The sequence below is a fragment of the Amia ocellicauda genome, chromosome 1, assembly GCF_036373705.1.
Source record: "Amia ocellicauda isolate fAmiCal2 chromosome 1, fAmiCal2.hap1, whole genome shotgun sequence".
Taxonomy (NCBI): domain Eukaryota; kingdom Metazoa; phylum Chordata; class Actinopteri; order Amiiformes; family Amiidae; genus Amia; species Amia ocellicauda.
This window is the reverse complement of record NC_089850.1, coordinates 26,548,306-26,692,484: the sequence shown is the minus strand read 5'-3', so window position 1 is coordinate 26,692,484 and position 144,179 is coordinate 26,548,306. Positions and strand designations below refer to the sequence as shown.

The window sequence follows — 144,179 nt, the reverse complement described above, 5'->3', positions numbered from 1 at the left end:
ATTTTGCTAGCCATGTGACGGACATTACATCATTCAGAAAATTACGAAGGACCCGCAAGCTGTGCAGAAAGTTTAGTCAGTCCCTCCTAAAATGTTGATAATTTGACCTTTTTGATCACTGGTGCACTAGGGTACAAAATTCTGTGTCATACTGGACAACACTTAAAAAGCATTTATAATATTGTTTTAAAAAAACAAAATGTATATTTAATGTGACATTGAATAGTTGTAGGTCAAAGTCAGTACATTTATATAAATGGATAAGTAATCTGATTCATAAGTTAAGACTTGTATTATGTCATATCGGAAAATAATTTTGTCATATCGGAAAAAGATCGCTTCCTGTTATCCAACAATGTCACTCATTATCTGAAGTGACTTGCTTATACTTTTATTGTTTTTAGAAGTATTTTTAAGCGTGTAGGCATCACATTTACATTGTCATGTTTTAACAACACAATACCATATTAATTACATTAGTTCTGTAGTTTTAATGCAAATTTTGTCTGTGTGGATGTCCTTAAATAACAAACGAGATGGCAACATGGTCATTATTGTTTTGTTTTAATTTATGTTTATGCCATGAATCCATTTGCAAGTTCTAAGAGAATATATAAATCCAAGTTCAAAAATAGCATAATTAATATATATTTAAAATGTTATGATATCAAAACGTTCAATATACTTTTTAATCTGTTAAAACGTTGATTAAATTAATTGACTTCATGTCATAAATGAGTTACAACATTGTTGTTGCCATTTGTTTTTAATGGAATATGTTTACATGTTTCCTGTATAACCCCCCCCCCCCCAAAAAAAAAAAGTTAATCTGCTGAAAATGATTAAGTTAATGTTTTTTAAATCTTAAAATGTTTTACTGCTATGGTTTTATCAAATAGCCAATGTCTTGAATGGAATTGTAGTGCATCAAAGTGACATCTCACTTCTGATTTATTTACTGTTAATTAATAAAAATGATACATTTAGTAACTCTCACTCTCAGTTAATTACAGAATGAATGTTTAAGTACATCTTTGTTGCTGAGACTATCTTTAGATATCATCCTATATTAAATGTCACAGTATGTCATTCTGAGTAATAATATCAGTCAGGTAGGACAACACAGATTATTCTTGTAAAAAATACATAAGTCAGTGTCCTTGAGTTAAGGATACAACAATAATCATATCATTTTGAATAGAAAGCATTTTCCAATATTCAGCGTTATGTTTTGTGTGACTAACTTCACAAAATGTGCCAGTGTCGATAGAAAAGCCCAAATTTGTGAGATTCATATATATTATTTTTTTTCTGGGCTGAATATAATCCACTCTATGCTGACAAAAAACTAAAGTCAAATAATTTGCAAATCTATCCGGTATGACATTTTTGATACAAGAAATCATATGATTAATAATAAAACTTTTTGAAATATATGCATAACATTCTAATGAAGGTAGAAAGAGCTTTAATTTGTATTTTAAACTTTTTTTTCTTTTACCATTTAAAATCCTTATTCGTCACTGACCGATATATGTCACGGGAGGTGACCGATCACTAAATTAAGATTGAGTTACGTCTTATTTATACATTTTTTTACATTGTGGCACTTAGTATTATATTTGGGAATGGTTCATTGGGTTTTCTCATGTATTTGGAGTGTTAAATCTAAACCCTACATAGAGTTAAAGCTAAACATTAAATGGGAAGCTTTTTATTCGAAACGTTATTAAGTAAGAAACCTAAATAAACCCTCCTGTCTTTCTAAATTCCCCATCGCTATCAGTGTCATATTTTATGACAAAATTCCTTCTACACAGAAAATTGGCACTGTTTCTGAAGTTTGCAGCCAAACAGAAGCTTTCATCATTGTTGATTCTGCTAAGAAAACTTGACCAGCAGAGTCAATGCCTTGGTGACGCACATTTATGTCAAACTAAACTTGGAGGTCTTTGGGAACTGAAGTCTGTTTGTTGCAAAATTATATACATACAATGCAGTATTATGACATCCTGAGAACCTATTAGTCTTATATAACACAAACTGTCTGTTGGAATGTGCTCAGCAGTTCATAGTTTTGTTCAGCTGTCCTGCAACTGTCTTATTAACTATCCTTTTCTATTCTGCCAAGACAGAAACAGACAGTCAGTCGTGCATGACAGTCTCCACGGGGCACAGATTCAGTGCCATTGCTCCAAGACAGAGGCTATTCTTGGAGAATCCTTCACATGATTCCACTGTGAGAATTTCCAGGTATAAATGTCATAACATTTGCACATGAACACGTTTTAATACTTCTCGCTGTGTGCTGCCCTTTTGCAAGTTTACCCTGGTAAATGTACCATACGTTATTCCAGTGGTTCTCAAAGTGTGGTCCCAGGATCACCACTGGTCCACGACCGTCCAGGTGGCCCACGATCTGATTCAAATGCACGTTGATCCAAAAATAATGACAATGTTTAAAAATAAAATTTGGATATGAACTCGTATTTTATTTAATTTTAAAATTAAGTTAGGCAAACTACCCTTATTAAATAAAAGCAGAATGTTCTGTTTAATGATTTTCATCAACAATATGTCATTGTTAACTGGTGGGAGTGAGCCGTTCCCACCGAGCTGCTCCACTCTGTGAGACACGGCCAATTGCAGCGCAGCACCGATCTAATGGAAGGCAAATGGTAGAGAAGGAGGTGCAGTAGTGGTTTTAGGGTTAAATGTAATGGTGAGATAAGATCTAAATGCCTCCCCACCCCTTCAAAAAATGCATAGCTGTGCTGTTATTTTTTGTGTTTTGTCACCAGTGTTGGGGGGGCTGGGTGGTCTGTGGAAATGTTTGCATCAGCTGAGTCTGAGAAATACTGGGTCATACCATAGTTTTCCAATGTTTTCCTATAGATTAAACATGCCTTCATTATGCCTGACTACACTGTACCATGAATTAACTATGATCTATCCCATGCCTTAGACATATTTATCACAGAAACCATAGTATTCCCATACTCCATTTTAGCAAAGCAAAGTGAAAGGTGTCAAACCCATAGTAAGCCATAAAAGTGCAAAAAGAGTGATCTTTTAATTTTCTTTCTTAGGCTTCCTCAAATCATTACATTAACCTGAGGTATCATGTTCTTTATTTTTCTTCAAATAATATTCTATTTTAATTTGTGTGGCATGTAACGAGCTTTCAATACAGGTCCCACAAAATCTCCAAACCGCAGTCCCACAATTTAGTTTTCTTGGGGTGTTTTTCCTGTGATTCTGTTAAGGATTTTCAGGTGTCAGCTTGGTAAAATGAATCCTTGTTATTTTGTGTATCTTAAATGTGTTTCAACATTCAACACACTACAAATTAAATGAAGTGCAGAAGAATACTGAAACATTTCCAAGTGCAAATTCCGTTGGGGTGAAAAATTACTGATTTCCTGAGTGACACTGTCATATGTTGAAGAAATATTTCTCTTGGCTTGCTCAAGCACAAGAACTGCTGTGTTGTCATTATGAGGAAAATGTTTCTTGAGAATAATCCAGTTGCATAACAGGAGCTCAACACTTTCATACATTATGTCTCACCGTGTCTCAGCTACCGTCTTAAATACCAGTGTGTATGCAATCATATGACAATATGATAAGATAGTGGAGAAACCATCTTCTACACAAAACCTTTCATCACAAATCTTGCAATGAATAAAATATGTTTCTTAACAGCAGGACAACTCCTAATAAATTAACCTGTTATTGACTGCTAGTTATCAACCCAATAAGTAATCATATCAGTATGTGTTTTATGCAGTTCTAGAAAGGTGTTAACAAGTATTTTTAAAATAATTTTAGATTTAAAAGGACATTTTTATAGTGAAGAAGAAGAAGAAGAAGAAGAAGAAGAATTTGAAAAAGATCTTAAAATATTCAGCATTCATTTGCCATTTTTCATCACAGTAAATGTATCAATTATAATTTACTATCATTTATAATTGTCCTATATAGTGTTTACATACATTAGCACTATAACTGTGTTACCTTTATAAATGATGTGTGTATAATGATATGAAATCAGCTTATGAAATGTACATCAATCCAAATTTAATATTCACAGCATATGTCTAGATTTGTTGGAAAGGAAGAAGATTCCTCTGCATTGATATTCCTTGGGATCAGCAGGTTGTCTGATTAATTATATTGGGTTCAGTAATTGACATTGACTTTGCCTTTTAAACACTTGCTCAGAATAGCAGGGTAGGTTTCAAAGGAATTGGGAACCTGAATCGCCATGTTGTCTTTGGGCCTGATTAAAAAACATGAGAACCTGTGACAGGATCACCAGTCTGAATGTCACAGTGCCACTTCTTGAAGTATTACATCTTAATCTTAAAAAATATTCTAAAATCAGGAGCTGCGAACAGGGAGGAGACAAACTTTGCCAACTGGCCTTCTGAAAATGTCAGGCGTGACTTTTCACTTTCACATCAGTTGTTAAAATGCTAAAACAGAGAGTGAAAGCCTTTTAGATAACTTCGAAGAGCAGCTGTGAGAGCACTTGCACATTGTTTTCTAGCAAGTATTCTCTTGATTTAATACCGACAGAATGTGACCACATCCATGGCCTTGTTGTGTGAAACATGATCTTCGAGATGTTCGAGGCTTGGCAGCATAAAATCTAGTTCCAGTAATGCCGCTAATGCTTCTGCATGGCTAGACCTTTTAATCTTATTTTTACTGGTTGATTGTTACTAGTGACAAAATAACCTTTGTAGTAATTATGTATGTGTGTATGTATGTATGTATGTATGTATGTATGTATTGTAATGTGCCAGGGGGTGTCCTGTAATTAAATAAGAATCTGTGTATATGTGTTATTGTGTTCGTTCCAGAATGTTCTGGGTGCCAGAACCTTTGTGGTGCCAGAAATGTGTCTGTCAATATAACTGAGGTCCCCCTAACTGAGCTAATAGATGGTGCATGTTTGTGATTGGTTGGTGTGGTGCCGGGGTAGGGAGATCCTAGTTTAAATACAGGGCCTAAATACAGGATACCCAGCACTCAATAAAGTAGGTTCTGGGGCTATGAAGTTATTGTTAGCTGTAGGTGCCAACTTTGTCTAGTGACTAGAAGCTGCTGAAATAAGTCTATGTGTCTCTGAATAAACATTTGAGAATGGCAAGTAATTGCGTCTTCTCATCATTTCCATAAGCACCCACAAAAGCTACAGTTTTTTTTTATTTCTATGTCCTTGTAGGCTCTCTGCTGAATGTTGTGTACTGTGGTTTTTACATTTTTGTGGCTTGTTTTTCCTTTATAAAAATTGAGAGTCAGCCTTGCTTCAAATAAACATTATTTAATCCTTTTTCAGCAAAAGAAAAAACACAGAAGAAGAACAGAAATGTATTCTGAGTTCTCATCAAATTTATTATTGATGATGTAGCACACTTAGATGTGATTCTCTATGAAATATTAACTTCCATCAAAGAGTTAAAATACATAGAATTGCTGAGAGGGAAATACAAGTAGATTTTTTCATTACATCAAACACCAAACATTTAATATGCAACATATTCACACTTCCGTGTGTGTGTATAAGAGCAGAATTTCAGTGGCAGAACAATATATTATATGCTAATATGCTGTATATAATATATGTTCATAGATCCCATGAAATTCTATTATATATCTTACTGTACATAATAAAGTGAAGATACAGTTGCCATACACAATACAAAAACAAATCTAATACAGTGAGGGAAAAAAGTATTTGATCCCCTGCTGATTTTGTATGTTTTCCCACTGACAAAGAAATTATCAGTCTATAATTTTAATGGTAGTTGTATTTTAACAGTGAGAGACAGAATAACAACAAAAAAATCCTGAAAAACGCATTTCAAAAAAGTTATAAATTGATTTGCATGATAATGAGGGAAATAAGTATTTGATCCCCTATCAACCAGCAACATTTCTGGCTCCCAGGTGTCTTTTATACATGTAACGAGCTGAGATTAGGAGCACTCTCTTAAAGGGAGTGCTCCTAATCTCAGCTTGTTACCTGTATAAAAGACACCTGTCCACAAAAGCAATCAATCAATCGGATTCCAAACTCTCCACCATGTCTAAGACCAAAGAGCTGTCCAAGGATGTCAAGGACAAGATTGTAGACCTACACAAGGCTGGAATGGGCTACAAGACCATCGCCAAGCAGCTTGGTGAGAAGGTGACAACAGTTGGTGCGATTATTCGCAAATGGAAGAAACACAAAATAACTGTCAGTCTCCCTCGGTCTGGGGCTCCATGCAAGATCTCACCTCGTGGAGTTTCAATGATCATGAGAACGGTGAGGAATCAGCCCAGAACTACACGGGAGGATCTTGTTAATGATCTCAAGGCAGCTGGGACCATAGTCACCAAGAAAACAACTGGTAACACACTATGCCGTGAACGACTGAAATCCTGCAGCGCCCGCAAGGTCCCCCTGCTCAAGAAAGCACATGTACAGGCCCGTCCGAAGTTTGCCAATGAACATCTGAATGATTCAGAGGAGAACTGGGTGAAAGTGTTGTGGTCAGATGAGACCAAAATCGAGCTCTTTGGCATCAACTCAACTCGCCATGTTTGGAGGAGGAGGAATGACCCCAAGAACACCATCCCCACCGTCAAACATGGAGGTGGAAACATTATGCTTTGGGGGTGTTTTTCTGCTAAGGGGACAGGACAACTGCACCGCATCAAAGGGACGATGGACGGGGCCATGTACCGTCAAATCTTGGGTGAGAACCTCCTTCCCTCAGCCAGGGCATTGAAAATGGGTCGTGGATGGGTATTCCAGCATGACAATGACCCAAAACACACAGCCAAGGCAACAAAGGAGTGGCTCAAGAAGAAGCACATTAAGGTCCTGGAGTGGCCTAGCCAGTCTCCAGACCTTAATCCCATAGAAAATCTGTGGAGGGAGCTGAAGGTTCGAGTTGCCAAACGTCAGCCTCGAAACCTTAATGACTTGGAGAGGATCTGCAAAGAGGAGTGGGACAAAATCCCTCCTGAGATGTGTGCAAACCTGGTGGCCAACTACAAGAAACGTCTGACCTCTGTGATTGCCAACAAAGGTTTTGCCACCATGTACTAAGTCGAAGGGGTCAAATACTTATTTCCCTCATTAACATGCAAATCAATGTATAACTTTTTTGAAATGCGTTTTTCTGGATTTTTTTGTTGTTATTCTGTCTCTTACTGTTAAAATACACCTACCATTCAAATTATAGACTGATCATTTCTTTGTCAGTGGGCAAACCTACAAAATCAGCAGGGGATCAAATACTTTTTTCCCTCACTGTATGTACATGTATCCTCAGTCAGTGGCATAAATTCAACTGCCTTCATCTATTTCAATGCTGTGCACTAGCTAATATCAGTTGGGCATCTCTAGGGAACCTCCCAAAAGATGGGAAAAGAATGTGTGTGTTCCTTCCAAGTGTAAAATTCTAACGGTTTTGGTATGTTTGTCGCCTGTGACATAGCAAAGACATTTAAAATTAACTCCATTTCATTTCATACCATGTAATTGATCAGATATTCCTTCAGTATGAAAATATTTAAATTCAAAATGATTTAGAATATGTGTTTCACTAATTGTAGCATTTGAAGCAAATGTGTTTATATAGTAAAACTATTATGGAATTGTCTAATTGGAACTTTTTCCATTGTAGGGATGACTGGACAGTTTCTGTTGTGTATGCTGGTCTCAGGGCCAATTACAATGCTGAATTTCTCCCTCACACATCAGCTGACATACCAACAAATTAAATGTGATATAACTCACATTATGGAACAGGGGTCAAAATACTACACTGCACATGGATGCCTCGTCACGATGAGTCCCCCAGCCTATATATTGCTGGTTTAGGCCCAGGCTGTGCCACTCAAACCAGGCCTGCACTGCATTTCAGTTTTGTTTGCTCAGTGTGAAAAGAAAGAACCAGCTTCCGTCTATACTTAACTTTTCACATGTGTATATCCTCAAATGACCTTGGACTGTGCAGCGCTAGGTAAAAAGTAAGAATTAAGAAGACTGATGAATATATTAAAAGGAAAAAAAAACTGTAGGTAGGGGAGATAAACTGTTTTGAATTACAGGCTGGGGTTGGGATCTCCTTTACAGTATAATCATCATACTTACATATGTTAATTATTATTCATTATTACTATGCAAAAAGTGTATTCTTGCCCTATTTAGAAAATTATCTGAAACACTATGTTATCCCTACTATGTTTGTGTATTTAATTATCTTGGTGTCATCAAAATAATCGATATAGAAAGTAATGTATTCATCAACAGATTTCGAGCACTGGTTGAAGTGAACTCTTAATTCTTTCTCACTCTTATAAGCTCTGAGAGATTCATCCTTCCTGGGTAATTATGAAATAAGTGAAATTAAAATAACAGAGACACCAACCATATGTGCTCTGTCATAATCTCCAGCTGCAGACAAGGTAAACACTCTGTTATTGGGTCAATCGATACGTTCCCAGCAAAGGCAAATGTCAGAGTAGGTTACTCTAGTACATGATACTCAACAAAGAAAAAAATATTCCATATTTGAAGTTTGATCGTACCATGGCTAGTATCAGTATGAATATTTAAGTTATGTGCTTGCATTGTTGTCCTGAATCACTTTGAAATGTAAAATATATCTGAATATTTTTTCTAAAGCTGAATAACAAGCTCACAAAAAGGTAATATTTCCTTTTGCTTTCTATAACACTCTCCCTCCTACACATATGAAAAGAAAAGAAACATACATCTTGAATATACAGTATCTAAGTCGAGCTAAATTGTGTAGTGCAGAAACTCGATTTCGATCTCAAATGAACCATATATATGGATAAATGACATATTAACATAATAACATTGTAACCAGTACACAGATGACAAAACAGATACATAGCTTTAATAAAAGATAGAGTCTCATATAGTTCATTGTGTCTCTTGATGACCGAATACGTATGCTTGTAATCCTGGTCAGCAGTTTATTTTATAATCACCTTTTGAAGATGTACAAGACAGTAATCTCCATTTTTTGATGTGTCGAAAATAGCTGATACTCTAATCAGCAGTTTCACTGCAGGAAACAGGGTTTCCTCGCACAGGATGCTACAGATGGGCCATGGAGACACGAGTCTGAGAGGGAGCGCAGCCAAACAAACCCTCCCTGCACTGTACTGGCAGACACCAGGAACCTTCTGAAATAAACTGCCAACTCGTATTTTGAAAGAATGTCACCTTTTCCTTTGAAAGGTTAGCTGTAAGCCCCGTTTAGTTTGTTCTGCTCTTTAAATAGTCCAAGGGCAAGCATGCAGCTCTGCTAGTGCAAGCAGGAATGATGATCTTTTTCCATTTCTTCCTTTAACACTGTCTTGTTAATTGTCTTTATGGGAAGTGCAATCCAAATTCTTTCTCACTTAAATGGGAGTTTTCCCTGCTCCTTTTTGTCCATCCACAGGTCAGGATTATTTTGGGACTACTGAAACTGACAGACCTCTTCTAAGCGATTACTGGTAACCTGCCTATCTCAAGTGGATAGAACAGACCAGATTATCTATGAGGTTATGTTAAAAATAAATGATTTCTTACTGTATATTTGCAATATTTTATGTGTTATTTATTAATTTGTTTATGTTTTGATTGTTTGTTTGTTTGTTAATAACATCATATATCACACAGAACATTTCCAAAACCAAAACTGAAATATATTATTATTAGCAATGTTAACCAAATCACAATTGTGTAATATAATGCTGATCATTCTGCCATCAGTTTCTTCTGATTACAAGTTTCCACTTACTGACCATGGAGATAATTACCTTTCAGAATGTAATGGATGCCTTGCTACCTGAAAAAGAGCTGAAATCACAGGGCAGGCTCTTCTGTTTCAGAATATCGACAATAGTAATTTTCTTTTCAGCATCAGAATTGTATGTTGGAATAAGGGTCTAGGCATCATATTATCGTAAATAAACCTCCAAAAATTTCCCATTACTTAAAAATGGCTGTCTCTCCTTTCCAGTAAGAGTGGGACTGTAATCCTACCCTTGTTCTTTCTGGTTGGTACACTTATACCATAGGTATTTAACACTGTGGAAAATGAGGTCTGGATTGAAAGGCATTAGTGAGTGATTATTAATTAATCTGCCCTCTATTCTTGTTTCGGAAGAAAACTTTGTTGTTTTTGTTACATTAATCCCAATAATAATGTGGGTAAACTTTTCCTTACTGGAAGATTTAAAAAACATTACTTCTTAAGGTTTCTTAACTTAAGAAACTTAAGCCTAAAGACAAAGGCCTGAGGCAGTCAATAGTATGATGTGTCAATCTGATATGCTGAGAATTTGCATGTACTAAACAACAAAAGTGCCCTCTAGCGTCCTTAAGGCCTGCTAAAGGAATTGCTGACGTGCTTTCTGAAGCTGGTCTAGGGCAGTTGTTTTAACACTCCATGAAAAAAAACAGTGAGTTAGAGGAAAAAATGAATTAGAAGTATTTTGATAGTTTCCAACCTGGGAAATGGGAAGAAAAAGCAAAACACTGTGTCCTGATTTTCATTAAAATAATATCTGGTTTTGATTGCTTGGAAGGGCGTAGCAAGAATGCCATATTAAGAATTAGTTAATGACAGGCCTCCATTTTTACAATGGTCCATGATGCGCAGTGAGTACTGCCTGAGTATTGTTTACACAGGAATGCTGGACCAGAAGCAGCCATGGGGGGGTTCCCTGTTGCTTCTGTACTACGGGTTTCATCTCCACTTTTGTTTGTCTTTCAAGGAGCCAGAGCAGCGCCAGCGTCTGTCTGCTCTTGGCATAACTTATTTTTCCTGTTTATAAGCGAGCCAGACTGGTGTCCCTCTCCTGCTGGGCTGAGGACTCCTCCTTGGCCTCAACAGCTTCCTCCACATGCCTGTCTTATCCAGACTGTCGCCTCCATTGCTTTCAACTTACTTTTTGTATATGCTTTCAATGTATGACTTTTTTATTTTGTGACAAACAGATTGGACTCTGTAGAGTGAGGAATATTTCACCAGTAAAAATAAGTCATAACAACTGCATTTCCTGCAGCTCGTTTGGTGTTTACAGACTAAACCGCACTTGTGCCGCCCCAAATATGTGTCCTAACTCCCTTTTGAATAAACATGTGTCAACAGTAGGACCCATGACATCATGTGCCACACATATTCGGCTCCATTCAGTGTTAAACGCAAACAAACACAGACAGAAAGCCAACACAATGCACTAAAACAGTTAAATCATTAGCAGAAATCAATACGCACTGTTGGTTCTGGGAAAGCATTTATTTGAAAAACAGCATTAGAGAACACATTCCAATATTGTTGGTTGAAAATATGTGGTGAGGTAAACTTCTTCAATATAGTTTCAACATATAAAATGAATGATATGGATTACAGATTAAAATGTATTTAAAATAGACAAAAATGCAAAGACGTGCATGCACCAGAAATGAAAGTATGACCATACATAATTGGTTCACACAGAACTCCAAGATAAAAAATATATAATGTCGGTTTTCGATTTCCATTTTTATTGTTTTACAGATGTGTCATACCCAACGGAACACAAGAGCCTGGCCTACTTATTCTTTCAAACTGTTCAAAAGCTGTAGCAAGGGAAACCTTCTGAATACAGGATGCAGTTATTCAAGAAAGGGTAATTGTTGTATAAAAATAAGCTGTATTAGTTGATATAAAATAAGTTTTGTTGCTTGTAGTCAAACATGTGGCCTTAAGAAACATCACATTAACCTCTTTTGGGATCAATTATAAATCACACACAGGCCTCAGTTTGGTCTTGATAAGTATCACGCCAAGTAACTTTTCTTTTAACACAATTTACTGGATTTACAGATGTCCATTAGCTGCATAAGATACATACGCATTTAAATTAAATATTACTGTAAACAGGTGAAGAGGTGAATATTATTTGCTTTATGTTTTACAAACTAAGAAACCTTTGCTTTCAACTCTGTGTAGAGATGGATTATCACAGTTTACCAACTTAGCTGGTATAGTAAGCTGTCTTTTGAAGTATGTGACTAGGTCATGTGCATTAATCTGTTTATTTGGGAATGCAATACACCACGTTCACCTAATTCCTACAATATAAACTAACTGTTCAAAATAGCATCACGAGACCTGAAACTTCAACCTGATTAAACTGGATTTGGTGAACTACAGCACATAGCAGTATTACTTTAATTGTAATGGGAAGAAATAGCAGCCACCAGTACGGGTGCGAAGCAATGGAAATCTGGAAATCTGGGAATATTAATTGAAATATGAGGGACTATGTATATGTATAATTTATATTTAGGGCAAAGAAATCCACATTTCCCAGGGGGTACTAGTAACAAAATAAGCATGGATTTAAGTATATTACATTACATTATATAAAGATAGGGGAGTATATTGCTCGGTAGTGAATATTATATGTGAGAAGTAAGAAATGAATGATGGTCAGAATATGTTCTCAGTTTCTTGGGAATCCCCTCATTGTTGTTTCTCCCTTTGTTTAATGGTGGTCTGGAGATCAAGGACAGGAGCCATTGATTAATGATTATATTAAAGCAGCTGGCTGGTACCAAGTGGCAGAGACACAAACAATGGTTCTATAATCTAATCTGAAAAAAATGATTAATTAGCTATACTATTGTGAAAAGCATGCTTTGTTAACTTTTAGGGTTTCAGAAAGTCAATACCTGAAGTAACAGCATTACGTCACAAAAGTATCAAAGTGGCATTTGTAACTGACAAGTATTGATTGTTACATGGATTAAAAGAGTATAATATAATATTTAAAAATCATAATCTAAAGTATTATTTTCTCCTTTCTGTCTTTACTGTTAAGTGTTTTGCAGTTACTTGTATTCACTATAAGCTGGGTACACAAGACCACCAGGCATCATTTAACTTCATGTGTATTTTACATATGAATTACTTCAGGTAGATCCTCTAGAACATCAACTGACTGATATGTTATCTGCTTGACTTGAGACATACATCCTATACTTTTAAAAAGGTTTGGAATTCGATAACACTACCTAGCATTCTATTTAAAGGATATCTCTCTCTTAAACAAGTGTCAATGCCTCAATACCAATCTGAATAATCCATTCCTTCAGATAGTTTGGATGCAGTTTCATGACAGTAAAGTAACAGCCATTATCAATTAATTGATGGGACCAAAGCAAAAGCAATTCAGATTTTTGAGCAGTGAAAAACATATTATTTAATTGTTGTTTTGTTTATGTTTTATGAATTGTCAGCTTCAGAGAGATTGACGCCTGTGCAGTCTTTAAATATGCCATTCAAAGATAATTTGATATTTGGGCAGCTATTGTTAAATGTCTTTAAGAAAGTCAAGCGATACTACTGCAGGTTTTAAATCAAGGTTGTGGGATCTAGTGTTCTTCATCCACAACCATACAGAGCTAAGGGGGTCCAGAGTTTCTTTGATCTAAAACCTGACTGACTGAATTCCTGACCCTTCAATCTGATCTATAGTGGTAGTGTACTTCCATCTTATCAGAAATGACCCATTCAGTGTAAATTAACCTGTGACTCCAAGCATTTGTTCATGTATTGTGAAATGCATGTTTTCCTTGCTTTAAACTTTATCTTCAGTTTAGCCTTCAAAGCTCATAGGTACCACATGTTATTTGTGGAACCAACTGGTTATTACAAAGAATGACACTCCTTTGTATTTGTATTACTGCACTTTGTAATGCTTTGAAAAAATGTTTATTGTGTAAACTGTAAATTGCCCTGGGTAAGAAATAAATATAAAAAAATGAAAGTCTGCCAATAAAACAATAAATAATAATACATTAATACATTAATAAATAATAATAATAATAATAATTAAACAATCTGGTCAGGTCTGAAAACGTTATCTTAATAGGCCTCAATACCCATCATTTACTGAAATAACATAGATGTATATTTGGAAATAAGGGAAGTTTTAACATCATTATTTCAAATTTAAGAGACACAATATATTTTTATAACGCATTGTCCTTTGCCACTATACAGCTATAGAAATACTAAAAATGGCACAATGCCTGACTCACACTTTCTTAGGACAGGAACCCAAAATTATTAACACTGTCGTGACTCAGATGTTCTTTCACCATAAGAACAGCCCAACAGTCAATACAGTATAAAAAATCCCTTCTACACTATGAGCTCAGTTTGGCTGGTGTCGTGCAAAGTTATGTGTGTAATTCACACCTGAATTCATGGGTCTGGTGCCACAGGACCAAATTAGCACTAGTCCTGGACTTTACCCAATGTTATATTAGGTAGGGTAGTCCTAGTGATAATCAAAGTCTGTGAAACCAGCCAAAAGTATACTATTCTTGTGAAACTCAAGGATAATTCAGAAGGAATTGATGGACTTTATTTTGAAGTATTATGCATGAAGTGTTGCAAATGCATTAATATTAGTTAAATTGAAAAGTTTGAAAATAAATAAATAAGTTTTAAATAAATACAAAATAAATAAATTGCACATTGATGGATTTGAGTAATATCATTGAATTGGCTTTATTTATAAAAAAATCTCCAGTAAGTCTCCCTCATCACTCATCCCTGCCCTTGCAACTTCCTCTTGGCCAGACAAGTTTCCTAAATCAAGAGGAAATGAATGGAAAGTGTGGGAGACACTGATTCAAACTGTATATTTTAATTTAACTCCCTTTGTAATCACATTTCACATTTAAAATGCAACATACACAGTCAATTGAATCCATAAATGTTGTATTTATAGCATGTGTTGTATTCATTGCCCTGCATACCTGAAGAAATGTAACCTCCAGATTTGAAATGCCTTGCTCTAATTAGCTTGTTGTTATGGACTAGGCAGTAGGCAAGGTCCTATAGAAAATTAAAATCAGATTAAGTGCCTCAGCATTACTCCTGTATAAAGACTGTGGGAAAGTGAAGATTATGGTCTAATCTGGTCAGGTGATAGTGATGCGAGTGGCATTTCGCTTTCACATTGACTGTAATCGCAAAATTACAGTAAGCTTTGCATCTTGTTTCAGAACACATACGCTGCAGTTTATTGGAATGGTCTCTTTTGCAAAGCCTACAGTATAGATACAATTTTAAACTATCAGCATCTAATTTATTTCCAAGACTCCAGTAATGCGATCAACCCCACTAATTAAGAAGTCCTCTTCTTTAAGTTCTCATTTCAAGAGAAGATTAAAAACTTTTTAACCACACAAATTAGAAGACATACTGCACACTCTGTCTTATTGCTGTCTCTGAGCAAATATCATAAAATAAAGTTTAATGAATCCCCTTCATTTCTGTTACTACATGTATTTAAATAAACAAACTGTCAGTGGATTATAAGAACACAGGCCTATCATACAATCACAATGACTTAATATTGTATTACCTTAATTAGGCAGAATACCGGTGTTGGCAATAGTTCAAAGAGTAATTCATCCTTGAATTTTAAGTTGTGTTTTATGTACTTATTCAACCCTGACATACCTTTGCATTTTACATTTTAATTATTCACACTGAACAATATATATATATATATATATATATATGCTTCTTGTTGTATTTCATTAGTATATACAGCTCTGGAAAACAAATAAAGAGACCACTGCAAAATAATCAGTCTGGTTTTACTATTTATAGGTAATGTGAGGGAAAAAAGTATTTGATCCCCTGCAGATTTTGTACGTTTGCCCACTGACAAAGAAATGATCAGTCTATAATTTTAATGGTAGGTGTTATAAAAAAAGTTATAAATTGATTTGCATTTTAATGAGGGAAATAAGTATTTGACCCCTTCGACTTAGTACTTGGTGGCAAAACCCTTGTTGGCAATCACAGAGGTCAGACGTTTCTTGTAGTTGGCCACCAGGTTTGCACACATCTCAGGAGGGATTTTGTCCCACTCCTCTTTGCAGATCCTCTTCAAGTCATTAAGGTTTCGAGGCTGACGTTTGGCAACTCGAACCTTCAGCTCCCTCCGCAGATTTTCTATGGGATTAAGGTGTGGAGACTGGCTAGGCCACTCCAGGACCTTAATGTGCTTCTTCTTGAGCCACTCCTTTGTTGCCTTGGCTGTGTGTTTTGGGTCATTGTCATGCTGGAATACCCATCCACGACCCATTTTCAATGCCCTGGCTGAGGGAAGGAGGTTCTCACCCAAGATTTCTCCCAAATTCCAAATACAAATATGAATGGAATGGAATGACTGCCATACATGTAGAGATGCTGATTTAAGAAAAATCAGTGGTCTCTTAATTTTTTCCAGAGCTGTATATTTAATTTTGTTTGCCCATGATTATAATGCATAATATTATTCAACAAATGAAGTGATTTTTATATAAAATAATAAAGCAAAAATCAGTTCTCTCTTAATGATTAAGCTTCTTGGCACAAGCAGGATTACAAATGCTTCTGATCTCTCTGTTGTGTACGACTTGTCCCATGAATAATCATAGTTAACATCACAGATTCAACCATGTGTCGCTTCTGTAACTTTCCTTTTGGCAATTCATCACATCAGTCACAAAGTTCAGATGACCTTGGTTTTATATTTATATTTTAAACCCTGTTTAGACCCTTGAATTTTCTTTGAAAGAAAAACAAAAAGGTCACTTTAAAGTGGCTTTTCAGTGAATAAAGGTCTGGACAATTCTGGACTAGATTAACATTTCCCATTAGGTAAACTCAATAAATGACTTACGTATCCTCTGTTTATTGCACATATTTTTTGTTAATGTCTTTAAATTGACCTTTTACCAAAAATATGTATATTAACAAGGTGGTGAACAACAGCTACTGACATCATGCATTTGAACTCTTCAGTTACTCGTGTGAGCTGTCAGAAGGCAGGAGATGCAACTATATAACATCATGGAAATTATCTACATGACTCTCCCACAAGTACAATACATTTCATTGTACCCTAGAGCAGCATTTGTGTCCATCTCTCATCAATAATGTTCCGCACTGATTACATAACTGTAACCCCAAGTGCGTAGTTGAATTCAACTTTATATTCAATCCTTCTAAAGCAATATAGCAGGAGCATCACATATGCTGCAGAAAGTCAAGTAATCCGCAATATAAGCATAATAATGTAGTTGACTATAGTTATAGACACACTGACACAGACCAAGTGTTTTTGTTTTAATCTCATTTCACTTTCTAAGCGATGTTCTAATAAATTCGACATCACTTATTGTTATAATTTGGTGCAGATTGCCAAATTGCCTTTTTAGACTACAGAACATCTTTTGGTTTTTGATGCCCAACAGATAAATACCCAGCAGTGGTATGCTTGATTCCTTTATTTCTGTAGCTTTCTCACAATATCACAAAAAGCATTCAGAGAGCTTTGAACAAAGAAGAACATGCTTTAATGCAATTTACATAGCTTGGTTTGGCACAGGAGACAATTGAAAGCTCACTATTTACTAATTGCTTGATCTAATTGTTGTCTGTATTGCTATGTGTTATTATTACTATTTACATTGTGAATTATTCTCCAAGCACTTTATTGCCTTTCTCTGTTTATAGTTTGATATTTTGTTTGGATTTACTGCACATGGGTTTTGATTTGATTTATTGCATGCTTTTGTTTCTCTGAGCCTTATCCATCAATGGACCAATGGACCTGTCACCCTAGCTACTGCTCCACAGACATCCATACACACCTGAACCCTCTCCCTGGTGATGAGCTAGCCAGTTTAAAATGGGAGCAGCTGAGACAGCGCCTGGCACATGGCACACAACACTGGGCTCTCACAGATTTATTTAGGGCACTGGAAGGAGGTTTTCTCATGCTGGAGAGAAACTGTGAAGTGAGACAGCTTTGAATCTAAGTATTGAGTGACTGAGTCTCGTATGCTGTGGGAATAGGTTACTGACTGGGAATTTTAAAGGAAAATAGTATCAAAGAGTACCTTTATTTGAATGAATGCTGTGCACTACTTGATTCTGGGCTTTGAATTTGATTTGACAACACAATTCTGCACCTGATGATGACTGAAAGAGAAAAGAGAGAAAGTGTTAATTGCGGCATTGCTATATAAAACAATCAATACTAGCACTTTCCTGCAGAATTTGGTGGGGGGGGGGGCTCTGGGTCCAATTGTGAAGGTCCCAAGTTGCAATGCTCCAGGTCACATGGCACAGATGCCTTTGGGGAGAAAGACAAAGCAGTACAGTGTGGAAGGGATGCACAACCGCATAACGGAGAATTGTGTGAATGGAAAAATGGTAACACATTCATTTATTTTACACTTAACTATTCCTGACATCAGCTGCTCTCTCTCTGCTAGGTTTTTATTAGTCCATGGTGCTGGACCAGATGACCATCCCTGGGCAGCTGCTGGTGGAGAAGTGGAACTACACAGTAGGATATTGCCTTAAGGAGGTGCCCCCAACCTTTAGTGACTGATACTCACCTGGACTTTGAGGTCTGCGTTTTCGTCTCTTTGCAGAGTCATAATATGCATAGACTTTCTCTTTTGGGGAGTTAAAAAGGCGGAGAATCATTCTTTTTGTTTTTAGAAATTTTCATGTAGTTTTCTCTTTAGTTTATAGTTAGTTTTTTTAGAATAATTTAATTCACCCACATTAATAAAGATGATTTTAGCTTAGGAGAGTATATATTCTTTATATATAGAGTATATATTCTTTTGGCAGGGATTTCATTAAAGTGTCATATTCACTCATGGGACTTACATGGCATCCTGTTTGACATTAACTTCACTTCTTGAGCACTGATGATAAATTCAACAGATGTTGCCATAGTATTCACTTAGGTCACCTGGGAGCTTTCCATCTGGCTAAACTGAATGGGTCACTGTGCGGAAGTCAGCAGGCTAAATGCAGCAGCTCTTTGCATATCAGCTATCAGTCGTGTGATGATTTACGCTGAATCCTCACTGCAGCCAAAACTGAACGCATGCATGCTTGTGCATGCTGACCTTAGAAACCACCATGTGAGCCTTTTGTGACCTCTATTGCATTGTCTGCTGTTGTTATTTGTAGAATAAAATAGTAATCACATCAATGTTTGAATAGTTTTGTATCATGTGATTAGATTATATTTACAGTGCACAGCATTTTAAATGTTCTTTAGAAACATTCTGCTACCCATCAGTACTTTAGTTACTAGTATTTTTTAGCTTCAGTAGATGTTTTTTTGACACTGTTTTCAGTCTCAAAATAAAACAATTGTTTTCCAACACCTACACTGTGTTTTGCTAGAGTTGCATTTTTAAACTTTTACAAATTCTGCTGTGTTACTGTAATCAGGCATCTCTCTAGAAAAGTGTATTCATCAGCTCAGGCCCATCTTTGCAACAGAAGCAGCTATTCTATTTTTACTTTTTAAGCCTTGTTGCTTTAGGACACGTAACTTTCTCATTAAAGTTTCACTAAGTAACCTTAACTAAATCAATGAGATGACTTCTGAAGCTTTCAGAGATTGGTGGACTAAGACACCAACTGCTCTACTTAGACTACATTCCGTATTGTGAATATGTTGACAAAAGGAAAGAGACACTGGTAGAGACCGATGTTGTGCTGGGGAGACATTTGTCAAACTCATGGGCTATGGAACACTGGCTGACTATTTCAATATATGTACTAGAAATATGCACAGATGGAGAGTGATATGGAATGTCTCTTCTACTTGTTGGTGAAAGATCTCCAACATGTGACAGCTCCAGCAAAGAGAAGGTCAGCTTGGCACAGTTCCATTACATTAAGTAAGGACCTGTCAGGACCTTAATCATTATTCCTTGCTTTGCATGGTGGGCAGAGAAGGATCAAACTGTAGTTACTGGAGCTAAAGCTCTATTAGTCAAGTGAAAAAAACACTCATATATTATCAGAAACCAGGGAGTTCATTTTACATTTTAATTGGACTTTAATGCAATCACATCAGCTGATTGGATTGCCACAGACCAGACTAATTTCAACCTGGATTCTTGGCTGTTCGTGACCATTTCAATCAGTTACTGCTTGCTTTACACTCAGATTACAGAGTAAAATGTCATTCTGGACCATTAGCTCTCTTGGACTAACAGCAATGGACAGAGTATCCCTGAGGGGAGGTTGTCGATCCTGACAGGACTTACATAATACTGACAGATTGTTTGTATTGATATTTGTTACCCACCACTAAAAAAGGGTTATGATGGATTTAATGTTGTAAAGGACTAATTTGGAAGATTTCCCAGTTTTTGTTTATTATGAAAAAGCATATCTTTAGTACTTTAAAAAAAATCAAATTTTGTAAGCCCCTTTTCATAAGGTGCATGTTCAACTTCAGAGGACTGGTACTGTCAATATAATTAAGGCAGCTGGGGTTTAAAATCTTTTGGGGGAAAAGCAGGGGAAGAAATCCTTTTAATTATAAAATAGGATAACCGCACACTTGGCCTTGATCTGCCTTGAGACAAGCTTAAGTTAAGGGAAAATCTTCTTTACTGGAAATGTGATGAAACCTTGCTTGCCACAAGCTACATTTTTCTCCAGACATCAATAAAGTGGCATTTTCAGTGCTTTGATAACTTGAATTTATTATCATGTATTATCACTACATTTCCTTTCAGGTCTACAGTAAACATCTATTGCATTGCTGTTTAAAGGAAACTACATTACAACTCACTGTTGTCTCTTGGAAATAATAATAATAAAGACGAACCGCATTGGAAGCATTAGAACAAATAATAATACACTACATAAATGTATTAGAAAGCAACAAACAAAGTTATGGTTCAGGCAGTAAACTGACATTGCCATTAACTATAATATAAGGACACCAACATTGCAGACATGTAATATGCATGGAAGTTTAATACACAAAGAGAAGGATATATTTGTTTGATAAACTAACCTGTTTAAGAATCTGTGTGCATGCCATCATCTTTAACATGTAAAGATTTCAATTCAATGAAATTCATCAATTCAAATCATTTTCTCCAAGCTCTGTGTGTTCTGCAAGGCTCTTCTGCATCATAAGGGAATATGACATACATAAGGTTAAATGTTTCAGAAAAATGCAACATGACATCAAAACAGAAAGGAGAATATTTGACCTGTGAAAGCTGATAACAATGCGTGCGTCATCCAGTGTTGGTTGAATAATACACAAGGGAAGCAGTGTTTTAACATCACAGTTTTGACATCCCAAAGCAGTTTGGCTTTAAACCCCTAGTAGTGTAAATTGTCAACATCAAATCACATGTTTGAAATAATAAAACATGAGAAGAAACAAAAAGTTTTGGAAGGGAAGATCACCTATTCATATACTGCACATCAAGCTGGTTCAAACTTATACAACATTTTAAATAATAGAAGAAATCTTATATTTTCTCTTCTCTCTCTTCTACTCTTTGCCCTCTTGAAGTTCACATCCTAAAGACAAATTAAGTGGCATGTATGTTTCATAATTTATCAATCAGTTCAACAGCTTCATTCTGGAAATAAATAGTTTGGCTAGTCGATTAATTATATTCAGAAAATGATCAATTGAGCAAGGAAACAGAATATGGATCAACATTCTGATAAAGCTATAGTATTGTGTAAGTAAAACTTGATTTCAAGCATATAAAAGGTAATTTATTTTAATACTGTAGTGATAGAACTGTTGAATGACTTTATTATACCATACAGATATTCAAGAACAATGTGAATATATTCACTTTCAAACAAAGAACATTACACAATCATGAATCTGTAATCTAACATGTCAGTTACACTTTATAATTAATTGCAGTTTGATAAAAGTGTGAACTGCACAGTCCCATGACGCAAAACATACGAAAGCAATGTTTCTGAATTATTTTATCAGGAACTTATCTTAACTTTAAAACTACGTAATTATATTAAAATCCCATTTGACATATACACTTATATGATAAATACATTCCAAAGGTAATATTAAGAAGCACATAAGAAACGTAACTTAACTTGTTCTAATGTAATTCTCCATAATAGGTGAAAGGCAAGTGAGTGCCATGAATGACATTGCATTTTGGAAGCCTATGACCTGCAATGCAGTTCGCTGCTATTCCATGACAGTAAGAGGTGGTGTGTCCCATTTAAACCAATGAAAAAGCAGAAATGACTGTCCCCTCTTAAGTAAACATAAGAGTCTGGATTGCTCAAGAACTCGCAAAAGAATGTCAGATATTTAGAAAAGGTAACCAGGCCTTATACATGTTGCTCAAATTATGTTGCAGTATACATGGAGAGCTGACTTCATTCAATGACACAGTACACAGAACTGGTTGAAAAGAATAATTCCTCCAAACTGTCTGGACCTTTCCTTGAGAACAGTTCAAAACAGTTCAAAACATTGCATCTGATAAAAAATGTAATCGAAAGGAGATACAAGACTAATTTTGAAACATCACTGTGACAATGTTTATTTTCGAACATGTTATGTCAGATTATGACATACTAGGATGGAAAATCAATGGGGAAAAATACTGTCTCGACGGCTCTAAGAAGAAGTGAATGTGAGGTTTTATGTGAATGTTGCCTTGGCTATGAGATATTTCAGCAAGTTGTTTTCTAGGTTATGTTCGAGTCTCATATAAGGTAAACGAGCCAAAACATGTATTTTAAAGCTCCGTGTGAAATATGAGAAAGAACCAGTGCATTTGGGTTTCAGATATAATGTCAAACTTTATTCCACCCAACGGTCTACGATATGATGATTAAGATCATATTGATATAGTTTAGCTACAGTGAGGGAAAAAAGTATTTGATCCCCTGCTGATTTTCTACGTTTGCCCACTGACAAAGAAATGATCAGTCTATAATTTTAATGGTAGGTGTATTTTAACAGTGAGAGTCAGAATAACAACAAAAAAATCCAGAAAAACACATTTCACAAAAGTTATAAATTGATTTGCATGTTAATGAGGGAAATAAGTATTTGATCCCCTATCAATCAGCAAGATTTCTGGCTCCCAGGTGTCTTTAATACAGGTAACGAGCTGAGATTAGGAGCACTCTCTTAAAGGGAGTGCTCCTAATCTCAATTCGTTACCTGTATAAAAGACACCTGTCCACAGAAGCAATCAATCAATCAGATTCCAAACTCTCCACCATGGCCAAGACCAAAGAGCTGTCCAAGGATGTCAGGGACAAGATTGTAGACCTACACAAGGCTGGAATGGGCTACAAGACCATCGCCCAGCAGCTTGGTGAGAAGGTGACAACAGTTGGTGCGATTATTCGCAAATGGAAGAAACACAAAATAACTGTCAGTCTCCCTCGGTCTGTGGCTCCATGCAAGATCTCACCTCTCTGAGTTTCAATGATCATGAGAACAGTGAGGAATCAGCCCAGAACTACACGGGAGGATCTTGTTAATGATCTCAAGGCAGCTGGGACCATAGTCACCAAGAAAACAATTGGTAACACACTATGCCGTGAAGGACTGAAATCCTGCAGCGCCTGCAAGGTCCCTCTGCTCAAGAAAGCACATGTACAGGCCCGTCTGAAGTTTGCCAATGAACATCTGAATGATTCAGAGGAGAACTGGGTGAAAGTGTTGTGGTCAGATGAGACCAAAATCAAGCTCTTTGGCATCAACTCAACTCGCCGTGGAGGAGGAGGAATGACCCCAAGAACACCATCCCCACCGTCAAACATGGAGGTAGAAACATTATGCTTTGGGGGTGTTTTTCTGCTAAGGGGACAGGACAACTGCACCGCATCAAAGGGACGATGGACGGGGCCATGTACCGTCAAATCTTGGGTGAGAACCTCCTTCCCTCAGCCAGGGCATTGAAAATGGGTCGTGGATGGGTATTCCAGCATGACAATGACCCAAAACACACAGCCAAGGCAACAAAGGAGTGGCTCAAGAAGAAGCACATTAAGGTCCTGGAGTGGCCTAGCCAGTCTCCACACCTTAATCCCATAGAAAATCTGTGGAGGGAGCTGAAGGTTTGAGTTGCCAAACGTCAAAATCCCTCCTGAGATGTGTGTAAACCTGGTGGCCAACTAAAAGAAACGTCTGACCTCTGTGATTGCCAACAAGGGTTTTGCCACCAAGTACTAAGTCGAAGGGGTCAAATACTTATTTCCCTCATTAACATGCAAATCAATTTATAACTTTTTTGAAATGCATTTTTCTGGATTTTTTTGTTGTTATTCTGACTCTCACTGTTAAAATACACCTACCATTAAAATTATAGACTGATCATTTCTTTGTCAGTGGGCAAACGTACAAAATCAGCAGGGGATCAAATACTTTTTTCCCTCACTGTATTTCTTCAGCAGAATAAAAACATCTGCCTTCACTGATCACAGAAGTATGTTTTGTGATAACAATAGCACAATAAACTGGAATTCTGCGACACAGTTAGCATTCCACTTGTAGTCCTGCTATTATAGTGCAGTCATCCATCAACAGAGTTCCACCATCCCAGGTTTCCATCTGCTGGTATTGATAGAGTGATCTTTCAGGAACTAGCAAGGATTGATCCAGTAGCTCTACAGAATGTTAAATAAGTGTAAAGTGACAGTAAAGCATCCCCATCGCTTTCCCTTCATCCAGTTAATTGTGCTACAGTTGGAAAGTATACATCCACAAACACTGAAGCATTCTTCTACCTTGTAGTTCTCTAAGGAATGTACTTCAGTCTAGTCTGACAAACATTTTCCAGTACCTTGTCAAAACACTGTATCTCTGAGACTCGGTGCTTTGGCTGACAACTGGGCAGTAATGACGCAAATGGAAACTAATTACTGTCACATGCTCAGTAGACCCTTTGATCCATGTGCTACACCTGGTGATGGAATTCAGATTCCATAGCTCTGGAATATGGTGTCCCTCCCCACAACTAAGAGCAGATCATATCCCATTTCCCAGTTGTTTTAGGTTGGTTTGATTTGTTTTGTTATAATTGCAATGTTTCCACTGTAAGTTAATAAGGCTACTTGTACACACGTTGTCCTAAGACTAAGAAGCATTTCAAAGGCAATTTTCTCTTTCTGTCTAATGACAACCACACACTCCTCTGCTTCACTGCTTTGCTGACTGTGTTGTTTCTTTTGACCTACAGGGTCTCTCATTAAAATAAACATAGGTTTACAGAATGTATGGTTGAAAAAATAAAAGTAAAACGTGCAGAAGCTGACTTTTCTCATGCATACAGAAAAATTTACATTCTCCCATATAACTATTTCAGCAATTCTAGTGCACTGTTTTGTTGTTTACTGTTTTTGAAAAATGTAAAAAAAAAGTATTTATAGCAGCAGCAGTGCTGATCATACTAGTGTCTGACTAGACTGAACTAATTGTGTAGACTGAAAGACTGAGAGCCTAACAGGGCCACTCTGAACTAGCACATGAATTGTGCCAAAGCATAAAAGACACTTGCACAAGTTCCATTTCTACAGCTTGTTATAGCATCCATCCATCCATTCATTTTAAATAATCGCTTCATGCAGTTCAAGGGTCACAGTGAACCAGAAACTAACCCAGTCGACACAGGGTGCACGGCAGGGCTCACACGCCAGTCCATCGAAAGGCAGCTTGTTAAAACATATTAGTTATATTTTATTCTATAAAAAAAGATACGTCCCAGGTTGGAATATGACACATATGCAAAAGTATACGCACAACTATTAATAGTTACTTGGTTGGCTGGCATGAATGAAAGATGTTGCAATTGTGGCATCCACCTGTTGCTTTTACCCTATTTTTTCCTCTGTGCAGAGTTCAAATAAATAATTGAGAGAGAGAAAACACTCGATTGAGTGCTGCATGGAAAGAAAAGATGTTGAAACTTGTGGTTATTAAAAAAAAAAAGTTCCTAAAGTAGACACAAATATATACAAATATACAGATGCTCTATGTGACTGAATAACATAACTAACCTACATCCAGAGAGCTAATATGAAAAAGGTAAAGCACAGTCCCAGACAAAATTTACTGATGATAGCTGATGGTGTCAACCCTACAAATGTCCGGGTGGAGAAAGAGTGCAGGCCTTATCGAATTTCTGGAGCTGCTACAGAAGGGTGAAAATATCAGATTGCTTTGGAGGATTGCCTCTGGTGTCAATAAATATCACAGCAGATTATATTTCACATGCTTAACATAACCCAGGCTATACCTCCCTTAATTGGTTGTGTAGTATTTAAAGTGTGTAAGATATTTCTCTCAAACAGAAGGAAAATAAGCAAAATGGCAATAAGTAACAATACTGTACAGTATTTGCTCTTTTAATGGAAATTTGATTGAAACAAATTATCTGCACCTTGTCCTACAAAAGAACAATTTGACAACATTACATTTTGCTGGAATGTTGATACAAAAAAAGGAGCAGTTAATAGAAGGAGCAAGAACATTTTAGGGGGCTGTCTGTACCTTTACAATTATTTTTTTGGCATGCAAAGTCCTGTCCAGTGAGTCAGCAATTGTCAAAGAACTGTGGCCCAATGATCATGTGAGGAGATCAAAGTTTGAACCGCAGATTATTTTGAGCATTTCAAAGAGGAGGGAAATATTAATTCACAATGAGGAAAAGGTGTTTTTCAAAAGTGTTCTTCATGCAATGTGGACCATAATGGGATGAAGTGCTCTTAATTTAACTGCTTGTAATTTTGTCCATGTACTGTTCTGATGGGACACTTGATATTGCTGATGTTTTAGTGTTGCTGACCCGTGTCTTCATTCCAATTACTTTTGCTATAGAAGGGCACACTGTGTAAATGTCCTCATCGTCAGGTGACCCTTTTTGATGTGTATACTTTGGATGTAATGGTAATTTCCTCACTAGACTCCTGGGGACAAAAATGTGCTTTGGACTGTCATTGGGTTACAGCAACAAAGTGTGAAGTTAGATATGAGCAGCTATGACTTAATTAATACAACTGCTTTGAAATTGAGACAGCCTTAGGAAACAAATCTGTTGATTGCAATGGTGTTGTGACTTTCTCTAGAAAATATGCTGCCAAGTAAAACATAGAAAAAATAAAAGGGAAGCCTTGACCTGTTGCAATGCACCTAACACTAGGTTAATCTCTTCAAATGACCCATTGGATCAAAGCTGTGTATTTACTTTACTGGCTCAAATGTCTTTTTTTTTCACTGTTTGCGTAAAGAACAGCGACAAAACAATGAACAACTATTCAGGAGCGTTGGGTGAACCCTGATAAGACTTTGATAGATGGAGTGTAATAAAGTATTTAGATTTGGCCTGAACTCTCCTGGCTGATTGAATGATAACCTGGCTGTGTGGATAAGCCATCATACCTCCAAAACCAGGGAGAAGCCACACCAATGCAGGACTATGAACTAAGTCTAAGTCTAAGTCTGCTGAAATCCATTGGCTGAGGAGTGGTCAGATGAGTGACAATGACCTATTGTATTCCCATGTTTTCCAAGCTATGTTTTTTATTTTTTTATTTTATTAAATACACATATTTAGCTTTATGTTCCTGACTGATAGTGCTGCTGAAAAAGGTGTCACAATCGGACTTACCAACACAATTGGCAGCCACACAAGAGTACTACAATTCCTTAACATGCGTAAAGAATGTGGAAGTGCAAACTATTTCATTTGTGACAGATACCATTGTGAATTTGGTTGAATTCTTGTTTCATAGTTATTTTTGAGTGACAAATACCAAAATTATTCAGGAAGGAAACTGAACAAAACCAAATGAGAACAAAGATGTTTACGTTTGCCATAGAGAATCTTGCTGTTTTTCAGTACATCTCTCTGTGAATTAAATTTTATGTCTCTAAGGAATATTTTCTTGATAAACTGCACTATCGAGTGAAAGAGTAATTTAAATATAACTGGGAGAGGAGCTACATTGTTTGGTGGCTGAACTAGTTTACAGTGTTACTTTGGTGCACATTTCTTTTATGGTTTCATGTGAAAATCATTGCTTCAATATACGTCGCCAAATACGAAAATATGCACTATAGTTTACAATACTGTTAAAATACAAAATTCCTGTTGGCAACAGATTGTCCAGCTAGCTGGACCCTGGCCACTAATTATTCTCTCCATGCTGGATTTCTGAAGTATATTGTTATCAGTATTTGGTATTCTTAATGTACTTTTCTTAAAAACAATATATATATATATATATATATATATATATATATATATATATATATATATATATATATACACACACACACACACACACACAAATGTATTACTGGGTTTCGTTTTCTATAACAATAGCTCCCCCTAGTGCCTACATTGTTGTTAAAAAAGAAAGAAAGGAATTATGCAATAGTATAATTTTACATTACAATGAAAAGGTCATTAATTCACAATTATATTGAAATGAATGTCTTCTACAGGTCATGTCTCCAAACCCAGGATAATATTAGTATTTTGTGATATAACGTTATGTTTCCTACATGGCTGATATTAAAACAGTTTAATATCATTTATTTATTTATTTATTTATTTATTTATTAACGTGGTTATATACCATCAGGCTTTAGGAATCAGACAATAAATAAATACATGATCAAAACAATTGTTAACAAACTAACAATATGTATGTATGTGTGACAGGGACGGATCTACAGGGGGGCAACTGTAGTGCTTGCCCCCCCGCTGCCCCCCAACCCGCCCCGCGGACCGAACATTGTCAGACCCCCCCGCTAGCACCGCGGACAAACACCGTTAACCCCCAATGATGCCCCCCAGAATCACACCTTGCCCCGGCCATGCCCCCTCGGCTAAAATGGTCTAGAACCGCCACTGATGTGTGAATATAAACCCTTATTTAAACCCTTACCCTCTTTAATCTAGTCGTGTTAAAACACTTCTTTTTGTAATGTATTTTTTCAAACTGTCTGCCTTTACATTTGTTTTTAATAGTTTTTCATCATATAACAATGTATGCTTTATTTTGTATTTAACAGCAGCATCTCATCGGGTATGTGATAGCATCTGTTTTGTGAAAGTTCTTAATTTTCACTTAATTTGTTTTCACTAAAGCATAACACACACACACTAATATACCTAAAAGCAGGATCTTTAGCATAATGGGAAATCCCAAGTAAGGTCTGGCTCTCCTGGCACTGAGAGGCGACTCTGCATTAGTTTGGGGGGCTGAGAGGCAGACTGAGGCTACATGACTGCTGTGCTTATCTTCCTGGGCCACACAGTCATTCCTAAAGTACAGTGATGAATATGAGCTGTGACGGATGACAGGAGTATAGGAGGACCTGCTCATTTGAATCTCTATGGATAGTCAGTCTGAACTCTTTTGCATGTCAGGTCTACAAAATATGTCGTTTGTTGAAACTGATTGAACCTGTGGACTTCACACAAAGTCTGTATGCTGTTCTTTGTCTGGGAAGCAGTGTACTTACAAGAAATGCCCTATATCATTTCACATATCAGTTTAATCTGCTCACTAATTCAACTTGCTACAGTCATGTGATAGAAACAGCTGAATTTTATATTATGTATTTATTTAAAAAATACATTTATCAATATCCAAATGACATAGACAGAACCATCTTTCTCACCAGCTTATTGAAAAGATTGTACGTCATTGTATACACAGTCACTGACAAGTTTGCATAGTCCCTGTCTTATCAAGAATAAGCATAATGATTTAAAGGTATATGATAACCACTTAGATAATGTGGATATGCATGCAGCTGTATTACTATGAACTACCCATTGATCAGTTGTACAGTATCTTTCAATTACACAATTAATCTTTGGCTGCAAATAACTACTAAAAGGTGTAGAAAATCAACAGCTTTTCAAAAACAAATGATACACTTTTACTTAATGTTTTATCCATTCTATATATGATAACTTTAAAATTGCATTTTTAAAACTATGCAAATTGTTTAAATATATTTTACCATTTATTTGAATATCAATGATTTATATTTATAGACTGTATAGTTATTTGGGGGGTCTATCTCACGTCTCCCCTCTAGACTCAGAGGAGGGCGCCCCCAGGTGGTCCCAAAGTGCCTTCCCTGCTGCTTTGGCAACCTGGCACTCGTAGCAATCAGTTTGACAGATTTCCAAAGTGACAAAACCAACCTATTTAAAAGGTTTTCTGGTTGAAAACCTCTTATTTTCTACTGAGCTCCTGAGAACACCATCACCTGAGGAAATATACATTCATTTGGATATTACAAAATTGCTAGTGGTGTATAAACTAAATGTCTGTTAAAGTTATCCGAAATGCATGCAAACAAACCTTGTATGTTCCTTGTTGAGGCGGGTTTAGCAACAAATATCAATGACGGAGAACTGATGTCAAGCAGGCTACATTTTGTTAGACAAAGGAGAAAGTCAAACAAATTGTATTTACATATGATGTGAAAGGCCCTCACTGTTTAAACAACCTCAGTCTCAATACACAGCCTATGTGTTACTGCTAACTTTCAAAATAGAATAAGGAAGCCTACAACACACATTCATTTATATTTATATGTACTTATAAACTTAGTATACTTCATAAGAGAAGCAGTTACAAAGTAAATAAAAACTCACACAAAACTCATTAACATTTTAAACTGTAACTTAATTCTGAGCCTAGAATCTCATATATATTTATTTAATCTAAACACTATGATTTGCAAGATTGTTTCTTATCAACAGTTATCAGGAAACCACAACCGACAGTTGTTGTCCGATAGCTCCCATAATGTAGTCAGTCAACTATGACATCCTAAGATGCTGTTACAAGATATGACTTCTAGACCAGTTAACTACTTACTGTGAGTCTTTATAACATTTGAATTTGAAATTGTCAGTTGTATAGGCCAGAAATGACAGTTAATGTCCAACTTAAACAGAAAAAGTTCCTGTTCTAAATATGACAGAAGTTAAGCATTAGTGTCATAACTGATGTCTTAAAAGCTGAAGCCTCAAGCTGTACAAATACAAGCTGACATCTGAGAAATAGAAGGGATGTGAACACGGAAATTAAAAATGAATAGTCAAACACTGTAGCACTATTGACCCCACTAGTTACTGATGCAACCCTGACCACATTTCTTCTTTAACTTGAACTAACCCTTGCATTCTGTACTTACTTAGTTTATTTACTTAATTTAGGACTAAAATAGCATATTGCATGGGTTTGCGCTTTCCATTTTCTTTTGTGAAATGCATGTAATTTAGGTCAAATGTAATAACCATCATCATCATCATCATTTGGTGATTTTTCTAAACCCTGCTCTTTGCTCCTTAAGGAATGCTGTAATCCCATCTCTTTACTTTTTAGTTGAATTGCTTTCACTCCCCTATTTGTTCATTTTGTTTCACAACTTGAATTGTGGTTGTTGTTCTGTAAAGTACTGAATGAAAAAGAAATACAGACATAGAATATTTTTATTTATAGACAACTTCATTTAGTAATTTGAAAGAAACAAAATAGTAAACATTTTTCTTAACAATGTGCAAGAATTACATTTTGGACATGAATGCCAAAAGAAACACAATCATGGAAGTTTAATATTACAGATTGAAACAAATTACATCCTCAATTACCACAAAGTAAAAGTTATAAAAATCTTAGGGAAATTATTGTTGAAAATACTAATCAGCTCAGTAAAACAACAGTAATTGCTTAATTTGGAGCAGAACATTAGCCTTTTACAAAATCCTTTCTAATTCAACAGAATACAATCTTGTATACTTATATATATATATATATATATATTTATATATTTATATGTATTTATTTATTGGTAAGTTCATATTATAGGGCAGTTGATTATATCTTTGTAACCTTGCTTTTGTACTAACAGATATTTCACAAACTTCATTTCATTTTTTTAGCTTCATGATAAACGTTATCATATAATGCGAATATTAAAGACAAACATTTATTCAAACATTTTTTTCCCCACCATTTTAGGTACATGACATTAAGGCTTTCAATTGTCTGCAGAGAGAGCTGTGTGCTGTAACAGAAAGTGGGTATCCTTGCAGAGCATTACTGTAGATACAATTACATTAGTGGAATAACCTTGTGCTACAGAAGCGATATCACAATTTTGATCTGCTGCACTTTCTAAATCACTAATGCAGCCCACATTGACACACAACCCTGTCTGTGTTTATTAAAACAAACATGATTCAATAACATTTTCTGTAAACTAACTAAGTTTTGGAGAGCAGCGCTCTTAATCAAAAGCCGCGAAGCTAGACACTGTCATTCGGAAAAAGGAAATGAAATGGCACTGAGAATATATTTCTTTATGAAGTGCCTGTTAACATTCAAGTGAAATTCTGTTAACATGAGTTTCATACTGATTTCAACATCACTGCAAAAGAAGAGAGCAGAAAAGGCATTTAAATATTGAGCATTTGAATTATATAACAATCATTTATAATTTAACAAGATAATAAACCACTTAATTTAATGATTAGCCTCAACACTTGTGAAAGCTTTTGTCATAGAAACTTGATTGCATAGATGGGCAAACAGGTTTTTGTATGGATGAGTTCTCCTGATTGTTCGAATTGTAATTCAGGTCCTCCAAATACTGCACAGAAATTGTTTCTATGAACATGGACTGGATTGGTTATAGACATCCAAAGGGGATGAAGAGAATCCCTTAAAAATTCTTTTTGGTTCACAGGATATTTTCTCCAATATGGATTTTTGCACTTATTTCATATATTTCATCTTCGGGCTAGACCAAATGAAAACTTTGACCTACCTGCAAATGCCAAAGGACAAATCCATACTCATCGGTCTAATTTATTGTTAGAAGCCACATTCTACTATTTATCAATGAAAACGAGATGGTGTAAGACTTTGTAATTTGCGATTTGCCTGTGGTTCATAGTTTTAGTCTAGCCTTGCTGTTGTGTATCTCAGTTTAAAATATATGAAACTTTGCAATGGCAGGAAACATGAAATATAAAAATAAAATATTAAATATATAAGCAAATCTGCTTCTGTTATATCATGCAGTTTCTATTTCAGTCAAATAATTCATTGTAAAAAAATAAGATGTAACTGAGAGTGTATTATTCACTACAGAAGAAAAAAAAAAAAAGCTTGGGTTTATTAGAAGTCTACCCTCAACTCCATCTTTACCCAATCTTTCCTCTCAAAAACCTAATGGTATACTTGTGGGAGGACAAACTTCTGTATGCTTACCTTGTGAAAACAACATATAAGAATCTGTTGCCTACTGTTACTGCTGGTTTGCTTAATTGTTCAATTTATTGTTTCTGAAACTGACGTGTTTACATAAACTGCTCGGTTGAATTTGCAATTCAACAAAATTTGGTGTAACTACATCAGGAGTACGGATATGCCTGTGCAATTCTGGTTATTTCATATGCTAATCCAGAAGAGCAAATTAGTTTCCTTCCCATGTCTTTACAAAGATCATTTTCTATACAGCATCCTACACTTCCCTTATAGCAAGTGATCTGTAAGCTATTTGTTCTAATACACTGTATTCTAGTGTACAGTGGGACAGTAGTTTTGTACCCAATGTAAGAAATGTAACTAGCCCACTATCAATGTCTTCTCCGGCCAACAGAGGTGTGTATTGAGCAGCGTTCAGAAATATGCGCCGATGCATCCGACATTTTTAACCATTGTTGTTAAATCCACAGAACAAAACTGTCATTATTACCATCCTTTTCCCCAGTAAGAACAAGAGCCATCACATAGAGTACCCAAACAGTAAATTAATTATATTTCTCTCACTCCTACATTGAGGTACTGTGGGAAGACCTGCTCGAAGTATGGTGAAAGCAGTTATTGTGATTTCAATTACATTTATTGGTAAGGCTGTGAATTAAGTTGATAGTTTTAGTTTTTTTTAAAGACCTCTCTCCTGATGCTCAATGTTTAATAGTGACCGTTTTGACCTCCGTAAAGAAGTCGTAGGAATCTTTGGCTCCTTCCCGGCCGATCCCAGAACACTTCATACCCCCGAAGGGCAGATTGAGATCTCGGATTAGCCAGCAGTTGGTCCACACTGTTCCGGCCTGCAGCTTCTTGGCCACGCGGTGGATTCGCCCCACGTCCCGGGACCACACCACAGCTGACAAACCATATTTCACATTGTTGGCTCTCCTGATGACTTCCTCCTCGCTGTCAAACGGCACCACACAGGTCACTGGGCCAAAGATCTCCTCCTGCATGCAGCGCGATTCGTCCGACACGTCGGTGATGACCGTGGGCAGCATGAAGTAGCCGCTCTTGTTCCTCTCCGGGAGATCCAGGGAGGTGACTCCCTCCCCACACAGTACCTTGCCTCCCTCTGCCTGTGCCAGCTTCACATAACCCCTCACCTGGGAGAGGAAAAACTGGCATGAATCTCACACTGCAACTGCCTCCGAAATCATCCAAAAGAAACCAGTAAAGTTCCAAGGTGCTGATTTAGTCAAAGTGAAACTTTTAAGCTTTTTAACACAGATCTGTTTTCCTTTCTCTCAATCAAAAAAGATTTTCAACATTTTTGAAACACTATAAAATAAGGTGCTGTGATACCTCATGCACAGCAGCTGAGTTCTGATGTTAAACCCTAGCCCTTACCCTAAACCCAACCTTGTTTTATATGCGATTAACATATACATTAACAAGACATATTCATGTGTTAATCCTGTGGTATTAATATATACAGTCAGGGAAAAAAGTATTTGATCCCCTGCTGATTTTGTACGTTTGCCCACTGACAAAGAAATTATCAGTCTATAATTTTAATGGTAGGTGTATTTTAACAGTGAAAATCCTGAAAAACGCATTTCAAAAAAGTTATAAATTGATTTGCATGTTAATGAGGGAAATAAGTATTTGATCCCCTATCAATCAGCAAGATTTCTGGCTCCCAGGTCTCTTTTATACAGGTAACGAGCTGAGATTAGGAGCACTCTCTTAAAGGGAGTGCTCCTAATCTCAGCTCGTTACCTGTATAAAAGACACCTGTCCACAGAAGCAATCAATCAGATTCCAAACTCTCCACCATGGCCAAGACCAAAGAGCTGTCCAAGGATGTCAGGGACAAGATTGTAGACCTACACAAGGCTGGATTGGGCCACAAGACCATCGCCAAGCAGCTTGGTGAGAAGGTGACAACAGTTGGTGCGATTATTCGCAAATGGAAGAAACACAAAATAACTGTCAGTCTCCCTCGATCTGGGGCTCCATGCAAGATTTCACCTCGTGGAGTTTCAATGATCATGAGAACGGTGAGGAATCAGCCCAGAACTACACGGGAGGATCTTGTTAATGATCTCAAGGCAGCTGGGATCATAGCCACCAAGAAAACAATTGGTAACACACTACGCCGTGAAGGACTGAAATCCTGCAGCGCCCGCAAGGTCCCCCTGCTCAAGAAAGCACATGTACAGGCCCGTCTGAAGTTTGCCAATGAACATCTGAATGATTCAGAGGAGAACTGGGTGAAAGTGTTGTGGTCAGATGAGACCAAAATCGAGCTCTTTGGCATCAACTCAACTCGCCATGTTTGGAGGAGGAGGAATGATCCCAAGAACACCATCCCCACCGTCAAACATGGAGGTGGAAACATTATGCTTTGGGGGTGTTTTTCTGCTAAGGGGACAGGACAACTGCACTGCATCAAAGGGATGATGGACGGGGCCATGTACCATCAAATCTTGGGTGAGAACCTCCTTCCCTCAGCCAGGGCATTGAAAATGGGTCGTGGATGGGTATTCCAGCATGACAATGACCCAAAACACACAGCCAAGGCAACAAAGGAGTGGCTCAAGAAGAAGCACATTAAGGTCCTGGAGTGGCCTAGACAGTCTCCAGACCTTAATCCCATAGAAAATCTGTGGAGGGAGCTGAAGGTTCGAGTTGCCAAACGTCAGCCTCGAAACCTTAATGACTTGGAGAGGATCTGCAAAGAGGAGTGGGACAAAATCCCTCCTGAGATGTGTGCAAACCTGGTGGCCAACTACAAGAAACGTCTGACCTCTGTGATTGCCAACAAGGGTTTTGCCACCAAGTACTAAGTCGAAGGGGTCAAATACTTATTTCCCTCATTAACATGCAAATCAATGTATAACTTTTTTGAAATGCGGTTTTGTGTTGTTATTCTGTCTCTACTGTTACAATACACCTACCGTTAAAATTATAGACTGATCATTTCTTTGTCAGTGGGCAAATGTACAAAATCAGCAGGGGATCAAATACTTTTTTCCCTCACTGTACATTCATAAGGAATCACAGCACCTTGTTTTAAAGTGTGACCAGCATTTTATTACAATCCATTGTTGTTACATCACTGAAATCTTAAACATTTATTGGAAAATCAAAACACTAACATAAATAAAAAAGAAAATTAAAAAATACTCAAAGAAACCCACTATGACGAAAGACTATTACACAGACAAATGAAGCTACAGCTCGCATTTATATAGCAAGGCCGATACACAGAAGTTGAAATTGCCCATACTTCTCTACCTTCTAGTTTATATATCTATAGTGGAATTAAAATCCATTGCATAATGCATGTGCCTCAGAGCCCTGTACACTTGTAATAGCCTACCTTCTCTAAATGCTCTTTGCTGATAAGTGCTCCGTTGTTAACACTGGAATCTGTGGGAACGCCAGTTTTCCACTTTTGTGCGGCCTCCACAAACTTCTGCAGGAAGTCAGAGTAGATACTCCTCTCCACGAAAATCCTGCTGGTGCACAGACACACCTCCCCCTGTGCAGATAAACAGTCATGGGTCAATCTACAGGGAATTATAGATCTGCCATCACTGATTATGAATGACCCTTTACAGACAGACAGGGTGAAACAGAGGCTCAACCATCACTGAAGAAGTCCACCAGATTGTTATCATCATCATGCTCCAGCTTGTTTACAGAGTTGGGGGTAACGCATTAGTAATGTAATGTGCTACTTGCATGTCTTAATAACAAGTTAATATAACACGTTAGAGTTTTAATTTGAGAAATAATATTAGTTACCTTCCGCAAAAAATTAAGTTTTCACGTTACAGTATATGTTCATCTAACTGATGTGGTGTTTAAATGGGAAGCAAGCAGCAGTAAAGCGTTATTATAAAACCCACTCCTTCTCCAGGCAAGCTCCACCCTCACAGGATCTGAAGCTCTAGCATTGGCCATTGGACTAACTGTCAATCATTTTGCATGCAGCCAATCACTTTTCAGGAAATGCTCACCTGCAGAAGACACTAGTCAGTCATTTTTTATGCAGCCAATCAGCTTCTTAATTTATAAAAGTAAGGCGGGATTCAAAAACTTGTTTTTGTTCAAGGTTCATGTAGTTTACTACAGAAAACAGTGACCAAAATCCTTTGCCAAAATTTCAGCATTTTTATTAATATTTGTTTCCTGATATGGGCAATGTCACTATTTTAATTTCTGCCTTCATATATATTGAAAGGTTATTGCAATTAAAGTAAATTATTAAGTGCTGTTAGTTTTGAGAACTGTTATAATGAAGCTCGCAAATTGCAGTATCTAGTTTGATTTGACAGTGTCGATTTATTTTGTACCTTAACAGCTTCTGTAGCTGTGAATTCCGTGCAGGAAATGTTGTCGAGTGCACAGCGATCCCTACTGTGCTTCCACAGAATTTGTATTTACTGTTTTAATTGTTACCCAGTTTAGAGCAGACTACTGGCAGATCACTTTGCTTTCTATTACTGCTGAGCCTTTGTAATGAAGTTGCTGATTAACTTGAGTGGTAGTAAAATAAACACCAATTTCTATAGACACTCCTGCTCCATTGCTCTTATCGCTTTCCAAACCTGAAGTCTAAGAGCAGGGCTTAGATTGGCCTTGTTTGCATTTCACTGTCTGGAGTCTCGACTGAATACAGTGATCTTGCTGATCTAGATGAGTTGATCACTCAAAAGTAGTTCCTTGATCATGCAAATGATTCCGGCAGCCAGTAAAATTACAGCCAACCACTTCCATTGTTTTACAGGTTTATAGCCAATCTCCATTGAACAATGTTCATTCATACCCTATCTCGGCTAGTATCTGCACAGTTCCAACTTAGATGAAGAAGGTTTTGACTTATTTTCTTAAACCTCTGTTATATAACATAATACCTTAAATGTGTGTAGAAAATGTCACTAAAATGTCCTTACAATTATGACAAAATCCAACTCAGATTCTGAATCTAAGACTGCCATACAAAATCTAAGCATCAAAAGCATAAATAAGAGCTGTAGAAAGCACACACATCTTTTTGCAGTACTGTAACTCTAGGAAAGCTCTCCTAAACTGTAACAAATTTTTAATATATGTTTTAAGAAGAGACTCCTTGTGCCCCTTGCTGTAGACATAAAACTGTGAGTTACTGAAATAATAGGCAACACTTAACAATAATGGGCACCAGTTAAAAAAAATAAGGTATGAATGCCACAGGAATAACACATGAATGCCTCATGCACATCCACTGAGGTCTGATGTTGATAATTCCCAACCCTGAACCTAGTTCTGTAACCCCATCTCCAATCTTGATGTTATACATGTGATTAACGGCAGACCTCAGTGCAATACATAAGGTATTTGGTTTTCCTGTGGTATTCATACATCAATTCATTAATCATTGGTGCCCATTATTGTAAAGTGTGACCAAGTATTATTTGATGTTATTTCACGTTTGTTTAGACACTTTTGAAAACCCCTTTGAGAAGCCCTGGTTTAACAAGTTGCTAAATTAAAGGTTTTGATGTGCTTGTGGTTATTAACAGTTGGCTGAATGGGAGCAGTGGGCAAGGAGGCATCAGACAGTGTGTTTTGTGACCCTAATGGACCCTTTTTGCACTTTTAATGTGTTTGTCTTGTTTTTTTCCAAGTTTTACGGTGGTTTCCAATGGGTTCAACATGCCTCCCCTGTGCTTTACTACACTGCACCATGAGAATAGCATGGTATATCATGATTAAAACCACAGTGAAGGTATGTGGAAAAACACAGGAAACCACTGTACAAATATACACTCACCTAAAGGATTATTAGGAACACCATACTAATACTGTGTTTGACCCCCTTTCGCCTTCAGAACTGCCTTAATTCTACGTGGCATTGATTCAACAAGGTGCTGAAAGCATTCTTTAGAAATGTTGGCCCATATTGATAGGATAGCATCTTGCAGTTGATGGAGATTTGTGGGATGCACATCCAGGGCACGAAGCTCCTGTTCCACCACATCCCAAAGATGCTCTATTGGGTTGAGATCTGGTGACTGTGGGGGCCAGTTTAGTACAGTGAACTCATTGTCATGTTCAAGAAACCAATTTGAAATGATTCGACCTTTGTGACATGGTGCATTATCCTGCTGAAGTAGCCATCAGAGGATGGGTACATGGTGGTCATAAAGGGATGGACATGGTCAGAAACAATGCTCAGGTAGGCCGTGGCATTTAAACGATGCCCAATTGGCACTAAGGGGCCTAAAGTGTGCCAAGAAAACATCCCCCACACCATTACACCACCACCACCAGCCTGCACAGTGGTAACAAGGCATGATGGATCCATGTTCTCATTCTGTTTACGCCAAATTCTGACTCTACCATCTGAATGTCTCAACAGAAATCGAGACTCATCAGACCAGGCAACATTTTTCCAGTCTTCAACCGTCCAATTTTGGTGAGCTTGTGCAAATTGTAGCCTCTTTTTCCTATTTGTAGTGGAGATGAGTGGTACCCGGTGGGGTCTTCTGCTGTTGTAGCCCATCCGCCTCAAGGTTGTACGTGTTGTGGCTTCACAAATGCTTTGCTGCATACCTCGGTTGTAACGAGTGGTTATTTCAGTCAAAGTTGCTCTTCTATCAGCTTGAATCAGTCGGCCCATTCTCCTCTGACCTCTAGCATCAACAAGGCATTTTCGCCCACAGGACTGCCGCATACTGGATGTTTTTCCCTTTTCACACCATTCTTTGTAAACCCTAGAAATGGTTGTGCGTGAAAATCCCAGTAACTGAGCAGATTGTGAAATACTCAGACCGGCCCGTCTGGCACCAACAACCATGCCACGCTCAAAATTGCTTAAGTCACCTTTCTTTCCCATTCAGAAATTCAGTTTGGAGTTCAGGAGATTGTCTTGACCAGGACCACACCCCTAAATGCATTGAAGCAACTGCCATGTGATTGGTTGGTTAGATAACTGCATTAATGAGAAATTGAACAGGTGTTCCTAATAAACCTTTAGGTGAGTGTATATCCTAGTTATAGAAGTGCAAATATGACATGGTAAATGCACCAGGGGAAACTTGCATAAGAGAAGCTCTGCAGGAAGCAATGCGGGAGCAGCTGACCTGGTTAAGGAAGCTGGAGCGGACCGTGTTGGGGATGCACTCCTGCAGGTTGGCATCCTGAAAGATGATGGCGGGATTCTTCCCCCCCAGCTCGAAGGACAGCTTCTTGCAGTAGGGGGCGCTGCCCTCGGTGATGCGCTGGGCCGTGGCCGTGCTCCCGGTGAAGGAGATGAGAGGCACCTCGGGGTGAGACACCAGGGCTGCCCCGGCACGTGGTCCTGTCCCAAACACTATGTTCACCACCCCTGGAGGCACACCTTGACATGGGAGACAGAGTTTAAAGCGCTTCCACAATTTATCTGGCATACTGGTAGATAAGAATTTACTTTAAAAAGCCAACTGGAATTTGGATTGGGATGAATTTCAAGAAAATCCTAGCACTCGAATGTTTCAAATGTGTGTGTAGGCTTCAATCACAGATGGCTACACTAATCCAAATAAGATAAGAGCTAATTAGATAAAACAGTACATTCATACACAGAGAAAACACTTCGACTTTGGTTCAACATCAAGGTAACCAACCTGCTTCATCCAGAAGCTTGCACATCATCCAGGCAGTGACAGATGTCATCTCACTGGGCTTCGCCACAGCAGTGTTACCAACTGCGATAGCTGGAGCGATCTTCCAGGTCAGCAAATACAGGGGCAAATTCCAGGGACTGATCAGGCCAGCTGCCAACATGGAGTTGAAACAGCTTCAGAGGAATAAATAACTCCAGAAATAAACACATTCAGTCAGTACTGCTCATTTTGACAGGCAGGGTATGTGTAAGAAAGGAGCAGTTTTTAATTATCTTACAATTAGCTCTAGGTAACAGAGAGAAGCAGTCTGTGGGTTGTTTTCCTGCCATCAGCATTGCAGAAATGACTGTAATTATGTCGCAGTACATGTTAAACCCAGTCCTGCAGATTTTGTACTGTGATCTGGATGTTATAAAATTCTCCTGAATCACACATTAAAGCATCTTCTTCAAATCACAGTTGCCACATGATTTACATTGTACATTTTGATCATCACAAGACTTCACACAGCCCTACAGTCTTGTGACTTGTGGAGCATCTGTGCTAATTTGAAGGAGTTTTGACATTTTATCGGAATAATAAATAAAGACCTTTGATCCTAGGCCACCTAATAATAATAATGAGTCAAGAAGCTGTGCTGAAGTCTTACCTACTCCCACAGGACTGCGAATGGTATAGTTCAAACAGCCCATGTGGTCCATCTGACTGCATTCCGTCGTGTGATGAAGAATAGAAGACCCAAAAAAGCGGAAGTTATAAGCTGATCTTGGAATATCTACTGTCCGGGCAAAAGTTACAGTTTTCCCTGCAAATAAAGTAAAAAAATATATATCTATATATATATTTCACAGAGCAGAAGGAAAGGAATAAGGTTGAGTGCATACAGTAATGAACGCTTTTGGCCAAAGTGAGAGAGCGGGCAGTTATACAGTACAATAGATTCCTGTTCTGCAGATATGAGAAGCACATTTAGATGGTGCTGAGTGAGAGAATTGGTCATAGAAAGACACAAAGCAGATGATAAGAAAAGGACACTGGTAGAAGGAGAAAAGAATAAGGGGACATTCATGAAAAGTATTCAGTTAATTTATTTTGGCAGGTTTACAAGGCTTGCCATAGTGGATGACCTTCAAAAGACACGGCACAGACCTCAAGGTATTTCGCCAGCAGTCTCTCTCACCTTGGTCTCTAGACTCTGCCTGCGCAAACTCATCCAGATGGGCATCGATGAGGTCGGCCAGTTTGTTGAGTATCTGGGACCTTTCCGCAGGGCTCTTAGAAGACCAGGCTGGAAAGGCTTCTTTGGCTGCTTTCACTGCTTCCTCAATCTGGCAATCAAATGACAACAAACCAGAAATCAAGAAGATGTTGTCCAGTTGATTTGGAGAAAAATATTGGGATACTGTCTTAATGCTTAAATGATTTACAAAAATCTCCTTTCTGCTGTTTAGAGCAGTAATTGTTCTTCTTCCTAATTTCAAAAGAGATTTTATTTTGTTTACCCTGACTCACAGAGCATTGGATTGCAAAACATTTAACGAAGGAACTGCAACTTGAAAAGCTTTATTTATAAAAAAAAAAAAAAAAAAAAAAGGGTACAATGTCGGCACACTGCCAGATAATGTGTCCTTTATTCTAGTTGTTTTGATTTTCTATGTGAACAGGTGAGGGGTTTGGGATATATTTTATATCATGGTTTTGTATGATTTGAGAACATTTTGTGATTTAAAAGAGTGTGTCTCTATTTCTTTAATCACTTTCTACAGGCACTGTTCCCAATAGTTATTTAAACAAACTAGAATGTATTAAAAGTAATGTACAATTTGTTCCCACCTGTTGTTTCCCTGTTTTATGATAAAAAGTATACACTGTGTATTCACTCAGGACTATGTCAAAATTAATAATTACGCTTATGCCCAACTCTCAGGTGTTAAAGTCCAAAGGTCTGTTCTGACTCAGCAACAATCCCCACAATTTCCATTAAAAGTAAAAGGCAGTGCTTAATTCACTGAATATAAGTTGTACACCACACTGTAACATATAGCTTACACTGACATTATATTATATATATATATATATATATATATATATATATATATATATAGCACACAGTGGGGGGGGAGGGGGTGATTTCAGTTTTACAAAGCATTACCCCTACCATCCTTCTGCACATCTGTGAAGAACTTACACAGATTAAGACATCCAGCTTCCACACTTAATGTCTTCAAAAGCTTAGGCCAAACTGGGCCTAGTCTATTTATTGTCCAAACCACACAGTTGTAAGGAATCAAGGTCATAAAATGCAGGGAATCAGACTTTGTGTTGTTTCATTGTTTATATATATGTAACTGCAAATAAATAACCAATGGCAATGTATTTAAAATAATAAATAAATGCATATATAAATAAATAATGCACATGGTCTACTATATTATTGTTTTATGTATGTATATATTTATATATATATATATATATATATATATATAACGCAAATAAAATGCATGTTTAGTCCATTTTCTCAGTGTACCTGTTAGCTGAGGCACAAATCAAACAGAGATTTTACTTCTACAAGATTATGCATATCGTTTATGTGTGTTTTAATTTTGGAGGAACAATGCCTTCAATCTTTAGGAAGTGGCTGCAGGCCCCCTGATTTCCACAGCACTGGGATGTGACTGTCACAGCGCAAAGGTGCTCCATTCCCAAACGCGTCTGCATACACATCCCACTACAGATGACGAACAGACATTGTTGCAACCTTTCTATATAAAAACAGCAGCAGTGCATGCTCTTTAAAGCAGCCCAAGGTAGACAGAGACCGGGCAGAAGGAGACACTCACCTCTTCCTTGTCACTGTCGGGCACTTTGCAGTACACCTCTCCGGTGGAGGGATCATACGAGTCTATATGTCTGGAGCATGGCACGAATTTCCCACCGATGTAATTCTCCAGGACTAAGTGGGTCCTTTGATCTGCCATCTTAGGCATGATTGCTGGTTGCCTTCACTAATGTCTCCACACACGTAAATAGATGCGCTGTTGGTAGCGTTGCCTGATCCCAATGTAGACCCACAGTGGCTCTCATTGACCGCCGGGCTGTCTGACGCAGAGCGACCCTCCTCTCCGCTCGCCGCGTCCGCCGAGCCGCACCGATCCGAGCGTCCAATCGCAGGCGGAGGAGGAGGAGCCGAGCAGGGCCGGCCGGGGACGGGCTGCTCAAACCCGTGCCTTTTGACCGCCTGCTGTTTATACAGGTTTAGACATTAAAGATATTATAACTATGTAGGGAATAGTTCAGCTAATCTTCTTGTGGTCCCTGCATTTTGAATATATTTCTAGATCAGGTTACCTAATATTCAAACAGATTCTATGTCATGCTATCATTTACACATACAGACGGGTGACAAATTAAAGGAAAAACCAACCTGAAGTGTCTCAGTCAGGTGTTGGGCCATCATGAGCCGCCAGCACAGCTTCAGTGCTCTTGGCGTAGAGTCTGGGGTGTCTGAACTCTACTGGAGGGATGAGCACCATTCTTCCAAAAGATATTCCCTCATTGGGGGTTTTGATGATGGTGGTGGAGAGTGCTGTCTAACACTTTGGTCCAAAATCTCCCATAGGTGTTCAATTGGGTTGAGATCCAGTTGTTCAAAACTTTTTTTTTGGTAGGGTTTAAGTATTCGGATTGGATTAAATTTGGGAATTGGGTATTTCAAAACTGAAAAAGGTTTTCTGATTGTGATCGTGAGATTGGGATTTGGATCTGGTAATCCAATTCTACCTTTAATCAAGTTTAAAGGGTGTTTTCGTTTTTTTCAAAATTCAAGGGTGAGATAAGGATAGTTTTGATGCTGAAAATCAGGATAATCTTGATTGCACTGGAAGGGTGGATTCAGGGTGGATTTAGACATATTGTGATGTTACTAAAAGGAATCTTGGAAAATATATACAACTTGACTATAAATCATAAACACAACTTAACGGTTACATTTCATTACATTTACACAAGAAATAAGATGTTCCAATAATTAACAAATGCCTCCATATATATACACCGATCAGCCACAACATTATGACCACCTGCCTAATATTGTGTAGGTCCCAAAACAGCCCTGACCCGTCGAGGCATGGACTCCACTAGACCTCTGAAGGTGTGCTGTGGTATCTGGCACCAAGACGTTAGCAGCAGATCCTTTAAGTCCTGTAAGTTGCAAGGTGGGGCCTCCATGGATTGGACTTGTTTGTCCAGCACATCCCACAGATGCTCGATTGGATTGAGATCTGGGGAATTTGGATGCCAAGTCAACACCTTGAACTCGTGATTCATCAGACCAGGCCACCTTCTTCCATTGCTCCGTGGTCCAGTTCTGATGCTCATGTGCCCATTGTAGGCGCTTTCGGCAGTGGACAGGGGTCAGCATGGGCACCCTGACTGGTCTGCGGCTACACAGCCCCATACGCAACAAACTGCGATGCACTGTGTGTTCTGACACCTTTCTATCAGAACCAGCATTGACTTTTTCAGCAATTTGAGCTACAGTAGCTGGTCTGTTGGATTGGACCACACAGGCCAGCCTTCACTCCCCCAACTGCATCAATGAGCCTTGGCCGCCCATGACCCTGTCGCCGGTTCACCGCTTTTCCTTCCTTGGACTACTTTTGATAGGTACTGACCACTGCAGACTGGGAACACCCCACAAGAGCTGCAGTTTTGCCAGTTTTTGCACATCAACTTTGAGGACAAAATGTTCACTTGCTGCGTAATATATCCCACCCACTGACAGGTGCCATGATAACGAGTTAATCAGTGTTATTTACTTCACCTGTCAGTGGTCATAATGTTATGGCTGATCAGTGTATAATATATATACACTCACCTAAAGGATTATTAGGAACACCTGTTCAATTTCTCATTAATGCAATTATCTAACCAACCAATCACATGGCAGTTGCTTCAATGCATTTAGGGGTGTGGTCCTGGTCAAGACAATCTCCTGAACTCCAAACTGAATGTCTGAATGGGAAAGAAAGGTGATTTAAGCAATTTTGAGCGTGGCATGGTTGTTGGTGCCAGACGGGCCGGTCTGAGTATTTCATAATCTGCTCAGTTACTGGGATTTTCACACACAACCATTTCTAGGGTTTACAAAGAATGGTGTGAAAAGGGAAAAACATCCAGTATGCGGCAGTCCTGTGGGCGAAAATGCCTTGTTGTAGCTAGAGGTCAGAGGAGAATGGGCCGACTGATTCAAGCTGATAGAAGAGCAACCTTGACTGAAATAACCACTCGTTACAACCGAGGTATGCAGCAAAGCATTTGTGAAGCCACAACACGTACAACCTTGAGGCGGATGGGCTACAACAGCAGAAGACCCCACCGGGTACCACTCATCTCCACTACAAATAGGAAAAAGAGGCTACAATTTGCACAAGCTCACCAAAATTGGACAGTTGAAGACTGGAAAAATGCTCTGATGAGTCTCGATTTCTGTTGAGACATTCAGATGGTAGAGTCAGAATTTGGCGTAAACAGAATGAGAACATGGATCCATCATGCCTTCATGTATATACACTCGCCTAAAGGATTATTAGGAACACCATACTAATACTGTGTTTGACCCCCTTTCGCCTTCAGAACTGCCTTAATTCTACGTGGCATTGATTCAACAAGGTGCTGAAAGCATTCTTTAGAAATGTTGGCACATATTGATAGGATAGCATCTTGCAGTTGATGGAGATTTGTGGGATGCACATCCAGGGCACGAAGCTCCCATTCCACCACATCCCAAAGATGCTCTATTGGGATGAGATCTGGTGACTGTGGGGGCCAGTTTAGTACAGTGAACTCATTGTCATGTTCAAGAAACCAATTTGAAATGATTCGACCTTTGTGACATGGTGCATTATCCTGCTGGAAGTAGCCATCAGAGGATGGGTACATGGTGGTCATAAAGGGATGGACATGGTCAGAAACAATGCTCAGGTAGGCCGTGGCATTTATACGATGCCCAATTGGCACTAAGGGGCCTAAAGTGTGCCAAGAAAACATCCCCCACACCATTACACCACCACCACCAGCCTGCACAGTGGTAACAAGGCATGATGGATCCATGTTCTCATTCTGTTTACGCCAAATTCTGACTCTACCATCTGAATGTCTCAACAGAAATCGAGACTCATCAGACCAGGCATCATTTTTCCAGTCTTCAACTGTCCAATTTTGGTGAGCTTGTGCAAATTGTAGCCTCTTTTTCCTATTTGTAGTGGAGATGAGTGGTACCCGGTGGGGTCTTCTGCTGTTGTAGCCCATCCGCCTCAAGGTTGTACGTGTTGTGGCTTCACAAATGCTTTGCTGCATACCTCGGTTGTAACGAGTGGTTCTTTCAGTCAAAGTTGCTCTTCTATCAGCTTGAATCAGTCGGCCCATTCTCCTCTGACCTCTAGCATCAACAAGGCATTTTCGCCCACAGGACTGCCGCATACTGGATGTTTTTCCCTTTTCACACCATTCTTTGTAAACCCTAGAAATGGTTGTGCGTGAAAATCCCAGTAACTGAGCAGATTGTGAAATACTCAGACCGGCCCGTCTGGCACCAACAACCATGCCACGCTCAAAATTGCTTAAATCACCTTTCTTTCCCATTCAGACATTCAGTTTGGAGTTCAGGAGATTGTCTTGACCAAGACCACACCCCTAAATGCATTGAAGCAACTGCCATGTGATTGGTTGAGAAGATAATTGCATTAATGAGAAATTGAACAGGTGTTCCTAATAATCCTTTAGGTGAGTGTATATATATATTCACATGAGTGAGAGAGAGACAGAGAGAAAGAGAGAAAATACAATTTAAGAAATGGAAAATAATAGCTGCAAAAAACAAATTGTCTAAAGTTCTTCATTGGAAAAATTAACCCCAGCATCTTGCAGTTGTTTTTGAAGAAGACGAATGCGCAGTTTTGCTTCTTTCTGCTGGAGCAAGGTCAGCTTGATTTGCTCTTCAGCTAGACAAATCTGTTTTTTAGCTTTTTCAGTTTCATTCTTGGTCAGGAGGTGGTCTTCTGACTCATTAAGGGGCTCAGAATCCCTAACATCATTCTTAGTCCCACAAAGCCCTGACTCACCTCCTTGTAAGACAGATGAAATGCCATAGACAGCCTGAGATCTTGGTCCACCAATTATATCTGTGAATTCTCCTCGTTTGTGTGGCTTGTATTTTGACTCACTATGGCCTTCTGCTTTAAATTCTTCCAACGTAGTTTCACTTGCTCTACCGTTCGTAGCTAACCAGTTCCTGTGGCATTAACATTCCTGGTAATGTCAATCCAGATGCCATGCTTCATCTTGGCTGTCACTGGGGTTCGCTGACCTAAGGTGTTGAATGTGCCCATTAGGTTGTCATAATTGACATGTACTCCCTCCAGTAGGGCATGCATTTCAGCAAAGGTGTAATTGGTCCCCTTTGAGCTAGTTGCTGGTACATCCATTTTCTTTCTGTCTCTGCAGCTGTAACTGACTGTTTGTATTGACATATGCTAAATCATGTTCAGGTGTCAAACCAGGAGAGGTTAATTGAGCAGTCTTTAAAGCAATTATAGAAACAATGGACTATTCCACAACAATGACATCCATTGTTCACCGTCTACAACACCACAGGAGAAGATATACCACAAGGGTTCACACTGGATAAGAGCGTCAGCTAAATGACAAAAATAATAATAATAAAAAATAATAAAACACCCCAAACCACTTGAAGAGTATACAAATGATGAATGTCATGCACGATTTAGATTTGGTCTTGAGGACATTGAGTTCATTACCAATATACTTTGAGCGCATCTGGAACACACCACTCAAAGAGGTTATGCCTTGACTGTGGAGGAACAGGTCCTTATGGCTTTGCACTTCTATGCATGTGGAGTATTTTACCAAGTCGTTGGAGACAGTTTGCGCCTCCGTAACTCCACAATCAGTTCTTTGATACACAGAGTTTCATCTGCATTAGCCAACCTTGCCAGACAGTTTATTTCCTTTCCAACTAATCCAGAACACATGAAGAGGATCAAGTGCAAGTTTTTTGATTTGGGAATAATGCCAAATACTATTGGGGTGATAGATTGCACACATGTCCACATCCAGGCACCCCATGAGAGGGAATGGGAGTTTGTGAACAGAAAGAGCCGGCACAGCATCAATGTGCAACTTGTGGAAGATGCAGACCTCATCATCACCAACTGCGTGGTGTAATGGCCAGGGTCTGTCCATGACGCACGAATTCTGAGGGAGAGTAATATTTTCCAAATCTTTCAACAAAATCCCCCAGAGGGCATCAATACTAGGTGACAGTGCGCAACCACTATTATCATGGCTAATGACACGTTTTGCCACAGCAAGCGCTGATGCAGAGGAAAGATTCAGCAGCGGCCATGGAACAACCAGGAGCACAATTGAGCACCTAAATGGGGGGTTGAGGAGGCGCTTTGCATGTCTGAACTACCTACGTGTTGAGCCACTGTGAGCATGCAACATAATTCTCGCCTGTATTGTCCTTCATAACATAGCTCAAACACGCAGAGTTCCTCTCCATGATGACAGTGGTGATCTTCCACAGCCCCAAGTGGATGGCCTTGACACACCACTGGCAGCATTGCAGCTGAATGGACCAGCTGGAAGGTCAATGAGAGATGCTCTAGTGGACCTTTATTATTAAAAGGGTCCTTGAATGAACAGCTTTCAGTGAAATGTGAAGTTGTGTGTTAATTATTTTGTTATCCATTTGTCTGTAAGTTATCTTATGCATTACATGTATGTATATGTCAATAAAAGTCACATACAAACTTTGTGTTACACTTTTTTATTCTAGTTCACTCATGTCTTTTTGGCCTAAAATGCTAAACAGAGGCCTATTCAAATCTGGAATCTATAATCTTGATCATGTGGTATCTGGATCAGAATGATTATCAGAATCTGATTATTTTTGGAAAAACCGACACAAAATCAGCAAGATTACTCTGATACTGGATTGCAGAAAAGGGGATTACAAAATCTGGATCATTCTGATCCAAATCAAAAGTTTTGAAAAACTGGGCCCAGAACATTTAATGTATATGAAGGATTAGTTTTGGGTGTTGGAAAAACCATTTATGTATATTATACTACCACTAGATGGAAGCATTGCAGCACATAAATGGATGTTACATACAGGAATTGGAGAAATTACTGAAAAAACAATAATGAAGTTTAACCAAGCTGTGAAAAATTTTCATTGAAAACAATTCAAATCTTTTTAAAGAGAAGCCAGGGACTCCAAATGACAAACTGCACAAAATGTGGCTTTTTTATATAGTTTACATAAGGTATATTTCTAAATATGTGTACACTGAGTAGACAAATACGGTATATTTATAGTAATTCACATCCTGTTTTTTTATAACTTATACTGATTCTGATTCACATCCTGTTTTCAAAAGGTTGATATTTTGTATGAATCATAGTACAAATTGTCTCTGTTTTCCCATTACTGTAAGTGTAGGTTTTGTCCAGGATTGTACCGGACAGTTGCAGTTGTATGTACACACATTGGTACAGCAGGTCATTTTAACATAGCTTTATTCTTTTAATTAAAGACCCAGTTTTATAATAAACCACCACCATTTCTATGCACATGCTGGCTGTAATAGTGACAAATTCAATCAATTTCTAAAGAAGTAAATAATACGGAAATAACTGGTTCAGCTGTGTTATCGAGAGCCTGGTTGGATTGCAAACTGAAAGAGCTCGTAACTCTGCAGTACAAAGAGATCCTGCTCACTCACTCACTCAGTGTGTGCCTTCACCTGTGATCAAAAATAGTACATAAAACCTGCAGGTCCAAGGTATAGGTTGTACACAATAATGTCAATATTACTACCACAGCAGTGTGGAGTGAGTAGTTGTCAGTGGTTAGCAATTACATAAGACAAGACCAGACTTCATGCAAAGGGGTTTTGAGGACAAACTCGAGAGCACACTCACCTTCATACCATTCTTGAGTGATGGAAGCTTTTCAAGTTATAATTGCAGCAGTGTGGAGTAGGGGTCGGGGCTCTGGAGGGTTGTGTGTTCAATCCCAGGTGGGGGACATTACTGTTGTACCCTTGATCTAGAGGCTGTACCCAGCTGTATAAAAAAAGCAATTGTATGTAAAACTATTGTGATATATTGTAACAATTGTTGGTAAAGGAGTCCCCCTGGCTAAGGTCATCTACTGATAAATATAATACATTTGCTAAACAGTGCAGTTTAAAAAAAACTATTTTACAAGAGACAGACTTATGTGATGCATTATACTTTTTGTATAGATTTCAATTTAACTCCAGTCTCTGACTCTCTCCATCTGGAGTGACATGCACAATCCATTCACGACAGACTACACACACATATATGTATTACTTTGAACAGGAGATCATGTGAAGTTTATAAAGAGGAACACTTGATAAAACACACAAGTCTTAGGCAACTGTGTATGATACACGACCCATTTGAAAAGCAACACTCTTAACCCTCAGTGTGCATTTCTCATGATGGTGACACAAAAGTCACCATTTCTTTCCCTGCAGAGTATGTATATACATTTGATTTGTGCTCTGAAGAACCATAACCTTGCAATCTTCAGACAGTGCAAAATATGTCATTATAGAAGAGAAAGTTACCCAAAATTTCCCCTAGAAGTCACTCATTTTGAAGATGTGACATTTACAGTACTATCCTACGCACTCATTTCACTGGTTTGCAAATACATTATGTATCTTCAGTAGAAAAACTAACCATTTCAATTTAACTACAGTCTCTGCCGCTCATCTCTGGAGTGACATGCACAGACAGTGTAACACAGTTCATAGTTTCTTTTCCTATAAAAGTATAGTAATGTTTACACAGTAATGTAATCAGTCTTGCACTGCACACAGTGGGCAGTAAATAAATCAATATGTCAACTCACACATCTTTCATATTGTTCTCCCCTCAATTAGGCTGCAGAGTAAACTAATAAAAATCATATCATGGCATGGTTACTTTGACATTTCACAGGTGGCATAAGTGTCCAGACTGTATATAATGTGTTTAAGTAATTTATAATAACAATTATGAAGGTGAACAAACTTCACTGTATTGTAATTAAGCATGGTACACCTCTTTATTGTAATTGCAATTAGATCACTTAAGCAAAATAATATAGTATATAATCAATAACAACTCTTATTTATCAAATGTTTATAATTATAATGATCCAGGGTCATTATAGTGAAGGACAATTAGAACAGCAATGTTAGCATACTTTTAGAAGCAGTCAGCAAATTGAATCTAATTGCAGTTTGCAAACATCAAAGGAAGAACTTCACCTTGATCAGAGCCCAATTATCCACATTGATTACACCTGAATTCAAATATATTTGAATGGCGAATTATGAGCTCATTATAAGGACACACCTAACCACTGCTCCACTGTTTTAAACTGAACAAACCCATAAATTGCTCACCTAGCCACCAAGTATAATAGCAGTTTCTTGTTCTAATTGGTTTGAAAAACATGTTTCAGTATTTGTGTCTTGTCATTTAAAGCTTATTTAGAATAAATACAAGTAAAGGCAAACAAACAATGTGTGTAGATGGTTGTCAATTTCAAATATATATCTTTAATCTTAATTACTGCAGTTGTAACTAACATATCTGCAAATGCATGCTGTAGATATGTAAACAATTCAGTAAAGTAAAAAATAAATAATATAAAAAATAAATAAAAACAACTAACCAATATATTCAATTGTCCAATTTGGTTTCTACTTAAGAATGTAGTTTAAAAAAGCCTTGCCTGGGAATTTAATAACGTTTTTTCAAATTCTGTACTTGTGATTTTTTTAAATCACACTACAGTACAGTATACATAATCCGATACAGTTACATTTCATCCCTGATTGCTTGATTATTACTACTATTATTTATTTCTTAGCAGACGCCCTTGTCTAGGGCAACTTACAGAAAATAAGCGATATTGAAGATTATATATTTCCCAGTGTTGTCTTTTGCTGACATTTCTGAAAATATTCACACTTTTAAAGCTTGAAGAACAAACACAAATTAAAAGAAAACTGCACCAGTCATTTAAGCAGAACTCTGAGAAAGTATGCAAAAACAAGGAGCTAATCCGTTTCCCCTTATCTTGATTCCACTTGACTGAAAACAGATTTGACATGATTCAGTCTGGTCTAGGATCAGGGAAAACCCACACCTTTATCTTTCATGAAGAGCTCAAATGGCTTTAATCAGTAAAACAAGTTCCATCTGACCTCTAAAACCTCTTTGTTTCCATAATGATGATATCAGCCTCCTTGCATGAAGCACAAGAAACTTGCTGTTTGATGGGAAAGCTCCATGCACTCCCTCAATGGCCGACAACAACAAGTCAGGCTCTTCGTGGGTTTAAAAAGGAGGAGCATTTTGCATTTCCAATAACCAAAGTCCATTCAAAATACAGAAGTTTAGATTTTCTTAGAAACATATGACTGTTGAATACTGAAGTACCTCCTCAGCATCAATCAAGTGGTGAGAGATCAAGGCCTGTTTACTTAGCACATGACATCACTTCACAGTATGATGATAAAACGCGCAACTGTGTATGATACACGACCCATTTGAAAAGCAACACTCTTAACCCTCAGTTGTGTGCATTTCTCATGATGGTGACATGAAAGTCACCATTTCTTTTCCTGCAGGGTATGTACATACATTTGATTTGTGCTCTAAAGAACCGTGACCTTGCAATCTTCAGAAAGTGCAAAAGATGTCATTATAGAAGAGAAAGTTACCAAACTATAACCTAAAATTTCCCCTAGAAGTCACTCATTTTGAAGACGTGACATTTACAGTACTGTCCTACGCACTCATTTCACTGGTTTGCAAATACAATATGTATCTGCAGGAGAAATCTTCCCATTGTTTAATCGTTTTCATCAAGTCCTTTTTGGTTTCGACAAACTGAACCATGAATGTGTCATTCTGTCAGACATGTTTAGGCTTACACACAGCATCAATCTTGGCAGACATAAGCATGTAGTACACATAAGTAGTACATTCATTATAATATGCAAATATTTGTTTCCAGATATTTTAATGCAATATGTTTCAGATGATAAGACTGTTCTGGTTAAAAATTGAAATTCCTTTTTTTTTTTCGTTTCAATTTGCATTTCATTTTTCTCAATAAATGCAAACAAAACACGATGAATCAGCATAAAGACGCCATTCAACTGAGTGAGAAAAAGCCTGAAGGGGGATATGTGATATGCAACATTTTCAATCATTAATTTTTTTCTTCTTGTTTTCTTATCACAATATATCATTACACATCTATGCCTTGTACTGTAAGAACTACAAACAGATACAACAAGTGCAGAGGAAAATGCCAGGAAGCCATTTGAAGTACATGTATATGCAGGTGCAAGTACTGCATGAAATACTGAAACCGATTTATTAACATTTCTGGTTTACTTGAGAGTACTGACAACTATTTAAAGAATGTTATAATGAACTGCTTTTCAGGCCCTGTGCTGAATGATTTGCACTAGCCCATCTGGTGGCTGGGAATCACTCTCCATATATTGATTTCTACTGCCAGCAAATCGTTTTTTCACTTTAAAAGTTTGAAAACACTACAGAAGCATATGCATTTTATAGATATATGGCACAAAAAAGCAGAATACATACTATGATTATGAACATATTTTGATCACTCACAGTAAGTCATATTCCAGTACATATTAAAAGGAGGGCACCATTAATGCTCAGTTGCCAGACGTTTGCATTTACCAGGTCAACCACGAGGGATAGGTTCAGATTCAATTAATTTAACAGGACTGCATGTGACAAACATTTAATTCTTGAAATTATTCTGGTAAATCTTCTCCATGTTCAGCGGGGCAAATCATTTTTCATAATTTTGTTTTCTGAGACAGATACAGCACTTTCACAAGAAATACAATTTTCAGTTTATGTACACTCACCTAAAGGATTATTAGGAACACCATACTAATACTGTGTTTGACCCCCTTTCGCCTTCAGAACTGCCTTAATTCTACGTGGCATTGATTCAACAAGGTGCTGAAAGCATTCTTTAGAAATGTTGGCACATATTGATAGGATAGCATCTTGCAGTTGATGGAGATTTGTGGGATGCACATCCAGGGCACGAAGCTCCCATTCCACCACATCCCAAAGATGCTCTATTGGGATGAGATCTGGTGACTGTGGGGGCCAGTTTAGTACAGTGAACTCATTGTCATGTTCAAGAAACCAATTTGAAATGATTCGACCTTTGTGACATGGTGCATTATCCTGCTGGAAGTAGCCATCAGAGGATGGGTACATGGTGGTCATAAAGGGATGGACATGGTCAGAAACAATGCTCAGGTAGGCCGTGGCATTTATACGATGCCCAATTGGCACTAAGGGGCCTAAAGTGTGCCAAGAAAACATCCCCCACACCATTACACCACCACCACCAGCCTGCACAGTGGTAACAAGGCATGATGGATCCATGTTCTCATTCTGTTTACGCCAAATTCTGACTCTACCATCTGAATGTCTCAACAGAAATCGAGACTCATCAGACCAGGCAACATTTTTCCAGTCTTCAACTGTCCAATTTTGGTGAGCTTGTGCAAATTGTAGCCTCTTTTTCCTATTTGTAGTGGAGATGAGTGGTACCCGGTGGGGTCTTCTGCTGTTGTAGCCCATCCGCCTCAAGGTTGTACGTGTTGTGGCTTCACAAATGCTTTGCTGCATACCTCGGTTGTAACGAGTGGTTCTTTCAGTCAAAGTTGCTCTTCTATCAGCTTGAATCAGTCGGCCCATTCTCCTCTGACCTCTAGCATCAACAAGGCATTTTCGCCCACAGGACTGCCGCATACTGGATGTTTTTCCCTTTTCACACCATTCTTTGTAAACCCTAGAAATGGTTGTGCGTGAAAATCCCAGTAACTGAGCAGATTGTGAAATACTCAGACCGGCCCGTCTGGCACCAACAACCATGCCACGCTCAAAATTGCTTAAATCACCTTTCTTTCCCATTCAGACATTCAGTTTGGAGTTCAGGAGATTGTCTTGACCAGGACCACACCCCTAAATGCATTGAAGCAACTGCCATGTGATTGGTTGGTTAGATAATTGCATTAATGAGAAATTGAACAGGTGTTCCTAATAATCCTTTAGGTGAGTGTATATTCCCTCTATAATAAGATGATTGAGATTAAAAGGCTCAGTTGTGTTGTATAGCTAACTAACACAATGATCCAACACTTCTCAAAATTATTAAAAACCTCATTAGATTATATTCTTACAATAAAATTAGCATGGAGTATAAATATCACCTGTATTCAATGGTAAAACAATTGTATACTGCTGCAAATCTGTGGGTTTAAATGGTTGCTTCTTTGGTTGTCAATAACCAGCTGCTATAAAGAAGATTTCAGGTGATTCCCTTTTAGAAGATCAGAATAATTCCGGATTCAAATTGTATGATTTGATTTGACAATTTGACATGCGTCTTTACAGTATTTTGAGCTTAACCCGAAGAGTAAAAGAAACAAAACAAAACTCAATGTGTGCACCAAGATACTTTATTAGTGAGTGATATTTCTCTTTTTGTAGCAGTTGTATTACTTTATGTTGTGTCCGTGCATTTCTAGGGTTCTGAAAGCATTGTTTCCCTCCAGTTCAAAATTTCTATTTTTACAGATAGGCTTATATAATACAATGAAAAATAGACCTGGATTCAGTTCATTCTTTACTCCAGCCTGAAATAAATTACCCTTGTTTCAAAAGTTCAGTCAAACACAATTGTTTGTCAACTGGACAAAAAAAAAACCGAATCATTAATTTTGTCAATGTAAGTAAAAGATTAAGCAGCAGCCAGGGTAAATATAGAGAGTTACAGAAGCAGGTGAAATATCGATGAAAAAAGTGGAACTCATTTGTTCTTATTTGTTGTGACTTGACTTATCTGCTTTAAGTGTTGATGAGGTCCCTGCTAACCAGTTGTGTTGCAATTCAAGTTCAAGTTTTAGTAGGTAGCGTTTATACACTTCTGCAATGAGATCACACTGGAATCTATGGATGTATGATGATAAATATTGTTCAGGACGAAATTGCACTTTTCTTTTGATACCTGGGAGCTTGCAAATATTCTATTGAGATGGGAAGATCTGTCACATCATTCTTTGATCTAGGTAAAGAGAGGAAAAAATAAATGGAGGATTATACACTTGTGCCATGCAATATCAAGCAATCCCAACAGAATCGGATGTTTAACAAACTGTCAGTGCTATCCCCACATGGATTATGGGTAAGTTTTCATTTCACGAGAGTAAACAAAATGTCAGTTATTGTTATTTTTGAGACCAATTATAAGCATCACAAAAATTACTATTACCATGCTTGAAATATCTTATACTGAATATGAGTTATGCAAAGAAATAAGTTATTTGCCATATGTACATATTGAATAATACCTTCTTTTAAAATAATTTAAGCATGGTTTCTCCTGGAAAATTGCTTTATGCCAGATACACTCAGTCTTTATTCAGATAGAAACAAGTTACAACATTAATCTGGGAGGCCATTAATTGTGGTACAGCAACAATTTAATATAAATGAGTAATTTCTTTGTTAGATTCAACTCAGTGTGTGCAAGTTTACACTGTTATTGAAACAGTTATTTAAACCTTGACAAGTGTTATTCAAAACAACAACCCTCTCCATAATTTCTACCTTCCTTTCAATTACTATTTCATGACTTAATTGACACATCATCTTTTTAACAAAATTTAAGGCAATACAGCCAAAAACATTACCTCTGTTACAACGCCAGCAGCTATAGTGGATCCAACGTATCGTAGCATAAAGCGTCCCAGTTCTTTAAAGTCTTTGTACAACTCAAGGGAGAGTGGTCTTTGAGTCTGCAGCTCCACCAATGCATTTTGTCCTTTTGTCAGGCATCTATAAATAACAATTGAACACCAATGCCCAAAAAGTCAACAACTGAAAACGACAAGCTATAACTGTTACATGAATTCATGACTTTTATAGAAAACTGATAAATGATCAAATGTTCTGTAACTCATTAGCATTTAATTGAATTAAATGGTTTGATGTTTAGCACTACACCCAGCAACTTTCAGTTTTCAGAACACACTATGATAATATATGTTTTTAAATATATTTCACCCACAGAAATAAGGTTGCCCAATTATATGGTAAAGAGTCACACATGGCTCTTTCACAATTACTTACAATGGAAAGAGTTCCCCTTTGAAAAACAGTGTCAAATACAAAAGATATCAAAAACATGTTCTTACAAGGCAATGCAATGAACACGTGTAACCATGTGATCGTGAATTAACTACAAACCAAACACCCTTCTGACTTACTTTGGCTTTTTCTTCAGCACCTCTCCGGTACTTTTGTGAAGAACACTCACTAGTTTTCTAATAGTGGCTGGTTCGCTTATAGTCTGGTAGTGCAACAATACCTAGACATGATATCAAAAGGGAAGTAAGGAATAAAAAAATACAAAAGCCAGAACATTTTATTCACAAATTGAAATCGATCTATTTAAGTAAGTGTAAGTAAGTATACATTCAGTTACTAAATCTTACAGGGAATCCTTGTGTAACTGGGACTTCAATGTTGAAGAGCAGGATCCTGGCTCGGAATCGTGTGCAGGCTTTGATAGGTTCCTTTGGATCACAAAATACACAGCCGACACTGAAATCAGAAATCAGGGATTTTACATGTGATTCAGATACCAACTGCTGATATGCGAAATTAACTTTGCTAACTTACATCTGAATAAGTTTCTGTTTGACAGCATGCCACTGCACTATACAATGATCAAAGAGAAGTCAATAAGGGGGGGTAGTAGTGGTTGTGGGGTTATTCAACAGGCATCTCTTGTTTAGTATAATCAACAATTTCCACTGGTATAAACATACACACTATGCAATGTAAAGAACATACTGTAATGTTTGCATGCATGCTATCCTACTTTAAATAAAAATATGTTTTGGAACACAATTCACAAAGTTACCCTGCTAGAGGATAGTAAAGTCATCTTCTCATACACTGTGGTTACACTGAAAAACTGAGTGCATAAATGGCTAACTGTATTACCAAATATAGTAAAGTGCTGCATATACAAAGCAAAGTCAACTGTCCACTAGGGATGGGGTGGAGCTGATTTACATACACTTGCACTGAAACTGACAGCAGATTTAAAGATTTAGTCATGGTGATAAATAACACAAGCTACAGAGAATGCCCTGTCACAGTGCACTGTGAGGAGACAGGAAGTGAACAAATGAGTGTGCACTCACTTGATTTTGATGATATCCATGCCAGTCACTGTGAGACTAACGTGATCCCCGGCAGCTGCCCAGTCGATTGGCTCGTCGTGCAGGGTGATGCCTGGAAATGAGCAAGAACAAGAACTGCTTGGTCAGTAAAAATATTTGTGTAAGGTAAAAGATGTCAAAGCTTTCATACCTGCCTCAGTTTGCTCTGACTCATCAGATCTCACTATGAACTAACAGGAAAAAGATTATATGAAACACCAAAAGGCTGCAGCACATTCCTTCCAGAGTCTTCACACTTACAGATCTAGAAGTCAACTACAATTCAGCAGAATCGATGTAGTGAAATGCACTAATATGCACGTAATTCTATCAAGTTCATGACAAAAACAATTCTGAAAAGGAATGAGTGGCCACCATTTAAAAACAATGTCCTGTCTTTCTTGCTTTCTAAATCTGCTTTCCGAGAACAGACGATTCTTCCTGAACTCCTTCACGTTGCATTCTTGTTCTTCTAGTAAGCAGTGGCTGTATATCTTTCATGTTGGATAAGTAATGGGGGTATCTACTGGTGGAGTAAAATCCTGATAATATAAATTAATGAACAAAAATAAAATTGATTAATCAAATTATTGAATATGTCACAATCATCATCAGCCTCAAGATGTTTCCATACATTTCAATCTATAATGAATCTTTCTTAGGTCACATCAGGAGTAATTCTGATCTCATCTTCTATGTGGTCTTTTTGGTTCTTTTTCTCTGATGATCCATTCTATAGCGTCTTTACGCCATTTCTGTTTCTGTCCTGTTCTTCATGCAATGTGTGCGGCCCATTGCCATTTTAACATCTTCACTCTTTCACCAGTTACAGTGAGGGAAAAAAGTATTTGATCCCCTGCTGATTTTGTACGTTTGCCCACTGACAAAGAAATGATCAGTCTATAATTTTAATGGTAGGTGTATTTTAACAGTGAGAGACAGAATAACAACAAAAAAATCCAGAAAAACGCATTTCAAAAATGTTATAAATTGATTTGCATGTTAATGAGGGAAATAAGTATTTGACCCCTTTGACTTAGTACTTGGTGGCAAAACCCTTGTTGGCACTCACAGAGGTCAGACGTTTCTTGTAGTTGGCCACCAGGTTTGCACACATCTCAGGAGCGATTTTGTCCCACTCCTCTTTGCAGATCCTCTCCAAGTCATTAAGGTTTCGAGGCTGACGTTTGGCAACTCGAACCTTCTGCTCCCTCCACAGATTTTCTATGGGATTAAGGTCTGGAGACTGGCTAGGCCACTCCAGGACCTTAATGTGCTTCTTCTTGAGCCACTCCTTTGTTGCCTTGGCTGTGTGTTTTGGGTCATTGTCATGCTGGAATACCCATCCACAACCCATTTTCAATGCCCTGGCTGAGGGAAGGAGGTTCTCACCCAAGATTTGACGGTACATGGCCCCGTCCATCGTCCCTTTGATGCGGTGCAGTTGTCCTGTCCCCTTAGCAAAAAAACACCCCCAAAGCATGTTTCCACCTCCATGTTTGACGGTGGGGATGGTGTTCTTGGGGTCATTCCTCCTCCTCCAAACACGGCGAGTTGAGTTGATGCCAAAGAGCTCGATTTTGGTCTCATCTGACCACAACACTTTCACCCAGTTCTCCTCTGAATCATTCAGATGTTCATTGGCAAACTTCAGACGGGCCTGTACATGTGCTTTCTTGAGCAGGGGGACCTTGCGGGCGCTGCAGGATTTCAGTCCTTCACGGCGTAGTGTGTTACCAATTGTTTTCTTGGTGACTGTGGTCCCAGCTGCCTTGAGATCATTAACAAGATCCTCCCGTGTAGTTCTGGGCTGATTCCTCACCGTTCTCATGATCATTGAAACTCCACGAGGTGAGATCTTGCATGGAGCCCCAGACCGAGGGAGACTGACAGTTATTTTTTGTTTCTTCCATTTGCGAATAATCGCACCAACTGTTGTCACCTTCTCACCAAGCTGCTTGGCGATGGTCTTGTAGCCCATTCCAGCCTTGTGTAGGTCTACAATCTTGTCCCTGACATCCTTGGACAGCTCTTTGGTCTTGGCCATGGTGGAGAGTTTGGAATCTGATTGATTGATTGCTTCTGTGGACAGGTGTCTTTTATACAGGTAACGAGCTGAGATTAGGAGCACTCCCTTTAAGAGAGTGCTCCTAATCTCAGCTCGTTACCTGTATAAAAGACACCTGGGAGCCAGAAATCTTGCTGATTGATAGGGGATCAAATACTTATTTCCCTCATTAACATGCAAATCAATTTATAACTTTTTTGAAATGTGTTTTTCTGGATTTTTTTGTTGTTATTCTGTCTCTCACTGTTAAAATACACCTACCATTAAAATTATAGACTGATCATTTCTTTGTCAGTGGGCAAACGTACAAAATCAGCAGGGGATCAAATACTTTTTTCCCTCACTGTATTTATTTGATCTCTTCTTGTTATTCCAACCACACGCCGTTCCATGCTTATTTCTGTGTGTCCGTTTTGTGTTTAATGACCAATTTTGGGAACCATAGGAGAACATTGGCCATGTGTGTTGGTCAAAATAATTTTCTCTTCAGGCAAAAGGGACAGATTTATTTTCAACAATATACAGTAACTTCCAAATATACTCCAAATTAACATTATTCTTCATTTGGTATTTTCCATAAGATCTCCCTCTACACTGTTTTGTTTGCCCACTAAATTGAAGTTTCCACAAGGGTTTGGAAATGCTTCGAAGCACTGATATGAGACCACATGATGATTTTATTACTACTTTCCTTCACTGGCTTTAAGAGGATGAGGTTATTACAGAACAGTTGTCTGTATACACTTAGTCTCTTGACTGCTCTTTTTGTCCTAAACACAGATACTTAATTCCTACATTGAGACTGGAGTTTATAAAACAAAACACACAGATGCCATTTAACGAGAGCATTCAAATGCTTTAGTCACATTGATCTAAAAGGCTCTTCGTTAAGACACTTTAAACTACATACAGTGTTCACCAGCAGTCGAAGCAGGATCATTAGGTCAACAATGCATGCAAATAATGCTAGAAATGTAAAAATAATTCATGTAACAATGTAACAAAATATGAAGATGGAGGAAAAGAAAAAAAAGTTCTGCAAATAGTTCCAGACTAAATAATGGGTTAAATTATTTTGATTCCAGGGAAACAACACAGAATGGGAGAACTTATGCATAAGGAACCTAAGTCCAGTGTTACCTTTAACAGTACAGGTTTCATTTGGAGGCATTGCCAGGATCCGGTCTCCTGTCTGGATGTAGCCTGCTTCAATTTTGCCGGTAACACAAAACCCTGACCCTTGGTCTGTTAAGAAAAGAAAAAAGAAAAAAGAAAAAACATATCACTTCCAGATCTTCATCTTTTTAAATTTAATTTAATCAAATTAAATGCAAGAGACTTCCATGTCCTTCTGTAACACAAACCTTTGAACACATCTGAGACGCACAGTCTGAAAGGTTTGTCCACTGATCTTTGAGGTGGCTTAAAAGAATCTAAAGAAAAAAACAGAAATAATCAGAAAACGTATTATTAATAATGATAATTTTTATTATTTGATTACTAAAATTAGCTCACTGTTGTGTGTGTGTGTGTGTGTTTGTATATATATACACATATATATATATATATATATATATATATATATATATATATATATATATATTACACACACAGTACTGTGCAAACGTTTTAGGCAGGTGTAAAAAAATGATGTAAAGTATTCAAAAATAGAAGTTAATAGATTATATTTATCAATTAACTAAATGCAAAGTGAGTGAACAGAAGAAAAATCTACATCAAATCCATATTTGATGTGACCACCCTTTGCCTTCAAAACAGCATCAATTCTTCTAGGTACACTTGCACACAGTTTTTGAAGGAACTCGGCAGGTAGGTTGACCCAAACATCTTGGAGAACTAACCACAGTTCTTGTGTGGATTTAGGCAGCCTCAGTTGCTTCTCTCTCTTCATGTAATCCCAGACAGACTAGATGTTGAGATCAGGGCTCTGTGGGGGCCATACCATCACTTCCAGGACTCCTTGTTCTTCTTTACGCTGAAGATAGTTCTTAATGACTTTCACTGTATGTTTGGAGTCGTTGTCATGCTGCAGAATAAATTTGGGGCCAATCAGATGCCTCCCTGATGGTGTTGCATGATGGATAAGTATCTGCCTGCACTTCTCAACATTGAGGAGACCATTCATTCTGATCAAATCCCCAACTCCATTTGCAGAAATGCAGCCCCAAACTTGCAAGGAACCTCCACCATGCTTCACTGTTGCCTGCAGACACTCATTCGTGTACCGCTCTCCAGCCCTTCAGAGAACAAACTGCCTTCTGCTACAGCCAAATATTTCATATTTTGACTCATCAGTCCAGAGCACCTGCTGCCATTTTTCTGCACACCAGTTCCCAAGTTTTCATGCATAGTTGAGTCGCTTGGCCTTGTTGCCATGTCGGAGGTATGGCTTTTTGTCCACAAGTCTTCCATGAAGGCCATTTCAGACCAGACTTCTCGGGACAGTAGAGGGGTGTACCCAGGGTCCCACTGTTTTCTGCCAATTCTGAGCTGATGGCAATGCTGGACATTTTCCGATTGCGAAGGGAAGTAAGCATGATGCGTCTTTCATCTGCTATTCAGTTTCCTTGGCTGATCACTTCGTCTACGGTCCTCAATGTTGCCCGTTTCTTTGTGCTTCTTCAAAAGAGCTTGGACAGCACATCTGGAAACCCCTGTCTGCCTTGAAATGTCTGCCTGGGAGAGACCTTGCTGATGCAGTAGAACTACCTTGTGTCTTGTTGCTGTGCTCAGTCTTGCCATGGTGTATGACTTTTGACAGTAAACTGTCTTCAGCAACCGCACCTTGTTATCTGAGTTTGGCTGTTCCTCACCCAGTTTTATTCCTCCTACACTGCTGTTTCTGTTTCAGTTAATGATTGTGTTTCAACCTACATATTGAATTGATGATCATTAGCACCTGTTTGTTATATTTTTTTAATCATACACCTGAGTATATGCCTTAAAATCCCTGACTTTGTGCAAGTGTACCTAGAAGAATTGATGCTGTTTTGAAGGCAAAGGGTGGTGACACCAAATATGGATTTGATGTAGATTTTTCTTCTGTTCACTCACTTTGCATTTTGTTAATTGATAAATTATTAACATGTCTATTTTTGAAAGCATTCTTACTTTAAAGCATTTTTTCACACCTGCCTAAAACTTTTGCACAGTAATGTATGTGTGTGTGTGTGTATATATATATATATATATATATACACACAGTGGGGGAAAAAAGTATTTGATCCCCTGCTGATTTTGTACGTTTGCCCACTGACAAAGAAATGATCAGTCTATAATTTTAATGGTAGGTGTATTTTAACAGTGAGAGACAGAATAACAAAAAAATCCAGAAAAATGCATTTAAAAAAAGTTATACATTGATTTGCATGTTAATGAGGGAAATAAGTATTTGACCCCTTCGACTTAGTACTTGGTGGCAAAACCCTTGTTGGCATCACAGAGGTCAGACGTATCTTGTAGTTGGCCACCAGGTTTGCACACATCTCAGGAGGGATTTTCTCCCACTCCTCTTTGCAGATCCTCTCCAAGTCATTAAGGTTTCGAGGCTGACATTTGGCAACTCGAACCTTCTGCTCCCTCCACAGATTTTCTATGGGATTAAGGTCTGGAGACTGGCTAGGCCACTCCAGGACCTTAATGTGCTTCTTCTTGAGCCACTCCTTTGTTGCCTTGGCTGTGTGTTTTGGGTCATTGTTATGCTGGAATACCCATCCACGACCCATTTTCAATGCCCTGGCTGAGGGAAGGAGGTTCTCACCCAAGATTTGACGGTACATGGCCCCGTCCATCGTCCCTTTCATGCGGTGCAGTTGTCCTGTCCCCTTAGCAGAAAAACACCCCCAAAGCATAATGTTTCCACCTCCATGTTTGACGGTGGGGATGGTGTTCTTGGGGTCATTCCTCCTCCTCCAAACACGGCGAGTTGAGTTGATGCCAAAGAGCTTGATTTTGGTCTCATCTGACCACAACACTTTCACCCAGTTCTCCTCTGAATCATTCAGATGTTCATTGGCAAACTTCAGACAGGCCTGTACATGTGCTTTCTTGAGCAGGGGGACCTTGCGGGCGCTGCAGGATTTCAGTCCTTCACGGCATAGTGTTACCAATTGTTTTCTTGGTGACTATGGTCCCAGCTGCCTTGAGATCATTAACAAGATCCTCCCGTGTAGTTCTGGGCTGATTCCTCTGGGCCCCAGAACGAGGGAGACTGACAGTTATTTTGTGTTTCTTCCATTTGCGAATAATCTGTCTCACACTGTTAAAATACATCTACCATTAAAATTATAGACTGATCATTTCTTTGTCAGTGGGCAAACGTACAAAATCAGCAGGGGATCAAATACTTTTTCCCCTCACTGTATATATATTCCACTTTGATGTTCCAGCTGTATTTCATCATTACATAATAATTGTTTGCTGCAAAAAATATTTGCATAGTGCTGCACTGCCAGTATTCTAAATTACCAATATTAGTGAAGTCTCCAAAACCATCCGACATGACTTCCAGATGTACTGAAGTGTACTGGCACACGTCCAATGCAGTGGCTGCTCAAGCTTTATAAAACATATAATGTCTTGGTCTCGAGCAAGATCAAGACAATTCTTTAAATTATCTCATCTTGTATCATCATTTTCAGGCAAAAAATAAAAACCAAAGCAATCTGAGTGCGTGTGAATTTTTATAAACGGGCGGAGAGGAGTTCAGGTGCGCAGTGAGCAGGGGAAGCAGCTGCATGCTGTCACAGACAGAGCATTTCAATAACTAAATTGAACATGTACTGTATGTGCAGTCAAAAGCAGCAGGATTCATGTTGCCACTTAAATGATCAAATTTTAATTTTAAAATTTTAAAAATATACATCATATACAATTTATATTTGATGGCTTTGGAGACTTCACTGATTACATTAATTTGGGACATGGGGGACAGTGTGTGAAAATAAGCACATATTTTACAGCATAAGATGATGTCATGACCAAGTATAGTTGGCACGACAAGGTAGGGTACCTTTTAATTTTGATGTACACTAACTGTTTAACAGAACCTCCACAGTCTAAACTAAAAACAGTTCATGGTCCTGATCAATAATGGAGTGGAAGCAAAACAGCAGATATATTGGAGGCACTTAATGTTCACCCACCAATTTGTTCTACAAGGCTAGGTCCCTTGTACCACGCAGTGAGCTCAGGCACTGTACTTCTAGCTGTCAGGTTTTCACCGGAGAGTCCACTTGTTGGGATGTAAGACACATCAGAGTCCTTTAAAAGAGCACATATCAGACATGTCAAATGCTTCATACTTTAAAATATTGAATTTGAATCCAGTATTGGCAATAATATCAAAATGCAAAATGTTTTGAAGGGAGCCATAAGAAGTCAAACATAAGAAAACTAAAATAAAAACTAAAATGTATATTCTCATACAAAGACCCTTCTGACCGGTTTGCAAAATAAATAGATTTACCTAAAAAAAAAGCTTTTTACCTTGAACCCGGCTTGCTTCAAGAATTGACCGAGTTTAGTAAGAATTTCTTGGAACCTTTCCTTCTGCCAGTTCACCTGTGAAAGAGATGCTTGAGAATCACTGGGAAAAAATGCAGCAGGGGGTTGACTGGAGTGAACTTTCTCACCCGTCACAGGATGTTGTGGCGCGCACTGCAGCTCAGAGATAAGCAACAAAGATCAGCATCAGTCCTACCTGATCCATTTTGTTGACAGCGACTGCCAGCTGGGTGACTCCGAGAGAGCGCACAAGCAAGCCGTGCTCCCGGGTCTGTCCGCCCGCTTCAAAGCCCGCCTCGAACTCCCCCCGGCTGGCATCCACCACAAGCACTGCCACGTCCGCCTGCAGGAGACAGCCCACCATCAGCACCCCCCCGCACACAGGCCCCCACAAAGCAGCCTGGCACCCCTGTGGTCACCTACAGATTACCACACTGACAAGGAACACTTGTCATTACTTCTAAACCTGCAGTTTATTCTATTCTTTCAACTACTATTGGCAAGATTTCTATTTGTCTGAAGAACAAAAAGTAATACACTGGTAATGATACTTTGCAACACTGATGGAAACTAACCCTTCATCTGCGTGATTATTATGTCTGAATGTATGACTATCAAATAAATTAAAGTCTGACAAACAAATCATAATACGTTGCTTTAAAAAAAGACAATTAGGACATTGTATATAAATAAAATAGGTCATGATAATAAAACTATTTTATGATAAATATATTCTGGAACGTGAGAATTGGTATCTTGGTGGTCACTGTGACGTATTACAGAACTTTCTGTCAAAAAATCCCTTCAGACATCAGACATTTTTCACCACACCAACCAGAGGGAAACTTATTACTCACACATGCCTTGGTAAACCTGCAACTCACTAAGAATGTTTTAAATTAGAAATCAAGAGGGCCAACATTAATACTGTATAATGGTCTGGTGAAAACCCTTTGAAGTACTGTGTGCAGTATTATCTCCTAACTTTACAAGACAACTCCAGAACAAAACAGTAATAAGAAAATCACCAAGGATAGCCCTAAAGCTGATGTGCCATGCATTTCCACATTTTAAACAGGATTTGGGGAAAGTGGCCATCAAGTCCATGTTTTTTTGATGGATTCTAAAAATGTGGGATCCACAGTATACTCCAAACTCAAACTCAAACTCAACAGAGAGCAGAAGTGCAGGATTTTCCCTGTGAAATATAGGACTCAGCAAAGGAAGCAGTTGTGAAGTTGTGATTTGTCAAAAGAACAGCATCATGGCTTTCTTTGAAATGGATAAGCGTAACTGACCAAGTAGCCTTTTCTTCCCACAATCTTTCTATCCACATTAGTTATACCTGAGCAGCCCCTGTGATCATATTGGGGATGAAGTCTTTATGGCCGGGGGCGTCCATTAATGTGATCACTTTCGTCTTGGTCTCAAACTTCGTCATGCCGACATCCATGGTTACACCTCTAAGAAAGCACAAATCAAAAGTCAATATAAATGTCTTGGACAATATGAAAACAACAATGCTACAAGTTAAATGAAAGCTTTTTTGGCTTATTATGAACATCATAATGCCCATAAATACATTTTTGTTCACACAAAATCTCAGAGCTGTGTTATTCTGTCCCTCTCAGTTTACCTGTCTCGCTCTTCCCCAGTTTCATCCAGTACCCAGGCATATGCGAAGGAGGCCTTCCCAGCTTTTTTAGATTCTTGCTCATACTTGTGCATTGTTCTTTTGTTGACATTGCCAAGCAGATAAAGAAGGTGGCCCATCAAAGTGCTTTTACCAGCATCTACGTGGCCTGTGATAAAAAATAATAATAATACATAAACAGAGAAATGGTAAAATGCATGTCTTCATATATAGGCAGATGGACGGACAGACATATAGGTGGACAAAAAAATTTGAACACCAATGTAAAGTCACTTAATAAGGCATTGGGCCACCATGTGCGGCCGGTATGTGCAGGCAGTATGTGTTGGGGCATAGAGTGTACCGGCATCTGAAATTCTGCAGGATGGATGCAGCACCTTTCTTCCCTGAGCAAGTCAAAAAACTCACACCTGGCCGATGCAGGGGGAAAACACTGCATCAGGCATCATTAAAGAATATTCCATAAATGCTCCATTGGGTTCAGATCCGGTGACGGAGAAGGCCATGGCATACGGATAACATCGGTGTCATGCTCATGAAGCCATTGGGCGACCACACATGCTCTGTGGATGGGGGCATTGTAATGCTGGAAGACACCCCTCCCACAGTGGCATGTCCAGAACATTTTCAACGGGGAGGCCGAGTAGGGGCAAAGATCAATTTACGGGGGTCATCCATAATCGATGCAACGGGGGGGTTGCTGATGGTGTTTTGTCCGTGGCACCCTTGTTCTTTGGTAGTAATTTCTGGGGGGGCCACTGGGGTGGCCAACCTCAACTCAGGGGGGGCCGTGGCCCTAGACACACCTCTGCCCTCCCATTAGGAAATAAATGCGGCAACATGGGGTGAAAATCACTCAGCACAATTAAGTAGCGATTAGCATTGACTTTGCCTTCTAATGAGAACATGGTGAAGGATGATTCATCCACTTCTCAGTAGTCCATTGCCTGTGCTCTTCGTGGTTACACCAATACTGATTTGATGTAGATTTTTCTTCCGTTCACTCACTTTGTATTTAGTTAATTGATAAATACAATCTATTTACAGCATTTTATCACACCTGCCCAAAACGTTTGCACAGTACTGTATATATATATATATATATATATATATATATATATATATAGAGAGAGAGAGAGAGAGAGAGAGATATGAGTAAAGGCAATCAATTGACATTCAATGCTTTACAGTAAAAAGTTTACTATATTTAGAGCAATTATTTAGCACAAAATCAAGTAGACCAAATACTTAAATCTTGCATCTTTTCCAAAACTGAGAAACTTCCACGTTTAAAGTTATACAATTATAATCTTTTCAAAATAAGGAAATCCCACTAGTACAAAAAACACAAACAGCTTGGAACCTGCTGTGAATGAAAAAAAGCCCTGAAACCATCAGCTTTTCCTGCAAACATACCAATAACAACAAGGTTAAGCAGAGGCTTTCCTCCCTGTCTCTTCTCCAGTTCAGCCTTCACGTTGATCTGCTGTTTGGCTTTGTTGGAGGTCTTGACTGGAGTGGGAACAGTGGATGCCTCCTCCGGGGCGGTGTGGCTGGAGGGAGTGGAGGCAGCAGCAGCAGCTCTGGATAGCGTGTCTGGAGGGGGCGCTGTGTGCAAGTCTTCAGATGCAGCTCCTCTGCGTGGAGCATCGACCTCCTCAGTGCTGAAAAACAAAACCACAGGGTCAACATAATGAACTTCAAGCTGCCAATATAACAGCATGTGTGTCACTGAAATACCTTCTAAGAGTAATCACTTCCAAGAGTTGTATTGTTGTACCTCTTTTTGACACAAATGAACAAATTTTAAACAGTTTACATATTTACTATTAGCCTACAATTAGTTTCCTTACAATTCCAGTGGTACAAGCATTGTTTTTTCATTTGCAATGTTTAGTCATTTTATTTTAATAACATACATTTATACTGTTTTAAAGGGGAACTAGTGCGGTTCCTAAAATGTGTTTTATATGTTGCACTTAGTGTAAGATCTGTGGCATTCTTCCAGGTCAATTTGATCATATAAGCAACTTTTCCAATTTTTTAACTCAAGAAATAATGACAGATTTCAAAAGCCATTATTTCAGGGTTTTGGGTTGACTTGTGACATGTCTTCGCTGGGAAGTTTTTTCCAGATTGTGACAACTCTCTGTGTGAAGAAGAGTCTCTTTTTTTTCTGCCTTGAAGCCCAGGTTCCATTTGTGTCCCCAGGTCTGTGAGTCCTTGCTGATTTGGAAAGCTCCTCTGGTTTGATCTGGTCAATGCCTTCATGATTTTGAAGACTTGAATCAAGTCCCCAGGTAGTCTTCTCTGTTCTAGGGTTAAAAGGGTTCACTGTAACGTTACTTTCTCTGGAGATGTCCAGATCAACTATAAGAAAGACTAACGACACGATATTAAATAAAATGAATAAGGATATATTTTAGACAAATAAAAATAATAATTTTCTGTAGGCTTATGTAGATTTCTTCATTCAGAAGCCAAGGGAAAACATGTGTATTGTTTTATTTAGTTTAATTCTACTGAATTTACAGCTGGGTATTTCAGCATTCCAGCTGGCATTAACGTTTGATAATGTCTACTAGATCTGGAAGCTAGATCTGGATGATTTTCTAATATTACTATATAATATAAAATAGCTAAATTAATTGTTAATTAATAATGAATTGTTAAAAGTTGCTTATATCATAGAATTGAACTGGAAAAATGCCATACACCAGGGGTTCTCAAACTCTGCCAGCTTGCGTACCACTTATTAAATTGTGAAGAACCACCAGCAATATAAGAACTGCACATTGCTGTAAAAACATATAGAGGACTCATAAAACAACGATAGTATCAGTTACAGTGGTGATGATATATAAATAATAATTGTGTAGAGACCCAAACAACTGCGGGGTCAGATGTTTTCTTATGGTTAAGCTGGTATACATGTGCGTGCAAGTGACGGGAGACTGTATGTGTACAGGTCGAAGGTCCCCGCTCAGGAATCAAACCACACCGCAAAAAAAGCTCCTCCAAGCGCTCCGCACCACATAGCTCTAACAGAGTAGGATGATAAAACTGCTATACCAAAAGACCAGCTCTCCCAACGTGGGAGGCTTTTCACTGTACAGATTTCACAGAGGCGTTACGTCACCGTAGCGAGCTTATGTACACAATGAGCCCCGGTACATATGGATTTGCACTTGTCTGTGAGTTGGTGTGTTACATGAGCAGTAACCATTTAATGCGAGAGAGATAGACAGGAACAGATCAAGAGGAATCCAGCTGCAAATTGTGCAATTTTTAATTAAAATAAATAATAATCAACTTGCTTGCTTCAGAGCACAGGTGATGGATGTCTGGTGAAATCTTGCTTAATTTCAGTTGAAAGCGTGGCTCAACATTTAGTTTAGTCCTGTACTTATTTGTGATGGCCACTGAACGATGATTTCACTGTGTGCCAGGATAATCAGCACAACAATGAGCAAAGGCACTGATTGCAGACAGGTTTGTCAGGTAGGCAGGCGTATCTGGATCCAGGGCCCAGTTGAGTGACCACAGGATATGAATGAGAACATTTAAAGGACAGAGTCTAGGGCAATCAGATGAGTTTGTCTCATGTTTAGCGCTCATAACAAATGGTTACACACGAAATCAGAGGCAACAAAAGATGTTCCCTACAAAGCAGGGGGGGTGCGAGATGCGCTCTCAGGAGTGAAAGACACCACGCTTATTTATTTATGTATTAACAGTGGGATCGAAAATCTGTCCGGCACGGCAGCAACTCCCACTCCAGCTCTACAACTCGCCCCCCCTCCCCACTTGACAAAACTGAAATGGCGAGGGTACGAGATTACTGAATATTCCTACAGGGGGTGTGGGCATGCAAAAAGGTTAAGAACCACTACTATAAAGAGATTGCAAAACTGTAACTCAAGATTCAGATATACGTCTCCTGACTTGCCAGTCATTGCTCAAGTCCAAACAGTTCACACATCAATGCAGTTTTACCACTACAATTTGTTACTGGTTAAGAAGTCATTTAGGTTCTGGAATATCTCACCTGCCCTTGTACAACTTTACAGTGGTTCTCAAACCAAGATTTCCTCCTTAATTGCCATATCTGCTTCCAACCTTACATATGCAAGAAGCTGAGAAAAATTTGTAATATCTGTACTCTCATCTAATTGCAATAAAAAGTACTTACTTTCCTTGATGATTTCAATCAGCTTTTCTTTCACATGACATGTCATAGTTTCGATTCTTATTGATACTGTATTGTCAGACAATGGAACGACATCCTGCTCTTTTTTCCAAGACGAAATTATCTAATTTTGCTGCAGGTAACACAGTCTGAGCGAAGCTTTACATTAGCACCACTTAGAGAAGTTTTCATTGTATTCTTTGTATTGAGATGTGTTTTGTATTAAGATGTCGCTGAAGAAGCAAAGGTTTCATGCAATGATTTGAGAGGAGTTCATAGCAAAGAATGCACTTAGGAGTGCCGGAAAATAGGATAATAGCCGGGATGATATCTTCTGGTAATGTTGCCTATACTTGTTGAATGTGAACTGTAGTATAGGTAGGTAAATCAACTGCTTCTTCACAGTCTGTCTCATGCCATTCAGCAAAGGGCCTTGTTTAACACTGCTCTCTCTACACAGAATTAGAAGGCAGCTACCACTTTAATGGAGATTTTCATACTGTATTTTTGGACCGTCTTTGGAATCTTGCATGCTGCAGATACTATGCAAAATACAAGACTCAACAGTGCCATTTTTATTTTTTATTTTTTTTCTCTAGCATTTACAACTGAAGCCAAAATGGCAGTCTGTGATGGACTAAAAGTTAGTGAGAAAATAAACAATGTATTGGCACTATCAGTTGAGTAATATTATACAAAAGCCACTAGGATGATACCAAAAAGAAAAAAACTAAAACAAAGAAAGTATAGACAGATTCCCGATTTATTCGTAAAACTGTATTAAAATTGACCTCAGTTTCGAGCTGCACACCAGTTTCGGGTGGTTTGTGTAGCATAGTTTGGGAATCCTTGCTATCCACATTAATTATTCATTATAAGCAACATGTAAAGATACATTTTACAATAATTGTAGAAACCGTGCCAGTTCCCCATTATTGGTTACATTCTGCCTTTGTGCTTAAAATATATAGACATTTGATTGATTTTTGTTTGCACATCATATTCCTTATGTTGCACAGTTTATGCAGGACAAATACTGATTAATATGATCTGATATGCATGTTAATTTCCAATAATAATAATAATGACGTATTAGAGAAAATAGCACTTGGAAGAAAGACTTAACAGTGGGATCATCTGCTCTTTAAAGCAGTACATTTTTACACTGGCTGTCTTCACAGTTGACATTTGAATAAAGAACAGAGAAAGCAACAGAAAAAGGTTATTTACCCACATCCCACAACCACTGAGCAAAAACAAAAGTCATTAATGACACTAATAAACTAATAATTGTTTTTCAATACCTAATGCTATTTAAGAGAAAATAATTCATGTAGGTCACTTGCAATGGGGTATTTAAGGCTCATGCAATGGAAAAAGTATTAATAACTGCACTGGTGGTCACATAATGGAAAGAGTTTCTGTTAGACATAGAAAAAATAAAAACTACAAAACTGAATTTTTAACATGGTTAATATGCATATTATTTTTGTAAAATAAATAAAATTCTTCACAGGTATTCCGTGTACCTCTCACATAAACCAGTTTCATTAAAGGATTTGCAAAATTGGTTTTTCACTTTGTGGTGCTCTGAATTGCTCAACAATAAAACTTTAAATATTGCATCTCTTTTCTCGCTTCAGGGTGTGTGCTGCTGTGCATTACTCATACCTGTACATCTGTGGTGAACTGCACATAAGCATGTCTGCTGCTATTCAATATCAGAGCTTATTTTGAGAAAACACTGCAGTCTATCTATCATAGGCCCTGGACTGAGAGGGAGTGTGTGGGACAGGTCTGCACAGCACTGAAAAGAGCATCTTATTACAGGGGTCCTATAGCGTGTCATTCAATCTGCTAGTTACTAGATGTCAATAAAATGTACTCATTTAAGAAGTGAAGTAAGCATAGACACAGTGAATGCTACACATGGAAAACAGCTTGAACCACAATTTCTTTCTTTTTCCTTCCACTGACTTGTGATACAGTGATAGCAAGTTAAACTCTGGAGAGAGCAGCAGAAAAGATAAGATGAATTAAAAAAATCAAAAGCAACTACATTTGTTGCAGAGTTGCACGGTTTTGATTAAATTACCAACACAACTGCAGTTTGGTAAAATCAAGCTTCAGCCCCCAATTTTTAAATTAAACAAATGGAAATGCATATAGAAATAACATTTCAAAAGTCCTTCAAAAAAACAGGCGTAAATCCTGATTTATTTGTAAACTTAAAGCTCTTGAGTATTCTGGATACGGGTGCCTGCTAAGAAATTGAGTAATAATTATATGATTTTAAGAGGTTTAGAGAGAAATGTTCATATGAAACATTCGTATGTTAAAATACTCGGTATTCATACAAAAAACAAATCTGAAATGAACTGTATTAATTTAAGGCTACGTTTTCTTCTAAACTAATTTTGGGATGGTTTTCAGGTAAAGTGGAGTGCATTGATCATCTGAAAAAACATCAGACTGAATATTTGTAAATAAATGGAATTATCTCAGAGCTCGTCCCATCTCCATCTGGCATGTGGAGGACCACTGTGAAATATGTCTCTCCTATTATCTAAATGAAAACGTGAATGCAAACATGTAAATTAACTTGCAGAAAGTCCACAAATATACTAGTATAATCTTGTAACGATTGATGTAATTTATGAGGTAGTCACATAAACTTCTCAGTATACACATATTACTATATTATCAGCATTTACCTTGGCACTTCAAAGCCCATTTTTTGCTTTTTCCCAGAAACAGTCATTCGGGCAACCTTAGGTAGAACTTCTGAGTCAAGCTGATTGACAGGTGGATCCCTTGCTCTTCCTATGAAACAAAATAATTAAATGGTTACTGCTGCACTCAAACTAAATACAGAACCTATACAATAGCAGGGTTTTCTCTGAAAAACAAAGAATAAACCTACCTCTTGGTAAAGCCTGACACTGTTTCTGCACCTGAACTGCATTTAAATCTGGTGCAATCTGGCTGACAAGAATTCATCATATAAGCCATGCACTGGAATGATGTATATTCACCATGTATTTAGAGAAGGAGGTATTTATAATATACTGAATTAAGCCAAATTGTATTTAGTTGCTTGGTAAAGTTAATTTTGCAGTGCATCTGGTAAAATATCAAAATATGTTATTGTTTCAGTTCCTAGCATGCATCTTGTTTATTCAATGTGTACATGTTCTGTGCACATTCAGGTAAAATACAACATCAAACTGGTTTAAGTAGCAGTGTTCTGCCAGGATTCAAATGTGCAATCAGCTAACTCCTGTTACGTTCAAGTAAACATAGAAAATATGTAAGGATACTATTTATAAAATACATGAAAACATGAAATTACATCAGATTTGTCCTCAATACAATCATACTATCAAATATTTTACAACCCAAATCAATATGAACTTTCCTGGGTCTCTTGGTATTGTTTGACAAACTACCAATATCAAACCACCCTTTACCATTTTAAATGTATTCACAGGTTGCTGATGGGGCATAAAGTGTAAAGGTAATAAATTCCATAATTGTAGTATTTAATTTGAACTTTTTTAATTAAACACATCACAAAATATATATTTACTACAGGGTACTGAATATACACTCACCTAAAGGATTATTAGGAACACCATACTAATACTGTGTTTGACCCCCTTTCGCCTTCAGAACTGCCTTAATTCTATGTGGCATTGATTCAACAAGGTGCTGAAAGCATTCTTTAGAAATGTTGGCCCATATTGATAGGATAGCATCTTGCAGTTGATGGAGATTTGTGGGATGCACATCCAGGGCACGAAGCTCCCGTTCCACCACATCCCAAAGATGCTCTATTGGGTTGAGATCTGGTGACTGTGGGGGCCAGTTTAGTACAGTGAACTCATTGTCATGTTCAAGAAACCAATTTGAAATGATTCGACCTTTGTGACATGGTGCATTATCCTGCTGGAAGTAGCCATCAGAGGATGGGTACATGGTGGTCATAAAGGGATGGACATGGTCAGAAACAATGCTCAGGTAGGCCGTGGCATTTAAACGATGCCCAATTGGCACTAAGGGGCCTAAAGTGTGCCAAGAAAACATCCCCCACACCATTACACCACCACCACCAGCCTGCACAGTGGTAACAAGGCATGATGGATCCATGTTCTCATTCTGTTTACGCCAAATTCTGACTCTACCATCTGAATGTCTCAACAGAAATCGAGACTCATCAGACCAGGCAACATTTTTCCAGTCTTCAACTGTCCAATTTTGGTGAGCTTGTGCAAATTGTAGCCTCTTTTTCCTATTTGTATTGGAGATGAGTGGTACCCGGTGGGGTCTTCTGCTGATGTAGCCCATCCACCTCAAGGTTGTACGTGTTGTGGCTTCACAAATGCTTCGCTGCATACCTCGGTTGTAACGAGTGGTTATTTCAGTCAAAGTTGCTCTTCTATCAGCTTGAATCAGTCGGCCAATTCTCCTCTGACCTCTAGCATCAACAAGGCATTTTCGCCCACAGGACTGCCGCATACTGGATGTTTTTCCCTTTTCACACCATTCTTTGTAAACCCTAGAAATGGTTGTGCGTGAAAATCCCAGTAACTGAGCAGATTGTGAAATACTCAGACCGGCCCGTCTGGCACCAACAACCATGCCACGCTCAAAATTGCTTAAATCACCTTTCTTTCCCATTCAGACATTCAGTTTGGAGTTCAGGAGATTGTCTTGACCAGGACCACACCCCTAAATGCATTGAAGCAACTGCCATGTGATTGGTTGGTTAGATAATTGCATTAATGAGAAATTGAACAGGTGTTCCTAATAATCCTTTAGGTGAGTGTATATACACATACATACATATTCTTATATATATACATATTCTTATATATATATATATAATCATTTACAACTTTTTTATAAAACTACCATTCAATCCTACAAGTGTTTATCATATAGATAAGAATGTGCGTGTTTAAATTTTTAAATTTAGTTTTCCCTTAACTGAAAAACAGCTTCTTCTTCTTAGCAGTGTTTTCCACAGATGCACATGAAAAGGCTCCTGAGGTCATCTTTGCAGCCTCAGCTAAAGTCATAATGACACTTTGACTCATCAGTATGTTTTAAATGGTGACACTGTAGTTGCTATTTGACCAAAAAGCGAGTCTGGCAAGGAAAGGGTTAAAATCTTAGTCCTCATTGACAGTTACTTTGCATTTAAAAATAGTTAAATGATGCCACTACTCACAAAATGACTTTCTAATACATGGTAGCTCATGTAAGATTAAAAAAAAAAGTATTGAAGTAAATCCCTTTTTAAAAGATATGGAAGGGAATTTACCAGTGTGCTGTGGGGCTTGGGTACTTTAGCAGACAGCAAACAAACAGCCAGCCAATGTTATGATGTTTTATTTCTGTATACTGCTCAATGCAGTACATAGTCTGTATCTTCCACAATACCTACTTTATAATAGTAAATTGATATATCAGCTCCTAATATAGTTTAAAGAGATAGATGTATTAGAAGGAGATAAACTATTCTTATTATGTGAAAGAAATGTAGGCCAGTGGCCTCTTTCTTCATCCAAGTCTCACACAGAACTGCATAGTCTTTTTCCATGTTATTGTATGTTTTTGGTTAAAATGTATATAAAATCACCAAATCTTTCCATTGCAACACAAAGCCAGTTAGGTTATAGAAAGTTAAATAAATAAAGCCTAACTTTATATCACAATTCTACACAGAATAACAGACTCAGGTACTGTTAATGTGACACATTCAGGAAATTTAAAGGGTTCCATGAATTTATTATACACCATTATTTTATATAATTAAATTCATCAATAACATTATGTATTATGCAGATGTTTTTCAGAATAATCCATTGGGTGTATAGTGTTTACTAAATAACACTTCAAAGGACAATGCGTCAGAGCTACAAACCTGACAGAAATGACTTCAATCATTGGGCATTGATCGATTTCACAACTGTTATGTAATACACTGTAATAAACAAAGTGGAGTGAAATTCGTCATAAATGAGAAAAGGAGATCCACTGATCAAAACTCAAAAGTTCACCAAAAAAATATTGTTCATGTCTAGTCAATGTTAGAAAAGAGTTCATTAAAAATGCAACATAAAATTATGTTAAAAGTCAATCTGAATGTACAGTATAGTTCAATTTACTTTGAAATGGGACTGCAACTTTGAAATGAGACAGCACACCACTAAGTGTAGAGCTCAAAATCTATACTAATACCAGTACTATATGATATAACATTGAGCTGAACTGCAGAAAAGAAAAATACTTAATATGAAAGAAAAAATCTAAGCTAAGCAGCACTATAGAGCTTTAATTTAATCACTCAAGTTTTCTTCTTTTTTAAGTTTTTTTTTTCCCATAACAGCCACACAGGAAAGAGGAAAAATATTGAATATGAAGTTATTCACTTAGGCAAGAATGATCATCACTTTTCCATGTTTTTGTGAAAAGACAAGTACAAAAAAATTACAAAATTAAATAAAAAGTGGCCTATAACGGCCTCAAAACTAAAATTCAAATAAAAACAGTTGAGAAGAAGTGAAACTGCTTAGTCAAATGAGAAGTAAAATCGCAAAGAAATACTAATGATTTGACTTCTTACAGCAATGCTTGAGTAGTGTAAAAATCTAATTGTAAAGATCTTAAATCAGAGAGCTAGTAAAAACAGCTATATTTTCATTTAATTTAATGCATGAAATTGATACCTTGTTGTGTTTAATTTAAACAAAGGAAATGACTAAGAACCACTGGTAGGTGATTATTCAACAATGAAACAACCATTTCTGATGAATCACTGTGAAGAGAATTCCTCTTCAAAATACATTTGCATGTAGACAATAACATCCCACACTATATAAACCATATAGACACACACACACATATTTATATATACATACAAACTTGTAGAAACAAAATACTGTACACATTTTCTAACTCACATCAAAAATATAAGGCTACATAGAAATCCGAAATGAAATCCAACTAAAATAAGAATGACTGATCTGTAGGAAATTAACCAGTGGAAGTGGTTATAAAGTGGAAATATTATGGTAGAATTAAACACTTTTTTGGTCATCAGTGATCCCTTTGATAGCAACAGTTTCACATGCTCAAAAAATGGTTTCACTATATTCTTTTGGATTATTTTCTTTAATCTTCTGCAAAGTTAACCTTATAACAGGGATTTCAGATCAGTTCACTGAAGAGGTTATTGCATCAATTTTAAAAACTCTTCTTTCCAATGTAACCAGTTTAGGGTGGAGGTGGGGAGGCTAATAATTTAGTGTCAGATAATTGAAAAACAAAAGCCTAAAAAACAACTACAAACAGTGCCAGAAACTGAAGAATGGGATGGTATTTTCCGGTTTGTGCATATGCAAAACAAAATTAAACCTTCACACTACAAACTTTTAATTGGCACATTTGCTTTTTTTGCAAAACATGTTGTCCATATTGGAAATGAGAAAACTAAAACAAATAAAATGGTTATTCTCCCCTATACTGTCTGGTAAATCTAAACAGTGGATAGTTTAAAAAATTAAAAAATAATACTAACAGGACCACAAAAAAAAAAGGTACTGAGTTCATCCAATATTGTTTTTTTGCAATATATATAGAACTCTGGAAAAAAGTTAAGAGACCACTGCAATGTTTTTTTATTTATTTTTTTAAATCAGCATCTCTACATGTATGGCAGCCATTCCATTCCATTTATATTTTTATTTGGAATTTGGGAGAAATGTTGTCAGTAGTTTATAGAATAAAACAAAAATGTTCATTTTACCCCCCAAACATACCTATAAAGAATAAAACCAGAGAAACTGATCATTTTGCAGTGGTCTCTTAATTTTTACCAGAGCTGTATATATACTATATAATGCATAGGTGCTTTAAATGCCATGACTGCTTTACTCTTAATGCATATCATATCAGACAGACAGCTTCCTATTCAGAGTGCAATGTATCATATGATGTATTATTTAATACAGAGCTTGGTCAAATACTGAGATAGTTGTATTTGATAACCCATACAAAGGTCATTGAGCATTCAGAGCTAAATATTGTAATATCCTTCCTTCACAACATTCGTCCGCATGTGGTTGAAAGACCTACCCACTGAGGTTAGGACCGCCCTGTCCTGACCAACTTCTGGTGCCTGTTCAAGACACACCCATTCTGCCTGCACCTGTTTCACCTCAACCATCCCATTCGGGTCAATACGGTAGTCTTTCATTGTTTTCTGACTCCCCACCTTGATGATGCCTACCTACCCTTATCATACCTGTATTCATTATTGCCATTTAAATTGCTTTAACTGTAGCTACATCTCTACTATTGGGAATTATGCCTGCTTTGACCCTCCTGCATCTAGCAGTGATGTAACTATTACCACATTTCTGCTTTCAGTATAACTACCCTTAATAGAATCTTGCACTGTTATGTTGCACTTCCTCTTGGTTAATTTACTTCAGTTAGGACAAATATGGTATGTTGCTTTAATTTTTTTTTTTTTTTACTGTATCTTCATGTAATGTGTATATTTTGTGCAAACAGTGGGCCACCCCAGGTAAAGGCAAATGCTTTAATCTCAATTATTATAACGATAAAGACAAATAAATCTAAATATTAAAGAAATGGTAATACGTCAGATTTCTGTTTTTCAATTTCATGTGTGTTTTACTGAAAACCACCTGTAAGAGAGCGATGAGGAAAACAAAACTTTAGAATCCATAGAGTGCCTGACTTTGACAGCTTGAGGGAATTTCCAAGGAACTAAACCTGATATCGGTTTTAGGGAGTTTCCGTGGGGATGTTCAAAATGACCATTGCTAATATAATAACACATTTAATAAAAATGCATTTCGCCCCCTCAAAAACAGACAAAGATCCAATCAATTGAAGTAGTGGGCAAGAGCAAAAACAAGTCAGAGAGATGCATGTAACAGAATTGGAGGTTTAAATGCTGATTGACCAAGACATTTTGAAAGAAAAGCATACTGAAGTTAAGCAAGCTGTAAAAGATTGACAAATTTGCAAACATGATGGATCAAACGTGTGTGTATTTAACCCTCAGTTAAGCAGACTCAAGTCTTTATGATGCATCTGTTAATTGAGGGATGCAAAACCAATTTTACATCAGCATCCAGCATGATAAGTGGGTTGTTTTTCCAGGGCACCAATTATATACATATAAACACATATTTAAAAACAAAAAAAAAACAAAAAAAAAACCTCTCTTAAAAAAGGAAATCAAGTCAGTTATTTATAGTATTGAGAAGTACTCCATCACCAAGGAAATGTCATTAACTCTTGTAGCTTCCTTATCAATATACCACACCTTTTGAAATGGGTTTACCTTTTCACCTAAACAGGATCTGAAAATTTAGATGCAAGAGGAAAGTGGTCTGAACCTCAAAGCCACCTGGGCTAGCGATTGCTTTCTATTTTGTCTTCATTGTGATAACCACAACTGCCATCAGTCATGCTTTCTGAAATTTGCATATCATAAACAGAGCTGACAGCTCTCAATCAGGAACTGCTGTACCAAAGAGGATGTCTAGTCTCAGGTTTCCCTCAGCAGTGCACTCTCTGCTGCATCTATCACTACTCAGCAGACACCTTCAATACACAGATACCCATTGATCAAGAATCTGGCATATACCTTATTATTAAGCACTGATTCATGAAACTGCCCCTTGAGAGCCTATAGGAAATTGACGTGGCCTTCTGTACGCCTATATAGCAAATTGTTCTGAATAGTAATAAAGTAATATACTGATTTTATAATACTCTGCAATACAGTGTGAAACCCCCATTTGATGGTAAAGATGTTATTTCCTCAGTTTGAATTTCACTTAAAGTGTGCAACTTAAACAGGCCTACTATTCTTTTTCCTGTTCTTTCAAGTTTAGTTATCCAGGATGCAGTGTGTTTTAAGTGACCGTTTCTTGCACAGGTTCAGAGTTTGTTTTCATTTTTCTTTTTCTTTGGAGCACTGAGCAATGCTTGTAAAGTTGCATCCCCACCACCCTTCTCTTCAAACGCCCTTTGGATAGTCTTTAGGGGGAAAAAAATGTTGGCAAGAATAAGTAAGCATGGCAAATAATGAGATTAAGGACAACAAAAGAGAATCCAGAGGAATGCAAAACAGGATATGCAAATCAGCCAGCAGGAAAACTCTGGAAAAAAAATAAACCTCTAATGTAATTAAAAGTCAATTGGATGCAGTGCGTGTACCAGAGTAGTTGCAGATGTTTAAGTATGTTTAAGTAATGCTTTATTGTTATTATTATTTTATTTAAAAAGATCGAGTTACTTGTACAATGTGAGTTTTAATAAAAGTACATTTAAAAGGCATATTTTATTTTTGGAGTAATAAGCATAAGTTATATATACACACACACACACATCACTATACAGAAAAATAAGAACTGGCTGTGTGGGCTTAAACAGGAAAATTACTAAATTCAGCTGCTTTATCTCACTCATGTACAAAAGGTGACTCAATGCCTTTCTATCTTATTAAGCAGATATCAGACATTATTTTCATCACCTTTTAATGAAGGGAAGGAATCCTGTTGTCTTTGTGGTATTTTCAACACAAAACTCAAAAAAGTTTTCAGATATAAATGTAGATATAAAAACCACAAAGTTAGCTGAAAACATCACAATGGAGAGAGACTGTGTATTCGGGATAATATGAAAAATACTCATGCTCAACATGCCATAAGGGAGCACTATTCGGTTTAATAACCAATCCGAGACATGAGTGGCAAATTGAGAAAACAAAGCCTGGTCTATGACATGCAAATACAATCAGAAGACAGAGGGGTTGAGGTAAACCATTTCATTTGAAAGCAGACCTCAAAATAGCCGATTTATTTTTAAATGGACATTGAATGCCTTCCTCAAAAATAAGCACTTAACACACACCTCTTCCTTGTTTGTTTCTGCATGTTTATGTAATCTCTTTGTACAAATATACTCACGAATACTGCACTGCAAGGCTTTAATAGTAACACGACCAACAAATCCTGTAACCTTCTACTTCATTATTAATGTAATTTTCATTGACAAATAAACACAAGAAATTACTTTCAATTAAATATTAAGGAGGCAAAGTGACTGTCAACCACCTCCAAAATTTCAGTTTTAAGACTAATCATTCATACTGGGGTATTGCAATTTCATCAAAAACACCCACTTCAAGGTATATTACATTATTAGAGGAAAAAAAAAAAAAAAAAACATCAATTTCAAGAAATATGTAATAGAGACCGGATATAAAATCTCAATTGCTTACATTGCATACTATCTTGTGCAGAAGGAGAAGAGGTAATTTCCTAGCTCAGAAGCCACATGGTGGTGGGGGGGATTTCCGACGTAAACATATTTTTCTTAATTTAATTAGCTAAGTTTCACTTTTCACATGTTCCAAACAAAACCCGTTCATGAAAATAACATTCATCCGATTACTAAGTAACTTTCTAAACCCATATGCAGACGGAGTTCTTCTCTGCTGGTTTCAATGTCAATATGTAGAAAGTTCAAAGATGCCTTGATCTACCTGCCATTTATCCAGAAGGTTAAGGAGCTAATAAAAGAAAATAATATGATGACACATTTGAAACAAAGCTGCTAAATCATCATGTTTTCTTAATTTTGTTTTAAAGGAGGTAAAGGACTTTTTTTTTTCATTCCATTTATGTGTGTTCGTCATGGATATCTTTAATAAAGCTTCAATACAATCATTGATGATGATAAAAAAAAAAACAGGTGAATAATGGTATGAAAACGTTTTGCTTTGTTTAATTTTAAGTGCAGCGTTTTCAGTTGCAATCTAATTCCTTTATCAATCACATTTTGGATCAAGTTATTTCTCTCCAACTTATGATACCTCAATTTAAAGGTAGTCTGCCACAAGAGGGCACTGAAGCTACAGTACTGTCTGGGGCTTTCTAAGATGCATATTGAGCTTCATGTATGCAAGTCTATTCACAATACAGAACAAATATCTGCCCACGATAGCCTTAATAACTTGATTTTAATTTAGGACTATGAAGTAAAAGAAAAAAAATGCAAATAATGTAAAATTACAAAACAGTAACAAGCCTATACAGGGCCTTTCATCCCAATCAGCAAGATTGCAGGGGTCACTTTATCATCAGTTATACACAATCTACTCCACACACTGAAAGCAAAAACAAAAAGGAAGAAGTACCATCCATCCATCCATCTTCGAAACCGCTTATAGAAAGAAGTACATAATTAATATGAAATAAAACTTTTCAGTAATGACTGTGTAAGTTTTCAAAACCCTTTGCTGTGGCAAAACTAAATTAATTCAGGTGTACAAAATGACCCACACAATTAGTTGAATGGCCTCTGTCTATGTGCAGTAATAGTGGTTCTCATGATTTCAGACTAAAGACACCTGTTGCTGTAAGGTTCCTCGGTCGCATTTCAGGTAGTGCATTTCAAATTAATACTCTGAAAAAACTATGAAGACCAAAGAGCTTTCAAAGCAAGTCGGGGATTAAGCAATTGAAAAGCACAGATCAGGAAAAGGGTACAAAAAATATCAAAGTCTCTAAATATTCCTATCAGTACAACTTACTCAATCATCAAGAAAAAGAAAATGCATTGTACCACCCAGACACTGCCTTGATCAGGCTGTAGAGACTTGTAGCTGTAATTGCTGCCAAGGGTGCTTCCACCAAATATTGAGTTGATGGGTCTGAATACTTATGCAATCAAAATACTTTAGTTTTGCCTGACTTATCTTACCCTTAGAAGTCTTCAGTTTGAGCTTTTTTAAATGTGTATGCATAATTTTGTCAATTCACAGGATCTGAATACTTCTGCAAGGCACTGTGTGTGTGTGTGTGTGTGTGTGTGTGTGTATATATATGTACTTAAACGAAAACCAAGCTATTTCTCTACCACCTGCAATTATGAAAACCTGCTATATACAGGTGAAATACTGCCGCAAAACATTAAACCAGAAGTAGGTGACAAGGATAGACCCAAAGAAAGACAGGCTCCTCCTGACCTATATAACATTTAAACAAATTGTTAAAAAGTAGTGCACACATTCCTACACACAAGTTGTGTTATAGTGAAATACTGTAATAAAGGCTAGTAAAACCATTTTAATGATTTATGATGCTTGAGTTTAAGATATTCTGAAGTATAAGTAAATATAAAAAGGAACCCAAGGACAGGGCAGAATACTATGTAACACAACATAAATACCAATTGATAATCTGTCGGCTACAAATTTAATTCTCATTTACATGAGAAATATATTTGTGATTTACTCTAATTGTAATCATATGGCCCAAAAAAGAAAAAGTAAAAGTCAAATGAACCCTCATTTAGACAAGCCACAAACAGGAATTTCAGAAGAACAGATCAACTTTGAACACAGGTGCAACCCTGAACAATTAGACATTGACAGAAGCCACCTTGGAAAACACCAAGGCACTGGAAGTACCAACATAAACTGCTAATATGATTATCATCCAGTTTAAAAGATACCAAAGCCAACCAAGTTCATCATGAGACCTACCAGGGTTAATCTCCACATAATGGCAAATTGGGAGAAAAACACAAACTATTCCATTCCCTTTATTATGAATGAGCTGCAATTCCTAAAAAAAGAAAAACCGAATGCACTCCTTCCTTCCTTGCATTTATCCAAGTACAGCTCTATGGCCTGAACTAATATGTTAATGCAGCGTATGAGTGATCAGATTTCTTGCTTGCTTTGAAAAGTGAGTAGTATTTACTTCAGAGAACATGGAGCAGACTCCATTGTTTCAATATAACAAAATTCAAATGTGACCCATTGTGTTTTACTGCATGAACTTTGTAACATTTTAACAATCAGCAGGTGCAAATGCTGAGATTACATGCACCAATACTACAGATGAATGCTTATCACAAGAGTACTGCACTGAAAATGCCTGCACTTATAAAAAGGAATTAGAAACTGAGCACAAAGTATTCTGAAACATGAATCAGAGAGCGCTGAGGTACTTTTCAAACTAGAATTTTACTGAAATGACTTGTTCACGTCAAAAACGTTAGAAGGAAACAAAATATTCAAATCACGCTTCTATTATCATGAAAATCAAATACCTAATTTTAAAAAACTCAAGATGTAGCCTACATTGTTAAAACATACAACATGGTAAGGCATTTAATTATGTACATTGCTTTTTGTCTACTGTATAGCCATCTAAAATACAAAATAAATAAACAGCCTTTTCTCATTAGAAACAACTACATATGATGTATTTTCTTGAGGCTGAGTTGATTGGCCCAAGTCAGGATAAAGACACCACTGTGAGAATTAATGTCATAGCAAAAAAGGGGATTTCCTTTCCTTTAGATGCTCTCAAACCACTAAACGTGTAGAGTTCCCTCAATTAATTCAATACTCTATAAAGAACAGGCAGTTGCATTAATGTTGTTATTATAAAAAAATGTTGTTACTGTTCATTATATAACAAAGAAAATGTAACTGCAGGCTTTCATAAAGACAAGCTTCACACTTATGTATTTTATATCTATTTATATAGAGAGATGAAGCCAAACCTAGATGCATCCATTGTAATATGCACATGCAAGCAATCGTCTTCTTTTCACAATGTAATCAAACAATGACAACTCTCACTGCCAGCACTGCAAACCCACTGGAACCTGGCCAGACACAGGGGTCACAGTCGCATGGTGTGCCAAGGAAACCTTGACTGACTTTGAAACCAACCCTGAGACATTCAAGAAAGTATTCTGCTCACTGTGGGCCAGTAACATAACATTAGTTTAGATTCAAAGCCAATGTGTGTGGACTAAAGGCCCTGAACTACACCCTAGCAATTGGACAATTACTTTACAGCAATTAAAAATAAAGAAGTTAAAACAAATAGGAACCAAACTGCTGTCAATGCAGCATTACATGCGTTGCTTGTTTTCCCCAAAAATGCCTCACATTTGCTACATTTTTTAACAATATACATGGATTTAAAAAAATCCTGACAGCACTGTTCCTAATGTACATGCTGCAGGGTTAGGTCGTTTCCAGTGTTCAGTTTCTGAATGCATATTTAGCAATTTCCCTTTTAATTATGAGTCACCAAAACTTGATAATACATACCTTACCAATAATACACAAACTGAAGGAAACACTGCATTAAATTATTGCCATATAAGTAGTTTCTCCCTAGTGTTTTTTGGCTATGAAGACATTATACATTGTTTAACAAAACAGTGTACAGTGTGTGTTGAGTTTCAAATCTTTAGATTATCACTACTCATTTCTGCAAAATTAACACTTCTAATTTTGCACCATTTATAGTGCAAATTACAGCACTCTCTAATATAGATTATATATACTTAAACATACAAATAATTATTTTAAATGAAAAATGTTTTGGAAAAGCTACTTCTTCTTCCTTCACAAAATTGACATTGAGAAAGTTGTAGTTTTTGCAAATTCTTAATTATAGTAAACATGTTTTGGCAAACACATATTGGATAGACAATTGTTAGATATAACTGATTCTTCATCTGAGAATTCAAAGATTTTTGCACATTTCGTAACTGTAGAGAGGATTCTATGAATAATGTGGAGATTTGAATTAAAAATAAGTTGTTCATGTCAAAATTCACCCTGGTCCCTAAAGTTCTTCAGCATGTCTGGCCTCCTGTTCATACTATAGTATTTGTACACAACAAATCAACAGATATGTTTGTATACAACATTTGAAAAAAACATGACCCGTATATAATATTAATAATAAAACAAATGTCCAACAATTTGGAAACCTTGGGCCAGACCAAAACAAAACTTTGATCTACCTGCAAAACATTACAAACTTGTACCCCCTCACATTTTGATTTATAAGTAGCAGAAAGTAGCATTTGAAAATACATTACAAAGCAGTAGGAGACAATCACCGAAGATAGACTGATTAACCATATGTATGGCATTTAGGAGCCAATAGCACACCAGAAGGTTTCGTACTTTAATAACAATACGGGCAATTATATAATAAATTGAAACTTCAAGGACACACACAAATATACATACTCAGATTAAATATTTCCTAAAAACCTCCTAAGAATGGAAATATTCTAAAACCATTGGATCATCAATTTTAAAGAAATCTTTAGAGTACATTTTACTGGCTTTTTACCTCAAGTTACTCTAGATCAGTGGTTCCCAACCCTGGCCCTGGAGGACCCCCTTCCCTGCTGTTTTTTGTTCCAAACAAGCTCTCAATTACTTAATTGAATCTTGATGTAACAATTTGCTTAGATTTGACCATTTCAATTGTGTAATAAAATAGATGGTTCTTTAATAAGTTATTTATACAATACTATACTTAACTTAAAAGAAGAATGTGTAAGTGATGATCACGTATCAATAAATAACCTTCAAAAGGAAGTGCATTTTGAGAAGGAATCTGCGATTTAGGTCTAAGTTTCACAACATGGAGTAATCACCACAATCAACAACAACAAAAACAAATATTAACAAGCAGAAGAACACAAGGCAGAAGCAGAAACAATACAGTATATGATTGTTCAAAGGTTCAAAGCTAAGTGTTTTCATAACAAGGTAAAAAAAAAAACCTCTTATAATGATGGGTTCCTTAACTTCAGCCCTTACAGCAAGGATTAAAATGTATTCCTTAAGAAATGTTAATCAGTGGTATATTATGTAATTCCATAGTCATAACAGCTGTTATTTGTTAGAGGTTGGTATTGGACCAAATTAGGTTCACCTTCCTCAGAAGTGATATATGCCTTATTCAAATAATACTTTTGTGTAGCATTATCTGGGTACAAATTCCCTTCCTGTGTGTGATCAAAGTGGCACATCTCAGTGTGTTTCTGAAGGCTTCCTAAAAAGGTCCCCCCCTTAGGCTGTTTCAAATAATTAAACATGTTTTATTTTTTGTATCAATCCATCTTTGGAATACTAGACCACCTTCTTTAAACACATCTAACCAGGTGCAGACCAAAGCCCTCTGGGCCTATGAAGCTTTTGAAATATAGCATGTATTTTCTGATCAACAAAAGACAGATGGATGCAGTGTATGCAAAGCTTTAAGAAGAAAAAGAAAACGATATAGTAGGAGAATATTATCTACAACATTATAAGTAAAACATTTATTTTCACACAGAATATCAAACCCCTGGAGTGGTTAAATTTTTCCTATGTAGGTGGTGTTATAAAAAAATATAATCAAGGGGTGTAGAAAACTTTGCAATGCTGACATGTTTTCTGTGAACTTCACCACTTCCTGTTTAAGCCCACACATTTGTCTATCAGGCAGAGATTCAATTAGATCTGTTGACTTTGGGACATAATGCAGAACATACTAACTAAGCATTGAAAAGGAGGAGAAAGAGGAGAGAATCCATGAATATTACTAGAATTGAAAATAATCTTATATTACATCGACAGATGGTACTTCATTACTCATTTAATCACGTCACTATCTGGATCTGCAGCCGAGACCAAAAAAAAATTAAAAATCTACCTTTAAACGCATCTTCCCGATGCACAGACATTTAAATCAAATTGACCTGTTTCGAAGTCCTAAAACAACCCTCTAGGACTTGTCATGTTGCAAAAGAATAATACAAAAAATACTATATTTGCATACATTGCATAAGGTAAGTAACATAGTTCTATCACCTTAATGTGGGTAAGACAGTTATAAAACACACCTTCACACATCTCATCAAGTAAACTGCAGCCAAATTTTATTTCAATATTTACATAATCTTCAAGTGTTGCTACATCAAACAAAAAACGATTCTACAACCACCCCAAACAATTTGGCCAAGAAACACAACCTGTACATTTCTGGTTTAAAACAATTATTGATACATACTTAAAATGTACATAAATGTATAGATAAGATACTGGTACATTTGTAAATGGAATTAAATGAGGAATTCCCCCCAAAATTAAAAAAAATACTCAGGGTTTATAAATTAAAAGATCAACACCTGATCAGCAGGACTGTCTTTTTAAATGTATTAAAATGTCAACAATATTCTCAGTTTTGAATATACAAAAATACATTATTTTTTTTGAAAGGTATTTACATGAACACCTATATTAAAATAAATGTAGAATCCTGTGACATTAAGCTCTGGGCTTGGTCTCTGAATGCATGGGAAACACTACAGGTGTCCTTGTGCTAGTCACAGCCTAAATGCTTCAGCTCATGGTGGTAAACCAAAAGAGTGCGTCAACTGTTCATTATTTCCAAAGTCTGCGCACCTGTGAAACATGTCCTCTTTCTTATATGTTCTGTAAACTGTGGTTTGCAGGTCTTTAACTAGTTTTTGTTTCCAAGTAGGCCTATTATTCATATGAGTATTTAATATATGATATGCTACACATAATTCATAAACCTTTTTAATAATTTATTGAAGCCCTTTTTACAAGTTATTTGTCAAAAAGGTTGTGAACTAAATTACCTTTCAGCACTGAAGAACAGTCAATTTAGTCTTTCAGTTCTAATGTGGATGTGACATCCCATAAAACCATGGAAACCAGACGAGCCGTTTAACATTTGAAGCTGAAAGATGTCAAATGTTACACCAAATTCATCTAAAAGGGACTGATGTTTAAATTAATTCTTTACTGCCACCCTGCTGGTATTGTATTATAAGGGCACAACGTTCCTATTAAAAAACTATAAAAGGTAAATGGTCTGTGCAGTAGGATATAAAGTATTTCTACCTCCTTTAGGACCTGAAGTCATTATGTGTTAGAAATCATCACTATACCGGCTTCGAAAAAGGCATTTTCTTCAATTGGAATAAAATAAGTTTATATTGCTTTATTTGATTTATCAGTGCATTACCTATATTTTAAATTCTTTATTTTACTTCTATTTGCCCCAATCATAGTCTTGACACATTGCTTCCCAGTAACTACATTATGCTGCTGAAGATCTTGTGCTGTTAACCCATTTTGTCATGAATGGGTACGATTAAAGTAGCTGGGTAAAAGACTGATGATGAAACCTATCTGTTCACCAAAACACACTCAGTCTCTAGACCACAACTTTGCCACTCAGCATCTTTGAGGTGGATACCTACATCACTATCCATGCTGCATGTGTCACATGATTTAAAACCAGTACCATTTGTTCACAGATTTTCATGATCATTGATAAACAGTTGTTCAGTTTGCTATTTTACCATTTCAATCTGATTTCACCTGACTTAAGGTGTTTCCAAAGTCAAAGGAATAAACAGTGCAAACAAAGTAGCCAGAATGTTGTTGTTGTCGATTGAGATTTAAGCTTTAGTGGAAATCTGAACTTTGTAACAGAAAATATGCTTTAATTATGTTAAAAAATATATGTATTTACCAAAAAAAAAAATTATTAAGATGCAACAAACTACAACTCATCAAATAACTTTACAGACATGTAGGCCAAATACCATGAACGTTAAACCAATTACAGAGCAAAGAAACATTTTGTAATTAATTCTACATATTTGAACACACTGTATAAAGTCATAAAACAAGGTAGAAGTCTCTAGACTATTACAAAAAGTTAATTTACAAATTTGTTTAAAAAAACACCTGAATGCTGGTAACTGATGTACTTACATGTTCTATGTATGTATGTATGTCTGTGTGTATAAATACATACATAAGTTTGAAGACAATTTTAGAATTAAAAAGTCCAAATTAAAAAATAACCTAGCATGTCTGAGCTATTCTCGCATGAATGCCTTCTTTTGGTTGGATTTTATTATATCATCTGGCGAGGGTGTCTGAAAGTCAAAAGGCGTTATTTTAAACAAAGGTCCCTGGTCTTTCTTCTTGACTAGTTGCATCTGTTTGCTATACAAAAAGGCACGATGAGTATAAACTGTTTTTTTCTTGAAATTCTTAAAAGGGAGTTGAACAGACAAACTCATAGCAAATACTGATGGTTTTCCAAAAACCGAGGCGTTAGGGCCCTGCCACAGCCGTATCTTACGAGAAATCAACAAAGATTTGTCCGTAACATTCCTAACGTTTTTATCCTTCAATTTGTTTTTTGAAGCAGCTTTCAGGCTGGCATTGGGTGGCTGCTGGATAAGTTGACTCAAATCAATCTTTAGATCTTGTTCGGAAGAGGTGTGCAACATGGGAGTTTGGAGTTCATTCCTAACACTGCTTGGGATCAAACTTAATACAGAGCAGTTTTCTACCTCGTTGGATTTCTTATTTTTGGGGGACAAAAGTGAAGACAAAGACCCTGCTATTGAAATAGTACCCATTTTACCTGCATTCTCGGCTGCACACTGTGACAGTGACATAGACACCAATGAATGCAGTGCTTGAGTTTCCCCTGGTTTGCTCTGAATATCAGGAAGGGAGGTATAAAGAGTTGGACTGCTGCTTTTATGTTCTTGTATGAGGTCTGCCAAGGAGGGGCTTCCCTTATGTTTTGCTTTACAGTTACCATTACTACTGCGAATATCTAACGGATTGCTCTGTAACACAGAATGGAGGCTTCCAAACGCTTCTGTTTTTTTATTCTGATTGGGCTCATGTAGTGCTAAGGATAAACTGCCCAAGGAGGAAGTGAGGGAGCATGTGCTGGGAAAAGATGGATTTAATGCATTCAGACTTACTAGACAGTTATTACTTTGCTGGCCTGCAGCTTCAAGCTGACTCAAAACCCCACATGTCTGCTGCAGAGATGGCTTATTCTGCATAACAGATTCCATTGTTTTGGTCATCAAAGGAATATTTGATAAACTCTGACTATTTAAATTTGCCCCTCTTTGAAGGCTCTGATCATGCTGCAAAATCAACTGTGCCAGACTGGATTCCTCCAAGTTGTTACCTGCCGATTGTGAGTTTTTATACAACAGACCCTGACCTGAAATATCCTTGCCTGAGAATGAAAAGTTAGGCAAAGATTCCTTGAAAGACCTCAGTACCCCCTCATCGGCAGACTCCATACAAAGGTTTTTACAGAGCTGTCCAGCACTTGAATGAATGTCAGGTTTTCCTAACAGTGTAGCGAGACTCAAAGGGGTTGTTAAACTTGTATCGTAAAAAGTCAATGGTACAGTAATGGTTTCTTGATTTTTAGGAATCCTAGTATCTGATGAATAAAATAGGGCTCCTTACCTTACGATAGCCAATAATATTCATAGTAGAAGGAGAGAAAGTCACAAGCAGTAGGCAGAGATGAAAATGATGATGCAAATCATGTGAAGACGAGAAAAACAAAAACAAAAAGGGCATTTCATTAAAAAAGTGTTGAATTGAATTAACAACATATTTAAAAATGCTTATTTCAATGGCTTAAAAAAACAATTAAGCCTTGTATTTAATGTTTTATGTGGAAACCAATTACACCAATTGCTCACATACAATGGTTCCTTTGCATGTGCATATCGAGAAAAGAGAATTAAGACTGGTGAGTTTATGTTTCAGAAAGTTTTTGATTCCCTTTGCATAATTATTGCATATTGTTACAGATGTGTCTCTGGACAACATGTTTTGAATTGAGCAATTTAAATAGATACAGAAATGCAGTAAAACTTGAAAACAAGCATATCATTTTTCTAACCATTTTGTCCAAATCAAATTTTATATTTACTGATATTTCAAAAAATGTGAATGTAAACATACCTTTGTCAGTTTTCGCTGCTGATGAAGTGTTTAGTTGACTTGTTGTGGCTGGAGTCCTCCAACTTTCCTCAGAAAGCACCAAATCCAAAGCCTTCTGTGCATCAAACTGACAGCTGACTGCAGCGTCTGCTAGTACATGATCTGGGATAGATTCTCCAAGTACTGCTCGCATTTGATCAAGACAGGAGAACAGTCTCCCTGGAAAATAAACAAGAGTCTAAGGAAAACGTGTTGATGAATTTTCCTCTGCTTCAAAACAACGTGTAACATGGACGTTACCGTTGTTTTTTTTTTAACATGATTATACTGTAACTGCACTTCTGCTTATTCTGTACCTTGATCGAGAGCATTGAGATTGTGCTGGTTGAGGCTCGGAGAGACCGGCATTTCCTCCTCTGTCCCAAACTCTTCCTCCAGGGGCTCTGCAAAGGCTGCCTGTTTCTCATGACGGGAATAAATGAATTGGGCAGCTGGAAAACAGCACCCCAGAAAATTAGTTTTGGAAAACAATGCCAGCGATACATAATCCCATACTTGAACAGAATTCACTATTTTATTCACATATATGCAGGCACTGTGTATGTGGAAAGCTGCATCTGAAAGCATGATACAGTCACTCACAGAACGGTATCAAAGTCTTTACTTTAGACTTGTCATAATTATGGTGAGTATGAAACATACAAAATATATTTAACTTGTAGAACACACCAGATTTCAAACCAAGATCAGAAAGTTATTTGTTTTAATAATTGGAACAAGAACGTACAGTTATTAAGTACAATAAATACATTGCACGGTGTAGTATAAATAAAGTGAGGGTGTATATCTCAGAGGGGGAGTCCAAAACTCGTCTGGGTAAGATAATGATAGACCAATTATGTAGACAAAGTTTTATTTGATACCACACCCAGTGCATTTCCTTTTCAGTTATTTCTTCTATGCATTTATTTGTATTATAATTTTATCCTGATATAACTCATCCAGGACGGTAATTGAATACGATAATATGTATTACTCGTCACTGACAAATAACAAGTCTAACGGAATTGGAAAGTTGATCCTTTTATGGATACATTATTTCTCCGGTCTCTTCTCATACACAATTATTAGCACACACACACACAAACCTGTGGCTGGTGAAATGCAATAGTCATCATCTACAGATTGTCCATATATATCATCGTCTTCAAAATCTGCATTTAAATACATAGACATATATAGAAACATATACAAATAAACCATTACAGCAGTCAATAACTACCAACGTTAGTAAACACAAACACATACCGATACAATAGCATATACATGTACACGTTTTACAAGTAAATCACTAAAAACAAGCACACGTTTAAATACGTAGGACGTTGAATATTTACATACATAATGTAATACATTTACTTGTCTAACACTAACAGGTGGATACACACACGGACGTTTGTTGCCTAAATAACAATCACAATAAACACCAGCATAACCATGTGGATAAGGCCAAGATTTAGGAGTAAAAAAAAGTACAGATCATAGGCTACATAGTACACAGCTTGTATTGGTTATCACAGCGAGGTTGCGATTAATTAAATTGGTGCGATCGCATTAGGAAAAAAAGTGAGTTTCCAATGTTACACTATCCATAGTTTATTTTAATGTATAACTACAGGTGTTGTGCAAAACTTTCCCAGTAAGCAACCGGCTGGCCTGTGTCTCTGATAGGCGACGGACACGACAGCACTTCCGACATATCTGTTCCAGACATGGGGATTTTACGGAATTTCAAGCCAATACTTTACAACGTCTACCTTCATCGTAGTTATAACCGCGGACATTTCTGTGTCGAGACATTGTGACTTCGCTCCTTTCGACCCTTTATATAAGGATCAAATATCAACAGCTGTCGATAAAACTGCAATGTAACCGCGAGTGCTTCAGTCTCCTGCCGCCATGTTTGTTTCCATTCTGGTCTCAGTGCGCACTCTCCGCGCAGGCGCATAAGGCAAACGCGCTCTATTCAAAACAGAAGTGTTGCTGTCTGTGTGTCAACCAGCAACACTGTAGCACATACACAATGGGCTCTGTCTTCATAGCTACTGAGTCCCCAGACTGTAAACTTTTCTTAATTCTGTTTCCATTTGTTTTGGAAAGTGATAGGCTGCAGCTTTGAAGTATATTTCTTTTTTGTTGTTATTTTTATCTTCTGATGGTCGTTTGTATTGTATAAGATAGGCCCTTCAGGTTGGGGAGAGAGTAACTTTTGAACTTTGTAACTACAACATTGAATTATAACTTATTCTATAATAATAAAACAAACAAAAAAAACACTTAGGAACCCAATGAAACATATGTGTCACTTATAGAGGCCTGGTGAATTAAATTGGGGTAATATATTTTTGTCAGGCTTGTTAGATTATGTGACAGATACATCACGCTGGGTTCTTAGGGGTCAAAGGAAATATATCTGTTAATTTGGGGAAAGTGGAGCATGTGTTGTTTATTTTTATTATCATTATTTCACCTGGGAACTGCATTTGCCAAATCAGCAGTCTGTGAAAGAGTAAAACCTGTTGTTGAGAGTATGCAAGGTCATGACACTGTCAGTCAACACAGAGTGCTTTTCACTGTTTATAAGAAAGGAAGTTTGGTCGGTGTTTCCTGCGGGTTAGTCAAGAAGAGGGAAAACCTGCTTTGTATTAGCTGACTCAGCTCTTCTAAGGGATTTGTTACTACTAGTACAAGAGATCCTGCTGATAATTCCTTGTCTGGGGCAACAAGGTACAAATGTTATTGTTTGGGAAAGAGCCAGGTTACCATTAATGTAAGTTTTGTGTTCATTAATTGTTTACATTTTATAAAGGAAATAGGCATAAATTAACATGTAAGGAACTAATGCAGTTCATTTATGGAACTTTTTCTTTCTTCTTCTAGGAACACACAAAATAAAATGTTGTATTTGAATTGCATAGGAACTCCAGAAAGGCTACAAAGAAGAGGAGGACAAATTATATTGTGCAATCTTAATCACTTACAAAATGAGCTAAAAGTCAGCAGAACTACCTAGCTAGGTAGTTTGTTTCAGATCCCTACCACTATTTGTTTAATGAGGTGGCTCTTATTTTCAGTCTTAAATGCACCTGCTGTTTTTTCCCTTGTATGACATCATATCACTGTTTATCTTGTCACTGTTTAAGAAGCCCTGAGGCTACGGGATGACCTTGTCAATAACTTTGAGGATTTTGAACAATTCCCCTCACAGTCTCCTGTTCAACATTAATTAGATTGTTCTTTTAACCTGTCTTTGTATGAGTTTCCTTTGAGGTTGTGAATTATGCTGTTCACTCTTCTCTGAATTATTTTCTAGGAGCATATATATATAAATATTATATTGTTTATTTATTTATTTCAAAGCAGACACCCTTACCCTAATCTTAATCCTTTCTCCGTGTTCTAGTGACTAGTGACTGAAGTGCTCCACATATTCACAAAGCAGATACAACCTGGGAAACTGGAAAATAACATGCTCTCAAGTCTCAACACCCTGCTGGAAAGATAATCCCCCCCATGCAGTTTGACATGGTAATGCAGTTGCCATTCCAGCTAGTCTTTTGCCTCAAACCTGTCAGCCCACTTCTGCTTAGGTACTTTTTGTGTTTGTGATAAGATTTAGGCCTTGGCTGAGACAAATGAAAATACTTTCTTTTGTGAGATAAATATCACAGCTGCAAGGGTTCAATTTCAGACATGGTGCTTTGTCCTTCCTTTTTACTTATTTCAATTTATTTATTGCATTTCTTCTACACTGGCTTGATGCCTTTATCTCCTTACCTCATTGTTCTTCTACAGATCAGTTTGTCATGCCTCCCTTCAGGTGACTTGCTGGGCCCTGTTTTTCCCTTTTCATGCCCCTCAGAGTCCATGAGCTGCCTGTTTTTTTTAACTGCAGGTCATTTTTTATATTATTATTATTATTTTTTTATTTCTTGGCAGACGCCCTTATCCAGGGCGACTTACAACATAAGTGTAAAACAAAGTGCAAAAATACAGTTAAGTAAAAGGCATCAATCATTACAAATTCAATTAAACTAAAACATAGCAATTCAAAATAATACATTTTACAAATTCCAAAGTACAAAGTACAGTAAGTGAGGTCCTACATCCTGGACGGTAAAAGCTAAGTGCTGTCAAGATGTAGGGTCACAGTCAAGGGCTACGGGAAAGGGAGCAAGGAGGAAAACAAAAATCGAAAACACAAGAAGCATAATAAAATTGAGAAGTGCTATCTAGTGGGGATAAAGGACTAATATTACAAGTACTGTTGAAAAAGATGAGTCTTGAGTAAGCGCCGGAAGGAGGTCAAGGCTGTTTTGACTTCAGTGGGAAGGTCATTCCACCATTTAGGGGCCAGGGATGCGAAGGAGCGGCTCTGGAGGAAGGAGAGTGGAGAGGAGGCAGAGTTAGTCTTCTGGCACTGGAGGAGCACAGTGGTCTGGAGGGGATGTATGGAGAGACGAGTGACTGAAGGTAGCTTGGTGCAGTGTGGTCGAGACAGCGTTAGGTGAGGGTCAAAGTCTTGAACTGAATGCATGCCGGTATCGGGAGCCAGTGGAGTAGCGTGTGTGAATCGGGGCAGAGAGACACCAGACGAGCTGCAGAGTTTTGGATGAGCTGGAGTGGGCGGGCAGTAGATGCAGGCAGGCCGGCCAGGAGGGAGTTGCAGTAGACCAGGCGGGAGAGGACCAGTGACTGGACGAGCAGCTGAGTCGAGAGTGATAGTGATGTTGTTACCCTTGTACTGCTGTGTATATGTATAACAGAATATGTTAGCGTTTGATAAGCCATTAAAGTCACCTTGGATAAAGTCTCCATTAAATAATTTCCATTAAATAAATTACTATTACTACTATTACTGCTACTACTATTAAAATAATATTAAACATCTTTTTTTTTTACCTGATTTTGTATAGATGTATACTATTGAATGAAACAACCCATATAAATGGTGTTTTGAGAAAATAACTATTTTCCAAGGAATCTGTTGACTTGTTGCAAAACAGCCAAGAACAAACACTAGCCAGCTCAGCAGGTGGACATGTGTCAGTCTTAAAATAAAAGCTTTATTTTCTCAAAACATTCATGAGTGATGCACTAGTTTCTTGTTGATAGATGTGCCACCTTTTTTATTTAGGTTAATGTTCAAATGGGGACATGAGTAACGGTGTCCTTTATAACATACATCACAGTCTGTGTTTCTTAAATAGCAGATATGTTCCTTGTTTGATTTAGATTAATCTACAGAGGGCTGGCCCAAGGTACAGGCAGACTAGGTGGTCGCCTAGGGTCCCAGAATATCAAGGGGCCCCTAACATATGACAAATATTAAAAAAAAAAAAAAGTTCTGCAGCACACAATATGGCGACTGCGATTGCAGTGACTGACATGTAGCGCGGACTGGTGCGGGTACAGCGGTGCTGCTGATGCGAGGGCACTATGAGGTGGAGAGACAGGTGGAATATTTTAACAGAGCAAAGATGATGAGGACAAGAAGGCGCAATGTAGAGGAATGTTACAGGCATTATTCATAATTTATTTAATCTCACGGCTCACCTGTTGTCTCAAGTGATGCTTGTGTGTGACCTCAATCCATTAAACATGCAGCTATTATTTTAAATTCAGTCACTTAATAGTTGTGTGTCATGCCCATAGGCAAACTGGCCATCGGGCAATTCTGTCAAATGCCAGAAGGGCCGGACCATTTTTTAGTTTGGTGGGCCGCTCAACTCCCATGTGCGGCGTTTATCCCATGTGGATTTCCGGACCGCATTCATCAGCAGGCGCTCCCCACGAGTTCAGGGCTGGTGCTGAAAGCGGTGATGTTTAGTATCAAAACAGATTTCTGACCTTTCCTTGTACGCACATGGGGCCTGATTAAATCAAAACTTTGACCCACCCGCTAGTAACTAGAAAACTATAAACCTGTACATCATAGCAGTTACATTTATGATTAGAAGAAAGTGGCATCTTACAAAAAATGCAGCCGCAACTGACCACAGTTCTGTAGTTTTCTATTAGCGGGTTGGTCAAAGTTGTGATTTAATCTGGCCCATGGTGTCATTTCAACCCACCTGCTCAATCAGACCAACCAAGGCGTTTAATCGAGGTATACAGAAGGACAGGGTCAATCCCCAAAACACCAGTAAATGGTGTAAAAATGATGAACACAACCATTTACCACACGTGCAAATGCTACTGTCTGAGATATATCTTATACAGTGAGGGAAAAAGGTATTTGATCCCCTGCTGATTTTGTACGTTTGCCCACTGACAAAGAAATGATAATAATCTATAATTTTAATGGTAGGTGTATTTTAACAGTGAGAGACAGAATAACATCAAAAAAATCCTGAAAAACGCATTTCAAAAAAGTTATAAATTGATTTGCATGTTAATGAGGGAAATAAGTATTTGATCCCCTATCAATCAGCAAGATTTCTGGCTCCCAGGTGTCTTTTATACAGGTAACGAGCTGAGATTAGGAGCACTCTCTTAAAGGTAGTGCTCCTAATCTCAGCTTGTTACCTGTATAAAAGACACCTGTCCACAGAAGCAATCAATCAATCAGATTCCAAACTCTCCACCATGACCAAAGAGCTGTCCAAGGATGTCAGGGACAAGATTGTAGACCTACACAAGGTTGGAATGGGCTACAAGACCATCGCCAAGAAGCTTGGTGAGAAGGTGACAACAGTTGGTGCGATTATTCGCAAATGGAAGAAACAAAATAACTGTCAGTCTCCCTCGGTCTGGGGCTCCATGCAAGATCTCACCTCGTGGAGTTTCAATGATCATGAGAACGGTGAGGAATCAGCCCAGAACTACACGGGAGGATCTTGTTAATGATCTCAAGGCAGCTGGGACCATAGCCACCAAGAAAACAATTGGTAACACACTACGCCATGAAGGACTGAAATCCTGCAGGGCCAGCAAGGCCCCCTGCTCAAGAAAGCACATGTACAGGCCCATCTGAAGTTTGCAATGAACATCTGAATGATTCAGAGGAGAACTGGGTGAAAGTGTTGTGGTCAGATGAGACCAAAATCGAGCTCTTTGGCATCAACTCAACTCGCCGTGTTTGGAGGAGGAGGAATGACCCCAAGAACACCATCCCCACCGTCAAACATGGAGGTGGAAACATTATGCTTTGGGGGTGTTTTTCTGCTAAGGGGACAGGACAACTGCACCGCATCAAAGGGACGATGGACGGGGCCATGTACCGTCAAATCTTGGGTGAGAACCTCCTTCCCTCAGCCAGGGCATTGAAAATGGGTCGTGGATGGGTATTCCAGCATGACAATGACCCAAAACACACAGCCAAGGCAACAAAGGAGTGGCTCAAGAAGAAGCACATTAAGGTCCTGGAGTGGCCTAGCCAGTCTCCACACCTTAATCCCATAGAAAATCTCTGGAGGGAGCTGAAGGTTCGAGTTGCCAAACATCAGCCTCGAAACCTTAATGACTTGGAAAGGATCTGCAAAGAGGAGTGGGACAAAATCCCTCCTGAGATGTGTGCAAACCTGGTGGCCAACTACAAGAAACGTCTGACCTCTGTGATTGCCAACAAGGGTTTTGCCACCAAGTACTAAGTCGAAGGGGTCAAATACTTATTTCCCTCATTAACATGTAAATCAATGTATAACTTTTTTGAAATGCATTTTTCTGGATTTTTTTGCTGTTATTCTGTCTCTCACTGTTAAAATACACCTACCATTAAAATTATAGACTGATCATTTCTTTGTCAGTGGGCAAACGTACAAAATCTGCAGGGGATCAAATACTTTTTTCCCTCACTGTATATCTTATATCCCGAAATGGCCGCATTTTAGTGCAAGATAACTAGTCTGTTTATTGTGGGTTTCAAGGTAAAGTAAGTTACTGATGGACGTGTCATGGTTAATGGCAATGCGGATCGCTTTTGTTTCCTATCATGATGCGCTCTATATTATTGTGGGTCTGTTGTGCACTGTTCAGTGCTGTACATCGTGTTGTAATCCTAACTTTATAAAACACTTCTATTCACGGCTTGCTGCTATATCAGTGACATGAAAAAACACTAAGATCATTAAAACAAAGTATTCAACAACAAAGTGCAAGGCACAAGACAAACATTTGTCAGCTCGTCTGTAGTGCAATCAATTAAGACCATGTAAACCCGAGAGGAAAGGTGTATTTAATCTGTGACTCGAGCATATTGTCCAGTGAGGTCAAAACACACATATCTGGGATATGTATGCTAAATTTCATGTAAATATGATGGATATAAGTGTATGTTGCTGAGGAGTTAATGAAGAGAATGTCAGCGGCAATTTAACAGCGATTTTCTGTGTTGTGTTTTCCAAGCAGTGTAACTTTGTTAGGACTTAACATGTATTAACAAGTGCAATACATGTTCTGTGATGTGCACAATTTAAATGTTTGTGTGTCTTTTAGTTTTACCTAAACATTTTCTCTCATTTTCCCACTTAAATGTTTTTCAGCGAGGTGGGGGCCCCACAATCAAATCTCGCCTATGGCCCCCAAAAGGTTAGGGCTGGCCCTGAATCTACACAAGAGAGAACTGTATCAACTGCATCATCAAAATAAATAAAAGAGTATGCTTTCTTCCCTCAAATCTGTGTTTCATACCTAGAATGGAGAAAACATATATTCCCTGTAGATTATTCAAAACATACAACAGGTATAAATACATATTTTAAATTCATATGTGTAATTCATAATACATACATTAAACTATGTATACTTTCTAAGAAGAATGTGACTGGACACATTATACCACTGTATTCACATATTAACTCATTGCTGATGTGACGGACTATTATTCAAGCTCTGTCAAAAGTGACAGGCCACACCTTTTAGGTACACATATATACTGGCAACACTATGGCTGACTGTGTACTCCCCAGAGTGACTGTATCTTCATACAATCATCACAATGATGAAAGGGGAGAGTCTATATTGTTTTAGCAGGGGGGTATATTTACTTTGTACAAAATCTTCATAATGCAGTAAAGATCTTTTTTTTAAATCCTGGACAAATTGAAAGTTCAACCTATGCACCATCACACCAAATTTTGAAAGAGAAGTCCTACCTGATAGTGCATTTTCATTAGGTAAATAGTCCTCAACTGAACAAAAAACATAAAGTATTGTAATTTAAATTGATAATTAATGGGTGGGTCAAAGTTTGGATTTGATTCAAAACTTCATTATCTACGGACATTTCTGTCTTTTATTTGAAAATTAGTTTAAGCGCCTGTTATTTGGAAGCCCTTGAACATTCTAAAGACTTAAAGGTATTCTTACTAGATTTTAAGTTATTAAATACATTACCTGAACAATAAAATAGTGCTAGGGTCCTATTTTTTGACCATCAATTAATAATTACCTAAGAATTCCAAGAAAATAATTCCAAATTGATAAAACCAAAACACTTGGTCTTTAAATTATGAAAAATACATTATGAGGCACACTGTCCATCATACAATTGATTAATTGTCTTACAAATGTAAAAGTATCTCTTCAATTATTTGGGAGAGAAAAATTAAATATGAATATGCAATTGTAATCCCATATATTCCAAATGCAGTTATGGTTAGTAAAGAGGAAGAACATATTAACTCCATATTGTTTGTTTTGTGTATCATCATCCATTTCAGAGAAGCATGAAACAGAGGCAAATAGAGTAAGGTAGAGACATTTAGAAACAAGTTGAGTCATCATGGTCAAATGTCAATTGCTAAAAAAAAAAAAGATTTAAAAAGGCCAGTGTCTGCCTGGAAGTAGGATGAGTGTCCCATGGCCGCTGCTCCACTGTTGTCAGCATTGATTTAGACTGATGGCAAGGTTCCTGGAAATGGTGTATATTTTGTACAGCCATATAGCAGGTCCCTGCAAAGCTTCAGCCACCCACACTTTCTTGACAGTTAAAGAACAATGTCAGAGATGTCTGCAATAACGGACGGCTGTGAAAAGTTTGAAAACCGAACAGGCAAAATACACGAATGTGTGCTCTCAATAAAATGGGGCAGGTTTGCTCAGCACAACCTAACAATTAATGAACAAACTAGCAAGAAGTATAATTTGTAAGTGCCATATTACAAATAAAGGTTGTTCTCTTTTTATTTTAATCTTCTTATGGGTTTTGTGCTTTCCTTTAGTTCATAATAACAACAGGTTTTCATCTTCAGTCATTGAGAGCTGTAGTCCAGCAGAAATATTCTTTATTTATTGTCATTCGAAGCAAAATCACAGTAAAACTAAACGATGGTCTTTTACACAGATCCATACTTGGCTTCTTGAATTATACTTTAGCTAGATTCATGTTGTCAAGTTCAATTTGCTTTTTGTTTATTTTTTCACACTAAATTTAATTTCAGAACAAAACATGAGGTGAATTGCTCAAAGAAGACTCTTCCAGGATAAGAGCTTCTTTTGTATGACATGCCACCTGTCCTGAAGACTAACACAGCTCTTACTGTCATTTCCTATCTGCTGGGGATCATGACTGAAGGGTTGCAGTCTTTGCAGGTTTTCACAGTTGTTTTAAATCACCACCTACTTCAGGAGCAATTATTTTCCTATGTTAAAATTTAAATGTAAAATCAATATCAAGTGTTATGTTTAATATAAACCACTGTAGACAAATTCCACCTGACATGCCCTGTTGTATAAACAATAGGTAATGGGACCTTTTTTAAATAAATAATATTTCCACTGACCAGGAGTGTCCATTAGTAAGCGTAAACCTAAATTATTCCATGCCATAGGCTTACATAACAATGCATTTGCTAAAGGAATGTGTCACACTGGTTCTTCAGACCAGGGCAGATCTAGTCTTATTGGGTTGCAGGGTTATCAGGTTGTCATTCCACTAGTTAACTACCTTAAGTACCATACTGTTTTCATACTTATTTTTGTACCTGTTGGTGATGTAAAAGACACCATAAGTACCTTAGTCTTAGGCCTCTTTTCATTTTAAAAGTTGAAAGTTGAAATCATATTATATATATAAACATAATTATCACAATAAAATAGTGGTCAGAAGGTTGAGGTTGCATTTCTAAACCTCAGTTGTTTGTCAGTCAGGTGAATCTGATTCTTCCTGAGGTATCCTTCCTGTCAGTAGCAGCAAACACATTTTAATCATCTCAATCTTGGCCACCTCCTTTAATTGAGATTCAGCAGCAACACTCAAAAAGGATGAAAAGGCCCCAGGTCCAGCCATGGGTGTACCAGTCCCTTAAAGCCAAGGAACACCAGGTAACTGAAGGTAATAAAAAAATGAACTGTCAATTAGGATTTCCTCAGAGGTTTACAGACTAGAAAATAAATCGCCTGTGACGTACATATGGTGCATATTCTTAGCATGTAATGACTGTCTGCTTTCACAAGGAAGACAATCTGGTACTGAATTTCCTGCGTTAGGTTTAGGGTTAGGTTTGGGGTTAGTGAACACCCTTCCATTGTCATGTTGTTTTGTAAACTCTTGCTTTCCCACTTCTCTACGGATGGGTGTTATTCAGGTCTGTGTTTCTATACTCCATTTTGAGTTTAGGAGGTTATAGTATATGGAAACTCTTTACTGTTTAAAGAAACCATCTTGAAAAAAAAAGAAAGAGAAAAAAACATCAAACAAGACATTAGTTGTTGCTTACATGCAGTTCAGCCTCTAACAACAAAGGTCAGACCCTGTGGTGCATTTATTTAAAACATGAAGACATAAGCATGCAGAGTGACATCAGTTTTTCCGTTGCTATTGGTTACAGAAGCATAGCTACAAAAAGGAAAGAAAGAAAGAACACAAACAAGAGTAAAGGTGCATTTTTAAAAGTAGTTTGAGGCACCCTCCCGAGGGACAAAGCAACACAATCTAGGTCACCTTTCCACTACACACTATTCTTGAATGTGTCTTCTATGCATGATAGACACATACTAACTATATATGCATTTATTTAAGGGGATATTGGAAGAGAGAAAAATCTTCTTCACATAAATCAAATACAGTATTGCAGGCTTCTGTTTTCTCACCCCATGACCCTTTCCTTTTGTGTGTGTATGTGTTTTGTTTTTCTTTAACATTATTTTAATTATAGTTTACTTTAACTGCATTCACTTCTGGTTGAGTTTTCCTGAAAAATAATAAGCACTTTACTGTACTTTATTGGACACAGAGAATTGTAATTCCCACTGTAATTCCTAGGCATTTGCACCTTATAAATTTCAATGAATTAATAAATTAATACAATATTTTCCCCTTAATTACCATGAAGGCCTTCAGTCAATTCATATTCTTTGCAATTCCATTAATAATCCAAACTGTAACTCCTTAAATGTGAATGTGTCATTGAAGGAGGCATTAGTAGAAGCATTAAAGAGAGTCTGACTAAATATGTACGTGCACAGAAATCCTTTAATGTCTTTTTGTAGTAGTCATGCATAGTCTGAATCTTACATATGACTGGAAAATAGCACTCAAATTTTGATGGATAAACATGGACAACCCATTATTACAATGTGTCTCCCTTGCAATCTGTTTTCATGTTATTGTTGAATGGGTGTCTCCTGCTTGATCTTTGTCATGTTATTAACTTAGACAAACACTTACATGACCTAGGACTCACCTCCTTGGGTTAAGAGCCATGACCTCGACCACTAAGCACAGTGCACCCACAATGTTTTCACTTCCTGTATTGGTTTGTACCTTGATAAGATGTGTTAACCGCTCAAGGTCAAACAGGTGAAAAAAGCATGATTTTAGAAGTACACAATCTTTAGGGTTCATAAGTTCATACATCCAGCAATGGTGTTTCCTTTAGTATAATAGTAGGATTATGCAGAGTTTTTTCATCTTTGTCAGGTTGGCTTTCGAATTTGTGTTTTCTATGTCATATATAGGGGATGCTAGACACAGTTGAATCCATTTTAGAGCATACTACATATATTACAAAACATAATGGTTAATAATAAATAAGAATAAATAACGTTCTATAATACTGACCTTAATCATGATGATGCATGCTAGTACAGAATGTCTTCTGTGTGTTACCTCATTTATCTCCACAGTGCTCTACAGTGTCTGCACTAGCAACATCTGGGGGAAGACAAAAATGTACACTTCATCAAACTCCCCAATTCAGCAATAAGCATAATAAGCAATAAGAACAAGTATTTAATTGATTTTATATCATACAACATCATATACAGTGAGGGAAAAAAGTATTTGATCCCCTGCTGATTTTGTATGTTTGCCCACTGACAAAGAAATGATCAGTCTATAATTTTAATGGTAGGTGTATTTTAACAGTGAGAGACAGAATAACAACAAAAAAATCCAGAAAAACGCATTTCAAAAAAGTTATAAATTGATTTGCATGTTAATGAGGGAAATAAGTATTTGATCCCCTATCAATCAGCAAAATTTCTGGCTCCCAGGTCTCTTTTATACAGGTAACGAGCTGAGATTAGGAGCACTCTCTTAAAGGGAGTGCTCCTAATCTCAGCTCGTTACCTGTATAAAAGACACCTGTCCACAGAAGCAATCAATCAATCAGATTCCAAACTCTCCACCATGGCCAAGACCAAAGAGCTGTCCAAGGATGTCAGGGACAAGATTGTAGACCTACACAAGGCTGGAATGGGCTACAAGACCATCGCCAAGCAGCTTGGTGAGAAGGTGACAACAGTTGGTGCGATTATTCGCAAATGGAAGAAACACAAAATAACTGTCAGTCTCCCTCGGTCTGGGGCTCCATGCAAGATCTCACCTCGTGGAGTTTCAATGATCATGAGAACGGTGAGGAATCAGCCCAGAACTACACGGGAGGATCTTGTTAATGATTTCAAGGCAGCTGGGACCATAGTCACCAAGAAAATAATTGGTAACACACTACGCCGTGAAGGACTGAAATCCTGCAGTGCCTGCAAGGTCCCCCTGCTCAAGAAAGCACATGTACAGGCCCGTCTGAAGTTTGCCAATGAACATCTGAATGATTCAGAGGAGAACTGGGTGAAAGTGTTGTGGTCAGATGAGACCAAAATCGAGCTCTTTGGCATCAACTCAACTCGCCGTGTTTGGAGGAGGAGGAATGACCCCAAGAACACCATCCCCACCGTCAAACATGGAGGTGGAAACATTATGCTTTGGGGGTGTTTTTCTGCTAAGGGGACAGGACAACTGCACCACATCAAAGGGACGATGGACGGGGCCATGTACCGTCAAATCTTGGGTGAGAACCTCCTTCCCTCATTGAAAATGGGTCGTGGATGGGTATTCCAGCATGACAATGACCCAAAACACACAGCCAAGGCAACAAAGGAGTGGCTCAAGAAGAAGCACATTAAGGTCCTGGAGTGGCCTAGCCAGTCTCCACACCTTAATCCCATAGAAAATCTGTGGAGGGAGCTGAAGGTTCGAGTTGCCAAACATCAGCCTCAAAACCTTAATGACTTGGAGAGGATCTGCAAAGAGGAGTGGGACAAAATCCCTCCTGAGATGTGTGCAAACCTGGTGGCCAACTACAAGAAACGTCTGACCTCTGTCATTGCCAACAAGGGTTTTGCCACCAAGTACTAAGTCGAAGGGGTCAAATACTTATTTCCCTCATTAACATGCAAATCAATGTATAACTTTTTTGAAATGCATTTTTCTGGATTTTTTTGTTGTTATTCTGTCTCTCACTGTTAAAATACACCTACCATTAAAATTATAGACTGATCATTTCTTTGTCAGTGGGCAAACGTACAAAATCTGCAGGGGATCAAATACTTTTTTCCCTCACTGTAAATAATGTTGTATCTGTATCGAACCAGACACCTGAATTAGGTGAATAATCATTGGGAAAAAAAATGTAAGCATGTGAGCCTGGTGTTCAATATATGGGAAATGTGCAAAACCATGTTCAATTTAGATGATATGCAAATAATGTTTTTTTTTTTTCAGAACAAACACAAAATCAGAGAGACACACATTTTGACACTGTCCCATATATTGGATATAGGCATTAATGGTTTAAAAACAAATACTTTTAAAACATTTTCTATGTGAGGCAGTAGGCCTTCTAATATTTTCCTAAATGACTCATTTATAAACCATCTGTCACACTCCATTGGAAATATTCTCTGTACTCTTATTGGGGATTTCTACACTATTATTAACGTCATTGAATCCCAAGGAAATTCCCAATTATAATGGGTTAAAAATTGATTTAGCATTTAAGTCTTACATTTCTGTGGATAAGTATATAATATACTGCTTTCAATTTGGTAACTATATTGAACATCTTCAATAGATTTAGTTCTATGAGATGTGACAATGGCTTCAATAAATATGACAGACTACATACACCTAAAGAACAAAGCAGTAACATAAATCAACTATCCATTTTATGAAACATAACTATCTTGCACTTATTGATCCACAGATGTAGCTCACTCTTGTTATATACTACTTTATTGTTTTTTCAATTATTACCTGAATATGTTTTTACCTAAATGCTTATCACTGACTACAATTTAGAGTGTGTCCTTCAAAAAAATTACAATCATCCAAACTCAGTGTAGAAACTATTTAAATGTTTAGAAAATAATATGGCCATCAATTTAGTTTTTAAATTATTTTATATGCACATGGTAAGCAATGCCTAAGCACCAATTACCCCAGAGAAGAACAGGGTATATCTCCAATCTCCACTGGGGTTTAATCTCCTCTGTTCTTGGAAAGGAGGAACTAACTTTGTCTTCACCATTTGTACTCCACAACCGTGGACACAGCAAGACTTTACGTTATTTATAGACAATATAACTTCTATCAAGGAGTAAAACAGTGAAACACAAACATGAAGGTTGACTTGAAAACAATAACTCGAGTTGCTGCATGGAAGACAAAAATTGAGTTTTTGTAGTTTTTCCGCTATCCAGGAAGTTATGACACAACACATGCTGAAATCCTGAAAGGGCTTTTGACTTCCACCATTATTTGGAAAACTTTAAGTTTTAAGCTTTAAAAGTTGCTTATGTACTTTAATCAATCTGGAAGAGAGTTATACATCTTTTTTATACACTATAGTAATGTGTAAAGACACATTAATCCATAATTGTAGGAAAGGTGTGTGTTATAATTTAACCTATAATATTAAGACTTCAGGTTCTAGTAAAGTCAACTAGTAGACTATAAACAGGTTTAAAGGGCTGTATTTGAGAACTCTATCAGTTATGATAGTTATGATAGTTCAGTTGATTTCCAGCAGCTGCAGCAGAATGTGTCTTGTTATTCTTCTGTGATTAGCATTTTGCATTGCACTACGTTTCCTAATATTATGAGGTAGGATTACTTCTAATTCTATAATCAAGGCTTTTCACTTTTCAAGTAGTCTTAAAGTAGGTTACACCTTGCATTTTAATTACACTTTGGGATCCCACTGAGATTAAATCAAAACTTTGATAGAATCATATTTATTCTACTTATATAACTGCCATTTGTAGTTATTAGTAAGTGGGTCAAAGTTTAATCAAACTCTTTGTCATATTCCTTAACCATTTGATGATTGTTTTGATGTCCCCCAGGACACTTAACAAAGGACACATCACTGGACACATTGTGAATGAGTCATGAAAATAATTAAAAAATATATGGATGGAAATAACTGTAAAATAAGTTGATGCATTTAAGGGTTTATCAGCTACAGGTTCTTGCAGATGCAAAAGTGTTTTGAACATGATTAATAAAATACCTGATACCTATACAATATCCTGCTAACATTTGGCAACAGTTTGGCACCTTTTTAAGTCATTCTTTCTCACCAGTTATGCAAAATTATTTTGACACATAGTATGAGACTGTAGACCTTTAGAAATGAAAGTTTTTTTTTTCTCAGTTTTGTTCAATCCTGTCATTGCTGGTATTTGAGGTTGACTGAATTTCTTCAAGAACTGACTGGCTGAAATTTGGTGATCAATTATCTTCTGAAAAGATGGGCCAAATACCTTCTAATGTGTAACCTTCCATATGTACTGATCAGTTATTTAAAGTACAGTGTCTTTCAGATGTATTCATACCCCTAGATTAAATAGGAACAAAAAACATAAAATACCAGAAAGATTAATGGATTGGACAATGTGTCCTGCTGAAAAAAGTCTGAAAATGTTATACTGTAATCTTATTAGCAAAGTCCTATTTCTCATAATTAATTAACTTATTTTAATTAAACACAAGGGTCAGACACTCTTGTTGTTAGTACTTTTTACATTTCCGGCTGTCATGGATTGCACTCCTGTAGTGTTCTATGAGGTTCTGGCACTTCTGAGGGGACATTTTTTAATCATTACTCCATTTGTGAACTGCCTTCTTGAGTTCAAACCACAAATGTTCTTTTGGATTGAGGTCTGGAGATTGAGATGGCCAGAGCATTTATTTTGTGTGCAGTTAACCATTTCTTTGTAAATCTGGATACTTTGGATCATTGTCATGCTGGAATGTTCATTTTCGGACGAGCTTGAACTTCTTGGCAGAGGGAACCAGGTTTCTGGCCAAATGTCCTGAAACGTGTTGGAGTTCATGATTCTTTCCATCTTAACAAGGGCTCCAGGACTTGTAGATGCAAAACAAATGCAAAACATACTAGATCCTATGCCATATTTCACAGAGGGCATGAGTGTTTTCTCAACATGAGCGTCACATTTTTTATACTAAACATAACACTGATGGGCATGTCAAAAAAGCTTTACTTTAATTTAATCTGATCGTAAGGCATGGTTCCAATTGTCATTTAAATGTAGTTTGGCAAATGCCTTGCAAGCTGGCCATAAATGCCACATTTATGCAGGCGATGTCAAATGGTAGTTTTCAACACCTTGTATCTTGAAGATGCCAGTTTGTCTTTGATATCTCCAACTGTTGCTTTTGGATTTACATTTGCCTCCCGAATCACTTGTCTCAAAGCCTGTGGTGGCAAGATACACTTGTGTCCTTGTCTGAAATTTCCTAATAATGGACACTACAATGCAAAGTGCTAGATTCTGCTTTTTGTAGAAAAATATTTCATAGCCATACCCCAACTTGTGGTGGTCAATGACCATTTGCCCGCAGTCATAGGAGAGCACACTGACCTTAATCATGATGATGCATGCTACTACTGAATGTCTTCTGTGTTTTACCTCCTTTTATACCCCAGGGAAGCAGGAAACCTTTGGGGGCCCCTATATAGTTCCACAGGTTTGTGTTGTATTTTATTTAAAAGAATACTTAGAAGTGGGAATAAGTGTGACCCTTGTGTTTCCTGGAATTTTGTTATTATTTATTCAGCGGTATGAATAAATCTGGAGGACACTATATATTTGAAATTATCAATATGCAAATAACCATTTAACTCGGTATTGTCATCAATTTATGCTTCACTCCCTGCACATTTTCAGCACATTGCAAGACCTTAATCTTGACCCAGGGGAACTAATCTGACAAAAAATCTGCATGTCCTTCCCATTTCAACTGCAAATCACTTGTTCTCCCAAGTCATCTAAAATTATTTAAGTGATCATATACAACACAACCAAATAATAAGCAGTCTCACTGTACTATGAGTATAATGTGACTTTGCTTCCTTTTGCACTATTCAAAGTCCCTTGAAGTTAAAGACAACCTAACAAATTGTAATAAATAAATAAATAAACTGATTTAGGATAACTTTTTCCTTGTTATAATAACCTGATATTTAAGCTTTACAACAAAATGGTGTAGTTCACAGTTATTATTTGTCTGCTTGCTTATTGTGTGGCTCTTTGGCTCACATTCAGTTAGAATATATATATACAGTATATATATATATATATATATATATCAGTCTTATAAAATAGCATACATAATTAAATACATTCATACGTACATAAAGTTGGTATTTTAAATAAAACTTAGTACTATGATTATTTCATGAAAATTAACTTGATTCAGTTACTATACATATTTTTTTATTTCCCTAGAATTAATTTTCCAAGTCACTGATTCCTTTATGTATTACTATTACTATATAGATATGTCCAGTTCTGGGACTGTAACTGGACATATCCAAAGTGGCATAAGAAAGCAGAAGACTCACTCACTACATCACCTGAAGGGAAGATTCAAACAGGAATAGTATCCAACCTTTGTCATACACAGACCAAGGCCAAACTTCATATCTATGCCCTGTGGGTGGTTACCAATTTGTTTAAAGTTTTGGTTGGACCTGTCAATCCAGTATAGTTTCAGAGCTAGTTTCAGTTTTTTTGCAGATGTCAGAATTACATTTCAGTGAACAAGATGATTTTGCAGATTTAAGAGGAAACTTTTTTTTACATATATCAATTATTCCCCAGCCAACTAATTTATTTTTTAAATTAAAAAAATACAATCTTTATTTACTTAATTGATACACCATATTTGTTTACATTTGTGTTGTAAATTAAGGGTGTATATCCAATAAGTTACAGGGTTTACCTAATATAGTATGTGGTTTCTTTTTTATTTAGTATCACAGCAGATGTATTGATGTTAGCATATATGCCTTAAGCATATTAAAATGTTTGTTTGTTTTTTAAATGTAACTTTTGATAGCACTTAACGCTTTTTGGACTTTTTTTCAAGATGGAATTTCTTTCCATATTTAAAGTAGTAAAGCACTTTCTCCATAATCTCTTACATACATGGTCATATTTCTTAAGTCTGAGGTTACCTTTTTCAGCATCAGGTTACAATTATAAGTATTTACACACCTCAAAGAAGGTTTACACTAAAAGACAGAACTCAATTCAACAGGATTCAATTTAAAAGCTGGCAGTGCAATTATTTTTTATATCTGCTTTTCCACCTTTTCAGTTTTTGTTTAGCCATTCTACATGATTCAGTGCCAAAGTAGTACCTGTCTCATGGAACACAAAGTGTTTTCCCCAAAACATGAACCAGTATTCCATAAGCACACAGCAGCTGTGCAGTTGATTTGTTGAAGGGGGTGTATGATTTAACTGGGGTGGAAAAACAAATATTTTCCTTCCACTGTGTCACCCATAATTTTGAATGAAGATGATAAAAAGCAATCCATAATATGAGTGATGTTTTTTCTAGTACGTTTTGTAAATTGATCATTATTTTTCTCATATTATATCTGCATTGGGGAATTAGGAGGAACTGGTTGAATACCACTTTGTTTTGTTTGGTGAATATGACCTGGACAAAGTTTTCTAACCTTTTGTATTGCACACTGCATCTCTTAATACATATCATTACATTAGTGGTTAACATTGTGCCACTCCGACCAAATAACATAGCATCTATAGAGTTGGACACACCTGTGGGCTACGGTTCTTTTGAATAAGCAAAACAGCTGCCTAAGCTCTGGGGGATTCTCAATATGCCATATTGTCCATTATCCTGCAGCAACTGCAAGACAATTTAATCTTGATGTATACACCCTTCAATTGGCAAGCATTTAAAATTAATGTTTTACATAAAACACATTACAATTCAAAGGGATGGCAAGGAGGAAATGAAATGAGAAACATAATACTGCATTTAATGCTTTATGATGAAATCACAGATGTCAGCCATTTTGCAAACACACATATCATTAATTAGTAAAAGGATATTTAATCTTTGTATATCACATCTGTTTACAAAAACTACCACCACAGCAACAATTATATGATTATATGTATTATTAATTAACATCATCATCATTAATAATAATAATGAGAAGAAGAAGCTTGTATATTGGTCGTTCGTTATACCTTTTTGGGATGAATAGTATGAGTTTGGGTGTACTCTTCGGGTGATTTTAGGCTAAGAAACGTAAATATATTTAGACCTTAACGCTCAAATCTGCGGGTCTTCGAAATAAGCCCCATCGCCTTCACACTTACCATAGTCTCTTGAATTGGCCAGATACTTAATATCATCTCACTTGTGAAATCACGTTAGTTCATCTGGTGTCTGTGCTCCGATTTATAATAATTTTGCGTTGGTGTATTTATATGGTGTGTCTTAAAATCACCTGAATAAATAAATCCACTATACCAGACACACAATTTTAATATATAGGCCAATGAAAATACAGCACAGTAATAGTTACAGGTTTTCCTGATGATCTTGAAATTCCTGTTTGGCTAATATTTGCGAATCCTTAAACTTACATGTAGATGGGTGTATCTCTGTTTACTCTTAATAGAAAATATAGAACACTGGGTTTATGAAAACGAATTATGAATATTTAAATAGCATAGGTATTACCTTGTTGTTGGTCATTACTTATTTGATATGTGAACATACCATTCCTTCTATAGTTAGAGAGGTGGGGAAGAGAATTGTTGCTTTACATTGCATATTCTTCACTTCCTATTGTATATCATGATTACTGGAAGTTGTTCAGCATGGTGAATAGATAGCCAGCAGGAGGACTCTTCCACCCCACACCAGTTTATATGACTGATTTCCGCAGAGCAATAAAGCACTTCACAGTGACCGACACAGGCGCAGGTCCTGCTGCAGCCCAATGAATTAACATGCAGTTATTTTTCTACTGAACTCCACTTAATGTGTCTAATTCCCATAGTACGTGAGAGGGGACGTCATCGCTAGGCTTGCTAAAAACGGAATTACAGGCGCTTATTACTGATTTGTTAAAAAACAAAAACAAAATTACGTTTCATTTTGACCTTTTTGGTTTCTTGTCTGAGTGAAATTAATAATTGAGATAGAAAAAGAACAGTACACAAAACATAAGAATAAATAATCTACCCCCGAAAAATAAATAATACAACGTGCTCGTTTTCTATTGTAAACAAGTATTTACAAAAGTGCGTCACAATGGAAGACACACAACCTCCTGCTTATAAACAATACATAAAATGCACAGTAATAAACGCGTGGAGAAAAGTATCAGTTTCAGTAAAAGTAACATCTCATCTTCTATACCCTTAGCTTATCGGCAAAAAGGTTACTGTTGACAGTTGAACTACATGCATTTATACATGCATGATATTCAAATGCACTTCATGCCTTAGATATGTGTTTTTCATGGATCCTCTGTGGTTCTGATAACACTGAAGGCACTTTCTGACGTTGTAGTATTAATTTCTGAAAGTTCCCTGATTGGTCAACAAACACACACACACACACACACACACCTTTTACACCCCAATTTGGAGTTCCTCATTATTAAATTTGGCTCACTCCTCTTCCTCTTCAGGGAGCATGAGACAAAGCACAGCCCATCTCCCAGTTCTATCACATGTAGACAGAGAGAAAAACAGATCAACACGCTTCACATAGGGTTTTGCTTGTGCTGGAACTTCATAGACTTCTTCCACAGAAGACTGATACAGACCCAAGATTCAGCTGACATCAAATTATAGTATTGGGGACATTATATCCTGTTGACAACAAAGCTCTTGAGATATCTCCAGCTGTTGCCCTTGGGTTTAACTATTTTCTGATCACACTGGAATACATACCATTGTAGCCCCCCATGGATTAAAGTTAAAACCTTCTCCCTGCTGAAGTGTAACATTGTGTACACTGTTGACAAATAGTATTGATGTTCCATTAATTGTCATGGATTTTTGTTATCCAAATTTTAAATTAAAACAAAAAACATACTGAATGTACACACCTATTGTATTTCTTAATGTGGCTTCAGCAGAATGAGGAACATCCAGACATTATCAATACAATTATATATATTATATATCAATAATTATGTCACTTGAAACCGGGCCTCAATACTGTTTTTAAAATTAACTTTTTATTCGCCATATATTGAACCAAGATTGCCAAGTGCCAAAAAATAACAATCCATTAAAACAAAATCAGAAAATAGATATATTTCTGATACAAGACTACTGTTAAATTGAGGAAACAACCATTCTTGGCTTCCCAATTAAATTACATTATTATTATTATTATTATTATTATTATTATTATTATTATTATTATTATTATTATTATTATTCAGTTATTTCAAAAGTACAAACTCGAACAAAGCAAAGAAAGGGTCATCTAAGGAAAGTGTTTTGATGGCAATGGACGACACAAATCAGATGAAACCTAGCATGCGAAGCACAGTGTGTTCTTGAGTAACCCAGTAGCAATCAGCACTCAGTGAACCACAACAATCCCATTGTGAAGGTAATTACAAGTGACTGTTACATTAAAGTTTGCAAGAAGTATCGGAAACTTCACCAGCTTTCAATACACTTTTCAAAACAATACTTCTATCTATTTCACGACTGTCTTTTCATTTTGCCCAGCTCTGCCATACACTGAAGGTCTCATTGTAATCGGGGTTACATGTGCGTCTGCGCAGTAAGGCACAGCCCGAACAAAACACCAGTTTACTGTAATGTGTTTGTATTGCTCTGGAAACGCGTGGCGTGAGTGTTCAGTGGAAATGTAATGGACTTTGAGTTCTGCCGGCTTATCATATAGCCTACGTATCCTCGGCAAGGTTTATTATGATGATGACTGTTATGATGATGATGATGATGATGATTATTATTGTTGTTCTTAGTATTCAATGCTTACTGTTATTACTTTAACAATGAATTGTTTAATCTGAAATTATAAAATAAAAACTACATTTAGTTCGTGAAACTTCACCAACAAGCTTTACATTCCCAATCTACAATGTAACTGAATTCTAGATTCTAGAAGCTGAAGTGATAAAAGAGTGCGCCCTCTAACTGCTGTTGTCATGTTTTGCAAGTATATTGTTGTATTCCAGCGTGTAGGCTGTCAAATGTGTGAACTGTAGACTGCAGCCTAGTCCCCATGCTTTAAAAACGACAGCTTTATTAAATGATTGGACTTTTACAATTAAAAATAGGCATTTGTCACCTCTTTTCCGCCATTGTTCCATGCGCTATATAATCTGCTATAAAGCCTAACTGTAATAGTAACATATTAATAACGTGCCAAAAATACGCTACTTTATAGCACTTTCGATTATATTATATTCAAAAATAAACTTTTAAAACAGTAACAAGGACATGCTGTTGAATAGATGAAACAATCTAAACATATGAGATAACTACATTTAAGCTTTAAAAACATCCCTGTAAGTATGCATCTCGACCAGTCCGTATACACCATGCCACAAATGACTGATCGCTTTTTAAAATGTGTTATTAAGGGAGTGGGTGAGTAATCACAAAGATGGGGAGGTAAGTTGCGTGTTTCTTAACACTGACGTGTACCGAGAAAAGGGCAAGTTCAGAGCACATCCCCGGGAAAAAAGGCCAACACACCAAACAATAATTAACAACAAGAACACGGAACAAGGGCGGATCGGTACCCAGCAACTATATTGCAATCATGTGGGACAGCATGCTTTCGGGAAGCACCTTGCCCTGGTTTGTCTCTCCCTAGTGCAGACATGCAGCGCTGCCCTATTCACCGCACGCACATGTCAGCCTCCGCGCTGGACACAGGCTGCACACACACACATATGAAACCCCGCAGCTGCTCATGCCAAGTCCAGTCTTTAATTGTTGACATTGTCCTCGCTAACAATACCCCCCCCCCCCCCCCCCGCCCCGTTTGAAACAAATGTACACATAGTTTCATAATTGAGTTTAGCGGGGATTGGAGCAGAAAAGGCGCCCTGGCTCGGCTCTGCTAGGCAGCGTCTGATCCGCGCTTGCGCAAAGTTGCGGCGCCAAATTTAGCGGGGAGGAGGGTCTAAGTGCTTTTGTTTGATGGCATCTGTTTACAGTGTCTGTACTCTTTAATCTCAACCTGCTTCCTCCTCCTCAGCTACTCGACACGCTTTAGCAGAGCACTTGCAGCAGCAGCCACTTCTTCCGCGCATTGATGATGGCTAGGCGGCCCAGAAATAGGTATAGTAATGGGTTTGACTGCTTTTCTGCATGCTGTGCCAGATTTGCCTTCTTTTAATGATGATTCAGGGTTATGCGAATTTGAACTTTGATAACTGTCAATTATATTGTATGTATGTGCAATTAAAAAAGAAAAAGTGTGCGTTCATGCGATGAGCTGTACGTAGCAGTGTGCACGCCTGCGCCCTGCTGCCGAGGGGGATTGCAACTTTATTTCGGGGTTGGTTTCGTTTGGGGAGGTTTGTACGGGTACGGGTACGAGTGGCACAGGTGAGCGTCTGGGCGAAATAGCGCACTTTGTGTTGTGGCTGCGGGTTGTGCATTTAAATCTCATTCATTCTCGGGCAGGTTGTGCGTGTCAGGTGACAGGTGGGCATTTGGGATAAAGCCGTATAGACCTACTCCTGATTAATTATTCAATTATAAGCAATTGATGGTAGATTGAAATGCATAGTGGTGGGCAGATGTAATTCACATTCGACGGTGATTTCTTAATCACACGTGTTGTTGGAAGTTTGTGTTGCAATGTCTGTATATTAGATCGGAATACACGTTCTCTCTGTGCGCATCTGGAGTCGTTGAAAAGACGCAGCTCCCCAAAGGGTCACTGGTTGTATTGTAGACTTGGGGGTCTCACTGTGTCCGCTGTGCTCGGTGTTCAGTGTTGGCGTTTCCAGTGCAGTAGCCAGTTTAAGATGACGGTGTGAGGCGCTGCGTGTCTTGGCGCACATGTGAGCGGCAGATGAGGTGTCAGACTGCGGCGCTGCGGAGCTGCTGCCCGGGCGCGCTGTGCAGGTACAGCCCGCCTCCTCACCGGCGCTGCTGGAGCGGCTCACTACAAATGAAGAAGTGAACATGCACTTGTTTGTGGTTTTGTAGAGTTTAACCGTGCGATGCGTATTTGCTGAATAGTAGACCTATTAGCTTCTTTTCTGAGTGTCCTCCCTGTCTCCTGTTAGCCACTGTTGAGCTGCATACAATTAAGTGTTTTTTTATTATTTATTTATTTAACCAAAACTTACTTCATATAAACGGGACCAAACTGTTTTTTTTTTTTTAAGCTTTTTGTGTTTTGCTATAGGTTTCTGTTTGTCACCTGTTTGCTTTTCTTACTTTTTAATCACCGGACAGCACGAATGAAAGTTGTTTTTATTTTTTATTCCTATACACTAGTTATTTATTCATATACACTGTGCTATTAATGAAAAAGTATGTGCCCATATGCACATTATTCATATTAGGAAAACAACAGCTTTTACATTTTTAGACTTAGATGACCTAATATACTGACTGAGGTGTAGGCTGTTCTTTGGGTTCACAAAAAGACCATTCTACCAACCCATTTCCTTTGTCACACATTCATAATTTCATATCTGATGTGTGTCTGAAAGGGTTAAATTGGCTCTGTGCTGCCTGAGTACACAAAGGACATTATCTCTGGCTGGAGTTTAGTATCCTGTACATTTAACTTGGTTTTGAAGCCTGATTGGTTGAATGGTTGCCAAATGTGTAATTATCCTGTTTTCTAACAATACATGTACAGGTCCCAACATGCAGAAGTCATGAAAAAATAATTAACATTGCCAATCCCCTCTGATGTATCTGTGGAAACCAAAAACATGAGAACCAGTTTTTCAAAATATGTACCTTATGTCTAACTTTGCCCAACACCTGAACCTGCAAGATTTACAGGTTTTGTCACCACAGGGGTTTGTATTATATATTTGTTTTATGGAACCTTGTTAATACATCCAGACCTTTGTTTATTTGCAGTTTCCCGGCAATATTTTTCATTCTCGTTTACAGTGTGTACAGTTCTGATGAGGATGAAGAAGAGATTGAAATGTATGATCACGACTATGATGGGCCAATGCCAAAGTCCGGCAAACGACATTTAGGGAAAACTCGATGGACCCGTGAAGAAGTAAGTGAATGTTAGGGTGAAAGCCAATACTGGAGTTGTGCAAACTTTTTGTTTTGTTATTATCCCTTTGCCATAGGGAGCATACAGTTAAGCTTCATGTTAAATAAGTTAGAACAGTTTTGTTTCTCCTGAGGATCAGCTAAATAAAGTTGGCCCAAGTTTAAAAAGTCTTTTAGAGTGCAAGAACTGTGGTAAAGCTGAGAAACAATAGGTATGGTGAACAGACTAATATGTACAAATTGAGCAGAGGCCCTCTCTTAGGTTGCTGTGATCTAACTGTGTGGTGTCTGCTTTACAGAACACTTTAAAGAACTAAAATATACGCCTATATATATATATATTTTTTTTTTTTTCTCCAGGACGAAAAATTAAAGAAACTCGTTGAACACCATGGCACTGAAGATTGGAAAGTTATTGCCAGTTTCCTTCCTGTAAGAATGCACTTTCTTTCTGACTGTTTTTTTCCTTCTTCTTTCTTTCCACTTTGATAAGGGAAGGGAACATTAAGACTATCCATTTTCTCTTGGGGAGAAGTTGTGTAGGTAATACAGTGATCTGGAAAGTGATTTGGCACTACTTGCTCAGCTACATGCGTGATAGTTTTGAACATAAACAAACCACAGAAGGTAGGTTGTTTACTGCAGTGGTTTGTCATACTAAAGAGAGTGCTCTTTGCAGCCTGGTTAAGCAAAACTAGATAGTGTTAGAGCAAGAAAATAGGTTATTGATTAGTTATAGACCCCTGTCCATTACACTTATATGTAAAACAGTCTATAAGGGTTTGCAAGACATACTTTTATGTGAATAGCATAATGTATATGTGGTTGGTCAAGGGGGTGGAAATCTATTTTGGACATGTAAAAGTTGGTCTTGGGAACCACATTGCACCTGTGCTTTGGCATGAATGGCAGAGATGAAGATTTCATTTCTCCAAATAAAACTGATGTAGTTTATAGACTACGAATTTAGAAACTAAAAGTGTTTCATTTCTAAAACACATGGTAGGTAGTGGGCACCTGTTGTTTTCAGTGGTGCCAACTCTTCATATACAATTTACATTAACTCGTGAGTTACATGTGTCTAATTTGCATTTATTGAAGAGAACTAGAGTCAGAGTATTGATTTTCATTTTCTTTTTAAATCCTAATTGAGTTGTACCATTGGGATGGCATTTTGTACCTGGTACAGAAGCTAAATGGCAGGTTAAAAAGTGACTTTTGGTTGTTAAGAATGATTACATTCATGTTCAATATACATTTAAAGTAATGCTCTTTAACAAATTCCTTCGAACAGAATCGAACAGATGTGCAGTGTCAACATCGGTGGCAGAAGGTATTAAATCCAGAACTCATTAAGGGGCCGTGGACTAAGGAGGAGGATCAACGGGTAATGATAAGTTTTCAAGAAGTGCTAATATTTCACAAATGGATAAAGCCCACGTCTTACACTTACCATAACATCTTTATGTATTGCTTCTAAAACTAACAGGTGATTGAACTTGTGCAAAAATATGGTCCCAAACGCTGGTCTGTCATCGCAAAGCACTTAAAGGGAAGGATAGGAAAGCAGTGCAGAGAGCGATGGCACAATCACTTGAATCCAGAGGTGAAGAAAACATCGTGGACAGAGGAAGAAGATCGAATTATTTATCAAGCGCACAAGAAACTGGGAAACAGATGGGCTGAAATTGCCAAACTGCTACCCGGAAGGTAAACTGTCTTTTCTGCGAATAAAAGTATAATTAATTTGCTGGAGAATCTTAACATTTGGGGAACATCCGAACCACAATAATGTGGTAGGGTTGAGAAGTGTCCTGTTTTCTCCACCTCTCAGTTGGGTTTTATGATGTGTGGTGAACGCAGGAAACAAATAACCAATTATTCCACTAATACTGTACTTAGATGTGCCTCCTATAATGTAATCATCTTTGTGTCTGAGGTTAGATCATTAGAATGTATCTAACTGCTATACATCCTATTTAACAGATTATTAGATTAAAATATACAATAACAAGTACAGAGATTTGTAAACACGAAGTATGAAGTCTTTGCTTTGACTTTTTGAAACCTTTCAAATGTTCTTCTTTAAGTTTAAACCATGCATAATATAATTTTAAGAGTTTAAGTAGCAAAATGCTGCGTACAAAGCTTGCTTTTGCACTAGTGTATATGATCACGATGTTTCTGTTTCTTCTGTTATCGTTTTTGGTATGGTGTGCAAAACACTTGTTTTTAATTTTAAAACAATCTTCAATATTTTCTTGCACAGGACTGATAATGCTATCAAGAACCACTGGAATTCCACTATGCGAAGAAAGGTTGAACAGGAAGGTTATCTGCAGCACTCCCCCAAAACAGGCCCATCAGCACTAGCCGCAAATTACACCAAGGCCAACCACATCATGAGCTTCGCCCAATCCACACCCTCTCAGATACAAACAACACAGTCCCCCATGAATGGAGACTATCAATACTACCACATCCCTGAACAACCGAGGGTAAGTGTTGTTTATGATTCAAGTTAGAAACGCTGAGCAATAACAAACAAAACCATAAACACTGCAGGAAGTTCATTGTTTGAGTCGGCTGCTCAATGTAGGTTGTCCATTTAAAACAACGCTTTATGGAAGAACTTTAAGGAGACTTTTCTTTGTTTTGGTTTTAGAATAACAGAGCATGTACAGTTCAGATATTTACACAGATAAGCCAAGGTCCTGTGTCAGCACTAATGTTTATTTAATTGTGTTAGATTACCTGTTCAGACATGCTTTACGGTAACCCCCTCCCCTTTCATGGTTTTAGATTGCTGGTCAGGTCTCTTATTCTCTGCCTCTCCATGTGAACGTATTGAACGTACCCCAACCTGCTACTGCTGCTATTCAGGTATGTCAACAAAATAGCCCTTTCCATTTGGCATGGTTACTTAAAGGCTTTTTGATCTTATTTCTAATTTGTATGTCTGGTCTTGATATTTGGAATTTATGTTTGTGTGTATAGACCTGAAAACATCCCAGAATGAAAAGAGATATTAAAAAAAAAAAGTGTGTGTGTATATGAGTTCACAGATTAATAAGACATCCATTTTAGATGTTGTTTTTTTGCCACCAGACCACTTTACATGAATAAATTATCACAAACTTCCTCCCCCCCTTTAGCTGTACAAAATCACTCTGCCTCATCTAAGGGGTTGAGTCAAAACACAAGTCTCAAACAGTCACTTCACCTGTTCTCTTCCCTTGACTCTTAATTTCAGAGACACTATAATGATGAAGATCCTGAGAAAGAGAAAAGAATAAAGGAATTAGAGTTGCTACTAATGTCGACTGAGAATGAACTGAGAGGGCAGCAAGCAATACCAGTAAGATTGTTACTGCGTGGCTTGGATGAAGGGATAGCAGCTTCACCCCAGTGCTTTTCTGTCCTTCTTTTCAATTACAAAAAAATATAAAACTATGGGGAGGCTCATTGTGCATAATGTCAAGTGCTAGATAACTGCTTAAAGAACTGGAAAATAACTGGATAAATACATTTAACTGGAAATACTTGTTTAAACTTAAGCTCAAAATGTTCAAAAGCCTCGCCACAGTTTTGTCTGCATGCATGTAGATTTTTACTTTATTATTTCAGTTGCATTTACAAATATTAGTTGTTTGTCTAATTTAACTGCAATATCAAAACAACTTGTATATATGTGTGCTGGCATGCCTGGAAAAGATTAACAAATTGTGGTCCTGAAATATATATATGTTTTCTATTGAGGAAAATGCATATATCAAGGCTTGTAATATAATCAATCTGGCACATCAAAATTGAGATTTGCATGTTTTATGCATGCTTTTTTATACTAATTTCCTTCATATGTTTTTGTTGATATAATTTTGCTTGATTTTAGTGAAACCTGATCCCTATCAATTAGCTCTTCTGTTTCTTAATTTAAACACAATTTATCCACTTCTTTACTTTGCTGCCTTGGTGTGAACTGCAGTGATAGGACAGATAGTCAGAAGAGAGGCCAGATTTAATCAAGAAAAGCAACTCTAACTCTTACCAAATTTGGGACCTTTTTCCTACTACATATCTTCCGAGGCATCTATAATACTGCCAGCGCCTGAAAGATGGCACTGAATATATATAGCAGTGTGGCTTTTTAATTTTAAGTAGCTTTCATGGGAAGTCTGTTTAAAGTGTTTTATGATGTTTACCAAACTAATATATTACAGCGGTTAGAAGTGTGCTGTTAATCTTGACTTAATTTCAAGCTGTGGGTAAAATATCCAGTAGTTCCTATAGTACTTGGGCATTTAATGTAAGGAAACATCTGGGGGGCTATTTCACATACAAACTGCTGAAGTGATGCAATAGTTTTATCTTGCCTTAAGCAGAATCTAACACCTTGTGCAACCTCACTTTTAAGTTCCTTTTGTTTGCCTTCTCAACACAGAGCCAGATTTCAAACTACTCAGGATGGAGTGGGGCCACAATGGCTGACAGTTCAGGAACTCATGGGGATAGTGTTACCATTTCCTGTTTGGGAGAGCAGCACCAGCAGGCAGCTCCCCCTCCGCCGCTGGACCATGGGTGTCTTCCGGAAGAGAGTGCCTCCTCTGCCCGTAGCATGGCACCGACCCAGAACAATGTCTTGTCACCTCTGCCCGAATTCATGGAATCAGTAATAGACTCGGTAAGTTGACTGTGCACTAGTGATTCTCTGCGGTTTTCTGGCAGGAGACCTCATTGAGTACCTTGTGTGGCGTTTCTTTCTAGATGCTGACGTCAGTTCTGTACCTGGATTATGAGAACAGACTGTATTTGATCAAATCTGTTTTGTCTCTTGGAATTATAGGCCTGTCATGTGGAAGACATTACCCAGGGAAATAAATATGCACTTTAGTTAGGGGTCTATTATTGAACTTTCAAGACAAGAAAAGCATTGTCTTGGGAGATGTGAAAGCAAATTTATTTATATATCCATGCGCACTCATTGATCATTGTCTATTGAATGAGGTGAGGCCAAACTCTGTGCTTTAAGATTCGTGCCTCCCCAATCTTTTCAGGATCCTTCCACTTGGGCTGATCTCAGCGGTTTGCATGGTGAAGAATCTGCAACTTCAAGTAGTTCAAAACTTGCATCTCCCCAATGCACAGAGCTTCAGAAAAAAGCGAACAGTGTACGCGAGACTAACGCACACGCTAACACAGGCTTACGCACCAACGTGCCGTGTCAGGGCTCTGCAGCTTCGCTCAGGTCATTGTCGGCCTCAAAGCACTGCATCTCGCCGTCAGTCAGTCTTCGCAAATGGAAAGGGGATGCCAGCCACTCGGCCAGTGGTGACAGTAGCATCTTCATGGTAGCAGACTTCAGCTGCTCCACTCCCAACTGTTCCCCAGTCAAAAGCCTGCCCTTCTCGCCCTCGCAGGTAGTGGAAAAGCGCTTGCAACAGTTGAGAATGGGTTAACAATTTAGAAACTAATCTTAGGAGACAAATGACTAATCAATTTGGCGCTTGTTGATTCCTTTTCACTAGTAGTTTTTGTATCCACTCATTGCTATTACTTTCTGATCATTTTCTCTTCCTCAGCAGAAATCTAACTTGCCTTTTACCTTTTTTAAATGTATTTCTTATTGCCGTAGCTTGAAAGTCTTCCACTTCCTCAAAGAAGTTTTGATTTTTGTGTTTCTCTTTAATTACTTCCTTTTAATAACCTTTTAACAGTAAAACACAAGTTGGGTTTCGAAGAATATACTCTTGGTTAATTTGTCTTGTTTTTATTTTTTCCTTAAAATGTTTGGTTCACGTGGTGTGTTTCAGCTTGTATTTCATTCTGCAAAGATCATTCCTGCTTTCACATGACAGTGAAGTCAGTATTTTGATGGCACAATCTGCCTTAAGAATGCAAATTTCCACAACATGCTTAAATTTAATTGTTCATGATCGAACTAAAAATCTAATTTGTTCTTCATCTAAGTGTTTTCTTCAAACTCGGCTTGTGTATCCGATTAAATGTTACTTCAATCAGCGGTTTTACGAATCATAGTGGTGAAAATCCATGTTTGTGTTTATGCCTTTTGTTTAAGTTCACCTTTTACTATCTGTTTCTTCTTAATATTATTTTTTTCTTTTTCCCCCAGTTTTTCAATACTTCTAGTCAAGAAAATTTAGAGATCGATAATCCAACATTAACCTCCACCCCTGTTTGCACTCCAAAATCTATGATTGCAACTCCACTACATCGGGATCATACCCTCAAGCCTCAGAAAGAAAATGATGTGTAAGTCTCTGTGTATTTAAAAAAAAAAAAAAGGCAATCTATGCCATACTTCTTATTGCTTCTATTTAACCCCTTAGGGGTACTTCTGCCTGTGTGACAGGTATACAATGAAGGTATTCGTCTCTTCTCCCTTCAAAAAGGATTAAACCATGCATAATATAATTTTAAATACTTTTTATATCCTTTAAAAGGGGGAATAGGACATGAAAGGTTCCTATAGTAGCATGCCAAGATCTTTTATTATAATGTTATTTTTTAATGGTGGACACTATTTTTGTTTTTGTTACAGTCAAAATAAATTAAAATAATGACCCTTTTGGTTATTAGACTTTTAAAATCAATTAAAGCAATGCCATGAGCATTTCCATGTTGTTAACAGAAGAGGGCTATATGGATAAGCAAGTCTCGCTGAACAGGTGAAGAAGTCTAATAGAAACAAAGTTCTGGATCTGAATCTCAGAAGGACCACCGACTTAAACCTTTTTTCTCTTTCTTTAAAATCAGATTCAGGACTCCTAACATCAGACGATCAATAATGGAAACGTCTCCCCGAACGCCAACCCCTTTCAAAACAGCACTTGCTCTTCAAGAAATCAAATACGGTCCTTTAAAGATGCTGGTAAGAGAATGCAAATTGTAATGGCGTTTACAACATCCAAGCAAGAGTCCTGTCGGGGCATTTTATTGTTAGACCCATTATGGTTTTTGTGAAATTCTGTAAATTCCTGTGTATAGAAACATTGTGTGTAGTACATTAAGAAGCAGCCAGTGCAGACTCGCATCTAAAACTTACTTGAATCTACACATGCACTTTCAAAGGGTAGAAAACAAACAAGAAACATGCAGCTGGAGATGAATATGTATAACTTTTTGACCCTTTAATGACCCCGTTAGAAGAACGCAAGTGACTAATTAAAATTCAGAACTTTTCTTTTAAGCTGGACATTCTGTAATGTTGTTGGTTAATCCGGCATATGATGACTTTGAACACACTAGGCTTCTGTGTGTCAGTTTCTCTTGACTTCCCGTCACATTCATTCCTCATGGAAAACCTTGGTTCCTTCCAGCCCCAAACTCCCCACCTCGAACAAGACCTGGCAGACGTGATCAAGCAGGAGCCGAATGAATCTGAGGTCACGACCAGGATCCACGAGGACGAACCCGTTTTAAAGAAGATAAAACAAGAGGTACTTTCCATGGACATGAGAAAATTATCGTACTTTGTTTACACACGGCTCAGGTAATGGCAGGGCTGCTGTGCAGGGGCTGATGTGAATCTTCAATACTTTCAGGTGGAATCCCCCTGCGACCGACGGAGGAGTTTTCTTCAGTGGGAAGAAGAAAGCCTCAACGCGCAGCTCTTCCCTCACAGCACCTCGGTTGAAGATGCACCGGTATGTGTGTTTGCAGGGCTCACATCCCAAGCAGCACAGCAGAGAACGAGAGACGATGATTAGCATCCCATTCCATCTGAGGTGATGGACATGAGACCAAGAAAACGGTTGACTCTCAGGTTTTTTGTTATTCGTTTAGTCTCAAGTCTTAGCATTTAAATGGAGCTGTTACCTGCCTGCCTGGTTTGCTTGCCTGCAGGAGCTGCTTTGCGTCGGCAACCCTGATTGTTTGGGGGGCAATTAAAAGTGGGTGAAAAGTAGTATTATGACAGCAGTGTGTTTAAATGTTTAGTTCTTTTGTGAGTGTACATGAGGAGCTAGGCATAATTTAGCACTTGGCTTCATTGTTTTTCTTCTTGTTTACAGAATCTTCTCACAAGTTCAGTGTTAATGATGCCCGTGTCTGAGAAAAATGAAGACAATCTGGTGAAAGCATTTCACGTTCCTCGAAGAGCTCATGGAAGCCCACTACAGGTGCGCACATGTGAATCTAATATTTCTGGTTATAATTATTGTTATTTACAGTTAGCCTATTGATCTTCTTATTGCCTTCTTTGTTATTATGTGCATTATTGCCTATTTTGAGAACACACTTCACTGTTATCTTGCAGCATAATGGATCAACTGTGAATATTGAACAAACTAACTTGTGTTTTGTTTCCCCTGTTTTTAATTGCAGCAGCTGAATACATGGGACTGTGGGAAGACTGACGATCAAATGCTTGTTACAGAGCAGGCCCGCAAATACATCACCACCTTCTCTTCCAGGGCTCTGGTCATGTGAGGGATTTAGCTAAGCATTAGTTTTGTAATGGAACTTAAATACAAAAAACACTTCAGGTTGATTTAAAAAGAAAAAATCAACATTCCCTCTACTTGAAATTTGTGATGAACTGAGAGGGAATCTATTTGTTGTGGTACAACAGTTGGGAGCAGCACTGCAGTTTGTTACTGTGCATACACTTGTTGGATTTCGACCAACCAAAGATTTTCTAATTATTTTTTTTATGACACTTACCTACATTTCTAGGTAAAACTATTTTATATCTGTTAAATGTGTATTTTATGCATATTAATATAAAGAACAACTTGCATAATTTATTTGTTCAAAGATTGTTTTCCTAGCAATGGCAAAACAAGCAGTGTTTCACACCAGTATTTCTTCTTTTCTACTTACATTAGAATTAAATGTGAGCACAAAAGATGCACAGTGTAACAGTATGTACAACCATACATGGTTTAAATTAAATGCACTGATAGGATTATTTTGTCAAAGCATTATTAAAGACCAAATTAAAATAATCAAGCCTGGGGATATTAAAAAAAATATATATTCTATATTTTAAGTACTCTTGGTTTTAAACCGCTATTTTTTGTGTGTGAGTGTGTGTTTGCTTGCTTTTGTTTGTTATTTTTTACTAGCTTGCTTGAAAATAATACTGTATGAAAAAGTTATATTTGAACAAATGTATTATATTTTGTATTTTATAATTTAATTTTTTTTTGTTTTAAATAAATGCCAAATGGAAAAGGATCTTTTGCTGCTAAAAACTTTAGCATAGACTGTTAGTGTCAAATGCATAGTAGAGCTTTACTAAATCAAAATTTACTGCACTAGCATTTGGAGAAATTCTAATTTCAATGTTATTTGTAAACACTGTTTTTGGGAGATTACAATTTGCATTTTGAATCTACATTTTGGGGGAAACACAGTTTTTGAAACAAACTACTTTTCATAATATTGTTTTATACATACAAACATTTTTTTTAAAGTGCTTTCTTTCTATGAAACTGCCGTAGCAAACATTTAGTGACGAACACTTTGCTTACAAAATGTATTATTGTGCTGCCTTCCTTAGCTTTCAGTGCAAATCCTCTGCACTTATGTTTTTTATACACAATTTATAAACTGCCTTGTAAATAAAGTGTTTTTTAAAATATATGTTGTTGTTTTTAATTGTACAAGAAAAACGGTGGAAACAATGAGTGATCTGTGGTTTGAAGTTAGATATGAGATCCAAATAATTAATGACGATTACTTCAGATTTCAATATCTAACATCAGATGTGTTTATTTTGAATCGACTATAAATGCTATAATTACAATATATACATTTTGTTATACATTCAGTAAAATCCAGTCAATTTTCACAGCTTTCTCTGTTGTGGACATTGAAGAAATGTCTATATGGGTGTTGAAAGGACTTTCCTCCAGAGCTGTCAGTGTTTCAATATGGAACAGTAGTTTGTTGTAAAACACAAAACTATGCATATGATTAGTGAATTTGTATGTATTCCCAAAGTGGTAAATATTGTCCTGAAGTGGGGAACTCAGATCTACTGAGTTGAACATAACCAGACAAGTCTAAAATAATGAAGGAACAGGCATGGTGAACAGAGAAGCACATGGTTAAGATAAACTGGACATCTGGCCTGAAAGCCATTGCCAGGCAGATGTGTCTACTATAGGCCTATAGAATCGCATCCAGAAAGATCCGTTTGCAGGGCAGCCATGCACTCGCCTATTATCATACACATGAACAGACATAGGTGGATACAGCCGTCTTAGACCATGGAGAGCTGGATGCAAAGCTGGGACTGTAACATACGGGCTCAAGAACAGCTCTGAAAAAGTCTCCTGACCTTCTCAAAGGCATGATCTCAGCCCTATAGAAGAACAGTTGTGGGATGGAATGGGGTGGTAGATCTGGAAATCATAACTCTCTGACCTCGGTCTATTGCCGTTATGGAAATTGTGCTGCAGAAGTAATGGGCCTTCATCAAATGTAGGTGCAAGGTTCACTTCAAGGATTGCAACAGTCATTAAGACTAAGGGTGGGCCTTCAATGTATTTTGAAGTGCTTTCCCTACTTATTGTGTCCGTCGGCTCATTACTTTCGTTAGTATGGTGTCTATATACACAAATGTTTAGTGCTGCTCTGATCCAGATCTTGGATATATAAAGTAGCTGTTTAGGGAACTTCTCATGAACACAAAGACACCAGTGTTTAGGAATCTAGTTTAGTCCTCATCATTTAAAAGCTGTACTGTTTATCAGTCATTGGCTGTAAAAGTGTATAACAACTTGATAAAGAAAATGCAAATGTTCTAACTGTTATGCTTTAGTTTTTGAGTCTGTGTGTGACTAACGCAGGTCTTTGAAGATATTTGGTGCAAAGGCTGACCCATATTTGAACACATGCCTTTGTCTTTATCTGTAGGTGTTGTGGTTAAAAATCCACTGCAAAATGGATGAATCTGCATGGTACAGAGGAAAATATTTTCCAGTGCTCCTTCACTTTTTGTACAAAGACCAACAGGTTTCAAAAGTATTGGAAGTGAATAAATTCCCTTCATTTTAACAAGGCAATTCAAATGGCATACTATCAAATGTACAGGGCAGAGAAAAACACAGTAGAACCTGTTGAGAAGAAACATAATATTCTGCTGCTGAATTTGTGAAAAAAACTCATTATCCTGTTGAAGACACCTTAAGACTTGGATTTCTAAGGTTATCAAAATGGCACATTCCTATGATGCTCAACACACAAAGCACAACTCAACACAAGTTCACCACAGGGTTGAAGGAAACACTAGCTATTCTTACTCCACTTAATGTGAGGCAATGGCAGTAGGTGACACAAATGCAGTCATTATCTCCTGCCTTTTTGGAACATTGATCTTAATTGGATTTTGTTTTGTCATGGTTTTCCCCGCGCCAAGGCATTCGAGCTGAATGTGTTGTCAGTGGTGACAATAACACAGTTGCTCTATGTCTTGAAGCAGGGTGTAAGACTGGCTACTGCACAAGTCTAGTTGGTGAAGTGTTAAGGAACTGGAAAGTGTGTCTCAAACCTATTTTGCAATAGGGAGCATGACTTTAGTGAGCATGGCATCCCACCTCAAACCACTGTACTATGGAAGGAGTGTTATGGTACCACCAATCTGCCCTCTCTTACCATAACACTTGACATGCAGGCTTTATGTTGGGTGCAAGCTTCCTTGACAGAAACCAAGTTGACCCTCTGATGCTGGGAGATCGATCAATTGTTTCAAAGGCTTCAGCCTCAGTATTCTTGGATCTTCTATAACTGGAAACCACACTGTTCTCTGATCCCCCACAAAGTTTGAATATGTTTCCAAAGAGTTAAATGCTGAGGTGAGCGATATGGGTTTTAAAGTCTAAGGCAAGAGGAGACTTCCACCAGATGTCTTGATGCCATCAAAATTCTCCTTTTTCGCAAAATAAAGCCTGGATAGTCAGTGTACCGTATTTCTCCCTGCCCTGCCATCACTGCTCATGCGTGGTCAGTCCCTTGGCTTTTTCACTTTTCCTGGTGATCTCACGGAAAGTTGAACCAGTTGCCATCCTTCCTTTTTTAAATGTAATTACTATTACATTGAGGTAGCCATTATGTTCCCTATCTTCTCAAAAGTTTCAGAAAAAGACTGGATTCTGATTTAGACAGATAAGTTGTATATCATTTCTCATTGTCATTTTTCTCATATCTATTTCAGTTTCAGTTTTATTCCTAAACTCCACAAAGCATTTTCTGAGAAACAGGTTTTTTAAAACAGTGTTTATCTTTTCATAAACCTTAAAACAAAAGCATAACTAGAAAAGTATGAACTATTAATTCTGATGTAGAAGTAAATATTTTCTGCACCAAACTGTGGGGGTATTTTCTGAAAGAGGCTCCTCAGTTACTACATATAGATGAGAGACTCGGATGCAATTCAGCCTGTCCATACATTCTCTTGTAAATGTAATTAAACTGGAAATAAGTTAAAAGAAAAAAACAATACAAGAAAAACTGGAAAAAGTGTTACTCACAAAGTGCCACACATTTAACATTCATAAAGAAATGGTGTGAGCCCCATGGAATATTATTAGTTTCCTTTTGTTAATATTCTTTGGTTTGGTCTGTTTCTCCACACTTCTAAAATAAAAATATCACGGACATGAAACTTGAAAATATTGTCAAAGATATGAGGTCCAATTAAGTCTCTTGGGGGAAAAACACTTCCTTCAACAATGAAGGAGGTAGGCTTTGCATTCTATATTTAAAAGGTCCCTGTTTTCACATCCTTGTTGGCCACCTGCCTGCCAAGCTAAAATCCAGTTGGTAAAACATATAAAAAACAAAAAAGCAAATAACAAAAAATAATAATAATAATACCAATCTCACCCCTGCCCTGCCATATAAATATATGTGATGATAAACATTTGATGGACATTGTCTTTGCATTTCTGAAACACTCTAGAATGCTCTCAGTGGATGACATCTGGATATCATGTGGCTAAACTTTCCACAGACCACAAAGTGAAAATGTCACAAAGCATTAGTAACACACCTTCAGATTTTATGAGAGTGGAGGGCAGGGAAATAACTTGAAATTACCAATTCATACTGGTATTGATTGTCCATGGAGGTTGGGTCTTTTGTTTTTCATGGCTACAATGTAGACCTGACAATTAGACAATTATTGTATAGTATAGTTCATATAGTGTGTAGTGCAGTGGCCTGTTTACACTTGCAGACGTAATTTCTATGTAGTTTCTATTTTAAGGAATTATACATTTCTAAGTTGTTTTGTTCACACTTTCTCAGTCTGTTTACAGTTAGGCTGTAATTGACATTGTATAACACCCCAGATTTTGAAAACCAGTGAGCACTTGTGTGTCTGCAGCAACTGAGATGTGTGACAGGAAGCCCTTTTTTTTTTTTTTTTTTTTTTTTTTTAGATGACCAAATAATTACAACAATTCAAAAATGTGCATTTAAAAAATAAAAGAAAAATAAGGGATGTCATTTTTTGTTGAAAGGAAGCTGTAGATATTATTTTGCAGGAAACAAACTTTTAAAATAAGTACAATTGTACACTTAAACAAGTTTAAAATGTTTCAAAAGAAGTAAGAAAGATGACAGGTCTATGCAGAGGTGTAGCAGAGGAAAATGTGAGTCATTATACAACAAGATACACATTGCCTTTTATGATTAAAATAAACAACATTTGCATTTAAAAAAACAAAAACCTGTAGAATTTATCAACTTAATCTTATTCCTTAAATTCATACTGAAAATATTTATTTTCCAGGTATTATAAATCATCCAATGTATTGATTTATTATGGTAGTAATCAGTGTTAAAGGTTACCCACATGTATGTGATGGTGGGAAAAAAAATGAACAGTCCAGACTATATTAAGGCCCTTATTGTAATAATGTTTCCAAAATGTGTGATATTGGTCACTTGAGTTCATTCTGGACACATCCATCTTTCTTTTGGTAAATATGTTTTTTCAATATATATACGCTCCAAAGAAGTGAAGTGTATGTCATTTCTAGAATTTCAGGACCTCACACCTATAACATTGATAAAGGTTTAATTTATAACAGTGTGCAATATTGTTATTCTTGCTGTGGATGTAGGCTTCTCATTATTTAGATTTTGTACTTTTTTGTGTGCACAAAACACATAAATAATACTAGAACATCATTCAGCATTCAGACGGACATGGTTGAATTGTGTTTTGTATTCCATTTTCAATTGATATTTTATTAGACACTGGTTGAATCATTACCATGAATGAGTGGGCTGAAGATATAGTTTCCCAAAATAAACAAACCCAAAATAAACTACATGGTTTCAGAAACTAAATAAAATCTTGCATGTATAATGTACACACGTACAGCTAAACATGTTTCACTTTCAATAAATTATTAACCTTTAAACAATTTTACTATTTTTCTAAATGTGAAAAATACTCTTTTTAATGTATTTTGTCAAGAAAGTGTTTGTTGCGTGTGTGCTTTTGTGTTGTATGGCCTGCAGCAGAGTAAAGCACAATTCATTAATATACAGTTGCTTATGTTTCTGTTTTAAACAACACAATGAAATCATCACATAGCCATTGAATTGTGTTAAATAGTTTCAGCATTTTATATATGCACAACAATCAAATGTCGATACCTGGAAAATGAACGTTTTTCTCTCTACTCCACATGAATGTCTTTCCATTTCTTTCCTTTTTTAATTTTATGTATTATTTGCTATTAAGTAACTGTTCCAAGAACCACATACATTTATTTTTAAGAATCACAGTAAGTCAGCAGTGTGGCTTACAGGATTATTCAACAAAATCTGCAGTTTTGGAAATTAAGTGTGACCCAAGGGGATCCCAACCCCATCACTACAGGTGGTCCAGAAATATTGGTAATTAAACAATTCCAAATAATGATATTATTATTATAGGAAAATGTGAGCTTCTTGACTTAACCCCAGTAAGACCAAGGCCTCACAGCTCCTGAGGCCTGCGTTCGATTCTGGTTTTAGCTGGTGTGGAATTTGCATGTTCTCCCCGTGGCCATGTGGGATTTCACCAGGTGTTCTGTGTTTCTTCCCATATTGCATCTGAGGTTGATGGACGACTATAAACAACCCTGCAGTGGGATGTGTATTATGTGTGGCCTGGCAATGGACTGGCTGCTTAGGTGGAAAAGTATCACTTTATTCCTGGGTAGATTTATAACCAAAGCTTTACCTATTCAATGGCTCATAATGTATGAAAATGCAAATTAAAAACTGTATCCTTTTCTGACCCAAGACCCCAGAGATGAAGCTAGACAAAAGTATGATTAAAAGCAGAATTTACAGATGCAAAATTTTCATGTTATTTGGAAATTCACATCCTTCATTTACATATTGTTTATACCCCCCCCCCCATTATGAAGACAGATTTGTGAAAGACATCAACTGCAATTGACTCACAATGGATTGGGTCCATGTTTTTGCTCAGTACGTGGTTAGTTTGTATTCATCAGCTGGCAGTCATGCATAGGGACTGTGTTTCTGCTTCATGGTGTCTTGAACACTGTCTTTAACCCCTGGGGATAGAAACCTTGTGTTAACCTCCTGGGATGAGAGTGTGTGTGAGTGTGTGTGTATGTGTGTGTCTGCGGAGGGGAATTAACAAATAGAAGCAGACTTTCGCAATTCTATTGTTTAACTCAGCAAACTCCACGGCTTTGCACACCTGCATGCACTGGCTTAAGAGACAGATGGCAAAGAGCGCACTTTCTGTGTGCATTGAAAATAGCTGTGAAGAGATGCCCTTAAAGGAATACAAACAACAACACGAGGTTGCAGGTGTGCTAAACTTGTTTGTCACCCACACTGCACTTCTTTTCTTAATGCCCAAGCAAAATAATAATCATTTGTTGACACTAACAACAAACAGATCCACACATTTTAAGGAATGGTGTAGACAAGGGAGATGCTTATTAGTTGTATGCATATCCAATCTGGTGAGAAACTGTATGCAGTCAGCCTGTCCTCCATCTATAATAGCAATATAGCACCAGGCATGGGCAATTTCAGTCTCACGTCCAGAAGCCTTTAGGCTTCATAGGTGTATTTCAATTATGAAGTAATTTAGAAGAAGCTCATTTTAATTCGGTAAGCAAATGTATGTGTCAAAGTAATGGCCCAGGAATGATTTGACTACATATAAGCAGGCCAAGAAAAAATCTAAAGGTGTATAGATGGCATATTCTATTAATCTAAATTCATATAACAGGTTGGGGGAGGAGTCACCAAGTTCATCAAACTCAAACATCCAAAACTGATCAAGACTCTGGTGATCGTTTATTAAATGGTTTACAGATAGTAAGAAATGTATTGTTAGCATATAAAGGAGTCAAATAATTTTCTCTCTGTCAGGTAAATCTGAATGCTTATATTCATTTAAAAATTGTGAGCTGATTTAAAATGAAAACCATGCCCCATGACCACTCCTTTTATTTATTTTTCTAATTATAGATGACATTGTAGTTATTATTGATTTATTGATGTATTGATTTATTGATGTACTGATGTATTGATTTATTGGCAGACACCCTTATCCAGAGGGACTTACAGTCTATACAAGTTTTTCGAAACTTCACTTATACAATTCCATACAAAATTCTAATTTAGCATTAATACAATGTACAATTTACAAAAAGTCCAAAAGTTCAGTTGATATAAAATACAAAGCATGCATCCTAGTTGAAAGAGGTAACAAGCTGCAGTGAAGTCCTAGGTATGAGATAAGGGGGGGTGGGAAGAGAAATCACAGTAAACAACAATGGGAGATCTAACAATTTAAGTGAGCAGGTGCATAATGAAATATAATTAGCCAATAGAAATTGTAATGTTAAGAAGTGCAGAAGAGTAGCTCAGGAGAATAAGCTGCTATATTGCAAGTGCAGTCTGAAGTGCAAGATCCAGGGAGTGCAAAATCCAGTTATTACCAGAGCACAGAAATTCATTTTACACTCTTCGTAGACTGAGCAGAGGTATAAAGTGTCCCCCCTTTGTGTAATATCTACAGACTTTGTAAAGTGTTTAATTTATCTATGATGATGAGAGAACAATATTTGTTTATATATTATAAATTACAATCAAACAGATTAACTGTAATTTTAAAATGAATTTAAATTAATAAATATCATGTCTATTGAAAAGAAAAATGTGCCATATAATTAAAACATTTAGAAACAAGTATTGAATTTAAATATTTAAGTATTAATATCTGAGGTTTCAATTTCAGTGTTGCTCTGGCTTCAGAGGTTAGAGATAGAGGTTAATATAATGGAATGCAAGAATCAGTCGATAACTATCAGGAAACTGTTGTACATACAACAGAGGAAGCACACAAAGTAAACTAATATTTAAATTCATACAAACCATTCATACTATTCTAAATCCATTCAAGATAACATTTTCTTGTATTTTCTTTTTGTGTTACTGTTTTACTGCTAACTTCAACCGTTTTAATTTCAATGTGGGACACATATGTGCTGCTAGTCAAACAGGAACAAGCTGGATTTGTTTCATTAGAAATTTATCTTTTTATTATAGAAATGTCTTGTTTACCAAATGTACACCTGCTGCCTTCCATGCAAATTATAGATGAAAATACGTACCACATGACACATAGGGCCATATTAATAAAACATCAAATTAACTTTACTACCCTCTTTTTTTTGTACAAAATGGAACAATAAAAAAAACACACATCATTTGTTTATGTTAACTGTTAGATAAGCACTCTATGACACCTCACCACTTCGAGGATTTCTCCTCATTAGGAAAAATAGACGTAAATGTAGCTCGATGGTTAAAAGTTTACAAATAGGGCCCCTTATAAAAACAGTCAGATTTCATTACAAACGTTTTTGAAAATCTGACCTTAAAGTTAAACTGTGTTTTAACTAAATGTTAGTTGATCATAAAAGAACAACACAAACAAAAAATAAACCAGTTTCACAGAGAAACACAATGATGGTTTATGATCAAATAAAATATTGATATGAAATTAGAGGCTGCCTTCAATAATGGTTAGCTGTCCATTAGTGAGAAACCGCTAGTCATGTAATCATAAAGAATTGCAACCACAAGCAGCAATTAGTATAACTATTAGGCTAGTATTCAGCTGTTAGCAAATAGGTTTATGTGCCAGACGGCTACTTAAGCTAGTGTCACTACTGTTGATAAAGCTTGGGGTGAACAGGGTATGTAAGAGTCACTGATTCAGTGACCTGCACCTCTCTCATTCGTACAGCACATCACTGCCAGACAAAAATATTATCATATCATGTTTTTAAAGAAATGTATGAACCCCCCTACAAATGTTTCTAAACTCATATTTATTCACGCTCTTCTGCAAATTAACTGTAACCCATGGTGATCCAATTGTTTGTGACCACAGTTTTGCAGTGAAATGCATAGTAGATCACAAAATAATAAAGAAAAAAGGGATAGCATACTAAAAGAGTTCAATTTCTCTTGGAATCCACCAACATCAGGATAATATACACACATACTAAAATGTTAAAATAATGACACACTAATGAAAAATAGTTAAATAATAATAATAATAATAATAATAATAATAATAATAATAATAATAATAATAATAATAATAATAATAATAATAATTTTACATTACATTTAGAAGGAAAACACACATGAAGGTCAAATTTCTTCAATGTCTTCAATGGCTCAGTGGTTAAAAAGAAATATCACACAAGACAAGAATAGCTGGCAAGAAACACTGTTAACACTTAAGCTTGGCTGTGAAGACATGTTGATTCATGGGAGAGAAAGATAAGGGTGCCAAAATCCACCCTGCCCTCCGAGAGCTACTGAACTCACTGCAGTCTTCTCAGGTTGTGTCCCATTTTGACTCCAACATCCTCTTTTCTTTATTTTATTTTTGGTTAGTTTATTATGAAAAGTTGGTGTTTGTGTGAATACGCAAAAGCATTATGGTTAGATTGCTTGTGTGCCTAAAATGAATACCTTTTACTTTCGGTAGTTTCTCTTCAGACACAATTCACGACTAAAACTTGTGAATTTTGTGACGCAAGGTAGGCAAGCTTGAAAACTCCACCCTCCATCTTGAGTGTCCTGTGGTTGAAAGAGCCTCACAGAGTGTGGTTATTTTCACACCACAGCTGTAATCACCAGCTGAGATCTAGAAAAGGACACTGAGAAAAAAGAAGAGAGAGGGACAGGAGGTGTTCAGAAGTAGACAAATCACAAATCAATCATTGGCTGCAATGGGGGTCTCCTGTATTAGTGCCTGAGCTCTTTATTACTTCACAACACTAAATGTTAAACTTATATATTAAGTCAGTTTGGACACACCTGCTCAAAGAAATCCATAAGGATCTCAGTGTAAATAGCTTGGATGCTAGAGATTTAGGAAAGCAAGTGATGGACTCTAGACACGTGTAAAGGTATTGCAGTCATCAAATCAATGTGGAGAACGTCAACCTCAGTTCTTCACACAATCATCCATGCAACTATCTATTTGACTTCTGGAGCTAACTGGCAGCCCGTCTCCAGCTTTAGATTAGAGTCAACTTCTGACAAACATCTTCTGAGTCCTGTTGAAAACATAATTGAGGTACGCCTGTCCTTGTACATACCCTATAAAGACACAAAGAGGTGTCTGGAGGGGGAAGGACATGTTATTCTGTCCCATCATTTTTTTCAACCTCATCTGCCTACTATTGATAACAAAGCTGTGCAGAGCGGGAATTATCTACAGCTCAGTCTGTCGGGGTTGTAACAGAAGTGTCGTGGCACTGAAACCTTCTTTTCGAGTCCTGAGCATTTCCATCACCTCGTTTATTTCCCATCTCACCTCAGCATTTCCCTCGCTTTTGAGATAGTCTTGGCATCCTGTAACGGTTCATTTGAAAGAGGGCACGTGAAAATATGGAGAAAATGGACAAAGGAAAAGCAAAACAAACACAAACCACTCACTTCACTCCACATGCAAATCGTTGTGTATTTACCAAATAAAGCGTATTTATTTACACGACACAACACGGCACAGAAATGTGTTCTACATCTATCATGTGTAGCAGCTGTAACACTATATAGCAACCTGAAAGTACTTTGCACAGCTTTATGAGTTCTTCCTTCTTCTTATTCCACCAGTGCATTGCTTTCTTATTTTAAGTAGCCATACCCCTACCCCTCTGTCGCAAGTCGATCTGGTTAGAAATTCAGTTTGCTAGACCTGTCACAATAAATTAATTACAGGATGTTGCAGAACTGGCTTTGTTCTAACATATACATCTTACTTAGATTAATATAGACTAATTTCCCCATTTCAATACATCTGTGGTTACGTATATCCACAGGCTTTTACAGCTGCTGCCGACTGCCAGGTACTTTAAATATGAGAACTAGCTATAATACTCTGAAGATAAGGGTTTTCAGTGAGCAGATCTTGCAGATAAGTGACAGTCAGGGTGGAAATGTACAGCTGCTGGATGGTGGCTTCAGCATTTACCAGCACTATTTCCCCAGATATTTTAAAGCTCTGTGTATCAGTGTTTGTGTGGCCTAGCAGGTGCTACAATGGGGTACTGCATCATTAAACAGCACAAAACAAAGAAAACGTTCTGAACGCCTTTCTTGCTCAAATATTAAGCGACTGTACCCTTGAGAGTCCGACAACACTTTGAAATCTACAGGAATATGCTCCCAAAAAAGATCGTTGTTTTCTTTTGTTGTACATGTATTTTATTTAACAGAAAGTCATTTGGGGTTAGTGAAAAAAAAGATAACACGTATTTTTCCTTCTTCAAAAGTCTTCAGAGTAATACTTTCTTACATGCCTGGTTAATTTATTATTCAGAGTAGTCACCTCATGCGATGCACACATTAGTCCAATACTGTGTTTATGTCTTTCATTAACAGGTCCTGGGGCCATTAATCATCCAGGGACTGCAGACAGATATTGTTCTCTTCACTTCTAATCAAAGACAGTGCAGAACAGTGGAGGGTTTCTATCTGGTTCATCCAGAGGGTGTTGAGCTCCCTCCTACTGCACAGTGTACATGGGGACTGTGGGGTAAACAAATAGAAAAACATGACCATTCACACCAAGATTCAAACAACAGATGTTGCAAAGAGTAAGCACGACATGGTCTTGGGGTGCGAAAATGAATGGTTTATGATTTGAAACATGAAGTCTTCCACACAGTGAAAAACTGGCCTTTTTTGTTGGAAGACATTTGTCTTGATAAGCTATTACTAAACTCGGAGTACTAGTGCTTTGTTAGGTTTCAACACTCCATGCTGTTTAGTATCTCTTTGAGGGTGTAGCTGCAATTGTGGGATATGCTGGCCCTTTTGTTTTCTTGCCAAGTTTAGTAGCACACCGTACGGACATATATTTGCTAAAAAATATGTCTGAGTCAGATAAAATTGACAACTGTCACCCACTCACAGTCACCATAATACAATACAAACAGCAGCATAAGCATAACTTTTGTTGGGTCTCATTTCCAAAAGAGTTCATTTCATTATGTTCACTTAATCAAAAAGTACAACACGCCCACTGTGACGCATGGAGGTTGATGTGTTCAGCATCCACTGGGCCTTGTTTGAATTGAGAAGTGGATTCATTCCAAAATAAACCAGAATATTCATATATGTATATATGTATATATATATATATATATATATATATATATATATATATATATATACACAAATCGAATTGATCTAGAATAATTGTTTTTTATTACTACTTCTAGGAAATAAAAAATGCCTTTGACTGGATTTTGAACCAAAGCTGGAAAATCTTGGGAAACTCAAGCTTTGTGTCATGCTGTATGTTAAAAAGACAAACACTATTTCTGTGCACAGCAGTTGAATATCCACTGAAAATGAGTCTATATATGCTTTCTTAAGTAGGAAACTTAATATGCATTAATCACTCTTCATGGTTATTGGGCAACTGACTCACTTGAAACTGAACACATATTTGTTTAGAATATATTGAAGGCAGCTTAGTCATTGGATAACAAGTAAGTCCTAGAAATGAAGAGGTGGGAGGTTTATTTATCCAGTGGTTAGATTATGATCAACCCCCTTTTGTCAACAAAACAAGAATAATATTTACCCAGTAGCAAAATACTATTTCAGACACAAACACTTTACAAGATCATAGTGACTGCTTAAGTTATAGCAGACTCGGATGGAAGAATTTGACAATTAAATGCAAACAACGCTGTTACAAAAATGTCAAGCACAAATGCCTCTTTTCAATGAAACTCGACAGTCACTTGCTTGCTCATATTAACAGTTAACTCAGATAAGAGTGAGTTTTCTCTTGGCATGATTATAATTTTTTTTTTTAAACAACCAAATTCAAGGATGTGTGGGGAGAGAGAGGGTGGGACATCTCAAGACTACTTTCAACACATTTCAAAATTCCTCTCGCCATTACAAAATATAGTATTTCTCAGGTCTTGCCTCAGCTGACCCCACACTTTCCCCAAAACAGGGAAAGTGACCTTATCTCTGTGCTCCAGTGCAGTGCCATTGCTGGGTCACTGAGGGTGAACTTGTGAGTGGCGTGTCAGATACTAATGAGTCTGAATGCCATGTGTGTGTGTGTAATAGTGTATATTTGAATGCTTTGTTAAAAAATGCCAAAACAGTCACCTACCCTGCGTCTAGGGGAAGAAGATTTTTCTTTAGTAAAGGCTCTCTGCAAAGACAAGCTAAGCATTTTACTTTTTGTTGTAAAACTAACGTATTGTTCTACGATTTAAATGTATTTATTGTATTGACAAAATGAAAATGAATTAAATGGAAAATGGAGAATGTGTCTTTGTTGTTGACAAAAGGATCAGGGACAGTTTCCACTACCTTATACATGTTATAAAGAACGGGTGTTTGGTCCCAATCCACTCCCATATAGTCTGCA

General features: G+C 37.4%; 3 protein-coding genes across 8 annotated transcripts; 1 reads left to right on the top strand and 2 right to left on the bottom strand.

The window, feature by feature from the left end:
* Positions 1-31,393: 31,393 nt before the first annotated feature.
* Positions 31,394-43,998, bottom strand: aldh8a1 (aldehyde dehydrogenase 8 family, member A1). Its single transcript, XM_066700152.1, has 7 exons — positions 43,681-43,998; positions 42,021-42,168; positions 41,490-41,645; positions 40,841-40,990; positions 40,319-40,575; positions 36,568-36,729; positions 31,394-34,345 (listed from the first exon to the last, which is right to left on the bottom strand). The coding sequence occupies exons 1-7, from the start codon at positions 43,825-43,827 to the stop codon at positions 33,893-33,895; spliced, it is 1,473 nt and encodes a 490-aa protein (XP_066556249.1). The 5' UTR covers positions 43,828-43,998; the 3' UTR covers positions 31,394-33,892.
* Positions 43,999-56,465: 12,467 nt separating this feature from the next.
* hbs1l (HBS1-like translational GTPase) lies at positions 56,466-96,389 on the bottom strand. 2 transcript variants are annotated; one of them, XM_066700136.1, is made up of 18 exons: positions 96,205-96,384; positions 95,536-95,601; positions 94,744-94,878; positions 94,409-94,606; positions 75,411-75,519; positions 69,924-70,171; positions 68,490-68,655; positions 68,199-68,316; positions 67,050-67,196; positions 66,836-66,910; positions 66,493-66,610; positions 62,692-62,760; positions 62,468-62,572; positions 59,242-59,332; positions 58,525-58,633; positions 58,297-58,397; positions 57,721-57,865; positions 56,466-57,092 (listed from the first exon to the last, which is right to left on the bottom strand). In XM_066700136.1, exons 1-18 carry the CDS (start codon positions 96,245-96,247, stop codon positions 57,081-57,083), a joined length of 2,055 nt encoding a protein of 684 aa, XP_066556233.1. In that variant the 5' UTR covers positions 96,248-96,384; the 3' UTR covers positions 56,466-57,080. The 2 variants fall into 2 exon arrangements, with proteins under 2 accessions (XP_066556233.1, XP_066556238.1); XM_066700141.1 differs by lacking the exons at positions 56,466-57,092; positions 57,721-57,865; positions 58,297-58,397; ... (9 more) ...; positions 69,924-70,171; positions 75,411-75,519 and adding an exon at positions 90,486-93,896 and having other exon boundaries at positions 96,205-96,389.
* Positions 96,390-119,166: 22,777 nt separating this feature from the next.
* Positions 119,167-130,837, top strand: myb (v-myb avian myeloblastosis viral oncogene homolog). 5 transcript variants are annotated; one of them, XM_066700103.1, is made up of 16 exons: positions 119,167-119,308; positions 121,115-121,232; positions 121,592-121,663; positions 122,526-122,618; positions 122,721-122,941; positions 123,501-123,729; positions 124,034-124,114; positions 124,485-124,589; positions 125,673-125,912; positions 126,286-126,648; positions 127,362-127,501; positions 128,006-128,120; positions 128,569-128,688; positions 128,794-128,895; positions 129,262-129,369; positions 129,575-130,837. In XM_066700103.1, exons 1-16 carry the CDS (start codon positions 119,283-119,285, stop codon positions 129,677-129,679), a joined length of 2,238 nt encoding a protein of 745 aa, XP_066556200.1. In that variant the 5' UTR covers positions 119,167-119,282; the 3' UTR covers positions 129,680-130,837. The 5 variants fall into 5 exon arrangements, with proteins under 5 accessions (XP_066556200.1, XP_066556224.1, XP_066556206.1 ...); XM_066700096.1 differs by lacking the exon at positions 119,167-119,308 and adding an exon at positions 120,623-121,017; XM_066700127.1 differs by lacking the exon at positions 126,286-126,648.
* Positions 130,838-144,179: the final 13,342 nt, after the last annotated feature.

Excerpts from the sequence above, each read along its gene's own strand:
- aldh8a1 (XM_066700152.1), bottom strand. The coding sequence starts at position 43,827 with ATGCCTAAGATGGCAGATCAAAGGACCCACTTAGTCCTGGAGAATTAC. Across the intron at positions 40,991-41,489 it reads TCGCAGTCCTGTGGGAGTAG|CTGGCCTGATCAGTCCCTGG; the intron begins GTAAGACTTCAG and ends CCATGTTGGCAG. Across the intron at positions 34,346-36,567 it reads GCAAAGAGCATTTAGAGAAG|GTGAGGGGTTATGTGAAGCT; the intron begins GTAGGCTATTAC and ends TTCCTCTCCCAG.
- hbs1l (XM_066700136.1), bottom strand. The coding sequence starts at position 96,247 with ATGTCTCGACACAGAAATGTCCGCGGTTATAACTACGATGAAG. Across the intron at positions 70,172-75,410 it reads ATGGGCTTTGAAGTGCCAAG|CACTGAGGAGGTCGATGCTC; the intron begins GTAAATGCTGAT and ends TTTGTTTTTCAG. Across the intron at positions 59,333-62,467 it reads TGAAACCTGTACTGTTAAAG|GCATCACCCTGCACGACGAG; the intron begins GTAACACTGGAC and ends GCTCATTTCCAG.
- myb (XM_066700096.1), top strand. The coding sequence starts at position 120,950 with ATGTACCTTATGTCTAACTTTGCCCAACACCTGAACCTGCAAGATTTA. Across the intron at positions 121,018-121,114 it reads CAGGTTTTGTCACCACAGGG|TGTGTACAGTTCTGATGAGG; the intron begins GTTTGTATTATA and ends TCTCGTTTACAG. Across the intron at positions 123,730-124,033 it reads ACATCCCTGAACAACCGAGG|ATTGCTGGTCAGGTCTCTTA; the intron begins GTAAGTGTTGTT and ends TCATGGTTTTAG.